The sequence below is a fragment of the Hakea prostrata genome, chromosome 9, assembly GCF_041222555.1.
Source record: "Hakea prostrata isolate BN-2017 chromosome 9, UWA_Hpros_2, whole genome shotgun sequence".
Taxonomy (NCBI): Eukaryota; Viridiplantae; Streptophyta; class Magnoliopsida; order Proteales; family Proteaceae; genus Hakea; species Hakea prostrata.
The window spans coordinates 9356567-9493719 of record NC_142608.1 but is presented as its reverse complement, the minus strand read 5'-3'; the positions used below and the strand labels follow the sequence as shown (position 1 = coordinate 9493719).

General features: G+C 37.2%; 11 protein-coding genes across 25 annotated transcripts; 5 read left to right on the top strand and 6 right to left on the bottom strand.

Annotated features, from left to right (window-relative positions):
• The first annotated feature begins 3494 nt into the window (after positions 1-3494).
• On the top strand, positions 3495-11483 carry LOC149004549 (beta-glucuronosyltransferase GlcAT14B-like). Its single transcript, XM_089167820.1, has 4 exons — positions 3495-4849; positions 9391-9466; positions 9569-9684; positions 10695-11483. The coding sequence occupies exons 1-4, from the start codon at positions 4249-4251 to the stop codon at positions 11228-11230; spliced, it is 1329 nt and encodes a 442-aa protein (XP_089023946.1). The 5' UTR covers positions 3495-4248; the 3' UTR covers positions 11231-11483.
• A 443-nt stretch (positions 11484-11926) lies between these two features.
• Positions 11927-16017, bottom strand: LOC149004548 (folic acid binding / transferase). 2 transcript variants are annotated; one of them, XM_089169320.1, is made up of 3 exons: positions 15424-16017; positions 13713-14110; positions 11927-12630 (listed from the first exon to the last, which is right to left on the bottom strand). In XM_089169320.1, exons 1-3 carry the CDS (start codon positions 15843-15845, stop codon positions 12128-12130), a joined length of 1323 nt encoding a protein of 440 aa, XP_089025446.1. In that variant the 5' UTR covers positions 15846-16017; the 3' UTR covers positions 11927-12127. The 2 variants fall into 2 exon arrangements, with proteins under 2 accessions (XP_089025446.1, XP_089025445.1); XM_089169319.1 differs by lacking the exon at positions 15424-16017 and adding an exon at positions 15317-15409 and having other exon boundaries at positions 11932-12630; positions 13713-14121.
• Positions 16018-27519: 11502 nt separating this feature from the next.
• LOC149004547 (glutathione S-transferase T1-like) lies at positions 27520-33279 on the bottom strand. Its single transcript, XM_089136072.1, has 7 exons — positions 33197-33279; positions 32462-32535; positions 32310-32370; positions 31973-32026; positions 31775-31854; positions 29603-29805; positions 27520-28929 (listed from the first exon to the last, which is right to left on the bottom strand). The coding sequence occupies exons 1-7, from the start codon at positions 33259-33261 to the stop codon at positions 28744-28746; spliced, it is 723 nt and encodes a 240-aa protein (XP_088992198.1). The 5' UTR covers positions 33262-33279; the 3' UTR covers positions 27520-28743.
• On the bottom strand, positions 33251-44118 carry LOC149004546 (glutathione S-transferase T1-like). 4 transcript variants are annotated; one of them, XM_089136070.1, is made up of 8 exons: positions 43722-44116; positions 39570-39643; positions 39372-39432; positions 38651-38704; positions 38456-38535; positions 36862-37064; positions 35549-35753; positions 33251-33328 (listed from the first exon to the last, which is right to left on the bottom strand). In XM_089136070.1, the coding sequence occupies exons 1-7, from the start codon at positions 43784-43786 to the stop codon at positions 35568-35570; spliced, it is 723 nt and encodes a 240-aa protein (XP_088992196.1). In that variant the 5' UTR covers positions 43787-44116; the 3' UTR covers positions 33251-33328; positions 35549-35567. The 4 variants fall into 4 exon arrangements, with proteins under 4 accessions (XP_088992196.1, XP_088992197.1, XP_088992195.1 ...); XM_089136069.1 differs by having other exon boundaries at positions 33280-33394; XM_089136071.1 differs by lacking the exon at positions 35549-35753 and having other exon boundaries at positions 33271-33394; positions 43722-44118.
• A 14565-nt stretch (positions 44119-58683) lies between these two features.
• LOC149004545 (uncharacterized) lies at positions 58684-63516 on the top strand. Of its 2 annotated transcripts, none has more exons than XM_089169462.1 (5): positions 58684-58900; positions 60323-60621; positions 60713-60835; positions 61953-62243; positions 62690-63516. In XM_089169462.1, exons 2-5 carry the CDS (start codon positions 60355-60357, stop codon positions 62894-62896), a joined length of 888 nt encoding a protein of 295 aa, XP_089025588.1. In that variant the 5' UTR covers positions 58684-58900; positions 60323-60354; the 3' UTR covers positions 62897-63516. The 2 variants fall into 2 exon arrangements, with proteins under 2 accessions (XP_089025588.1, XP_089025590.1); XM_089169464.1 differs by having other exon boundaries at positions 58684-58934.
• A 1321-nt stretch (positions 63517-64837) lies between these two features.
• Positions 64838-68718, top strand: LOC149004544 (uncharacterized). The gene is made up of 3 exons (XM_089168433.1): positions 64838-65404; positions 65570-65779; positions 66565-68718. The coding sequence occupies exons 2-3, from the start codon at positions 65582-65584 to the stop codon at positions 68281-68283; spliced, it is 1917 nt and encodes a 638-aa protein (XP_089024559.1). The 5' UTR covers positions 64838-65404; positions 65570-65581; the 3' UTR covers positions 68284-68718.
• A 475-nt stretch (positions 68719-69193) lies between these two features.
• On the bottom strand, positions 69194-74950 carry LOC149004543 (uncharacterized). Its single transcript, XM_089168432.1, has 4 exons — positions 74744-74950; positions 73913-73983; positions 70332-70421; positions 69194-69695 (listed from the first exon to the last, which is right to left on the bottom strand). Exons 1-4 carry the CDS (start codon positions 74868-74870, stop codon positions 69672-69674), a joined length of 312 nt encoding a protein of 103 aa, XP_089024558.1. The 5' UTR covers positions 74871-74950; the 3' UTR covers positions 69194-69671.
• A 2174-nt stretch (positions 74951-77124) lies between these two features.
• Positions 77125-86843, bottom strand: LOC149004542 (uncharacterized). Of its 6 annotated transcripts, none has more exons than XR_016175714.1 (4): positions 86744-86843; positions 81084-81320; positions 77883-78011; positions 77125-77617 (listed from the first exon to the last, which is right to left on the bottom strand). XR_016175714.1 is itself a non-coding variant. In XM_089169647.1 (4 exons), the coding sequence occupies exons 2-3, from the start codon at positions 81213-81215 to the stop codon at positions 77955-77957; spliced, it is 189 nt and encodes a 62-aa protein (XP_089025773.1). In that variant the 5' UTR covers positions 81216-81320; positions 86744-86843; the 3' UTR covers positions 77125-77617; positions 77927-77954. The 6 variants fall into 6 exon arrangements, 5 of the variants coding, with proteins under 5 accessions (XP_089025773.1, XP_089025772.1, XP_089025774.1 ...); XM_089169647.1 differs by having other exon boundaries at positions 77927-78011; XM_089169646.1 differs by having other exon boundaries at positions 77939-78011.
• Positions 86844-87643: 800 nt separating this feature from the next.
• On the bottom strand, positions 87644-96415 carry LOC149004541 (uncharacterized). 4 transcript variants are annotated; one of them, XM_089168967.1, is made up of 10 exons: positions 96198-96415; positions 95996-96064; positions 95679-95843; positions 95375-95572; positions 90518-90596; positions 90275-90423; positions 89969-90050; positions 89516-89592; positions 88653-88923; positions 87644-88571 (listed from the first exon to the last, which is right to left on the bottom strand). In XM_089168967.1, the coding sequence occupies exons 2-10, from the start codon at positions 96035-96037 to the stop codon at positions 88153-88155; spliced, it is 1482 nt and encodes a 493-aa protein (XP_089025093.1). In that variant the 5' UTR covers positions 96038-96064; positions 96198-96415; the 3' UTR covers positions 87644-88152. The 4 variants fall into 4 exon arrangements, with proteins under 4 accessions (XP_089025093.1, XP_089025091.1, XP_089025092.1 ...); XM_089168968.1 differs by lacking the exon at positions 87644-88571 and having other exon boundaries at positions 88670-88762; positions 88852-88923; XM_089168965.1 differs by having other exon boundaries at positions 87644-88923.
• Positions 96416-101968: 5553 nt separating this feature from the next.
• LOC149004540 (ADP-ribosylation factor GTPase-activating protein AGD5-like) lies at positions 101969-111352 on the top strand. 2 transcript variants are annotated; one of them, XM_089168287.1, is made up of 11 exons: positions 101969-102211; positions 105228-105290; positions 106115-106205; positions 107237-107291; positions 107391-107481; positions 107595-107832; positions 109011-109233; positions 109414-109574; positions 109950-110210; positions 110300-110358; positions 110513-111352. In XM_089168287.1, exons 1-11 carry the CDS (start codon positions 102195-102197, stop codon positions 110673-110675), a joined length of 1422 nt encoding a protein of 473 aa, XP_089024413.1. In that variant the 5' UTR covers positions 101969-102194; the 3' UTR covers positions 110676-111352. The 2 variants fall into 2 exon arrangements, with proteins under 2 accessions (XP_089024413.1, XP_089024414.1); XM_089168288.1 differs by having other exon boundaries at positions 102064-102211; positions 105228-105286.
• A 17941-nt stretch (positions 111353-129293) lies between these two features.
• LOC149004539 (uncharacterized) lies at positions 129294-131791 on the top strand. The gene is made up of 2 exons (XM_089135613.1): positions 129294-130098; positions 130290-131791. The coding sequence occupies exons 1-2, from the start codon at positions 129423-129425 to the stop codon at positions 130700-130702; spliced, it is 1089 nt and encodes a 362-aa protein (XP_088991739.1). The 5' UTR covers positions 129294-129422; the 3' UTR covers positions 130703-131791.
• Positions 131792-137153: the final 5362 nt, after the last annotated feature.

Genomic DNA, 137153 nt, shown 5'->3' with positions numbered 1-137153 from the left:
TCCCTATATTGTTTTCGTCTTTTCATATTTTGAGCCAAGAAACCCCCAATCCTTGTGACAATAAATAATATGTATCACTTAGACATTTCGTCATCATTAAATATCTAGTAAAGTTATTTGTTGCATTTATTTCTTTTTGTTTTTATAACTTTTAACCTAAGATGTGTGAATATTTTTGTTGATTTTCTATTAAAATAAATACAACAGAAAAACAATGGTGAAAAACAAAAAATTTAATACTAAAAAGAGCATAAGAAAGGAGAATGTTACTAAATTTCACTAATAAAAATATGTACTTGTATTGAGTTTGTATTCATTTAAGAGAATTAATATTTAAAAATAAATATTCAAATGTCATCAAGATCTAACTGAACCAGTCAGAAAAACAATAGAAATTATTTGAATCAGTCCAATTATAATAAGATAAGATTATGATGTTACCATTACCTAACTTGAATCCAATCCATTAACAACTCTAAGGCTTTAAATGTCAACAACCATGTTATCTTTTATTTTAAATTAATCATATATATGGAATCTATTGTCTTATGGGTAGCGTGATGAATTTAGTGAGATTAACATCTTTTAACTTGTACAAGAATTTGATTTGAACTCATCTTATCTTTATAATTATTTACTTAATGATGATCTAATGGCAAAAATTGCATAGAGAGATGAGTGTACGTGAGCAATTGGAGCAAGAAGATTAGTAACGTCCCCTCCTCATGACCGACCTTTTACCAACCTCTTTGATGCATCTTGAGTTAATCGTCCTTTTACCAACCTCTAGAATTAAAATTTTGAAAGTATTTAAGATGTCTTTGTCACAAGGACAAAATTCACAAGAGTTTATAGAATTTTTACCTTAGGAAATTTATGGGAAAATTTTCAAAAATTTATGTAAAGGGTTTTCAATATGAACATATATATACACGTATAAAACACATGCATGGTATATTAACCATTAGATGGACATGACTAAGGTTTCAAGAGACATTTGTCCAATATTTGGTTAAAAATATATATATCTTTTTTTATTTTATTTTTTTTAACAAAAAAAATATTCGATACTGTACAAAATGTCTCTTGAAACTTTAGTCATGTCCATCTAATGGTTAATATACAGTATCAAATATTATATCGTATTAACTAATGCATTTTAGTGTAATTTAAAAAAAAAAATGTATCAATATCGTATCCGGTGTATCAAATATAAATACTTATCAGCTATTATTGCATTGTATCATAAGATACTTTTTTTTTAGTTAAATATCATAAGATACTTTAAACATTGGACAAGACCATGTGCAATATATAGCCTTTTATTTTCATCAATAGAGAATACAATATATTTTTTTTCTATTGAAAAAGATAATAGGTGACATGACCTTCTAGTTTTATGTCTCTACATAAGAGATTACCTCGGCCCACTATTGTGCCAAAAGTACTTCCACGAAATGATATATGTTCTTTTTTATTTATGCATAAGAAAAAGACCTTTTTTTTAACTTTTTCCTTTTTGTTTTTGGGAACTAAGGTTTGCCTAGGACAGTTAAAGCATTCTTTGACTACATCTTCAAGGGGTCAACATTGTTATATAGAATTTAGAGTTTTTTGTACGACATCCACTCTCAAAATTACAAGTTACGCACTTCTATTAACAAACTAGGAGAATCACAGAAGAAAGAAAACTAAAAAAAATATCTGCTTTGAAAATCAAATGCAAATTAAGAAAACACTAATTTGATCATTTGAAGAGGAAATGAAGAAACAAAACCTGAAACTCCGACGTTGTAGCCAAACATCAAACCTCCGGTAGCAACCATTATACATGAAATGATAACGATCAGTGTAATCCGAGCTTCAAACTTAGTGTTGGCTGTAGCTGGAGCATAGAAACCCCCACAGGCATGATTGCAAATATTACAATAGATATCCGATCAGTAAATTGTTTCTTCATTCACAAGAGAAGGAATGGAGTTGAAGAAGAAAGCATGATAAATTGGAGCAATCTTTCGGACAAGGGGCCATGACGGTTTCTAAGGTTTATTGAGTTCTTTTTAGCGACCAAAAACAAATGCAAGTTGGGGACAAATGGGGAAGTTTTTGGCGGGCAGTCCGCGGTGGCAAGTACCTTCCAGCAAACAAGGGGTAGGAAGAAGATGGGTGATAAGGATAAGGACATTTAGGTCATTTAATGAGTCACAACAGGTCAGGGACAATAACGTCATTTTACAATCCAAAGCGTACTTGGGTAGTTTTTATTTTATAATTTTAAATGAATTAAATAGAGGTAAGGGCATTTAGGTCATTTTATTTATCATAACGTAAAATTTTAACCGTGGATAACTTGCGAGGCTTTGCCATTGGCCTAAGGAGATTTATGCGCAGGACAATTAAGCAAAGCATTTCAAGCCGTTAGATTGAAATTTCGATCTCGGCCTTTCAAAGTCAATGGTAGAAATTTAATTTCGACCGAAATTTTGGATCTAACTGTTCAAAATCTTACTTGACCGTCATGCGCATGACCCAAGCAAGATTAGAGATTTATATGCTAACCTCTTACTTTTCATTTTCTTGGGTAAGAAAGGTTCAATTTTATTAGTGAAAATGCCAAAAAAAATACATGGGGACATAGAAACATACGGCCAACAACAAAGTAGAAAGTAGGTACATTGTCATGCGCCACAAGGAGCCAAGGACAAGCCCTTTTTTGTTAGGTAATCAGCCACCACACTAACCAACCTAGGAATACAAACAAAGCTAAGTTCAGCCACACTAAAAGAGGAGTCCGGATCAGCGAACCGTACGGGGAGCACAAAGTGCTCCCCCCACGCTTCCTGACCACACACATCAGTGGGGCCCACTGTAAAAAACACTTTTTGGAAAAAATAAAAATAAAAATTTCACCAGTGGGACCTACTGATGTTTGTGGTCAAGAAGCCATGGAGGAGCACTCTGTGCTCGCCCGACGGGGAGATGAGACAATAAGTTGTGCCCCTAGAGTTGCTGGGGTGCTGTTGTCATTAAGCACCTTGATCAGATCAAGATTTGTCTGATTCTAACTTTGGAAATTTATTCAGATCATTTCTTTGTTAGAAATAAACCATTAATTTGATTAACGTGACTAATAAATAAATTTAAACAATTTGATGTGATGTTGGGACGCATGTAACACATTTACAAGCAGAAATGGACATGATATAGTCCCTCTACCTCCTAGAATTGCTAGTAATATGTTCGGAACGGCATCGAACCGGTACGTCTTGACAATATTATCACATTAGGATTGAAAACGAGTCTTCACCGGTGGACACGGAAGACTCTTGCAGAGAAAACGATAGATTTTGTTTAATATTATTTCTCTAAGTATTTTCTAAAATACAATTATTAATACACTAAATAAAGCACTGGAATTGCTTTTTAGAATACTTATTTCCTACCCCACCACCCTAACCAACAGAAATTGAAAGTGAAAAGATTTGATTATCTATTTGATTCACCTTTTTAATATATTTTCCCCTCCCGGCTTTAATTTGAAAGCTACTCTTTTCATGGATCCCAGCTTTTCTTTCTTCTGAACCAATCTCACCATAAGGTCTGAGATCTGAAAGAACAACAACAACAACAACAGCTACAACCTACAAGATCGTTCTATTCTATCTCTCAACAACAACATCTGAGATCCTCTTTTTTTTTTTTTTTTGCTCTCCTTCACTTTTGAAAGTTAATCGTGTATGCATTCTTTGGTTCCATCCATTTCGTTATCTGTTTAACTTTCTTCTTTGGTCTGTACTTCTGTTAAAGTTTTTCCTTTTTCATTCCATCTAACTGCTTTGGCTTTCTTCCAAGTCAATCTGATTCTGAAACCTTACAGTCCAAGCGTTCTTCTGGTCTAGAGTTGGTTTATTTGATATCATCGTCCAAGCTTCGTTTCTTCCATTGGTTCTTACGTTATCTTCGAGGAGTTCCCAAGTTTTGTTTTCCCGTGTGAATATTTTTTAGTTAGTGATGTTTTTTTCAGTGAATGGGTTTTAGTCAAAACTTATGTTTAACTCCTGCAAGAAAAATTGGACTTTGGCTTAAATGTTATTCTTTCCGCGGAAAAGGCGGCTTTGGTGCTGTTACCGAAGCTTTTTGCTTCTTTTTGGATTTCTCATTCATCTGTCCCTTGCTTCTCTGTCCATTGATAAGATTAGGGCTATCTATTGGAAGGTGGAACCGTAAGGAACGATTCTTGGAACAGCTATGAGGAGAAATGCCAATCCTCACTCAGTAAGGGTGTTCGGTGATAGAAGGTGGAAGCTTCCATTTCTGGCGAGCTTGCTCGTTTCCGTTAGTCTGTTTTTAGCTACTGGGTTTGGGCTTTTCTCCTCTCCTTATGCTGCAGAACCACTTTCTTTTGATTTTGTTTCGCTTGCTCACTTGGAGGATTACAGTGATTACTTTGTGGAATCGGATCTAAAAAGGTCTTTGGACCCACCTGTTCAGTCGAGAATGGAAGCACCAAGGATAGCTTATCTCATTTCTGGGACAAAAGGTGATGCTCAGAGGATGAGGAGGACTTTGTTGGCTCTGTATCATCCCAGGAATCAATATATTTTGCATCTGGATCTTGAGGCTCCTCCCCGTGAAAGGATAGATCTGGCAACTTTGATTAAGAGTGACCCAATGTTTCACCAGATGGAGAATGTGCGTGTAATGGCTAAATCCAACTTGGTTACCTACAAGGGTCCTACAATGATCGCGACTACCCTCCAAGCAGTAGCTATTCTGTTGAAGGAAAGTGCAGATTGGGATTGGTTTATAAACCTCAGTGCTTCCGATTATCCTCTGGTCACTCAAGACGGTCGGTATTTCTTCTTTATATTTGGTAGTTACTTTTTTTGGGTATGTTCAGTTAATTGTCATCTGTTATTTTGTGATTGAGATTGAGAGGTTCTATGTTTGGGCTTAATTGGAAAATACAATGCTTTGGGTCGTATAAGCTTTCCTCTTGCACCTTTTTTTTTCTCTGAAATTGTTGAAGTTGGTTGCTTTTGTTTGTACTTTCATTTATTCTTTAGCACTTAAGTGACAAATACAACCCACATATATAAAGTAGGTGTATTTTGGCATTTTATTTTGTTAAATGCTGCTTTCTATCTCCTATAAGCGATGTAACTTAATATATCCCTAGCATTTGGGTTCGGCTGGCTAGTCATCAAGGTTCGTATATGATTAGTTTTGGGAATAATCTAGTCCTTCTGCTAGAGGAGGATAGCATATGGTATTATCCTCTTATTAAAATTTGGAGAAATTATTTGGCTGGACAGCGGGTGGTCTTCAGTGGCGTTTCGCCTAGTCTTTTGAATGACTTAATAGAAGAAAGCATGTTTTCTTAGGACAGTATCCCCTATCTTGTGTTTTGGTCAGTCAATACTCGGACTTGTCCACCACCTTCAAGTGAACACTTGGATAATTTAGTTCTTCCTTGGGCTGGTGGGCAATGAGCCAATAAAGGAAGGGTACTGTTCCTTTGGAACATCCACCATCTTGTTTTTGAAATATTTCTGAAGCATAGGTTTACTGTACCAGCTGGGTCGACAACCTTGTAGTGGATCATACCTCATAGGATGAAGATTATAATCTGTGCAGATAAAAAATGGAGAATCGAGGGATGCAATAAGCTTATCAGTTTCCATTTCTGATTAGCTTTCGGATGGATTTGGAAAGTTTTCTAAGACTGGTTTTCAATTACAGACTCCTAAATAGATATGAGAATTCGAAGGAGGATGTTCATCTCTGTATTATGTTGTGGTTCAATAGGATCTGGTTTGCTGACAGTTGGTTGGGAAAAGCAGTTGGTAGAAAGAAAATTGAGACAACCATATGTTCAGGAATTGATGATTATAAAGCTTTACTGGTAAATTGTCTTTGAAGTGTTAGCCTCATCAAATAAGCAGCATCATATTCCTATTTATTCAGGTTTTCATGTGGCAGCTGCCCGTTCTTGCCCCCCCCCCCCCCTCTCAATAGCCAACTTTGTCCTCAAGGAAGATCTTTTTTCTTGGTTTCAGTGGGTGGGCATGATGAGTTCAATTTGTGTCTGGTTAGGGATTTTCCAAGGCCTCACTAAATATAGAATTTGCCATCAGTTAAACATGATTTGTGTATACACTTGAGTTTTCTAAGAATTTTGAGGCTCCATTGTTTGTATTCTCTGATTCTGATATTTTCCTCTAGTTTTTCTACTTATCTCGTTAATTTCGTCTGAGATTTTTTCTTTTTATATTGGATACCAGTTTTTGAATGCTAACTATTTCCTGCTGCTTCTTATATCTGAACTACAAATTTGAAGTTCTGCAAATTAATAGATTTATCCCCAATCTCTTCCTTAGATCTGATCATCAAACCCTGCAGTTCTTTCTTTATTCTTGGTTGGTACCAATAAAAGTTAGCTGTGTTCATCTGGTTTTAGATCTCTGATTTTTAAAGAATTCAATCTAAACTGATAGGTTGATGGAGCTCTACAATTGATAAGAATTATTCTTTTGCTTGCTTTCAATTAAAAAAATAGATTTGATTTTTCAGATGCAGTTACAAAGGATAAGTTTTTAAAGTTGTGGGTATACTGTCCTGGCAGTCCACCCTACTTATGAGTGATGAGCAATTCTGCTTCATAGTGTGTATATATAATGTGAGAAATCATTTCAGATAGAGCTTTTTCTGCCATGATTTTGAAAGAAATTTGAGTGAATTTGAATTTGATTTGAAGGCAATTGTAGATCACAATTGCCCAACATTGTATTGGTTCCATTTCATGGAATTGTAATGGACCCAACTCTTAATACTTCTCCCAATAGTAAGGGTTAGCTGCAGTCCCTGGAACTTTTGAGGGTGGACTTGGTCAGTATTATGTTCTTTGTTCTAATTTGTTAATCTGTACTGGAGATTGGCACTAGATGCATCCATTGATATCTAAGATGCTGTTAATTGTTGATGAGTTTGATACATCAGCAGAATAAGGAGAATCATTTTATGTTATTATTCGTCTTTGCCTTTCTTTTGATTTGTGCTAATATTCTTCTTCAAGTTGGCAAACAACAGATAGATAAAAATTTGTCTTTAGATTGTGGAGCAGATTGGATGGGGACTTTACCCTTGCATGCATCCTATTGGTTGGTTCTTGTATAACTAGTAATGGCTCAGGTGTGGATCCAGGTTTATGGTGGAGGCCCAATTGCCTGGTAAAATAATAAGGCCCTTGCATGTTTCACAGGGTGAGGTTTAGCAATGTTTCATATGGACTGGATCCAGCATTGAGCATGTCCTATCCAGTTGTCCATCTTAGGTTTTATAGAGCATCATTCAACACATTGAACTGCCAGCAGTCGTGGGGCTGGGTTGCACCCCTTTTTTTGGGTAGTCATCTACAGAGTGCACTTTGATCATCACATGTTTCTTCAAATGGTCATTTTCTCAAAACAATAGGAGGTCGTTACCTATTTTACCTACCCTAAAACAGCTGGGATATGTAAACATGCTTTGGAAGCAGTGAAAAATTGTTTAGTGACTAATCAATCAACTGGATTTTTTCTTTCAACCTGATGAAGTTTCTTCTCATTGAAAGACTGGGGTGGGGAACTGGGGGTACCAGGTGGTGGTGGGAAGTGGTCATATACTATGCTGTGGGACCTACTAGGATGCCTTTATTGCTTTCACTGTTTTTTTTTTGACAAAAGTGTAATCACACAAACCACACAACGATCCCAAAAGACTAACTGACATTAAGAACAATCTTGTTCTCAATTGGGTTTGGGTTTGCCATGATATATTTGGGTTCAAATTTTATAATAATGTGTGGATGAGGTAGCAAGATATGTTGGGCTAATTTATTGGAAGTAATTAGAAGTTCAAGTGTTTAATTGTTTAATATATCTTTAACAAACAGAGTATCCTCAATATGCACCATTTATTGACATTTTCCACCAATACACCTTTTAATTTATTTTTTTGGGGGGGGGGGGGTTGTTTGGATGGGGGATTTGAGTGGAAATAATATTTTATTGAAATCTGAGTCAAGGGCCTCAAGGCAAATCAATTTGCACTAGTATTATATTGAATTAAGTTTTATCTTTTTTTTTTTGGGGTTCAGTTATATTTAATTAAGTTTTATCATATCTAAGAAATAACCTCTTGTCAAGAACATACTGGTTCTGAAATGACCTATCTGTAGGAGGATATTCTTTTGAATGTCTTGAATTAAGGGACTATCGATTTCCATTTAGTCAGTTTTGAGGCATTAGGAATGATTATGCCTGGTAGCATCTGGATTACCTTTTTGCTCTATATCTTTGGATTATGTATCCCTGATTCCCTGTTAAGCTTTCTAATCCAGGCTTGACAGAGACCACTCACACAGTAGCTCACTCCACACAACTTAGTTTCAATCCACACAGCACACACCAACACAGAACAATAGTCTCAGCAGAACAAAGAAAATTGATACAATCATTACAGTTCAAGCACAGGAAACATTCTCCCTACTGCCTACCCGAGAGACTTTGTCTCCCACCTGCAAGACCTTCTTGAGAATCCCTAAAAAGTTCTTCTGTCCTTTCTCTTTCCTGCCACTCTTAATAAACAGTCCCTCCTTTAACAAAGTCACTATTTTCCCCAATCCTTGTCCTCCACGTGTCCCAACATTCCCTTTCCCAAGTCAGGCCTCCTCCTATGTGCATGGGTGTTGCTGCCCCCCAACCACCATATGCCACATGGACTCTTTGTTGTTAGAGTGCTCAGGTGTAGATGATTCTCCTGTGTCTCCTATTCCTGTGAGTCTACACCTGAGATGCTAGGGGCCCGTCAATCACTCATTGAGGTCCTGAATCTTCTCTAGACTTTATTCTTGTACAAGTAGCATTCTCTCTCCATGATGTGACTGCGATGGATTGTATCCGGTATGATGTTTTTGTACTTTTGTTTAATTTTCTCTAATTCTTCCATACTTTTGTTGGAACTTTCCCTTACTGTTGGTTATTTGCTTACTGGAAATATTCATTCTTAAGTCATCATACAACAACAACAAGCCTCATCCCAACTAAATAGGTCGACTACATGGATTTTGCCTTCCAGTCAGCTTTGTTTAAGGCCAAACTAGATATAAGGCCTAAGCTATGCATATCCTTTCTCAGCACTTCTCTTAAGGTCATCTTAGGTCTGTTCCTAGCTCTTCTAATTCCTTCAATGTGGATTATGTCAGCATATATTCCATCAAAGTCCTTAGTTCATAGTGGTCATTCTATTGATTCCTTACTATATACTTCTGAGCTAATTTATAATCATTGGAAGGGTGAATTATTTGTCTATTATGCTTTTATATGAGAAATGTTTTCTTATTTTGTGCAGATCTACTTCATGCTTTCTCTAATCTTTCAAGGGATCTCAACTTCATAGAACATACAGATATAGTCGGATGGAAACGGTAAGTATACATGGATTGAAAAAAATCCGTTCTGAAAAAATTCCACCTTGTCAACTTTACTGTCAAGTACACCATACATAGCAATCTTATGAACCTGTGCAGGAACCACAGAGTAAAGCCAGTAATTGTTGATCCAGGTCTTTACTTATCAAAGAAGTTCGATGTTTTCTGGACTAGCCAACGCCGATCAGTTCCAACATCGTTTAAGTTATTTACAGGTGAATTATATTTTTATATTATCATATCATATCATTTTTCCCTTGTTTATCTTTCAATAATGTGATAAATTGACATGAACCAAATGGGTCTTTGAAGTCCATATCTTTATCTACTTGCATACAAACAACTCTGACTTTACTCACTCTTCATTCTCATTAGCATATCTATGCTGGTGGATCTAATTCTCACCATACATATTTAATATCGTTACAATTTTAATTGTGAATTGGGCAGCTTGGGATTGTTTTGAGTCATGAGTAGTATCTATCTTGATGCTTTTCCCTCTTAGTTGGAATTATAAATTAGTTATAATAAAAGCCCCATTCGGTTTTCTGGGTTCCTTGCATGCTTGGACATAGATCTAAGTCTCTAACTCTCAGAGTGGAACCTACATTTCTGGGTTGTGCAGTTAATGCATTTCTTGATTAGTCTATTTGTGATCTTAATTGATAAACAGAATAAGTTAAGTAGAATTGTCATATAAGTGCATTGATGTTCTCCAGTCAGATTATAACTAATAACCGTGAATAACTCACAGCTCAGAGTATGCTAATCAACTGGTCCGTCTGAGTAATACTGAGTGCTATGGTACCTAGAATCGAAATATAACTGTCCATAAAAAATCATTTAGCAAATGTCAGATGGGTTACTTTTGTTTGCAATGAAGGGAATAGAACTGAAAATTTTCAAACCTACAATGCCTTTTTTTTTTGTTAGTACTCATTACCAAACAGGATTACAAAACATAATTAAGTTGCTTAATACCTAGTAACAAACATTTTCAGGTGTAAGTTTAACTTTAGAATTATCAAGTTTATGGGGTTTAGATGAGAAGTGAAATCTAAAATTAAATAGGAATGATTTAGAGTTTTTTAGTGATAGCATAAAATTTTCCTTTTTCAGTTTGAAGATTTTCTTTACTCCCTTCAATTTTCCCTTGCAACCAGATGGAGTTTATAGTGTTCTATATTTTCTCCATGTAGATTAAAAGAGTTCATTCCATTTCCAGGTTCAGCATGGGTTATGCTTACACGTTCTTTTCTTGAATTTTGCATATGGGGATGGGACAACTTTCCCCGGACTGTCCTAATGTATTTCACAAATTTCATCTCCTCCCCCGAAAGCTACTTCCACACTGTAATCTGCAACACTGAACAATTTCAGAACACTGCTGTGAGTCATGATCTTCACTACATAGCTTGGGATAATCCTCCAAAGCAGCATCCTCGCTACTTAACTTTGAAGGATTTCAACAACATGGTGAGAAGTGGGGCTGCATTTGCTAGGAAATTTGCAAAGGATGACCCAGTCTTGGACAAGATTGATCGGGAACTTCTTAGTCGGCCTGAGGGTCAGTTTGCTCGCGGCGCTTGGTGCGTTGGGAGCTCAGATGGTGGGGCCAATCCTTGTTCTCAAAGAGGCAATGACTCAGTTTTTAGACCTGGTCCAGGTGGTGAGAGGTTGCAAGGGCTGTTGCAAAAGTTACTGGCAGAAGAGAAAGGGTGTTCATTTGGGGTAAAACAAACCAACCTAACTGTACATTAAAATGAATGCAATGTAAATGATTGATTTTAAGTATCAGAATGGGATACCAAAGTTGTAATCATTCTGTTTATGCTAATGTAAGAGAGATCCATTCAGTACTGGTTCATATCACAGTTAAGATTAGCATATAGATATGTGTCGGTACTCTAGAGTGGAAAATCGGTCAGTTGAGATTGCCAATCCCCTGAGATTGAAGGGTTCATATATAGTAGGCACAAAACAGAGAGAGACACCATCATACATCACCGAGCTCTGGCCTTGTTTCCATCTCCACCATATACAGTAAATGTGCAGTACCAAAGCAATTTCTACTCCCTTTTCTCTTCCCTTTTAGGATGATTTGCCAGGAAGAGTTCACTTTTCTTCTTTTGATGCCAACTCAGACTGGCACTATAAAACCAGAAATGAAATTTTCAATGCATTGAAACACAAAGAAAAAAGAACAAAAAACCTGTTAAATTCTAGGATCTTCAGGAATCAATAGGCAAATGGCTAATTGGCAATTACAGTAACTCAGCTGCAAGCCGTTGCTTGTCTATTAACCCCTTAACCCCTCTACCCTCCTCCGTGCTCTGAAACGAACAAAGATCACTATCACAAGCACTCCATTTGGATGCGTTATTTAGTTCAAACACACTTTTATTTACTTCAGATTATAAACCAGAATATGCAAGGGAAAACCTGGATTGATGCCTTCCAAATATGTAAGGTATATGCCCTAAAACGGAGTACTAGTCAGAAGCAGTGGTGGATTGACATTCCATTACGTGGGGGTATTAGGCATCAAATGATACGAATGAACAAACAAAAAGGGGTTTCCTACTCCAGGACAATCAACCGTACAAAGATAGTTTAGCACATTGGTTTTTCCTGATCGTCTTATTTTCACAGCCATAGTTAACCTAATTTCAAGTAATTTTCAACTATCTTTTCCTGAGAAAAATCAGTAAAATAGCCCTTTCCTACAACAATTCCTTCTTCCCTAGCAAGCCGCTCAACTTCAAGTTGAACTTCATCAGCTCCCACCGTATCTGGTTCCAACAAGTTACAAGCAACCTCAATCACGTCAACACCATGCGCAAGTGCCATAGCCTGCACAGATTGTAACCCTCCACCTCGTGCACTGACCTGTTTGGCGATTCTGCGGACAGCACTAATGTCAGAGGAGAAGACAGGGACATTGTAATTAGCCACCCATCCGGTTGCACCAACTACAACAACACCTTTGCCTGTAGCTGCTTGTGAAGGACCCTCATCGGGATTCAATGGAAGAGACCCACATAAAAGTGGTCCTGCCCATTGGTTCTCCTCAGAGTTGGGTTTGAAATAACCTAGTTCTCTTCTGATTAAATCAAGCTTTCTCCCTTCTTTGTGGGCTGCTCCATATAAAAATGTTGGTACTGCAAAACAATTATGTTAACGATAATTAGCAAAGAAACAAGGAAACAAATATGCGTTACTGTATGTTTTTCAATAAAATATATGATATGGGAGTTGTTTGGCCTGAAATCTTCTCAGGCAACTATACAAACATAAATAATTCTTTCTTAGAAGTCTAGATTACTCTTGAGTACTTTAGCTAAATTTTGCAATGTTGAAAAATAAGAGCAGTGCTCAATATTAGAAGCAGCAAGAAAGGAAACCATCTGCAGCACACAAGGGATGGCCCACTGCCTCTTGATTAAATAGTACACTAAATACACCACCATTTGAGTATGCTCTCACTACCCAGCGAAGGTGAATATAAATCTCTCATTGATCTAAAGTCAAAATGAAAAGCATTATTGGATGACCAAATAAGGACTTATCCAATAAAGCAGGCAGGGGAGGACAGAAGAATCAAAGAAGAAATAGATCAAGTGATCTAAACAACACTCAACCGAAACCCAAACACCCCCCCCCCCTCCTCCCCCAAAAAAAAAAAAAAAAAGAAAAATAACAACAGAAGGACACAAAAAAGAAACCAATCAACAGATAAAAAGGAACACATGGAATCAAGTGTCCAAATATGTTTGATACACACAAAGACTATATATATATATATATATATATATATATATATATATATATATATAGAGAGAGAGAGAGAGAGAGAGAGAGAGAGAGAGAGAGAGAGAGAGAGAGAGAGAGAGAGAGAGAGAGAGAGAGAGAGAGAGAGAGAGAGAGAGAGAGAGAGATTTCCCAAAAGTATAACACCTATCACAGTTCATACTTTTTGATAATATTTGAGGATGCCCATCCAGAAGGTTGGTACATTGGTTGGAAAACTGTAGTAAAGCATAACTAGATGATTGCAGAAAGGACCATTGTACATGGTCCAGTAGATCATTTTATTAAGTAAAATTTGATAATCATATAGACATGAAGTGATGCACAATTTGCTAAAACGGAGGGCAACATTCTGATGCATTAGGAACTATTTTTCAGCCATTAGTTGTATCTAAGTTGCATCTATAATTCCTTGAGGAAATAAAGCACAAACCTTGTAGATTGGAGCCAATGTCAGCCGCTACAACCTTTGCAAGCTGAGCCACATGGTCCAAGGAAGTCTGAGCCAAAGGGTGGAAACATATGTGGTCAACAACTCCAAGTCGAGGATGACTTCCAAAGTGTGATTCAAGATCAATGGCTTCAAAAGCTGCTTTGACCATGGAAACAACAGGTGCTCTCAATGAACAAAAGTCCAATGGCAGGTGGGGATCTACTTTGGCGACAAGAGTGTAACCAACACGGTTGTAAGCTTCATCGTGGAACTTGTTGATCACAGAAACTTCTGGGAATAACTTGGCAGCTCTTTCAATTGAATCCAGTGCTGTTTTATTTCGGCTTTCAGATATGTAAACCTTGCAACAAGCAAGCATCAACTTCAGCATTTTTCTTCTGCCTGCAAACTGCACAGATGATCAGAGTAAAATAAAAAGATTTAAAGAAGAATTTTGGTGCAAGTGTTTTTCTCCAGTGACCACCTATCCTACCAAACATTTAACTATTATGGCAATCTGCATTTTAAAAACAGAAACTTGTGAAAATGGAAGACAAAATATTTGCGAACCCCAAGGGGATCCAAAGAGATGGTCTAAGATATCCACCCAGCTGGTCTTAAAATGAAGATGAAAATACTGAGCCGTGACAGCTGTCACATGGACAGAGAATTAAAACTTGATCTCATGCAGTTGATCCATTAGGCCAATTCAAATTGTGAAGATCCAAAAAAATCTATTCAAATTGTTCAGAACACAAGAAATGCTATTACTTTTAAGAAATCAGCAGAAGTCGTCAGTTAACATGGAGTATTCAAGTTCAAAACAAAGAGAAAAAACATGTCCTGGCTACCCTGCAAAATCGAAATTCACTCATAAGTTCTGGAAATTCAGATAAATTGAAGTATTTATCAAGATTGTAGTGTCCCTGGAAAAAAGAAGGGCTCTGAATATTGGGAAGGCATGGTCCTAGAGAAGAGCTATAAAGGTTATCACCCGAATTAGACAAGCTGGTTTGTTGTTTGTGGCACCAAAATTCCAAGATATCCGTCATATCCCAAGAATGGTACATGGTAGATAAGCTTATCCAATAGTGTGATGATTGAAGACTCTCAGCCACATATTTTCATTTCACCAAAAGAGACGGGAAAAAATTATTAATAATAACAGTTATAACATAAAAACCCGAAAGAGCCAAGAACAAACAGACTTGATGCTAAATGTAGATTTTCCAACATGCCATTGGTTCTCTTTTAGAATCTTCAATAACAAAATAACCATGACGATTGAAGACCTTAATTTCTATTCATAAATATGAGGTTCTTGATATGCAGTTAACTGGTCCAATCCTTTCCAAAGCAACATAACATTGTTATCCAGTTTATTCCTTCCATGTCCAAAAGGAGGCAAGATCTAGCAGCACCATTCGCAAAAACATAAGATCAAACATCTCTTCCGGTAAAAATCTTAATCCATTAGGACGAATTTCGAAAAGCACGGATACAAACATTTCATAACTCTAATCAAATTCACTAATCTTGCATTTTTTTCAAAACTAAAGAAAGCATTACAAATTACCAAAATAAATATAAGCAAAACAACGAACCCTAATAAGTAAAGATGCCAAGAAATTGTTATCCACTTCAAAACTCCAAATCGTTGATTCCGGAAGATTTTGGTATGCCTTTGTACTCCAATTTCATTGACGACGACAACGAACTCGAACTCGAACTCGAACTCGACATGGAAGCCGAAACAGCCTTAAATTTGGCCCTTAATGAATCCATAATTTCTTGAATACGCTCGTTCTCGGGATCCAGAATCGGGTATAGCTTAATCAATTCCTCAATCTGCTTGATGTTCTTCTGAACATGAGGAGTGAAGCGATTGGGATCAAGTTGAATTGCAGAGTTCCAGACATCAACGCAACCCCGATAAAACCCTATTTCCTCGCCTACTTCGAAGCCAAGTTTAAGGCCAACCTCTCGTCCTTCTTGCTTTCCTAAGACCAAACCATCATTAAACCCTTCTTTATAGCCTTCCTCCAAATGGATTTCTTCTAAATTGACAGTAGAAGCAAAGACGTCTTCGATGGATTTGGGATCTGAAGCTTCTCTAATGGATTGAGATTGCATGATCTAACGGAAAATACAGACAGATGAAGATTAATAGCTTCTACCTGTACTGGGGGAAGATTTGCTGCTTTCCTATATATTCTCCGGTGACAGTTGTATTTTCCTCGGAACTTGAGGTTAGAGTTTTTCCCATCAGGAAAACAAGGAACCAATTTCCCTCGAAAATAGGGTGAGAAAAATCACACGTGTGGTACCAGGATGTGTCTCTAGCTTATAGGCGGTTTAAGAGGGGCATTTTCGTCCCTTTACTTTCTTAGTGATGGAACCATGGAAAGAAATTTCGGCGAATTTCGCCAAAATATCGGCGATTCGCCCCCTGGCGAAATGAAACAATGGGGCAAAACGATATTTACCAGATATCGCCGATTATCGCGATATTTGGCGATATTTCGGAAAAATCCATTTTTTTTAAAAAAAATTGTGTGATTTTTATACTATTTCTTGCACTTTTTAGGCGATTTCTCTCGCGAGTCTATCACAATCTTACCAATTTTATCACAATGATTCAAGACTCAAAAGTTAATGTGCTAAATATAATTAGGAGGAGAATCTACATAGAATAACTTATAAATAGGAAAACTTTTTATAGCAAAATCTTCAAGATTAATGAGCAATCTTACCAACTATATTCTAGTGATCTAGTCCTCAAAAGTCAACATGCCAAATGTGGTTAGGGAAGAATATATACATGAAATATTTTATGGAAACAATTTAAATTATGAAGAGATTTTGTAATAGAATCGTTGGTTAATCATTCCAACTATGTCCTAATGATTTAGGCCTTAGAAGGTAACACGTTAAATGTGGCTAGGCAGGAGATTTAAATGGAAATATTTATTAAGAAATAATTTAAATTATCAACGTCAACATGTGTGATTAGGGAAGAGTGTATACATGAAATAATTTATGGAAACAATTTAAATTATTAATGAATCTTATAAAAGAATCTTCAGAGTGATTTGATAATCGTTCCAATTATGTCCTAATGATGTAAGCCTCATAAAGTAACATATTAAATGTGAATAGGTAAGAGAATTTAAATGGAATAATTTTTAGAAAATAATTCAAATTTACCTCATATTTAAATCAGATTAGGATAGGCATCGAATTTACCAAAATTGTTGAGTAAAAATACTCAAAAAAATTAGGAGTGAAAATTTCTATATGGGGGCGAAATTTCTTTCCCTGGATGGAACCAAGTGCGATTCGCCAAATATTTTCAGTTCTCTACCGAAATGGCGAAACTCATCTATATTTTGGCGAGATTTTGCCCAAATATCAGCAAATTTTGCCCCCTATTTCAGGGGTATTTTTGTTTATTTTGGCTAAAACTTGGTGTCTACCTTAATTTGATACCAATAAACACAATGGAATGACTGGTTTTGCCTAAAACCTCACGCGGTATATCTCTGGTTTCCAACGTGCTACCATTTGTACAGTATAATATAACATACAAAGAAATGAATGAGTTCGACGAACTCCGGTAAGGATCATACATTTCTCATACACATGTCAACATATCCAGCAATGCATATATGAAATGAACGATATGCAATAATATGAATGCTACTAAGATCTAACTATGTAAGTCTTTAGACAGTTGACATGCTTTAAGATACAACACCAGCCCTCCTCTGGATAGATCTAATCACTCTGATTCCTCACGGACTAGATACATCTGTTGGGATCCCAAGTATAGGGGTTCAGTCCTCATCAGGCAACCATGGTTGGGGTTTAAATCAACACTCTCTTACCACGACTATTGGCATGAGTACTTATGCATGTCGGGGTTTCTAATCCAATACAAGGTTATACAGTAACATACTACATGAAGTCCAGATACTTCCCCTATAACACCAACTCGGTTCCGTATCCTTTTCGACCTAGAAATGAAAACCCTCACGGACTGGCTACTGCTGTTGGACTCCATTCCCTAACCCTATGGTCATCCACATATTGTTGCGGCGGATGCTCTCATGACCCCTCATGACTCCCTGGCCATTCCTTGGATGTCCATGAACCCAAACCTTAACATATGCAGGACCACAAAGTCTCCGCACGGACTGGTTACCGTTATAGGATGAAACATAGTCACATCACCATTATCACGGGTCATCCGATATCAATTCCCCTACGAAAGGGTAGTAGCATGTAAGGGTTTCTAGCCATGCAGTCTAGACTTCCTATGTATGTCATCCAACAATCATGATAGTGCTGAAGGCATCAGTGAGCATGTGTCCCATACTATAGCCTTCTGATATCTCAAGCAATGGATACCCTTTCATCACAACTACGCCACATCCAACATTATATCATAACCATTCATTCAATATCATAAAGTGATAAAGTATATAGAAACATCATATACAACATACTTTCAACAGTAAAATGATTTATACAGCTATAGCAAGTCATATGATTAAAATGGAGAATATAAGAAATATATCATTCAGTATATAGCATGTCATTACATATAAATCAGAAAGTATGTCATTACCTGTAAATACGTAAAAGTTTACTAGAATGCAATTAAACCTCAATCACAACAGTCCTAGCAAACTCAGAGAACACCTAAGCATAGAGTTACAATAATACATTAAAGACATAGTCAAATCAGAGCAAAGACAAACCTCATATGGCTATTATGACTCAACCGGTCGCTTGGGCCGATTGGTTGTGTCAAGCAACCGCCCTGAGTGACTGCCCTTGTTACAACCAGATTGTAAGTCCTAAATTTTGACTTCCAACCATCCAATTTCAATCCAATTTCGGGATGATTTAAGCCCGAATTTCATTCTTAAGAAGTCTATAACAAAGGTGTGAATCAGCAAGCTAAGATTATAAAGATTGCATGGTCCCTCGATGCTTGATCCTTGGACTGTGGATCACATTCCCGGATATGCCAGATAGGGTACCGACTGGGTGGATGTGACAATTGGTCAATCAACCGCCTTAAGCAACCGCCCCCTAGTACTTTTCAAAACTTGGGTGCTTTGCTCAAGGGGTTGATCCCCAACTCAAACCTAACCCTAAACAACACGTGAGGGAGGTATTACCTTCAATCCGAACATTTTCAAACACCTCTAGACTCGACTTGGAAATCCACTTTCCCAACAAGGCCGGATTTTCATTAAGAGAATTTAGATCTATAAACTCAGGATACGGATCATGGACTTCAATCCGGATACTCCACAACTTATTCTAGCTTGACCTTCAAGTTATTAGACCTGCAATACGGATCTCGGTTAGAAATACGGGGGTTGTTACATTGATTGCGAGGATATCTTCAATTTCAGCTCAACAAAAGAGGAAGGTATCATCTACAAAGAAAATGTGTGAGATTTCTAGCGCTCTTCTAGCAATCTTGATCCCATGAAAGAGATTGAGACACCGATATTCAATAACAATCTGGAGAAAACCTCCATGATTATCAAAAAAAGGCGGGGCCTTAAAGGACAACCTTGTCTGAGTTCTCAGATTCCAAAGAACCATAGGTGTGGGATCACATTGAGTTTGATTGAGAAAGAAGATGAAGTTATTAAGGAGGGCACCATTTGAGTCCAATGACGGTCAAAGCCCCAAAACTGCATCAGTTTGATTAGAACACCCCCATTCCACCATGTCATAAGCCTTTGACATGTCTAATTTTAGTGCAACATAGCCAATTTTCCCTTTTGTCTTTCCCATTAAATGGAAAATTTCTTAAGCAACCATAATGTTGTCTATTGTTGTCTGGCGGTTTGGCACAAACGGCCCTTGGCAAGGGGAGATAACATTGGACAAAATTGGTCTAAGTCTTCTAGCCAAGATTTTCGCCAGAGTTTTATAGGTGACATTACACAGACTAATGGGTTTGTAGTTTGACACAAAAGTGGGTTGGTCCTTTTTTGGGATAAAGTAGAGTAGGGTATGGTTGGTTCCATGGGGTAGTACAGGGTTAATAAAACAGTCGGATACAAACTTGATCACATCAATCTTTGTCAAATCCCAATTCTTCTAGTAGAAGAAGGCATTAAATCCATCAAAACCCGGTACTTTGTACAAACCAAGAGAGAAAACAATTTGTTTGATTTCTTCAGGTGAAGGAATTGATGAGATTCCCTCTAGAAGCCCCTCGATCAGATAAATGTGGGAACAAGCTCAACAAATTTGGGTTCCAGAGGGTTAAAAGAAGAATAGAGGTTTTGCATGAAATCCACAAACACTTTAGCGATTTAACTAGGTTGGGTAACTGTGGTCCCATCATGAATTAGCGACTCAATTTTGATCCTATGCAAATTGATTATGGAGGATAGATGGCAGTACCTAGTATTTCTGTCCCCATCAGTAATATACATACCCCTGATTTCTGGAACCAGAATTGTTCTTCGGCAAGGAGGGCCCACTAAAGATTGTTGCTTTTTTCTTTTATCTTTTTCAAGTCAGATGAAGGAGGGGGACTCAAGCAATTCAATCTCGGCCCAAGTGTTGTGGAACAAATTATCATTATTTCCAAAATCCGATTGGTTCCAACTCTAAAGAAATCTTAAGAGGTTGGCAAGTTTGGTTTCCAAAAAGTTTGAACCATAGTTTCTCCAAGACTGATTAACGGCCTCCTGAAACTCTAAATGAAAAATTCAGGCATTCTGGAAATAGAGGAGTTTACGCCCTCCAGGTTTCTCTTTGTTGAGGGAGAGAAAGAGTAGGTTATGATCCAACCCCAAGGCTAGTAATTTTTGGAGATGAACTATCGGGAATTGAGAAATCCAATCAAGGCAAGCAAAACAAAGGTCTAATTTTTCTTTAACCAGGTTTGGAAGTTTCTGCCGGTTAGCCCAAGTAAAATAGGACCCTTTTCCAGAGATGTCATGGAGAGAGAGAGAGAGAGAGAGATAATTATGATGTCAAGGAGAAAAGGTAATGCTGGGGTGGGTTTAAACGGGTTTCCCATCTTATTTTCTGCCCGAATAACCTCATTGAAATCACCGAAGATTAAGAAGGATTTGTCAAAGGTGGTAATAAGGTTTTTGAGTTTTTGCCAAAAGTCTTTCTTGTATGTATAAGAAGGGGGGGGGGGGGATCCACATCCTCTGCAATTCCTTTCCCTGCAATTCCCTACAATTCCCTCCTAGGATTGTGCCATGTGGCATTTAAGTAATCCAACGGTCACCCAACAAACTAGAGTTTAAATAAAATTCAAATTTATGGGTGGGTTTAATTACAATTTAAATTTAGTTTGAATTGGGTGACCGTTGGATTACTTAAGTGCTACATGGCACGATCCTAGGAGGGAATTGGTGGGAAATGAATTACAGAGGGTGTGAATCCGGGGGGGGGGGGACGTAGATACACATAGCGAACCAAGAGATCCTTGAGGATGAGCATTGAATAACAAAAGAAGTCTTGCCTTCAAAAATTAAAGAAAAGCAACATCCGGAGGGTGGTTTTTAAAGTTTTTTGAGACACACGGGTATAGGCCAAACGCCGGGGCGCGGGCTTTTGCAATCCCAAGCCCAGCCCTATATGGTATAATTTGAGCCCATTCTCGCCCTGGCCCTAGTTCAGGGCCAATGATTATTGTCCCTGGCCCTAAGCCCTACAGGGCCAAGCCAAGCCCATTCCCGCCCTAATTGGCCCTAATTGGGCCGGGTCGGGATGGGTTGGCCCTGATTAGCCCTGATTGGCCCTGTCCCTGGCCCTAATTGGCCCCCGTCCCGCCCCCGATTGGCCCCGACCCCGATTGGCCCCCGTCCCTGGCCCCGATTGGCCATGTCCCCGGCCCCGATTGACCCTGTCCCCCGGCCCCGATTGGCCCCGTCCCCCGGCCGGATTGGCCCGACTCCCTAGCCTTGATTGGCCTTGACCCTGATTGGCCCTGTCCCTGGCCCAGGCCCTATTTGGCCTTGTCCCTAGCTTTAATTGGTCATATCTTTGGTCGTAAATATCAAATGTAAGACAGGTAGTAATTAAAATACATATTAAAGTAATTAAATTCTTAAATTCCAAACTCAGTTCTGGAAAATAAAATAGTAAAGATGTCAACAAATAATCCAAAACTTATATTCAATATATATTTAACTATTTATACCCATTTAGATTTTAATAGAGAAATAGAGAAATCCAAATTTCTAGGGTTTTTTAATTTGCTATTCGATGAAAATTATGGTTATTATATGTAAGCTCGAAGGGAAAAAGAAAAAGATTTATCTCAATTCTCAATTAATTTCTAACTTCTAAGACAATGGTCAAACTTCATTCTAAATTTCCAATTTGTCTTTCCCCCAAGTTTCTCTCTCTCTCTCTCTCTCTCTCTCTCTCTCTCTCTCTCTCTCTCTCTCTCTTTTATTCTGTTTTTTCCTTTGGTTTTTCTCCAGCAGTAAAGAGTTAAAATTATTCATAAAATAGAATAAGTAGAGAGAAGAATTGTAATTAAATTTAGGCATATTTGAAAGTCAAGTCAATTATAGAGAATGTCACACAAACTCTTTTTGTAAACTTAGAAACATCAGAGATTCAGAATTCAAAATGAATCTGATAAATGAAAATTTTATCTTCAAAGTCAAGAACTTAAACCATAGGTAGGTATGTTTTCATTCACAACTGTTCAATAAATTGATATCTTTATTCAATACAAAAAATTTCATATTCAAAACCTTGTTAACAAGTAAATCGACGATAATTTAGTATTCAACAAAAAAAAAGTATTTTTTTCATAGTTAAAGAAAATGATGTTTTAGTTACAAACATAGCTATATGTTTTTAATAAATTTTTTTGAAATATCACATAGATTTCTTAGATATTCATGATGAGAAGTTGGGGTATAGATTTGTTAGATATTAATTCTGTATGTAATAGTTTTTATTATTTATAATATATTATCTCGCCTTAGTCAAAAATCAAAATCAATATTTTATTGAACTAAAAATGACTTTGTTGGAAAAATAAAAATCACCTTAAAAATAATATAAAAAGTAAATTTATAGTCTAATATGATCAAAGTGACTAAATGTCAAAATCAAGACTCATATCAATGTTAGTATGAAGATCAGGGTAAAAATCTAATACTGTAGTACATGATCATCGTCAAATTAATATTAAGATTAGAGCCAAGATTAGGGTCAGGATCAGGGCCAAAATCAAATAGATGCTTATTACATTGGTAATGAGGCTATAATTTATTTTTATTAATTTTCTACAAAACATGATCATGTTTCTAAAATTTGGCACATGTCAAGTATCCACCCATATGTATTACAATTAATTCCTCTCCATGTGGGTGGAGGGTCTAGAGTCTTTAGACTCAAATCAGGGCCAGGATTAGGGCCAAGATCAGGGTCAGAATTAAGGCCAAGATCAGGGCTAAAATCAAGGCCAGGATCAGGGTCAAAATCAGGGCTAGGATCAGGGCCAAAATCAGGGCCAAGATCAGGGCCAAAATCAGGGACGGGCCGGGATGGGCTGGGCGGGCCAGAGAGTAATCACAGGCCCGCCCTTGGCCCTAGTTCAGGGCCAGAATATTTTGGCCCAAACCCGCCCTTAGGGCCAAAATCTTTAGCCCAAGCCCTATTCGGGCTCAGGGGCGGGCTTAGGCGGGTCAAGGCCGCCAGGGCCAAACTTGCACCCCTAACACTGTAAAGTGAACTTCCAACTCTGACATTCCAAGGTAGAAAATTCATTTTCTTAGAGAAAATAAAGAAAGATCTCAAGGAACAGAGAAAGAGTGAGGTGCAAGTAATCCAGCAAGGAAATAAAGAACAAAGGATGTACCGACTACAACAGACACAAATTCTAAGAAAAATCCAAGCATACATCATAAAGCTAAATACAATAAGAAAGAAGATATGTTGCACAATGGAAAAAGAAAAACAACAGTTAGACATAAAATCTAGTTTTAGACATGAAATGAAAATTCAAACCAAACAAAAATCAAAGAAAAAGCTATATTTGTTTAAGTAAAAACCTGAGGGGCATTTGGAGCTGGTTCTGTCGTCTCAAAATGAACAGGCTTGCCATTGATCGGTTGTGGTGCTTGAGATGTGACATCTCAGGTACTAGCATATGCATTATCAAGAACCGAGAGAGGTACAGAGCAATTCATGAGAGAAGTCTCAAGGTTACAAAGGAGAATTTCAACAGGGTTCAGGATTGGAAAATCATCATTCTATATGGGTAGGATCTCAGAAACTCTTCTGCCTTTGGAATGAGAAACACAGACGTCTTCTTTCTCCCGATAATTTTCACTAGCCTTGTTTCCTTCAGAATGCTTCATGGCAGCAGCTAATTTCTTCTATTTGTGTTTGCAATAGATAATTGATTTGAAAATCATAGTGTTAGCCTTGATAGACTAGTTAACAACTTTAGCTTCCATTTCAAACTTCTTCACCATCTCCTTTTATCTTTGTGTCTTTCAGGATTTCTACCTGTGATGATTCATCCACCTTTTCTTCCAAATTCCTAGCCACATCTTCATTTTCTGGCTTAGATCCAGGTTCCCCTTCTTCTCCCTAAACAGAGAGTTAAGACCACAAATTGGGTCATCATGGAGACTACTCCTTTTTGTTTCCTTGATGATGAGGCCACCTTCTTCTTCAATTTTTCTTCACATCTACTCCTTTCCTAGGCTTCTCTTTGGCTCCACCACTATAGCCAGCACCATGGTTGGTGCTGGTTTCTGTATCTGTGAGGTTGGTATTGTTTGTTTTTGTAGTAGACAAATTTTGTTGAATTTCAGCTCTGGCATACCCCTATTCTTCATTCACTATAGGGAGAGTATACAACTGCAAGAATCATATATCGTATTTCCTTGTAGAATTTGATATTTTCAATCATAAAAAATGTTATTTCTACTCTAAATATATAATGCACAGAACTCAATGGAAGAGTTCGATTCATCTTGCCCTAATTTTCTTTATTGTCTTTAATATATATTCTTCATTTTATAACACGTTTCAGCACGATTTTGTTCAATGTAGTTGAGTTTTGGAAAGAAAAACGAAAAAATATACAACATTGTACTTTCTATTCCAAGGTAAAAAGTATAATCGACTTCTTCGCACTTGCTTTTTGTAAACAATGGAGTTTGCTCGTTCATCTTGCATTGTAAATGCATCGTAGCTATGATATGAAATCTATTAAATCTTAGAGTCAAACAAATGATAAACTATTACGTCATTAAATTTTATTAGTTTTACCAAAAAAAAAAAAAGTTTTATTAGTACAATAAGGTTTCTTTGAATGTTTTATCAATATCTGTTAAAAGATAAATTATTATGCCACTTTGCATGAATCTTTTTTCTTTCTTTTTTTCAAATTAGTTAGTTGATTTATTTTTATTTGTTTTGTGATTCAATTCTTATGTTTTTAAGGAAACACAAATGGAGATGAAAACCTAAGAATCCTTTATGAATTTGAAATCACTACAATATAAATATAATATTTAGTGGTTTCGATTTGACCTGAATTTTGGATTAATTCTGTGACTGAAAATAAAAATTCACATTTTCTCTTTTCATTTCATTTCAATAGAAAAAAAAAAAAAGGGAAGTTTTTACGCATTGTTGAGATACTATATAGTACAATCAATCTAAAGAACTCAACTGAATTCAATCAAAAACATAAAAAATGTAAGGTTAAGTAATCAACCCAAAAGAAAAGAAATATTTCCATCTAATTTGTATTATTTTGGTGGCATGGCCGAGTGGTAAGGCGGGGGACTGCAAATCCCTTTTCCCTAGTTGAAATCCAAGTGTCGCTTGATCAACCAAAGACTCGAAGTACCTTATTCCGCTATTTTTCTGATATAACTAGGTGAATTTTCGCCCAGCAAAAGTGGAGGAAGGACTTAAAATTGTCTGTAAGAATCTAAGGGTTTGAATCCTACTAAGAGGTCCACTAGAGACCAAAAATTGATGAAGAAAGAACAAGATGCTTCTTTTATCCCTTCCAGACGATCGAAAAATGAAGAAATGGTTGATATATTCAAGATAGTTACGTATTCACAATATATCGTTTCAATTCATCAGATCCAGGATGTGATACTGGTTTCAAAGGATGAACCGAATATGGACAGTTCCAATAAGATTTCATTCTTGAACAAAAATCCATTTTTTGATTCATTTCATCTATTCCATGACCGGAACAAGGGGGATATATGTTTTTTGGATATGAGGTTCATCCAGACCAGCTTGCGCGCACCACGATTACATCCTCAAGGGAGCTTTTATATAATTAATGCCGCCGAATGGGTGCGAACCCAAGACCTCCCCTATGAAGGTTGAGCCTTTAACCGCTTTACTACCCCCATCATTGGCAACAGGGGGATATACGTTACACCATGATTTTGAATCAGAAGACAGATTTCAAGAAATGGTGGATCTATTCACTCTATCAATAACCAAGTCGGATTTGGTGTATCATAAGGGATTTGCCTTTTCTATTGATTCCTATGGATTGGATCACAAAAAAAATTCTTGAATGAGGTATTCAACTCCAAGGATGAAATGAACAAGAAATCTTTATTGGTTCTATCTCCTATTTTTTATGAAGAGAATGAATCTTTTTATCGAAGAAGAAGAAAAAAAAAGGGGCCTAGATCTCCTATGGTAATGGTTTAGAAGATCCAAAACAAAAAAGAGTGGTATTTGCTAACAACAACATAATGGAAGCAGTCAATCGATATAGATTGATCCGAAATTTGATTCAAATCCAATATAGCAAGGCTATGGATCTGATTATTTTAATGAATAGGTCTTATCAGAACTTCAAATATGGAATTCAAAGGGATCAAATAGGAACTAATACTCCAGATAAATTTTATTTGTGGTAAGCTAAAAAACATAAAAATCCTCAATGTGATACTAGAAAAGTTATTATATATAGTATTTTAATAAAACGAAATCAAACTAAAGCACAACCCTTGAGAAAATCCTCTCTAAGGATGTCAGTCATTTAGGGGATCATTGAAAAAGACCAGACCCTCTCTTCCAATTAGCCACTTCTTAGACAACCAATCAGCAATCATGTTATTTTGACGCCTTACATGACCAAATCTAACATGGCCTCGAGAAGCATATAGGCTACAAATTTTCAGCAACTAATCAACAACCATGTTATTTAATAATGGATTGCTATTATTCTTTATTATATTTTCTTTTTTATTTCTGGACACTTGGTTTAGTAATTACGTTAAGTGTCATAATAATTATAATTATTAGTTATGTATATGTATGCATGTTTGACGTTACATTTTATCAATGTTTGACTCTAAAATTCAATAAATCACATACATTAATTACAATGCACTTACATTACAACATAGACAAGACAAATTCTATTGTTTACAGAAAGCAAGCGTGGGAGGTCGATCATGCTTTTCACCTTGGAATAGAAAATGTAATGGTATGTAGTTTGTCGTATTTATTCTTAAAACACAATTATTTTAAACGAAGTTGTGCTGATAACATGTTATAAAATAAAAAATATATATTAAATACAACAAAGAAAATTAAGACAAAATGAATTTAACTCCTTTATTGAGTTATGTGCATTACATATTTATAGTACAAGTAGCATTTTTTCTATATAAATATTAAAGTCTGCAATAAAATACAATATATGATTATTGCACTCAATAAGATGATCTTGATATGGAAGGACGCATTGTTGTGATCTTCAGTTAATAAATGGAACGTGAATCTCCAAGATTGCATGTTGAGGTGGCTGAGGTTTTCATTTAAAAACATCTTTTGATATAATCTCTTTGGGGGTAATGGACATCTATAATCAATATGATTTATAATAAATGACAATCAAATGTAGAGTAAATTATTTTCTTAAAAAAGTTGGAAAAAATGAAGAATATGAATGAAAATGATATTTTGGGTAACTAAAGCTAAATTAATTAGGCGGGAACGAAAAGAATTGAAATAGGTTCTATGTACTAGGTAAACATTTTCAAAATTAAAATTTATCAATGAAAAATTAATTTTAAACAACCATCCAAGAATTTCCCTTAGAACACCCTATCTCGGTCAAACCCATCTTTGTCATGTGTGGTTGGAGGGATTGTCATTTCAAAAAGGGCTTTAAAGCAATTTTAGAAGCTTTTGTGTGTGTGTGCATGAACATGAGCTATCTAATCAAGCAGCAATTCAATAAATAATTTATGGCCTTCATTTCGAAGATTCGTCCAAATGTGCATACTCTTGACCTCGTGGCATGAGACGTAGTTGGTTTTAACGTGAGCCAACCCTTTGAGGTTCAATTTTTTACTTTTTTGAGATTTTAATTCTAACTTACAACTTTAACTTCTGCTGAAGGTGACCATCCATCATTTGCAACCATCAGTTTGGAGTAGTCAAAACAAGAAGACAAGGGAGAATGAAAAGAGAATTCTATTTCTTTTCATTACCCTTTTTCTCCCTTCATAGAGAATTTTCCTAAAATGTAGACTAGGAGTTGAGCCTTAGTTGTGCACGTAACAAGTTTTCGGTCGTCATGAGAGGTGGTGAATCAAGTTAACACAAGGATGCAAGGGAAGAAAACTCAGCTTGATCGTAGCTCCTGGTTCTAATTCACAGTTTTACTAAATACCGAGTAAATGAAAAGCCAACAGTAATTCAAACTTAATATTTCTCGTCAGGTACTACAAGTTTCTGGTGAAGATAACAGCATGTAGAAGAAATTCCATGATTTCCATGTTAAACTTCTGCCCCAGACTAAACTTGCATGAACCCAAACTAGAGATTTCAGGATTATATGATCCTTATTATATAACATACTAGCGATTTATTCACACATACACTCACAACATAGTAACAGTATATCTCCCCCTGCTTATTTTGGTACTAGATCGTTCTTCTCTTGATACTTACAGATGCAGATTTGTCAAAACAAAGTACCTCACTGAACACTTACAGCTTAATTTGACGGCAACATTGCTATTATGGTAGATTCAGCTACACCATTGTACTCCGCTTTCAGCCCGAGAAACACTGTATGTGCTTCGTCAAAGTGAGGATTTGTTGCATTTCTCACATCCTTGATCCACTGCAGAACTTTCTTGTAGGGGCTCAAGAACCGGTGGATATCCTTCTCATTCAATATCTGAAACAGAATGATTACCAATTAGACAGATAATTCAGATTGTATCTTAATATCCAGATTGAAGGCACCAGAGACACCAGACACAAGTTCGCTCCAGTTGAAGCCACGGGAAAATAGATCCAGGAAAGGTTTACAAGACATTACTTTTATACCTGTCTAATTTGTACCTAATGGTGTTCAAAGTTACATAAAGCCAAGAAGGCAAACCCAGTGGTTCGAAGGCTTCCGCACAAGCAGAGGCCCCCGGGGGATGGGGGCTTTTAGAGCTGAATTTGAACCCGGTTCCCAACAAGTGGTATCAATTCGGAGAGTGGCAACTCCTGTGCAGCTAAGGATGGAGAAAACCTGCCAATAAAGAACCTGATAACCACATGTGCTCCTGCATCAAGGAGATTATTGAGGTTCCATGCTGGCTTATGAAGACTTGGATGCCCTCTCCTTGATGGGTAGTTTTGGTTTAGTTTGACAATGTTGTGTAGGACATCCAATGCATAGGTTGGACTTCAGGTGGCCCCAAACCCCACAAATTGGCATCAAGCAACATGCACAGACTTCCGAAGAAGTCCACAGAAAGGAAAGTGCTATAAAATTATTTTGAGCTCTCCCAATAGGAACTTCAAAAAACAAAGAAGAAAATAAAAAAGGTCATTGGGAAATTGGGTGGTTCTTTTACCTCCAGTTGCATAATTTCACAGACAAGGCTGAGGTCTGCAATAGATGGTTCAGAGTTTCCCACCAGATATTTTCCATTTTCTTTAAGCCAAAAGGTTTCAATGCTTGACAAGGAGTCTAGCAAAATTTCCTCAGCTTCGGAAGCTCTTTGGGGGTTTGTGCGACCAAGTACCGGTCCTAGTGCAGTGCTTTGAACATAGGTAGCTGTAAAAGGAGAGTTGAATGAGCACCAAGAAAGAAAACATGGCCATGTCATAAATTATAATTATACCAGAAGTTCAAAATTTAATGGTGGAATTGCATGTTGATGCTCTGGACATGCCAAATACATAAAATATGGAATATGCATCAATCTAGACATCTACACAATTCAATCCATCGCGAGGATCCATAGTAAATTTATGCAAAAATTACACATGTATGATGTAATTACCTGTGTGATTATGTAGGGGATTGGATAATCCTTATAGGCTCTTGCAATCTTATTTCATGGGTACACGTTGGAGATATGATTATCGTTAAGCAATGCTTCTGGAGTCTTATAATAAGTTGTGATCGCCTTAAGATACCTTTTAAAAACTCAGTAAAAAAATTTCTGGTGGCAGCTGATCCAGCTAACTGGCTGGATTAATTCCTTTTTCCTAATCATTCTTCTTCACAGGTCTGCTTTCCTCAACACTTCCTTCCTCTGTTCTTCTATTTTGTTCCCTTTCTTCTGATACTGTTTTCCTTGCTGTTAGCAGTACTACAGGGTTGAGAAACCTAAAATTTTGATAGGAAAGTGTTACGTCATTCCATGATTCATTTCTCATGAAAATTGATGACATAAAAGTAATTGTACCACCTAGGTCATAGCTTAAAGACTGGTATCAAAGCAAAGCTAATAAAGAAAGAATGTAGCACAAGACTGACTGATGCAGATCTGATCTCAAATTAGGTTCTTCTTCCTAGGATTAGTTGGGTCATACAAGCATTGGGCCTCCAATGGATGGGTTTCTTTTGTAATTGGATGGGTTTCTTTTGTAACGGACCAAAAACATGGGCAGATGAGTTGATGCATGCTATTCAATCAGTCCTTGTTAAGGCTGATGCATACTATTTAATTAACCCTTAATAGAGTTGATGGGAAGTCCTTGTAAGGGTTAAGCTATAGAACCCAAGTCCAATTAGAACTTCTAATTCCAATTCAAGTCAGTCAAGAGTTGGCTTCTAATTTCAGTTCAAATTAGTTAAAAGATCCAAGCCCACTTAGGATTTCTATATTGTTAGGCTATAAAAGCCACACATTGTGGATCATTATTGACCAGATTCAGATTAATGAATTCAGCTGTTAAGCTCAGGCTTGTTTTTGCTCTGTTATCTCATCGAGAACAGTATTCTCAGCATTAGTAAGGAACCTCCAAGTACATGAAATAAGGGTCTCCTGTGAAGCCAAGCAGGGAATCCTCTACGGCTATGGATTCAGCCTTCACCAAAGTCATCCCATGTCCTCTTTCAAGACTAATGCTCCTGAATCCATGTAAGTGATGGCCAAGGTTGTTCACGCCTAGGCAGCCCCGCCTTGTCGCCTTGGCCCATTTTTTTGGGTCAAGGCAACCCGGTGTCGCCTTATCGCCTTGTTCATCGCCTTCTATACCCTAACATCACCCGTCCACCTGGTGACAGGTGCGCCCGCCCTTCCTCCAACCCCCCCCCCCTGAAAACGGATTCCCATATCTCCATTTTCCCCCAACCAAACTAAAAGGATTATATCCATATATCACCATCCAACTCTCGTCCAAGTTTCAGCACATTCTAACCAATCAATCCCTAGAACATCCAGCCCTAGTAACAAACCTAATTTGAACTTCAAGGTAAAGTCGGTTTTGGTAAGATCTTGGAAGTACTATCCAAGGTTAAAAGTATCCCACGATACCATACAATACTAGCCAATACGTATCCATATTTGACCCAACCGATACGATACATCTCGATACGTGTCTTCATTAAATTACACTAAAATACATTAGCCAAAGCGATACATTACTAGACACAGGACGATACGTCTCTTAGAATCACCTAACCGATATGATACTCGATACGGATACTTTAAACCTTGGTACTATCTATAGTTTTTATACCAATATGGAAAGAAAAAAAGAGAAGAAACATTGCTTAAGGTAATTTTACAGACTTGTTCCACGGCGTAAGTTCGTATGATGCCAATCCAAGACGGAGTCAATCTTAGCTCTCCTGGAAAGATCAGCAGGGTACCTATCATGCAGTGAAAAATTGGGGATCAGAGGTGAGCCAAAAATAATAACTATTAAAATATTGAAAACCTTTGCCTAAGTCAAAAATATCAATTCACACAAAAGGACATTTTACTTACCAATGATCTGGAACTCCTGGGAATGCACAAGCAAGATACCGCAGAATTGCATGACTGGAAAAAGAAAAAGAACAAAAAAAAATTACAGAGATGATTGCACATAAGACCCTTTTAAGGAAGTGATCAAGAAGATCAAACAGACTACTGAGAAATAGTGATATGAGCATTTGGAAATAAGTCATAGAAACCAAGAGTTAGACAACAAAAATGCATGATAATCTAAAATTACTTGTTTATGAAGCCAGCTTTGACAATATAACATCAAGAAATTTTACCAAACATCTTCCAACAAATGGACCTTTAAATCTTTAATAACAGACCAACAAGTAGGATGTACCTCTCAAACAGCTTTAATTCCCCATGGACTATTGCAGGGACTTGTTTCATAGGATTGATTTCTGAAATAGAAACCCACAGATTGTCAGTAACTAAAAAGGGAATTTAGTAAAAAAAAAAAAAAAGAGGAAAAAGCAATCTTGCATTACAGACCTACAAATTCAGGCGAATGAGTTTCACGTTTTATAAAGTCCACTGTAATCTCCTCAAACTCAATTCCATTTAACCTAATCCACAAGAAAATGATCAAATCATCTCATAAGTTTCAGGCATGAAATCCCTCACTCATTTTGGAAAAGCACTAGAAGTTCAGGTAATGCTGTCAAACATAATTAGAAACAGAGGAAAGACAAAATCAATAGAACTGAACATAAAGAAACGTTAATCTAAGGAATGAACCCAATCACGGCCCTCTTAACATTCTATTTGTTATGCAACATTTGGGGCCAATATCGGAATAACATATAATAATCAAAGTAATAATACAAATTCTAATCTAAACATAGGTCCAACAATTGATCCCTGATCGCCCTGGGTTGGCCCTGATCAGACGGATTTATCCCTGATTTTTACTCAAAACTTCATTTCAACCCTTCAGTATCAATCTGGGCAATTCTACTGATCCTTTATAGATGAACTAGAACACTGACGGAGCCAATTCACTGAGTTATTGATTTAGTGCAACTCATGGAGTTGGCTGAATCAGTGAGTTATCTTGATCATCTGCATCAAGATCGTTGAGATCCAACCTAACATAATGAGTAATGACCCAAAACTAGTTTTCTAAACCGATTCATTTTCGAACATATAGACTGTTTATAAAGCACGTATCCAGTAAAGAACAAAGAGAACTAGAATTAATGGAGCTGCAGGAGCAGACAAAGTTACCTGCAGAAGATTATAAGAGCACGAGCTGGCTGAGACTTCCGATCTACATAGAGTTTCAGCTCCATTTCTCTTCTTCTTTTGATTTCTAGTCCTTGCTGGCTTCGATTTTACCAAGCTCTTTCTTCGTTTCACCTTGAGAAGATGAAGTTGAAGAGCTGAGCTTTGCTTGCTATTTCAAGGGTTTCCCCTGTTGTCAGACTTGAAAGAAAGAAGACAAGATAGAAAAGAAGATTTTCAGGTACAAGATTATCCACAGATAAAGATCGACAGGTGGGCGGTTTGTACAGTATATTTCGATTGGCTTTTTGACTTGTGTGAGATTTCGTGCAGGATTTGATAAGAAATGACAAGAAATCAACTTGATAAAATTTCCCTGTAGATGCTTGTCATAGAAATCCATGGAAGGACCTGGGTTTCAAAATAAAATTCAATTATTGCTGACTGAAGGCCACTAAAGTTGGAATTTGGAGTCTGGACAAAACATGGCAGCCGACTCACTCATAAGGCAATTTAGAGTCCATTTTGGCTGGCCAAAAAAACACAGTCCATTTTGAGCCTGCAGTGTTGTCTCATTCTACATTGAAGGGATGAACATGATTTTCAATGATAGGGATGAAGGTGTTTGGATTTTGTGCACGGATTCAGAGCACAGTATAGGATTTTGTGCACGGATTCAGACCACAGTATCAGATATGTATCAGTTATACCCAGAACTGATTAGCAGGATTAAGCTCATGTTGCGCAATAATTCGAAATCAAATAATTACTGGATAATGATTTTTTGAAACAGATAAGAGTCATCTAAATGGGGAATGTGGATTAAATTAAAATTTTCTATTAGTTGTTGATATCCTGACGAAGACTATGATGGAGAAGAATCAAGCAGAGCCAATGGACTGATTGAGGACAGAGCATCTGGTTAGAGGGAGGAAAAGAAAACCATGGTTAATGGGTGGAAGTTGGGTCACTGCTTTGAACACTGCAAAGACCAACATATAAGATCATAGCAAACACTAGTTGCAGCCTTGGGTTTTTTAACTGATGCTTGTAATCTCTATTGCAATATCTCAGCAACCAAGGTGCTTATAAGTTCATGTAGAAGAATCTCCAAACCCAGGCAGATTTCCTCCCATTGTTAAATAGCAGTGAATTGTGTTGCTCTAGGCAGCTTTTATTTGGATGGCTTGGTGGCAAGTCAGGAGGCAAGAGTGGAAATGGTGTAACACTATTACTCATGATCTTATGTTCCATTATTTCTCAACTTCCCTTGGTAGTAAGCCTGCAATGTGTTGGGAACCGTATAAGTTTCTTCTGTTACTGGCTTTGATTTTTGAGTGGTGGTTACTATCCCTATTTTGCTATGACCAAGTTTGAGTATTCAAACAAGCAGATAAGAAGGTAGTAGGCCTGATCATTGGTTCACCATCTTCTTCAGATCAAATGGAAAGGTTTACATCAGGTAATGGGTTTCTTCTTCATAAGACTATTCAAGCTTTTGATTGCTTTTCCATTCTTTTTAACCAATTTTGGACTCAAAGTGAGAATGATACATATCCCTCATGCAGATCAAGTGCCAGAAAATGAGCAAATCCAACATTTCCACCACTAATGAAATACAAAATCCCTCGTGCAATACAAAATCCCATTCATGTTGCTACCCTGGCACACTGCATTGATCTTGACAAGGGTGCAAGGGTCAAACCTGGCAGTGTCTCTTACCCATAAATGAAATATTTGTTTTGTTAACTCATTTCCCTGTTTCTTCCTTCAAGGAAAATTCTACTATTATGTTGAAGAGATAATGTTGGGGCATTGTTGTGTAACAAGTTTTTGGTCTTGATGGAAGCTAGTATATCATGTCAACACAGGAGTGCAAGTGCAGAAAATAAGTAGTAGAGTAAGATGAAACTTTATTCTTTTAACTTTAGTTTCTTGTTGAAATTCCAGATAAAGTGACTTCTAAATGAGTCTGCTTGTTCATAGCTTCTGGTCCTGAATTCAAAATCTTACGAAATACCAAGTGAAAAGCCAATAGGAATTCAAACTCACTATTGTTGTCAAGTACGACATTTTTCTGCTGAAGATCACAAGCATATACAGGAAATTCCATGATTTAAACAATCAACTTTTGCTCCAAACTAGACTTGCATGTACCCAACAAGAATCCATGATTATATGAACCTTACTTGATAACATATTCGTACTATGAACCTTGCTTGATGACATATTTGCAAATATTTCACACACAACCACACTCCCCACATGGTTGCAGTATATCCCCCGCCTCTTATTTTGGTACTAGATTGTTCTTCTCTTAATACTAACAGACACAGCTTTCTGGAAATGAAGTACCTCACTGAACGCTTGCAACTTAATTAGATGGTAACATTGCTCTTATGGTAGATTCAGCTACGCCATTGTACTTTGCTTTCACTTCAAGTAACACTGTGTGCACTTCATCAAAGTGAGGATTTGTTGCATTTCTCACATCCTTGATCCACTGCAGAACTTTCTTGTAGGGGCTCAAGAACCGGTTGATATCGTTCTCATTAAAAATCTGAAACAGAATGTATTACCAATTAGACTGATAGTTCAGATTTCATTCTATCTTATTATCCAGGTTGAAAGCACCAGACACAAGGTTGTATTTTGCTCCAGTTGCAGCTGTGGGAAAATAGATCCGGGGAAGGTACCAAGGCATTTCTTTTGTGCTGTCTTAGTGTGTACCTAAGGGGGTTCAAAGTTACATTCAGCTCATATGAAATATCATCCTAAGGCTAAACCAATTTAGACCCACTCAAGTTGATCAAACCTGGACATTGGAGTTTCATGTGAAAGCAATAATCCCACATCTGAGAAGCCAGATGAGAAATTTTATGTGGATTTGGGCATCCTTCTCCTTAAGATTAGCTTTTAAAGTTAATTTCAACCAAATTAAAAGCAAGTGGTATCAATTAAGACCTCCTGGTGAAGAACTCAATACCCAAGTGTGCTGCATTGAGGATATTGTTGGGTTTCCATGCTGGCTTATGCAGATTCAGACACCTCCTCCTCGATGTCTAGCCTTGGTTTAGTCAGATAATATTGTGTAGGACACTGAATTGGCATGGGATTGAACTTTAGGTGGCCCCATACCCCAGAGATTTTTATGGGCCCCTAGTGTCGCGGGTGTACACTTGAAAGCATAGGAGGGGATACAGGGAATCACAAGCACATGAAAATCCTAACTAACAGCTAAATGGAAGGCAGCAGGACAGCTGGCGCTAGGTCATTGGAAAACAACCACACCCACACAAACTGGGTCAGGTCTGATAGAAGATGTTGGGACAGGTGGAAGAAAGGAATTGAGGGAAATAGGAGAATTCATTAGAGGGAGAGATAAATGGAGTCTGTAGGAAAGAGTAGGAAGTGTTGAGTTAGCATATGGGAACCTAACAAATTTCATCAAACAAACACAGATTCCAGAAAAGGTCCACAGAAAAGAACGCTGATCTTATTAAACAAGTTAAATCAATGAAAACAAAGACAATACCTCAATAAAAATCTATGAAACAGGCTTCCATTTATATACAAAATTATTTTGAGCTTTTTGAATAGGAACTTCAATAACCCAAAAATAGAAGACAAAAAGCCCAAGTGGCTGGGGAAAAGGGTGATTGCTTTACCTCCAGTGCCATAATTTCACAGACAAGGCTGAGGTCTGCAATAGATGGTTCAGAGTTCCCCACCAGATATTTACCGTTTTCTTTGAGCCAAATGGTTTCAATGTTTGACAGGGACTCTACTAAAAGTTTCTCGGCTTCAGAAGCTGTTTGGGGATTCGTATGCCCAAGTGCTGGTCCTAGTATAGTACTCCGAATATAGGTAGCTGTAAAATGAAAATGAGTGAGCACCAACAAAGAAAATCATGGCCATGTCATAGATTATGACTAGACCATTTCAAAATTTAATTTGGGGGAACTGCATGCCAATGCTCAGGATGTGTCAAGTTACATAAAATATGGAATATACATAAATCCAGACATCTACACAATTTAATCCATTTCAGGACCATGTATACAAAAATTATTCGTGCATGATGTAGTTACCTGTAGGATCATGTAGGGGATTGGAATATCTTTATAGACTCTTGCATTCTTATTGCACGGGTGTGTACAGGAGATTTAATTATCATTTGGTAATCTAATTTACTACAGTTTCTGTTTCTTGGATGCTTTTGGAGTCTTATAATAAAACAGTTTTTGAAGACTGAATTAGCTTCTATTTTTGGCAGCCAAGCCAGGTTACTGGCTAGATTAATTCCTTTCTCCTACATTCTTCTTCACAAGTCTGACTTCCTCAATATTTCTTTCCTTAGTTATCCTATTTTGCTTTTTATCTCTTCTGATACCGTTTCCTTACGTTTTCTGTAGAAATCACTAGAGTTGAGAAACCTAAAATTTCAGGAAATAGTTCAGACTGCGGACTCTGGGGTTGAATGGAACTGGGATCTGGGACATTTAAATCCACATCTAAAGCTGGTCATCTGATACAGTTCACTATACCAACTGACAGTTTCAGAGGTTTGTTACTATTTTATTCATTAACAATTTGAACTGAACTGGTGTGTTATATTCAAGAGGTCTGTGTTATAGGATCTAATCCTAACATTTCAGCTAGTTGGTTTGATAGAAAGTAAGAGGAGTTCTGATCCTAGCTTATTTTTTATTGAAATGTGAAGCTGACCAAGAATCATATTTGCATCTAATCCTTTATTCTTGTTATATAAAAACAGCTCTTATGTTCTGAATTTGACTCTGTTTTACAACTGCTTCATTAAAATTCCTACTGGTCTTCTATCAAAATTCAATAAACCTCATGCTCAAATTCTGTTTCCTGCTCTAAAAGGGGATCTGTATAATTACAGAATTTCCACTTTACCCTTAATTTGAGACATTTATTATTACTGTGGGAACATAGCAATCCAAAAGCAGATTTATTGAACCTGAATTGCACCAATGTACATAGCACTTTGAAAAATAATTGGCAAAACCACCAAACTTAACTAGAAAAATGCATGTTATTCCATGATTCATTTCTCATGAAGGTGAATGACATTAAGGTAATTGTACCACCTAGATCATAAGTTATAGAGTGGTATTTAAGCTTAGCTAATAAAGACATGTATGTAGCACAAGAATGAGTCTCTCAATATTATCCAGAATTTTTAAGCAATCTTAGGAAAAACTGAAGCATGGCTTGAGGTAGAATTTACAGAACTTGATCCACGGCGTAAATTCGTATGATGCCAATCCAAGACAGAGTCAATCTTAGCTCTGGTGGAAAGATCAGCAGGGTACCTATCATGCAGTGAAAAGTTGGGGATTTGAGGTGAGATAAATAATACGAACTATTAAAACATTGAAAACCTCTACCTCAAAAATAGCAATTCACACAAAATGATATTCCACTTACCAATGATCTGGAACTTCTGGGAATGCACAAGCAAGATATCGCAGAATTGCATGACTGGAAAGAAAAGTTACAAAGACAATCCCGCATAAGACAGTTTAAAGAAGTAATCAGAAAGACAAAATAGCTGCCTGAGAAAATTATACAAAAATTTGAAGATATGGCATAGAAACCAAGAGTTAGACAGCAAAATGCATTTACAACTTAAAACGAAGGGAAAAAAAAAGTGCCTCTGGCCTCTTCTTTTGATACATCTGGTTATGGGCACATCTTTCATCTTTCTTATTTTCTAAAGTGAAAGATAGGAATTCATAATGAACTGCAAATGAAGGGAAAATACCTTATGGGCCAAAGGTATTGATGTACCCTCTTTAGAGGAATTGAGAAAGAAAGAACATAACACCTGGTTTTATTGATTTTGGAAGAGTTCTAACAGAACATAATGTGTTTGAAAGATCAAACTGAACAAAATTTGTATCCATTTATAGTGGCAAATCACTTGTATGCAAAGGGATAAAATTAGGTGTCCAGGACAAGTTTAAAAAGGAAACTCACATACGAATCACAAATGAGATCATGGTAGGGCTTCAGCATAAAATAAAGAACCACTTGCATCATAAACAGAATGACAACCTCACTACAACAATTGTCATCTTTCTTTTAACCAACAGGCAACCCAAAGCAAAATTATGACAGGGACTGAGATGCAAAATTCGGGAAGCACCTCTCGAACAGCTTTAACTCCCCATGGACGATTGCTGGGACTTGTTTCATAGGATTGATTCCTGAAATAGTAACATAGAGATGGTTATCACATTATAAATGAAAAGGGAAAAGACCTTAGTATTTTTTTTGCTGTAGGGGTTTTAATTGTTAGTTGTTCTTCAGAAAGATCAACAAAATACAGTTTGCATTAACTAACCTGCAAATTCAGGCGAATGATGTTCACGTTTTGCGAAGTCCACTGTAACCTCCTCAAAGTCAATTCCATTTACCCTGATTCAAGAACCAATGATCAAATCTTCGTCTAAGCTATAGATATGAAATCACTCTCTTCTTTTTAAAAAACACTGGAAGTTCAGGTAATGCTGTCAGCATAATGAGAAACAGAGGAAAGATAAAACTAATTTTTTCTTTTTTTTGGTAAGAGATAAAACCAATCGAATTAAACAGACTACATCCCTTTTAACATTCTATTTGATATACAATATTTGGAGGTCATCAATATTGGGAATGGAGATTGTAATATAATATTAAACTAAAAACACAATTCTAATCTGATGCCAGAGCATTACCTAAGGCTCAACAAAGTAGCCCACTAGGCCCACAAGCTAAACAAAACATCTAGAAGTAATAAGTAGCTGCACAGTCACCACTTTTGGGTCAACTTCGAGTTAACACCTGTGTGAACTTAGAAGGAATTAGCACGAGATTTATAGATGGATGGAAAGCTGTGAAAGTCAACTTTCCAACGCAACCAACAATGAGTCATTTATTATTTCCTAGAGGGAGTTATGGCCATTTTGGTGAAAGAGATCCAGTCTGCCTATCAATACAGGATTCCTAGCTCTATTCTATTCTCAAGGCCACTTCTCCACTTCCAACCACATAGGGACCAATCAACCTTGGAGGAGACACGACCAACTTCCTCTTCATACTTTTAATGTATTGTAATTGCCGTTCTAAAGTTTCAAAAAGTCTTTATTTGATGGGGAGGTTAGCTAGTCAACTAGGCAGTTATTTTCAAGGGATTTAAGGAAATTGCCTAAGCATGGAGGGATGTTCTAATGCACTTCTATGTAAGGTCTCTATTGTGAACGAACTTGCAATTATATTGGAATGAATTTTGAGTTTGCCATTTGGCTTCAGAAGAAGTTCTTCTAGTTTTGCTCTTATCCCTTAGGTGGATTTCTTTTGGATGGCGAGTGTCCTATCTTGAGGGTTCACTTGTGTTACTTCATACTTCTCTAATCTTTCCAGCATCAACTTTGATTTTAGAACTCAAGGTCAAATCGCTAGTCGTCGTCAACGTGGACCAAATGTTGATTCTCTTACAGCTCGAAAAAGACACCAACGCGACAAGTGCAACATCTCTAGGAGTATTTGCAACACTTCAAACTTCTGAGATATGATGATTTGTGTCATGATTCAGAAGGTATTCACTTTGATGAAGAGAATATTAATCCTTTTGTCTCTCTAATGGAAGAAGATCTCAAAGAAGAGAAAAGTGAAGACCCATCTAGCTCTAACTAAGGCTTGGAGCAAAGTGATGAAGTTGTCTGTAGAGATCAACGAGAGTCTCATCCTTTGCCAAATTTTGAATGTCACTTCTATTAAAGAAGATACAGCTCCGTAATAACATTTTTCACACTAAATGCACATCTCATGGCAAGGTATGTGAAGTCATCATTAATGGAGGAAGCTATAAAAATTTTGTGGCGACAACAGTGGTGGATCAACTAAAACTCAAGACAGAAAAACATCCTCAACCATAAAACCTTTCTTGGCTTCACAAAGATAAGGAGTAAGGGTAGATAAAAGATGTCTTTGTTCAATTTTCAATTGGGTAAATAAAATATATAAAGATGAAGTGCGGTGTGATGTTGTACCCATGGATGCTTGCCATTTGCTTCTTCGGAGGCCTTGGCAATGTAATAGAAGGACTAACTATGATGGGTTCAAGAATACCTATACTTTTGTGAAAGATGGAATCAAGGTCACCTTGAATTCCTCCAAAATGGAGAGAAATCCTAAACCATCAAATAGGAAGGAAAACAATTTACTGAATAAATCTAAAATTGATAAAGTCTTGGAGGAATCCATGGAGGCTTATGCTCTTGTGGTGCTGGAAGAAAATGGAGAGAATTTCAGCATCCCAACTCAAGTAGAACCTCTTTTCAAAAAATTCAAAGATGTTGCCCTGGAAGAAAATCCTCCCGAAAATCCACCAATAAGAGACATTCAACATTGTATTGATTTTGTCTCAAGGAGCTGTCATTCCTAACAAAGCAGCCTATAGAATGAATCCTAAGGAGCATTAGGAGCTTCAAAGGCAAGTAGATGAACTCATGGCCAAAGGAATGGTGAGGGAAGTATAAGTCCATGTGTTGTCACTGCCCTTCTTGTGCCAAAGAAGGATGGATCATGGCAGTGTGCATTAATAGTAAAGCGGTGAACAAAATCACCATCAAATTCCGATTTCCTATTCCTTGACTTGATGATCTTCTTTATCAACTTCATGGGGCTACAAAAGATAAGATTGATCTTCAAAGTGGATACCATCAAATTTGGATGAGGGCTGGAGATGAATGAAAAATTGCATTCAAAACAAGGGATGGCCATAATGAATGGATGGTGATGCCTCTTTTTTTTTTTTTTTTTTTTTTTTTTGAGGGGGGGGGTAATGAAATGGATGGTGATGCCATTTGGCCTTTCTAATGCTCGAAGTACTTTTATGCGCTTTATGAATCATATCTTCAAACCCCTCATTGGCAAGCTTTGTCATTGTTTATTTTCACGATATTCTTGTTTATAGATCTACTCAAGAGTAACATTTGGAGCATCTTCATCAAGTTTTTCAAGTTCTAAAGGAGCAAAAGTTATATACCAACTTGAAGAGGTGTCATTTCTTTAACGATAAACTTATCTTCTTAGGCTATGTTGTTTTGAAAGAAGGCATTGAGATGGATCCTAGCAAGGTGGAGGAAACCATTAGTTGGCACATTCCTACCTTAATGCATGATATTCGAAGTTTCCATGGCTTGGTTTCTTTTTATCGACGGTTTATCAAGAACTTTAGCACCATTGTTTCCCCTATCATCGGATGCTTAAAAGAAGGAATTTCAAGTGGATCAATGAGGTGCAACAAAGTTTCGAACTCCATAAGAAGAAGGTGAAGATGAATGAAACCCATGGACAAATTTGCATGCAGCGGAAGCATCTGATATTGGAGCATTACCTATGGCAAAACAAAGTAGCCCACTAGGCCCACAAGCCTAAACAAAACATCCCAAATGCATTAAGTGGTTGCATAGTCATTAGTTTTGGCTCAACTTCAAGTTAAAACCTGTGTGAATCTAGAAGGAATTAGCACAAGATTTTTAGATGGATGGTAAACCTGGAAGTCTACTTTCCAATGCACCAAACAATGAGTCATTTGCTATTTCCTAGAGGGAGTTATAGCCATTTTGGTAAAAGATGTTTCGTTTGCCTATCTATACAAGATTCCTAGCTCTACTCTATTCTCAATGCCACTTCTCTAATTCCAACCACATTAGGACTAGCCTACCTTGGAGGACACACAACCAACTACCTCTTCATACTTATAGTGTCTTGTAACTATCATTCTATATTTTCAATATGCTTTTATTTAATGGGGAAGTTAGCTAGTTAAATTAGGTAGTCATTTTCAAGGGATTTTTGAAAATTGCCTAAGCATGAAAGATGCTCCAAAACACTTATATTTAAGCTCTCTATTGTGAATGAATTTGAAATGAATTTTGAATTTCCCCTTTGGCTTTAGAAGGAGTTCTTCTCGGTTTGCTCTTATCCCTTGGGTGGATTTTCTTTGAGTGGCGAGTGTCCTATCTTGAGTGTTCACTTGTGTTACCTTCTACTTCTCTAATCTTTCCCCGTCATAATCTAAGCTTCAATCCAAAATTAATCCCTGGATCACCCCTGTTCAAACAGATCTGTCACTAAATGGAATCAAAAATTCATTTAAACCCATCATCCTTATCGATCTACCGCTACATAAACACTTAGAGATCAGATCTCCTTCGATTGATGTAGACCTGATCTGGGCGATTCTGCGGATACTAGAGGTGAAGTTTAACACTTAATGAGCCAATTCACTGACTTATTGGTTCGGTGGAACTAATTAACTTGGCCGAATCAGCGAGTTATCATGGTGATCTGCATGAGATCCTACTTAAAATAATGACGCGTTCTGTAAACCCTTTCGTTTTCGACACATACAGACAATTTATAAAGCACGTGTATTCTTCCAATAAAGAGCAAAGAAAGCGACCAAATATCGACTAAAATAATGGAGTTGCAGGGGTTGACAAGTTACCTGCAGAATATGATAAGAGCACGAGAAGGTTGGGACTTACGATCCACATAGAGTTTCAGCTCCATTTTTCTCTGCTTCTTTTTCCTCTTATCCGATGGCTTACCTGATCTGCCAATTTGCAAACCCTGCTTCGTTGCACCCAGAGAATACGAAGATGAAGAGCCTTTCTTTTTCTTTTTCTATTTTTTTCTTTCTTTTTTTCCCGTGCGGTAAGAGACGAAAAGAAGAGCTGAGCTTTGATGAATTCGGATCATCACCCCGTCAGGGGAGCGCTTTACAACCATAAATTTTGTGATAAAAAAAATTTAAAAAATCTCATCAAATCTCATCACCCAACCCCTGGGTCTTCTGTATTTATAGTGGTAATGCCTCCAAGAACACAGAGTGCTATCCGACGGATAGCTGATCCGGACTCAGCTCTGATTGATATATCAAGGATTTTCCTTGAGGAGAGGGAAAAGGAAAATTTTAAAGGATAAAGATTATGAATGGACAGGAAACAACATGGGGATGTTTGTAAAGTAAGTACAGTTGAGTGTTGCCTCCTGACTTGTTGGGGCTACGGTAGTCTTTGATAGCGTTTGGATTATGGAATTCTAAGAACGCCGCATTATTTAGAGGTATTGATGCCTCCATAATACATACAATTATTACTTTCTCTTATCTATGTACAAATATACAATTTCATATTATGGAATTTCAAATGGTTCATGGAAAACCTTATCCAAGGCCTAGTCATATTATTTTCAAATAACTTGTTCTTTTTCAAATTTTTGTAGATAGATCATGAGATAGTACTTCACACAAAGGAGGTAGAAGGTATATTATGTGGGATTATAATGGTGGTTTTGTAACGGTTCAAAGTAAATGTAGACATAATGCTTCAGCAACTTTAGTTGAATTTGAAGTTATTAAGAATGACATTATTCTTGGCTCTTCTTTAAGAGCGGTTTAATTTGCATATCCATTTAGACTATTTAATTGTTATTAGTGCTCTCCCTCTAATCATCTTTAGATTGAATGTTCTCAGTTTAGTTATAGATATTTTAAAGTATTATTCTTCTTTTTCTAGTGTTTCTTTTAGTTATATTTCTAGGATTGGCAATGATTTTGCTGATTTTCTTGCTAAGGGTGCTTGCAAATTATCTCTAAATAGATCCTGGTGGGATATATCACCGTTGTTTATTGTGGATTCCTCTCGTTTGTATAGGCCTTTGGACCTAAACTCTTTCATTTAATATAGTTGTTGCTCTTTTGTTTTGGCCAAAAATAAATGATGGCATTTGGATTCAGAGCTGCATAAGTTGCGAATGGTGAAGATCAAAACTTGTGATAGAGTTTTGATCTCAATCACTTTTTTTTTTTTTTTTTTTTTTTGAACTACACCAACTATACCAAAAGAAAAATATATACAAAATCGGCAAATCTCAACAACAACTTTGAATCTTGATTGTAGGCAACATGACTCATGTTTGATAAGCAACTCTGCCCATTTCAAGATCCTAGCCCCGAAGAACAACCAGGGGAAACAAACACCAAGGAAAAGAGGCAAGAGAAGCGACCAACCCGAGAGGCCGACCCCGGCAACAAAGAGATTTCAGCAAGAGCCAAAAAAAAAACACGCCCCGGAAAAACCCGCCCCCCAGGAAAAACCCCAAAAGAAAAAAAACACCCAAGGAAACAAAGTTCGGCGAGGAGGGACCCCTTCCATTGAAGCACTGAGACCCCTTTCCCGGCCAAGCCTTTCAAATTTGTTCTCATAACTCTACGTTTGTGCTCACAGCTCCTCCTTGCTTAAAGCTTTTAAGATGGATTGTTTATTCAGCCTTTGTTCCTTCTCATCTAAGAAGAGACAAATTAAAACGAAAGGAAATAAATTACTTCGATCAACGGTCTTCTTCTGATCCGTCACTGTTGAATCTTATCCTCATTTCTTGTGAAAGCTGTTGGCTTCTTTAGATTATTCTCATTCAAGAAAAATAAAACAAAGTAGAAGAAATTGTAGGGGTAAAAATTACTAAGCTTGCAAATTGCTAGAGATTTATATTGCTAGGGTTACAAGATCGACTTTGGATAAAGAATATAGAAAGGTTAACTTTTTTTTTTTGGGGTGAAAATAAGAGATTAACTTAGTATTGATTTATAGGGAGACAATTTGTGTTATTTATATAAGGGTGTCGATTGTGTATTGATATTGTTTTACCGTACCAAATTGTGCCATTTAAATTGAATCATACTACACCATTTTCAAATTCGGTATGGTGTACTAAAACCGTTTTTCAAAATTTGGTAAAGTATGGTTCAGTTTTAAGTAGCATGCCATTTGTATGTACTAAATACCGTACCAAATTACCATATATCGAAACCGTACCGTATTCTGAATTATCGTACCAAATTTGACACCTTTAATCTAGGTTGGGTTGGTCCCAATTTAAAATCCAGTCCATCTTAATATTGTTCTTGAAAAATACAAATCCAGTATAGGCCATGAGCTGAAAACCGTATTTCAATTACAAAATTTTATTTATTAACCACAAAAAGAAAGAATGTCTCCACCCATCAACTTCCTCTCTTACCAGATTTTGTAGTTGCTGGTTCTTGAGAATGAAAAGAAAAATTAGGAAAGAATGGGAAGGTGAAAGAAAAGGGAATTGGAAAATAATAATGTAATATACTCTAGTCAATACGTTAGCTTATTGTGGCAACATTACAAATTAGAAGATTAGAATAATGAATTTTTTCATACTGAAATTATATCCTATCATATACCGAACCGTATCATTTTTATCATATCAACTTTATACTGAAACCATTTTTTAAATTTTGTTGTCAATATGGTACGGTTTTAGTATGAGGTTTTGAAATTTGGTACAGTACCATACCGTACCGAATCGAATTACCAGTATGGTACCGAATTAACACCTTTTTTTGCTTCCATATTCAATTATAGACAAAAATTACAAATATTTATCTTTTTCTTATTAAAAAATATTTTTTATAGAAAAAATGAGATGAAAGAAAAAAAAAAAAAAGCCGTTGTGTTATAAAATAAAGATAATATATCAGAGACAAAGAAGAAAACTAGAACAAGATCAATCAGAAGTGATTCATTCAGTTGAGTGCATTACATATTTATGGTAGAAGGAGCATCTACTCTGATATGGAAATACAATATATGATTCTTGCACACAATAAGATATTCTTGATATGGAAAGATAGATTGCCGCCCAAGATAGAAGGTGCATGGAATGGAAATATTGACTGCCAACATTGTGTGTTGAGATCACTGTAATCTTCAATTAAGATGGGAATGTGAATCACCAAGATTGTATGCTGAGGTGGTTGAGATCTTCAATTAGAAGTATTGTCTATTGGGGGATGATGGATATCCACAATCAATATTATTTATAACACTTCCCCCTTGGATGTCCATCAATAGATAATGTACCTCGTTAAAACCTTACTAAGAAAAACCCTATGGGAAAAAATCTTAGTGAAGGAAAAAGAGTATATATATCTAAATAATACGTATTGGTAGCTGCCTCATTAAAAACCTTACCATGAAAACTCAGTGGGACAAAACCTTGGTTAAGGGAAAAGGAGTACAGCACGTATTTTACTCCCCCTGATGATAACATCATTGAGTATCTTTGAATACGTTCATTCCATTATCATATACCAACTTCTCAACATTTGAAGTAGGCAACGCCTTAGTAAATAAACCTGTCAAGTTATCACTTGAACGAGTTTGTTGAACATCGATTTCACCATTTCATTGAAGACCATGAATGAAGAAAAATTTCAGTGAAATATGTATCGTTCCATCTCCTTTGATGTATCATCGCTTCAATTGAGCTATGCATGCAGCATAATCTTCATATAATATTGTTCAAACCTCTTTTTTCTAGTAGAAGACTCATGTTTCAGAATGTGTTGTATCATTGGTCTAAACCAAATATAAAATAGCTAACATTCACTTGTGAATAAATAGTCTGTTTGAGATCTAGTTGTATATAGATCAGATAAAAATCTTGCATCTGCATAACAAGTAAGTTGATGTCCACATTCATAAAATAATATCATGTCAATAATTTCTCGAATATACTGAAATATATGATTTATAACATTTCAGTGTCTTCGTATTGGAGAAGAGATAAATCTTGCTAATACACTTATAGAAAATGATATATCTGGTCTTATACTATTAGCAAAATACATTAATGCCCCAATTGCACTAAATATGATACTTTATGACCAGGAAATTTTCCACTATTTTCTTGGGGTTGAAATGAATCTTTCTTTATATTGAGCGATCTCACAACCATTGAGGTACTCAATGGATATATTTTATCTAGATAAAATCTCTTCAAAATATTCTCTATATAAGTTGATTGATGAACGAATATTTCATTCATAAAATGGTCAATTTACAAGTCAAGACAAAACATTGTCTTTTCGAGATTTTCATTTCAACTTTCTTCAAATAATCTACTGCTTTTGGAAACTCTTCAAGAGTTTCGATGATATTTAAATCATCATCATATATACTTACTAAAATTAGATCCATATCCTTTAATAAAGGCATAATAATAAATTGGATCATTTTTATATTTTTCATTTAGTAAATATCCACTAAAGGAGATTATACCATATATGCCCTAATCATCTTTGAAGCCTTATTGAACAAACTTCCTAGGAATTTTTATATGCTTCAGTCATTTTGAATTCTTCAGGGATTTTCATATATATTTCACACTCGAGTGAGCCATATAAATAGGGTGTAATAATATCCATTAGACGCATGTCAAAATTTTCATACACTGCCAGATTAATAAGATATCTGAAGGTGATTGCATCCACCACAAGAGAACATGTTTCCATGTAATCAATGCCAGGCATCTGCAAAAATTCTTGTGCCATAATTCATGCTTTATATATCATGATTTCATTCCTTTTCTCATTTCATTTTTCGCAGAAAACTCAATTGTACCCCACTGGCTTTATAACTTCAGATATTAGACTATAGGTCCAAAAACTTTATTTTTCAAGCGAATTCAATTCTGCTTGAATTGCGTCTTTACATTTTGGCCAATCATTTCTTGATTTATATTCATCAACAAATTTATGTTCAAGATCCTCGTCTTGTTGTATTATTTCAACAATAACATAATATACAAAAATGTTGTCGACAACTTTATCTTTTCGGTTCCATCTTTTTCCTGCAATGACATAACTAATCGAGATCTCTTCATTATTTTTAGGTACCTGAACCTCTTCTGGGGTTTCATAGAAAGTTATGTCTACAGGATTTTCATAATCAATTGTCTCCATTTTATGATCATCTTGATCATTTGCTCCTTTCTTTTTCTAGGATTTTATTCTTGGAACCGATTGATCCTCCACGTTTTAAATGTGGTTTAATTTCATTTGCACTGATAGATTGTCCTTCTGGGACATCAATTCTAATTGGAGCATTTACAATTTGGAATATGAGATTTAATAACTCTTAGCAGGTCAACAACTGCGCAGTTGATTTATAATATTTATTGCATTATCCTTTGAACTTCAAGTTCACAGTGCTCAGTGCGAGAATCTAATGAGATAATGATAATGCATACAATCAATCTCTTTTTCCAACTGTTTATTCTCTCCCCCTCATGTTGGAAAAGTTAATTCATCAAAAAATACTAAGCAAGTATTGCATTAAATAAATCTCCTATCTTTAGCAATATTTTGAATTATATAAGGAGATTTATATCCAACATATATTCCCAACTTTATTTTGGGACTCATCTTTGTGCGCTGTGGTGGAGCAATTGGAACGTAAGCCGCACATCCAAAAATTTTAAGATGAGAAATATTTGGCTTCTGACCATAAGTCAATTGTAATAGGGAAAATTTATGACAACCTTTTGGCCTGATGCATACAAATGATGCTTTGTTATCATAATCAATGGTTTAGCTATTAATTTGAGACATTTAATAAATGATTTTGCTACACCATTTTGGATATAAACATAAACAACAGGCTATTCAACTGTGATCTTAGTTGTTATACAATAATCATAAAGCCTAAGATGTAAATTCACCAGCATTATCAAGACAAACTGTCTTTATCTTATAATCCATAAATTATGCTCTTAATCTCATTATTTGAGCAAACAATCTCACAAACAACAAATTGCGAGTTCATAATGAACATACATGTGACCACTTTATAGATGCATCTACTAAAATCATATATTATCTGAATGGTCCACATGATGGGTGAATGGGCCCATATATTTAACCTTCTATACGTTTTAAAAACATAGAATGTTCAATATCAACTTTAGCTGGTGAATATTTAATAATAAATTTTTCTTGAGAACAAACAATACAAGAAAATTCACTTAATTGAAGAATCTTTTGGTTCTTCAATGGATGACAATTGAATTTTCAATAGTTTTTCGCATCATACTTGATCCGGATTGTCCAACCGGTCATGTCAAATAATAAAATTATTGGAATCAATGTTCATTTGATTTACCCAATCATGTGTTTCAACCATGCGATATTCGTGTAGTACAAATTGGGAGAAATATCTAATGCCTTTGTATAGATATTTACTTATACCATTATTTGTAGTCTCAATTTGATAATCATTTTGGCAAATAGCTTTGAAACTTAATAAGTTTCTTTGAGACTTACTACAAAATAATGAATTATTCATAGCCAATTTTATCTCCCAGATAATAATAGATTAGCTCTTCCGGAGCTTCCAATCAATGTTGTACTAACAATTCTTGTATGAACATTGGCTTCCGTGTCATCAAATAAAATAACCATAACCAAATCTTCAACTATTATCTTCAAAGGAGTTTGTAGCATCTAGATGTGTAGTATCTATGAAGCCATTAAAATCATCATTTTTTTTTTATAGGCAAAAAAATTGCTCAAGTATTATGATTTTGGAAAATCCAATTTATCTCCACATTATTTTTATTTCTTTAATTAAGGCTTGACAAAGCTTAATTAAATATTGTGGAGTATGACAGATACATGTCTAATGGCTTTCATACCACATCGGTAACAAATATTATCTTCACTCCTTGAATTGTTATATTGAAAATCCTTATTATTCTCTTATTTATTTCCATAATAATGACGGTAATTATTCCGTCTTTTGTCTCATCCTCTTCCATAGTCATGACCATAATTTTAATTTTGCCTTCTTTCAGGCATATCATGAATTGTTGTATTCACTTCAGGGAATGGAGTAAAACTAATAATATGAGCTTCATGACTTTTCATTAATAGTCCATTATTTTACTCAGCCACAAATAGGCATGATATCATTCAGAGTATTTCTTAAAACTCCTTTTACAATATTACTATTGTAACAACAAATCTGAAACTTGAAAATTTGCTGGGATATTTTGATGAATAATATTTCCTCCTTATAATTTCAAAAGAGAATTAATTTAAAAAACTATAGAACTTTCAAATCTTGCAACTTCATGTGCATCTGCAGAACTGTATTTATTTACAGTTTCAAATCTTGCAACTTCATGTGCATCTCATAGAATCGTATTTATTTACAGTTTCAAATCTTGCAACTTCAAATGCATCTGCAGAACTGTACTTATTTACAGTTTCAAATCTTATAACTTCATGTGCATCTGTAGAACTGTATTCATTTACAGTTTCAAATCTTGCAACTTCATGTGCATTTAATAATATTTGTGGTGCAAAGCTAGCAACCACTATGTACAATAAATAAAACCACAATCGTTAAAGCAACATAATATCTTATTATTTGATTGATTCTTAGATTCAATAAAACACATACCTTTTTATCATGATGCACTTACATTTCAAGATGGACAAGGTAAACTCCATTGTTTACAAAAACATGCGAGGAGGTCGATCATTCTTTTCACTTTGGAATATAAAACATAATGATACATAGTCTGCTGTTTTTCTTCTCAAAATGCAATACTTCGAGCGGATTCGTTCTTTGAGCGGAATCGTGCTGATAACGTGTTATAAAATAAAGATAATATATAAGAGAGAAAGAAGAAAACTAGAACAAGATCAATCAGAAGTGATTCATTCAGTTGAATGCATTACATATTTATAGTAGAAGAAGCATCTACTCTGATATGGAAATACAATATATGATTCTTGCACACAATAAGATATTCTTGATATGGAAAGATAGATTGTCGCTCAAGATAGAAGGTGCATGGAATGGAAATATTGACTGTCAACATTGTGTATTGAGATCACTGTAATCTTCAATTAAGATGGGAATGTGAATCACCAAGATTGTATGTTAAGGTGGTTGAGATCTTCAATTGGAAGTATTGTCTATTGGGGGATGATGGATATCCACAATCAATATTATTTATAACACGTTGGACTTTATCTCCTCAAAATGTGAATTATATTATTGGAAAGTAAAGTGGCTAATTTGAATTGGCATTTTATTTTATGTGTTTCAAATCAGATTTGTCATTTATCATTATACATTCTATATCGTATAATGTAAGCAAAACATACAATAATACCATTTTAAGAGTTTAAATCTTTTACGTGCATGGTTAAAGGATTGCATGGTTAAAGGATTGTGTTTCCTTTATATCTCTCCACTACACATTTAAAAAGTGGACACACGTATGAACACTGATAAGGTGGACCAGAGCTAGATCCCCTTCTAAACATATAGTGGAAAAGTGTAAAGAAAACACAATACTCTACCCCATAAAAGATCCCAACTCCCATATTATTGTTATTAATTTCTTCTTGGATTTAAGTCTATCAATGCAAAATGAGATCTAACTTATCAACTTGAATACAATTATCAAAAGATAGATTGCTACCAGGGGTCCTATCCAAGCTAAATTCTAGCTTACTCTTGTTTATGCATACACAATGTTGCTATCTTAACAAAATAGTTTAAGAAAGTAGGGGATTTGAATGTAATGCATGCATGAGAAGCGTCAAATGTCGTAGGGGGCAAGCTATGTTCGGAGATTTTGAGAGTAACGTAGTTTTCTTTCATCATTGCACCAAATCTCTGAAATGGAAATCTTCACCTATGTTTGCTATCTCTAATATTTCATTTATCGCAAAAAGAGTGGCTCCCACCAAATCATTGTTTTTATGCTGATTAACACAAATTCCAGTACTCAAATTTTAAGAAACACCCACTTGCACCGCAAACCTTTTAATTGCATAGTCACAAAACAAAATGGTCCCGGCCTCAAACATCCAATGATCAAAGGCAGTGTTGATTTTTGGGGAAAAAGAGAGAAAAAAAAAAAAGGGGGTTGATTTTTGGTGAATCAAGGCTGTCAAAGGCGTTGTTGATTTTTTGGTGAATCAAGGCAGCGTTGGTTTTTTGTGTGTTGGAAGATTACATGCCGGAATCCGGTGTTAGAACAATTTGAGATGTGGGAGAATATGAGCCATTCATTCTCTTCGCTTGCTCTCTGTTTTTCTGTTTACTTTGGTTGTTTATTTGTCTTTCTTTCAGCTGTAAGGGGATCATCTACTACTGTAGATAGAGGTGTAGATAGAGTGCTGGGGACAATCTAAATTTATGGTGAAAAAGCATTGGAAGCACATATTGCTCCGTTAGACCGAAAAAAAAAATCCCCTTCTATGCACATCTCTCTGTTGTGCATCTCTCATACCAAATGAAAAGCTGAGATTAAAAACTTAATTTTAAATTCATAAAGTTCAAAATAGTCTTCTAGTTTTTTTGCTTTCTCAACCACTTATTTGGCATATATGTGCAAAGAGAAGTGCATAACAAAAGATGTTTTCCCCTCCGTAGACAGGAGGTGATCTAGACTTCGGTACAAGTAGGAACATTTGTCGAATTTCATTTTTTGTTATTAGACATTTGTCGGTATACTGTGTGTATATCGGGACTAATATCCTATCCATTTTTGACAAGGAAATGGATCGTCCATTTCCTTATAAATAGATGACATGTGCCTCAACATCACATCAAAAGATTGAGGTTCATTTATAAGTCAATTTTTTTTTAAAAATTTAATCATAACTATTTGATGTGACTTATAAATGGATTTCAACCATTTGATGTGATTTTGAGATACATGTCAAACAAGACTTATGTCTTAGTCAATGTAGGATGGTAGAGTGGTAAGATCCATACTTCTCGTGGGAGGTCATGGGTTCGACCTTTGCAGATGACAAAACTCACCCCTAAGGATGTAATCGAAGTGCGCGTAACTTGGCCCGGACAAACCTTAGATACCAAAAAAAAAAAAAAAGACTTTTGTCTTACCGTGGAAAAAAAAAAGGTCCAGGCAAAATATACTAAGGGGGAGTACTGAGAAAAAATCCGAACATAATATGATACGATCATTTTGATATTTTAGATACCTCAAACATAATTTTGGTACCTTATGTGCAGGGGCGGAGCCAGGATTGAATGTGGGGGGCCGAATATATGTGGGCCGATGATGGACCCACGGTGGGTCTCACAATTATAAGTAAATTATAAAAAATATATTAAAATAAAGTAAGGACTAAAATTGTGGGAGAAAAACTTTTAGGGTAATTTTCATCTGGACCCATTGAGGTTTGATCTATGTCATTTTTAGTCAAAATAAATAGACACTTTGCATCTGCCTTCACTGAGGCATCCAATAAGATTAATTAAGGACAAAGTATAATTTTTATGGCCAAAATACCCTCATATCTATTCTTCCATTACGGCATTCTTCTACTTCACTTGGCGTTTGTAACAAGTCACAAGGTTCGATCATTTTCGTCTTCGTTGTCTTTGAGACTTGTTATTCATTATTAGTTAATTCATACTGAGAAGAAGTTGCAGTTTTGCGGGTAGAGAAGTAGACCATAGAGATATAAAACTATCCGAATAAATAAAAGGAAAACAAAGACATCCCACCTCACCGTATCACCAGCTACTTGCAGCAGTTAAATTCAAGACAACGCAAGCTAGCAGGTAAGCCAAATAACTGTTGGCAGATACTGATCAGAACTAGTGGAAAAGATAGAGCTTCAGAGAAAGAAAGAACGAGCAAAGCATTGCAGTAGGGGGATTTCAGTTCGGAAGTGGAGTTTTAATTGAGGTTAGTTTAGTTCTTGAGTTTAAAGTTTGGGTTTGTTAACTATCTCAATGTCGGTCCAAGATCGTTCAACGCCACAACAACCTAAATCCCAGTTGTTGATCCAAGATCGATCATCGCCACAACCATGTAAATCCCAGTTTAGAGATTCTTCATCATCACCCCCAAATCGTCTCTCTGAGCCCAAAGACTCGATTTCTCAACATGGGTCTCTACGAACTTCTGCAAAATCATTTGTTTTGTCATTCTAGTCTCCACGGTCGCTGCATTATTCTTCCTCAATAATGTGAGCTACTCTGCTGCTCTCGTCCAAGCAAGAGCGAAAGTGCCCGAGAAGATGCCGTTGGCTAAAATCAATGGAAGGAGATTCGACCCATGAAAGATCAGTCGACGCCTTACACAGCTTTTCGCTCCGAACAATGGATAGTTGTTTCTGTCTCTAATTACCCAACTGATTCGCTTCGCAGTCTTTGGCTCACGGGGGGTTGGAATTTTTCTAATTGATCATGCCTAGGGGTGTCAATTTTCAACCCAAACCGTTAAAATCGGACCGAACCTGTTATAGCCCGAACCGGCCCTAACCGATCCTTAATGGGCCGAACAAATCCTCAGCCCGAACGGTTTTGGGCTGGCCCGGCCCAGCCCATGTGCGGCCTGTCAGCCCGTTAGTCTTTACATAAATAAAAGTAAAATATTAAATGTAATTAAATTTTGTTTGGAATTGTTTAAATGTAATTAATGATCCATGAATTTCGGTGTTTGAGACGTTGAGACTCGAGTTTGAGTAGTTGAGAGTTGCTTAAGTTTTAAGTTTTAACTTTTTAATTTTCAAATTTCATTTAGTTTTATTATTTTAAAATTTAAAAGTCTTAATTGATAACTCTTAACTCTTAAGTCTTAATCTTAATCGTTAACTTTTTAATTTTCAAATTTCATTTAGTTTTATTATTTTAAAATTTAAAAGTCTTAATTGATAACTCTTAACTCTTAAGTCTTAATATTAATTGTTAACTTTTTAATTTTCAAATTTCATTTAGTTTTATTATTTTAAAATTTAAATGTCTTAATTGATAACTCTTAACTCTTAAGTCTTAATCGTTAATGTTGTTTTTAGTTTCAGACTTTCAGTCTTTAACATTTTCGCTTTTGTGAAATCAGGCATCAGGGTTTCAAATTTCATTTTCACCGTTTTATTTCCAAACCGTTAGTCAACCTGAACCCAAACCGCACCAAACCGAAACCGCACTGAAACCGTTATCTTTTAAATGGGCTGGTTTGGGTGGGGGTGGGTTTTGACGTTACCGAAACCGTTAGGCCCGGCCCAAAACCGCTCCAAACCGCACCGTTGACACCCCTAGATCACGGAGTAGAAGAATATGATAAAGGAAGAATAGGTATGAGGGTATTTTGGTCATAAAAATAATAATTTCTCCTCAATTAATTTTATTGGATACCTCAGGGGAGGCAGATGCAAGGTGTCCATTTATTTGGACTAAGAATGACATAGATCAAATCTTAGGGGGTCCAGATGAAAATTACCCAAACTTTAAAAAAATCTTAAAATTTAAATAGGAATCGAAACTTGATGAGAAAGTTTAAGGATTCAAAAATAAAATTAAATGATTACGATTAAATATTATAAAATTTATGGCTGAAATCCTAAACGAGATTTAAATTTCCATTAATAGGAAATGAAATTTTAGAATTAAAAAAAAAAATCAATGATTATGATTAGATATGATAAAATCAATGGCTGAATTCTAACAAGATTTAAATTGCTATTAGTAGAATAAAGAGAAAGAAAGAACAATAGAAAAAATATATATTATACTTTATGAAAAGATTACTAGAAAAATCATGAGTGTGTGAGAGAGTGATGAATAATATGAAAAAGAGAAAGTGAATACCTAATAATTGTGGAGAAGATTTAAGAAAATTCCAATGTCTGCTAACTACTCCACTATTTTGTGAGACGGTGAAAAAAAAAACCCCAGATAAACTACCCCCCCCCCCCCACCCGCGGGCGGGCCGGGGGGGGGGGGGGGGGGGGGTGAGGCATCCTTAGACGAAAGAGTGGTCTTTCAGGATTGGTCGTTGTGTGTCACCACCTCCCACCTATCCTACACATTCGATCAAGGTTGTCACTGCGAAACTATAGTCAAGGTGCACGGGGTCTTACCGTCTAGCCGTTGGTACTCCGCATCTTCACGGAGAATTCAATTTCACCGGGTCCATGGCCGGAGCAAGGAGGGATCGTTACCATGCACACCATTATGCGACAAGGAATTACGCACCAGGACATAGAGTTACCGCCTGGGCCATTGCACGGGGGGGCTTCCATTCAAAGCTTATAACACTTCTCCTTCCGACATGAGTGTGTGAGAGAGTGATGAATAATATGAAAAAGAGAAAGTGAATACCTAATAATTGTGGAGAAGATTTAAGAAAATTCCAATGTCTGCTAACTACTCCACTATTTTGTGGGACGGTGAAAAAAATAAAAAGAGAGAAAAAATAGGAATAAAAGAGGAGATTCATGATAGAATAAATAGAAATGAAAATGTATGAGTATATATAGGGGGAAATTCATGGATCATAAGTTATTTTTTTAATTAGAATTTAATCTTTTATTCCTTAAAACTAGAGATTTAATGAAAACCATTAAATAATGATTAAGAATGACATTTGTATCCATTATCTTTATCTTAAATTTTTATTTTTAAAACGTGCTCCGCCATTGCCTATCTGTAGTTTATCTTATTCTACTAAACAATTAAAGACAATTGCCTCCTCTAATCTAGTCATTTATTCATTCAATCAATAGAATTGGTAATTTAATTTAATGGAGCCTTTCACAATTTCATGTCTTTTTATTCTTTTTTTGGTAAAGACAGTTTCATGTCATTACAATGTGATGCGTCCAAAATCTGCTCAGCTCTTAGATTTCCTCGTGATGACCTATAAAACGAAAGCGTCAGATGTGGCCCGACCGCGGGGTCGAGAGTCCACCTCCGAAGGCTAAGTCAGTTGATGAACTTAATCACAAACGGCTCTGCTAGAAGCACAAGGCTAAGGAATAAAGAACTGGGAAAGGTGATCTAAATCGTAAGCCTCTGATAGTTTACGTCTACCAGTATGTATTTGAATCTGAGTCCCTCACCTCGTATGGCAATGAGGTTTATATAGAGTGTACCTTCGAATCTCCTTCGTTGGATGCACTTGAGCCTTCTTCGGGTAGTCGTTGGATCTTATCAAGTAGATCCATTGAGCGATAGACTTCTAATAGATTGGACTAGTAGAGGACTCTTGAGATAACCTTTAGGTTATGCGATGTTTATCCCTTCGATAATGATTAGCCGCAACCGTCAATTCGAATCTGCCATCATTAGGGTAATTAACCTAATCCATAAGTTGAATTAGGGCGTGCTTGTAGCTGAATAAGTTTTCTTTCTCTAGCAAGCCATCTTACGGATTCGGTTCGCTCGGGAGCGAATCGATTCCTTATTTCTAGACCGGAGTCGAGGATCAAACCAGGTATGAACCCGGTTCGATCATATTTTCTCCATATCACAATGTAAATCAACAAGTTATCAATTGTGGGTTCGAATTTAGTAAAATTTCATTATATCTGAAAGCTCTTATGTTTTTATTGATGTTATTAGCAAAAACGTGAGGACGCGTGGGCAAATATCGAGTTTCAGAGTAATAATGATCAATGACTGATACTCGTCGGTCAGGAGGCAAATTTGAAGTTTCTTAAAACTGAGGGGGAAAACGGTAAATTTGATCAAATGCGTCGAGGTCGGCCTGCCATTATTGACGACTCTGTCTTGTATTTAATGGAGTGAAAGAGAACGAAAAATAAATAGATTCCCAATTGGTGAATTTTTTTTTTTGGGGTGAAATTGGTGATTATCTAGCAGGTTTCGCTACTGATCTTCCTGCCATTAATAGTCTGTGATGTCGTAGCCGTACGAAGAACTTGTTTTACATCGAAATACTAAGCTTCATTCGTCGATCCTTCGGTTTTTCCCCTCTTTCGGTCGTAATCCATCGCTTGCAGAGCTCGCTGTAAGTGATATAAGTTTCTTCAAATTTGTATTAGGTAATTTTCTCATGACATTATATATTTTTTTCCCGTACAAGCTCTAGTATTTAAGGAATTATGTTGCTTGTGATGTGTTCATTTTTGATGAAAATTGTGTTCGAACCTTTTATGGTGGTTTTTGAGCGTCATATCATTGATCGGATCTTTCTGTAACTGCTGGTATAGGCTTCTTTTTTGTAGGAATAGGGTTATTGGAAATCTAAGGAAGTAAAGGCAAATCTTAGTGTTACTTTTGGGATGGATAGAAGTTGGCTAATCTCATTATCAAAAAAAAAAAAAAAAAAAAAAAAAAAGAAGTTGGCTAATCTACCTAGTAATTTTGTTCCCTTCTGATGGGTTTTTTGTCAGATTCATTTTATTTGCGTGCTCCACTTGGTATCTTTTACTAGTGAATTTTAAAGTTCCATTTTCTCCTACTTGCATGATAGTGAACACAGTGGTAACTTCCATTTGAGATCGTACTCACTCTAGCAAGATCTAAATTACTTAACTTTGACATCTTACAACCCCGGCAAGGTTGCTGTAATCTTGGAATGTTAGAGTTTATCAATCCCATGCCGCCCAATAGGGTTTAACTGGTCACTAAATCCAATGCTTAAAATGATGTGCCAAACACAATTAGATTGAAATTTTTTTTTTTTTTGGGCGTTGGGGGGGGGGGGGGGGGGGGAGGTGCTTGTTGTGTGGGAGAGGTTAGTAGAACATGTACCTTAATTCTTTGTGTACATTTAAACTCATAGTATTTAAAAGCCTCAGGTTTTCTGATTGGATTCTTTTCACTGAATTTCAAACACAACTGTGGCAAATGAAGACAGTGGTTATTCTTCCTTTATAGTCTGCCTTATGGATTATGTATCTTTGCAAGCATGTAGTTATATGATTTTGAGGAAGACAGAATAGAGGGACAGTGACTTCAAACGGTGGTTTTTTGGTCTAGATAATTTCTCTTGTTCATTGAAGTTAGGCTCTGGCTATTTTCTTGCTGGCTTAGTGATTAAATGATACATAACAAATGCTTTAATTGTTCATAGTATTGCTCAAGTATTTTGGCTGCTTGGCGAATGCTATTCCTCTGTAGTTTTATGTGCTGGCCAATAAAAAGGTTGTATCCAATGGAGAAGGCTCCCGAGTTTAGCAGGCTCAATTATGAATTCTTATATTATATGAAGTCTGTAATTTAATTAGACCATAAGGAAAACTGGTTATGATTGTTCCCTTCTAATTTTAGTCGATGTGAGAACCATTTGTAAAATAGACAATCTTAGCTATAAAAGCTACTTGTTGTTATTTCTCATATTTCCTTTGTATTACCCATTGTTTAGATTTCCGAATTAGGATTTTGTTTAACTTTTGGATCCTTAAGATGCTCGATTACCCTTTTGCAGGTCCTGACTGTGGACATCTGAGCTTAAAAAAAATGATTGATTTAAGTAAATTTGACCGGGGGCAGCTTACTCTCTTGGGATCTGGGTGCTGTGCGATGTTAACAATGTATGTTACTGTACAGCTCTTATCCCAGCATCTTTTCTACTGGAAAACCCCAAAGGAACAAAAGGCCATAGTGATCATCATCCTCATGGCCCCCATATATGCCCTTGACTCCTTTGTCGGTTTGTTAGATATTCAGGGAAGCAAAACATTTTTCATGTTCTTGGACTCTATCAAGGAATGCTATGAGGCTTTGGTAAGTCAGTTCCACTTAGTTTGGAAATGACTTAGACATAAAAATTTTGATTGTTTGTTTTGTTGCTTAACTTATCTAGATGTTACTTCAGGTGATTGCCAAGTTCTTGGCTTTGATGTATAGTTACTTGAATATATCTATAAGCAAAAACATAGTTCCTGATGAAATTAAAGGAAGAGAGATGCACCATTCATTCCCAATGAACCTTTTCCAGGTGAGCAATCTTTTCTTTTGTTTTGAAAATTATTTGGCCTTATTATTCCTTCAAAGAGAATGTATAAGTGGTCTCCAGAAGGCAGTGAAGTTTCACTCTATTCATCTTACTTTTAGTTTTAATGTCGTGCTTCACTAGAACAGTAATGATTTAGCTGAGTGGAGACTGAGATGTTTAATGGTCCGTAGAGGGTTTGTCTCTGATTTGAAGTATTTTCTTCTATTTTTAGGATCCTTGATTCATGCATGCACAAACATAACTGAGGGAGAGATTTCCATAGTGTTGTTTAATTTGGTTTTCCGTATTTCCTTACTGTTATTTAATTTTGTCTTCTCTGTTGTAAGATTTAGTTTTAGACATCATATATTTAAAAAAAGGGAAAGAAAAAAAAATCCATTCTGACATTACAAGGTGGTTGTTATCAAATGACACCCACCCGCCAAACCAACCCCCCCCCCGGTTCCCGCCTCAGTGGAAAAAAGAAGAAGAAATAAATTGCACACAAAAATCCAACAATGGTTTTTCAACATGCATATACAATATCCATAATTTTTAAGGAGTCTTCTCATTAGGGGGGAAGAATTTGTAGAAAGTCCAGAAATATTTTTGTAAAAATAGGTCAGTGGTTTTGGAGAAAATATTTTTTTTTTCCTTGGTAAAAACCTTTGGACTGCTTAGAATAGAATCACAGTGATCAAACTCATTCGTCTTTTTTCTCCCTCATTTTGAAGGTTGGATTCTCTATTTTCATGGTAGGTCTTTTTTCCCCCTTTACTTTCCAACTCCCGTTCCTTCTTTTATGGGCAGGGCTATGTTTTGTGACTTCATGTATGTGACCGTAAATAAGTTTACATTGACCTTTCATATATACAATTGACTTGGAGCCAATTAGCCCAGTCGACTACTGCCAAGAAAGCAAACTTAATTATGAAAACCCAGGAACATCCCAGCTGTAGTATTATGTGAAACTTTTAGCATTTATTGGATCATAGTGTGAATTTAGAATTTTTATTTCATGCTAAAAGCACCATGCACACCGCTCAGGACTTATCAGTAAAGTAGTTAGCTTGTTGGAAGAAATGGGTATATATTTGAAACACATTTTTATGAATTGCAGCCACGGACTGTCCGGCTGGACCATCACACCTTAAAGCTCCTCAAATACTGGACTTGGCAGTTCGTTGTCCTTAGGCCTGTCTGCTCTGTGCTGATGATAGCACTTCAACTTATTGGGTTTTATCCCAGTTGGCTCAGCTGGACGTTTACTATCATTCTCAATCTTTCTGTTTCATTGGCTCTATATTCCCTTGTGCTCTTTTACCATGTGTTTGCAAAAGAGCTGGCACCCCACAAGCCCCTCTCTAAGTTCTTGTGCATTAAAGGAATTGTGTTCTTCTGCTTCTGGCAGGTATGGTTACACCCTGATTCCTCACAATTTCAATATTACTACTGTATAAAGATTTTTTGAGCACTTTGAATGATAAAGTTTCTAAAAGAAACGCTTGGTAGAATGCAATTCTCTTCCCCAAACCACCACACAACCCCCCCCCCCCAAAAAAAAAAAAAACAGAGGAAAAAGAAAGAAGTGATTGGTGATAGGTGTATGCAGCCGCATGTCCAGCTAAAAAAAAGCAGGAAAAGAAGAAGTGATTGGTGATATGGTGTATTTGCAGATCCATGCATGTCACAGCATAAATCAAAGAATAAATGGCACCAAGAGAGGGTTTTTTTTTTGGTTTTGGTGGGGGGGGGGGGGTGCTTCTGTCCTCCATCCTTTGATGGATATTTCTTCTTTTGAAAATGGAGTTTTTCCATTACTTGTATTCTCACAGATGGCTCTTTGACTATTTGTAGGGAGTTGTGCTTGAGGTTTTAGTTGCAGCGGGCATCATCAAATCTCATCATTTCTGGTTAAATGTAGAGCAAATTGAGCAAGCCTTGCAAAATGTTTTGGTATGCGGGGAGATGGTTGTCTTTTCAGTTCTCCAGCAGTATGCTTTCCATTTTGAGCCTTACAGTGGAGACATGGCATCCAAAATGCGTAACAAGAAATATGAATAAGTTATGATCTGAAGAATGTAGTGTTAATGCGGTTAATACAGATTCAGTATTGTTTTCTGAGAGGTTGTTTTGTATCTGTAGCATTTTCGGTCTTGGGGGTTTAACAATATTATCTATTGTGATCATTTTGAATTAGAGTTGATCTTCTACACATCAGGCGGAGGTGGTGTTTTTCCTTTTGGTGATGGAGGGGTAGGGGATGATGGTGGTGGATTCTTCAACTAGAACATCAACATTATATATAGCAAGTAATCTTATAAGTTTTAACTATTTATATGGTTCTTTGGTCTTGGATTTTTATGGCTATTTGATGGATATCAAATACAAGAGGGAGATCCAGTTACAACTCAAGAAAGTGATAGTATGTTGCTAAGTTACTGAATTCCTGTATCATATTTTTTCTATTCCTGTTTTACAGAATTGAGGGTTTAAAACTATTGGATCATTGATTTAGATTAGAGCTGGTTTAGTTTGATCTTGATCATATTTTGGTTGATTTTTATTGAATCCTTACTCAGAACCACAATAACAACCAAGGATTGTTTTCTACTCAAATGATGTATTAGCTGTAACGTTGTGCACTGATCCCAATGTCCCATGTCATATTTTATTTTAACCCTAGTAAGATGGTGATTATATAATGTGCCTGATTTTTTTTTTTTCTCTCTCGAGGATTATGTTAAATTTTATTGACCTAGTAAAGAGGGAATTGCTGATGCAATTTTAGAAGGGGAGCACTTTGTAGTTAGTACTCTCTCAACGGCTTTTTTTTCCTCTCCCGCCACGCAATGTTCGGACTTTTTATCGAGTGTGACCTATGGCAAGCATTAGCCCTGTGCACTACCATGTATCAGTGCAAGCACTAGTCTCGTCAGCGGAGCTCCACCAGAGGCCTAGTTTAGTCCATAGAAGCTGGTATGACTTATGCCTAGATCAAAGAGCACACAGCTGTCCAATGCAAGAAACAGAGGAGCAGAGGAGATTCGAACCTGGGACATGAGGTTTATCAAACCACTTGGGAGTGAGCTTGGGACCACTAGACCACCATCCTCGGTGGTCTCTCTCAACGGCCTTACAATTACAAATTATGAAAGGCCTACAAGTAAAGAATAATAAAACATTAAAAAAAATGAACACCATCATCCTAATTCTGTAGGCCTTCCCTGTAATTTGTGGTCAATAGCCATCGGGGAGACGATTCGGACTTGACTTTAAGATTTGGACGGACTTCACTGATACTGTTTCGATAACACATTGGCTTTATTTTTCTTTTTTCTTATAACCGGTAACTTTATATAAGGGGGGATTAATTTCTAATATATAAAGGCCTTTGTCCTAGGGTTTAAGGAGATTCTGGAGCTTGACTTCACTGTGTTGCAAAAGATTTCGAAGCTTGACTTCATTGTGTTGCAAAAGATTTCGATCTCGACCGTCCATTTTTCAAAAGTGTGATAATACATTTTTTGAAAATGAATTAATTGCGCAACACTCGACCAATTTTAGAGATTCTGAATTTGCCAACTGAGATATCATCTTGATTTTAAAGATGGCATACACCCACCGGAAGGCATGGAGATTCTATAATTGTAGGCGTTAAAGAATGAAATTCTCGTGTAACATTGTGAACTCCGACTGTACGCGTTTGACTGGACCTAAAAACTGCCCCAGCACCACCCTTCTTCAGCCTTAATCAATGCAATTAAAACACTTTAACCTATAAAAACCCACCTTCACTTCTGTTTTATTCATTAATAAAAAACCCACCATCACCACTATTTCCCACGATTCACGTAGCAGTGTGCAACATTGCAACCAGCTCTTCTCCCCTATAAACAGAGACTCAAAAGCTCTTCTCCATTTATTACTCCCCTTGTTCTCTCTCTCTCACAGTCTCTCTCATCAGATTAGAAAGCTTTTTCCTTTATTTTCTAAGTAGGCCAATTGAGATTATTCTGCTCATTTCACATCAAATTTAATTGATTTCAACTGCCCATCTTCATCTTCCACCAATTTTCCTTGGAGGCTGTGTTTGACCCCACAGTTTGCAAGTTATGCATGCGATTAGCCATATGGGTAGGTTACCTTTACTTCAAAAGTAGGGAAGACAACACAACGGGTCAAAACAATCAAAAGTCCATGAACTTCTGGGGGTTATTTGAAGAAAAATTTAGGGGTATCCTTGGGACAATTCGATATTGCATGCAAGGATTTAAGGAAAAAGACCCTGATGAGAAAAAAACACTTTTGACCTGAATATAGAGGCAAAAAATGAGCAAAATATCACAAGAATCAGTTCCCTTGCTGACACCATTCCTGGACTTTCTTCCACTTTGCTCGTTCTTTCTGCTTCCACGTTGCTCTTATGGGTCCCTGGTGTAGACATATTTAGACTCTAAAATTGCCACACTGGGAGAGATTTTTATCTGTTTCTTTGTTCTCAGATGATGAATTAGCAAAAACTACTGGCCTAGCAGATGCAAATTTGCAGCCTTGAAGAGAGATATACCAGTAAGGAAGGGGTGGAACTAATTTTCCTTCTTGCCTGACAAACTGAAAATTGTCCTGCTTTCCTCTCGTTCTCCTTTCTAAACCTGCTTGACACGTTACAGAGAGCAGGGTTCTCGTGGTTTCATCTTTCCTTTCTTGTTTTTCTTCATCTTCTTCTTCTTTCAGAGATTGGGAAAGATGGCTTTGATGAGTGGTTCATCGAAAGGATATGGGCATAACAACAGGGGAAAGGCGTATGGATTGCTACTACTGCTAGCGTTTGGGGCGGCAGTGTTTGGGTTTATGCTACTTCACAAGCTTAGGGAGAGACGAGTCTTTGCCCTCCTGCTTAAAGAGAAGGACCGTGAGCTCCTCTCCCTTCAGTTCCTCGTTGAGGTAATCTCATAATTTCTGTATTTCATAGATGCATTACTCCTACTTTGATTCATCTGTCTGTCTATGTTCTTCTGTGATGGGTTCCGTATTGTTGCTTGCATGACATCTTGATCTTTGTATCTGGGATTCTCACCTTGGTCAACGCTAGATGGATAATTTGATCAAAAAAATTATTGTTGTTGATTGCTTCGATGTTTTCGATCAACCCAGTCCAATCGGGAGAACCAAGAGAGAAATCTGGACCTTCTAATTAAAACCCATGTTACCTTCTTTTTTCTAGTTGCAAATTTGATTGAACGAATCCTTCACTGAGCGGTTGCAGCTGTAAATTGGGCACGCTCAGGTAGAGCAAGGAGAGGTCTTGATTCAGCCTGCAACCTTATAGCCTAGCCCAGCTCCAGAAAATAAATTCAGTTCCCATGGAAACTTCAATGCATGTAGCTGCGCAGCTTTGGTTTTTCTATCTCCCTCCGACTATAATTAAGCTTTCAAAACTTTTGAATTAAAAAATAGGTCAAAATCCTAAAGTTCAATATAGGGTGGTGTGATGAAGATGCATAGAGAACCCTTTTGAATTGCAAGCTAAGGTGGTTTGGAAGATTACATGGTGATGATATTACCTTGCAGAAGGTTTAGTTGGAAAACCATTCCAGTGAAGGTTTTGTGGGTGAGCCTAATGCGTAATACGGTGCTTTATTCTGCTTTACCTTTAATTTGTATAGGCACCTGTTTACCTTTAGTTATCCATTTTGTGCAATAAAGCTTAATTCTGCTTCTTTGTGCAGAAGGAAAAAGTTACAGTGAAAGAAGTGAAAAGAAAAATGGAAGAAATGAAAACAAAGCTGAACTCTTTTAGGAACCAAAAGGCGGAACTCAACCGTAGGATGGGGGATATGCATTCCATGATAGCTTCCCTTAAACAGGAGCATAGAGCATTGGAATTAGCACTTGAAAAGCAGCAGAATGAGAACAAAATTCTAAGAGAGAAAGGAATAAATTCAGACAAGGAGAATACTGAGCTAGTATCTCTAAGAGAGCTTTTGAAACAGAAGGAAGAAGAAATTAAAGAAATAAAGCAGAGTATTGAGAAACCTACCAAAATCTGGTCAGCAAGTGCTGACGATCCATCAAACACACCAGTGAATTTGACCACAACAGGGACTTCAGTAGGGGAGAGTGGAAAGGTGAATTTGGCTGCTGAATACCAAAAATTGCAAGAATTGAATGTAAAAGATGGACAGAATACACGAAGTGAACGTGAAACTGAAAATGAAACTCGAACAGCAGGGAGGAATCAGACTGAAATTCCTAGAGAAGAGCAGTTGCAGACTGGGGACACTAATCCAGTTGGTGAAAATATATCACAGAGAGGTGCCTCCGTGCAGGATCCTACACAGAGAGGTGACAATGGTGAAAATAATGCAGACAATCATCGAGGAGAAGGGGAATTTGGAGGCAATGGGGAGTCAAAGAAGCCCAAGGTTCCTCAAGAGGATAGACATGATGAAAGTACTAACCAGACTAACAGGAATCAAGGAAATATTGATGAAAAGTCACATGATGGGGAATCATTGAAAACTGGGGATGCAGTAGTAGTAGAAGATAATCATGGTGCCATCATAAATGGGGAAATACAAAAACCCAAGAATCCTGCAGAAGTTGTAGATGAGAACCATGGTGCCATTACAAATGGGGAAATACAAGAACCCAAGAATCCGCAAGAAAGTGATGGTCAGGGACACTCAAAGGGTGAGATGAAGCTGGAAGTGCATACTGATGTCTCTCAAATTGATTCAATTTCTAGAAGAAGAGGTGGGTCTAGAAGTAAGAAGGGACATAGGAGACGGCAAATGATATTTAGAGACGGAGAATTGGAGAAGAGTGGAAGTTCTAAGCAGGCTTTGGGAGATGAACATGGTCAAGACAATGCTGTTGTTAGGGAAGGACAGGAAGATGGGCACTCAGAAATGCATGATAAGCCCAAAAATGAAGTCCTGGGAATAACAACCACTAAGAACCAAGCTGCACTGGAGGGCGAAGAAGGAGCTGTTTCTGATACCAGAAAGTTGGAAATGCCTACAAATACTGGAGTTGTTGAAGGTTCGGTAGAGAAACATAGACTGAGGGAAGCTTCAGATGGTGAATTGCAGAAGTCCTACAATACTCAACATGATGAAGATTCAGAAAGTGCTTCTCCTACTAATCAAGTTGCGAAGGAACAGGAAGTTTCTCATCTGAAGCCTCAGGTTTCTGAAGATGGAGAGGGGTTGACAACAGACAGTATTAAGAGTAAGGCCAGCCAACTTGCTGATGATGCCTTTGAACAGAAAATGGATGTTGAAAGACGGCAAGAAGATCAAGAAGCCATTGAACAGAAATTGGATGCTGAAGGACAGCAAGAAGATCAAGAAGATGGAGCTATCGAAAATCTAGAAGTTGGCGGCACCACTGGAAAAGGAAGCCGAAAGGATGTCAAGGATGAAGGAAGAGAATATGGAGGTTGACAGTGCTGGAGAGCAAACAGGGAAAACTACAGAAACTGAAGATGAGATCCATGGCAATCTTGATCTGGAGTTGGATGATATAGAAGGGCACCATCGTGAGGGTGACACCGAGGAGGAAGAATTTTAGACTTCTAGTTTGTACTGGTAGAAGGGCTCACCACATGCTGGTAAATTCATGTAGCTAACTCAGAAGAAACCCTTTCGTTGCAGGGTTTTGAGTTTTGTTACATCAGATCTATAATGTTGCATTGCTCATTGAGTAGGTTTGTTAACCAAGCAGGCGATATTATTGTCACATAGTAGTTAAGGATACAAACTTGCCAAACGCACATCTTTGATTTTTATTCTGAATAAAAAGGGCAAACCTTCAGATCTTGAAAAAGATGATGTGCTTCAAGAGTGGTTTGACTGCTCTGTACATTTGGAATCAGAGTGTAACTAACATTTGGGAGTTTAAAATTTCACAACATTCTAATAGGGTGGCTGATTGAATCAAGTGGATGAGATAATGAGTTAAAAGCAACGGAATTCTGGTCTAATCTTCTCTCTTTACCCATATTCCAGATGACCAGATAACGATTTCCCATATTTTGAAGATGATTTGGGAAGTTGTCAAAACACCTGTTAATATCAGTAGGTGATTACAGGATTTACTTGATGGACTGTAAGGATAACCATTTTTGAACATGAACCAAGTAATTCATGGCCAAGTCCCAAGACCTTTAAACCACTGACCCATCTAAGAATATTGTTTTTGAGGATTTGTTGTTCATGGTCTCAAGGTTAAAAACATATATTTCTTTCTAAACCTATAAAATAAGAAAACAGCCAATACTAATAAGTCCTCTTAAAATGATAGAGTTGATGAACTCCACCTAGTGATGAAAGCTGAGATGAACTCTGTTTCAGACTAAACTCAAAGGGTCTGTCGCCCATGTACTCTTTTGCAAATTCACAAAGAAAGGAAGAACCGCCAGAGGTCATATACTGAATTAGGCTTCTTAAAACAATGCTCTGACTACAAAAAGAAACAGCTAGCAACTAGTTCTTGAATATAGGAACAAGTAGTAATGGTTTCCAGGTTCCAGCTCACCATGGATTATCAGAAAATCTTAACCGAACAAAATGACCATCTCGAGACCATTATGAGATAAATTTCCTGAATTAAATTTACTCCACTTTGACAAATGCAAATAAGGAAAGTGGCCCTCTTATCATCCACCACCATCATATCCTCCTCCGGATTCATGGACAAAAACTGCCCAAAATGGGTTTGTTCCACAACAATGAAAAACATTCTCTCCCTAGAAATGAAGCACTCCTATCTAACACTTTATTTCCCAGAGCAACCAAGTAGTCACAGAAACTGCAAGAAAGCTCCCAATTGTCTAGTGCGAAGCTTCTGCCACTACCTGCAATAGAGATGTTCAGGAGTATATCAGTAGTCAAGAGGATATCTTGCAAGTATCAGTAGTATCTGCTATTCTGGTGAGCTTAATTTGATACTACGCCAGTTCAGGAATGTGACCAACTCATGCAGTCTACAGTTACTATGTGCCATGCGTAGCCTCAAGCAGGAGTTGGTGACTCTTTGGTATAGATGATTCCAACACAGTTCATGGCAAAATTTCAATCACAAACAAGCAGTGAAGTGCAGTGAGACCAACTTGTCAAAATTAAAAAAATAGATCCAAGCGTGATGTCTTCAACTGTAAGGATGTCAACTAATAGTTACAAGTTCTATTTTTGTTATATAAAAAAAAAAAACTGATTTTTTGTTTTTTACTGAAACTTCCAACATCATTCCACCGTATTACTACATTGCAGCAGCAATTAATTAGTGGGATCAAATACCAGTCTCAACCAGTTTCCATGTTCCCTTTGAACCCATCGATTGCATGAATTTAATGGAGACTCCCCACTATACTGTTATGCATGGTAAAAGGCTAGACATGATGTTGATTCCAAATGCCAACAGTAGAGGTGCTAATATCTGAAAAATAACTATTACAGTTCATACATTACGAAGTAAAAATATAACCAATTACCTCATCCTTCTTGTCTTTCTTGCCTCCCGTAAAGAACTTGTAGCTTCCAAAGAAAATCATGCCCCAGCCAGTTAAAGAAACAATGACAAACTGCACAGGATTAAATACAACTGTTTGATCACAAAATTCTCTGCTTATTCAATATGTGTAAAAGTTCAAACAGCAGACGAACCACCTCTCACGGAAGTGAAAATTTTCAAAACAATATTATGTAACTTAAGCGAGATTTTATATGACTTCTATTTTAATTTCAAACTGATCTCATGAAATAGTCAACAGAAAGATTTTCAGTAATGAAATCGAATTGCTTTGGTTGCACCAATCTGAGATATTTCATGAGTAAAAAGTCCATTTGGTAGTTCGTCTTCTAAGAATAAATACTCTATATTTCTCTGAGAGACGGTAGTGGTCATACTTTTAGTAGGCAGAGCAAGGGGCGGCGGAAGGATGGTGGTCTAATGGTGGTGACAGTGAGTCAGCAAGTGACATTGTGGGTGGAGATGGTAGAGTCATAGAAGAGATGGTGGTGGTGGCACAGATCAACTTGCAAAGATCTCAATAGTATCTTCTTTTTTTCCCAGTTTCCAAGATGAGTTGGCATATGAGTTAATACAATAGCATCTCGGTGTTTAACTGTAATTTATGCTTCTCACCCTAAACCTAGCATCATTCAAACAAAGAGAAGTGCACAAACTCAGCCAGTCCAACTTGGTATTCTGAGTGACTTCTCATCAACAGGGCTCCAAAACCAAGTTCTTGAACCATGGGAGGTGGTGGTGACAAAAGGCCGGGGAGGTAGTTGCGGGGGCATGGTGTTGATGAGACAATCACAAGAAGAAACGTAGTTTTGTTAACAAGTTACTACATACCCACAAATTAACCATGTGCTCATTAAAGAGCAAGAGTGAAAGTATTTTCAAATGCAAAATTGACACCCCCCACTCAGCTACTTTCTATTTCACTGAAATAAGGTGCACAAGACCAAACCAAACAAGTTTTAAAATAAAACTCACCTCATGAAATCAAAAAAGAAAACACACCTAATCAGGCCTCTGACTTACGGGATGACTCCAAAAAAATAAAATAACATAATAAAAGGTGGTTAGAGACCTAAAACCCTGGTGACATACTGAAGCTGATATAGTTTTGGCATCATGCTCCTTTTGGACCCAAGAGCAAGGCCCTATACAAGGCAACTGTACTTGCTACATTGTAGTATCTTTCAAAGGAGCATAATGCATGTTTTATTCTGGGATGCATTTTCTTCTAAATTGAATTATATAAGGAGAAATAAAGGCAACAGTAGCAGATTTCAGGTAGCTGACCTCCTCTTATATATGTATGCCTCATTACTTTGTGTTCACAGATAAGGATACAATCATTTTATTTCAATATGTCTCATAAGAAAGTTAATCAAATATGGGAACAAGGAAGGTTCATCCCCCATAAGGTGCAGTTTCAATGAATTTCGATACTCATCCTCATCCGGGAATCTAGGCCTGTGAGTAGAGGATGACTAGATCATGAGTGTACTGTGTTGGGACACACTCGGTTAGAGTAGGTTCCCAATTTTCATTAGAAAAGAACTTTCTAATATGCAGATGGGACTAGAATGTCCCATTAGAGAGGATTTAAACAGGCATATGGCAATGGGTGATTCAACTGCTGTCTTCTCTTAGCTATCCTCGAAGGGCAATTTGATAACTATAGTCTCTTGTCTATCATCCAATAATAATTCACATACTACCAAAACTTGGCTATAGTCTTTAAGAAAGGCTATGGAGATACACCCATGTCATTAGGCACATGAAAAATAGGGCTTCTCAAGCAAACTACCCATTTCATTGGAAGTCCAGGTCAGGCAAAGACTTGGCAGATTCCTTGATCACGGATGGGTTAACAGATTAAATCAGAGTTCAAAGAATTCCTATGCATTGGCTGTTTTTATTTCTTTGTTCTTTCCCCTTGCGTATGACACAAAGGACGGATGATGAAATGGGCAATTTTAATGCATATTGCTGGTTTAGAATCTGATCAAATGTCATCATTTATTGGAAAGGAGGTCCACATAAAAGTAGAAACCCAGTAACCTCCATTTACTAAAATTGGATACTCGATAAAAATTTTAATTTCGGAAACTCTATACAGAGTGTCTTTTATAGCTAACAAACAATTCAGTAAAACAGATGTTCCAGTTATCAGAGCAGCATGTATTATATCTCGCTCTTGGTTTTTGTCTGTATATCAGGATCTTTGAGGTTAAACATTTAATGGTACAGTAAACCCAACTTGACTTGATTCATGAGTTTGGCTTGCCTGCTTCAGATCCAAGGAACTAGGCAAGTTAGTCTGAGATTTCCATGTTTTCAGACTCATCAATGTCATGCTTAATAGACAGGGTAATAAATTCAATAGAAAAAAGAGGGGAAGGGGTCTTACAAATGATATAATGTATGCAGCCTTATCTCACTTTAGTAGAAACTGTTCCCTGACTAGGACCCCACTTAGTCACATTGGATCAAACTTACCATTGCAACAAGGTCTATCCTTTTATTATTACACATTAAAAGAAGAAAACCAGAAACTGGCAAGGCCAAATTTTACTAATAAGTAGTTCATCAATGAACCTTTAGTTAAAGAGAAGGGATAGAGTGGTTTGTCCACCAAAGAAACAAACAGACAAGGAGCACCTCTGAAAACAAAATCTTCCCTTCAAAGAGATGGGACAGACAAGTAGTTACAATAGTGAAGGGGATGACATTGGACCACAAACATGGTGGTGATGTTCCATTCAATCACATACTTGGTTTCAAATGGTGATCCAACATAACTGAATAAGCAAGAATATGTCACGTAACTACCTAAGGCCAATGACCAAAATTTTATTCCGTGAGTTTGGGTTATCAAATGAAGCCTAAAAAACACCAGCGTAAGACGAACTTAAAAGATGTCTTAGGTCTAAAATCAATATTACTAGAATTCAACTTGAACCACATTTTAGAGGGAGGGAAAAGAAGAAAAAAAAAATCCAAAAAGCACTTTATTAAACAACCAAAGTGCAGATGCGGAATTTTAATGCCATGAACAAGCAAGGTCACATATGACATAGCCAAGACAGGAGACAATGATAAAAGTAGGATTCAGCCAATCACTTACTACTTTCACAGCTAGCACTCAAAGCTGAATTATGAATCTGGAAGAAATAGTATAAAAGTACTAACGAGCATATAGCTAATAACAAGAACAAGAAGAAGAAAAAACTCGGTCATATCCCAATTAAATGGAGTGGGCTACATCGATCCTTGCAAAACTAAGAAACTGATTGAAAGTGAGAAGAATGAACTATGAAGAAATGAAGAAATATGAGATAACAAGTGGAAAATGAGAAATGCAAGTATGAGAAAAGAGGAAGTCAACAAAACCACAAACATACAACTGAACGGAGAAAAAGTCTCAAACTCACAGTCTACTCATTTGAAAAAGAAAAGCATTGTTCAATATCTTGAAGAACTTCAAAATTTTATTTTATTATCAATATAAGATGAAAAACCAGACATAGCTCCAAAAAATAGAATACTTACGTGCTCTTCCTTCCATTTTGATGGGCTCATAGGGTCTTGCCAAAAATTCACCTTTGGAGGTCCATGATGATCTGCATTGCAGTGGATAAGCATGTTAATGACTCAGGAAGGTTAGGAATTGTCAAGGAAGCACTAAGGATACCTTCTAATTAAATTCCTACCACTATCAGCATTTCCAGAAAAGTAAGACCCGTATCTATGGAGATAATTCATCAAAGTAGCTAAAGAATATTAAATACAGCATCACGTCCATAAAAACGAACAGAAATGGAAAAGGAAGAAAATAATTGAATAGACAAAATATAAAGATTCTCACTATATAATCATCCCTCCCCTTCTCTCCTGATCATCCTCTTCCCAACCCACACACCCCCAAGACCACCCTCCAACCAACTAGGGGAAATCTTTTCCAGAACGAAAGGGCAATAGAACAAGAAACTGTACCAGCAGTCGAGAAAAATTTTGGCCAACGAGTCCATTTACAGTTAGAAGCACAATTAAAGAGTATTAAATCGCTATTACTTCTATACGTGAGTTTCCACAAGGGAAAATGATTCAGAGTCAGCAATCCAAATAATCTCAGTAGTCAATGAGGTCTTAAACAAACCGAGTATCCAAGGCCCCTCCCTCAACCGATCCAATAGTTTCACCCAAAATCGTTCGTTTTTATTCGGGAGCAATTCCCATTGCGTAGAATAACAAATTAAAAGATAAACACAAAAAGGTTTGACATTTAGAATCTATGTGAGTGAGATCGACACTCATATGATGAACAAATCAAACATACGAGATCCCCCAATATGAATCAAAGAGAATGTATGAGATTTGTACCTCCACCACCTGCAAGACCACGACGCTGGATTAACTTTGCAGATTGAGCCACCGAAATCGCCGATGTCGGAGAAGAAATCCGAGCTAGAGATGCGGCTTGACGAGCCGTTGCTGCCCAGGCTGCCATTCTTTAAGGTTTTTTCTTTCAGAAGGCAAACGCAAACCAGAGAGAGATGGAACTTTTGAGTCTTTTTCTACTGAGAACTGGGAGGTCTAAGAAATCCCTTTTATTTTTCCCAATGGACGAAAATACCACCATACTATTTTAAATTACCTACCCCTGTATGAGAGAGAAATTGGAAATTGTATAGGTCATAGGTGCGTGTTTTGGGCTGATCGTTTCTGTCAATATATTGTTGGGCCAAGGCCCACTGTCTGTCCAGGATCTAAGCCCAGAGGATACTAAGAAGAAAGTCAACGTTTGTTTTTTTTTAAGAAAAAAAAAATAGTGAATCAACATTTCTTTTTGGAAAATTTTCAATGCCATCCTTCGAATTATCTAATTTATCAGTCAGATCCCTGTTAGTCTCTGCTAATTTTATTTATTCTATTTCCTATATTACCCCTACATACTGAGGGAAGAAGATAAAAAAAGAGAGAAAAATAAAATTATTTTTATGGGAGGATAGAAATCATGTAGAATATGCGAAAATGGAAGAAGATGAATGATTGCAAATGACAAATGAAGACAAAGACAAATTGAGCGTAGGTTTTTTTATTCAAAAGTAGTCTTATCTTTTTGAAAAGTTAAAACTTGTTGAACACTTGACTATGATTTCCTAATAGTAAAGGGTGCCATCGATATATTTTCCTTACAGGGGGCTTCACTAATAAATTGGGTAACTCAAGGGATGACGCTGAAATTTTCCCTTTCTTTTCTTTGAAACTACTCAAACTAGTAGCTTTTTATATGAGAGGGGGCTAGGGGTTAACTATTTTATATATATGCCCCCCCCCCCCCCCCAACAACTCCAAAGAGATTCACAACTCATAGTCTCATTGCTATGAAGGGTCGATCAGTCTTTGCCAATTAAGCCAACTCTTTGGTATTTAATCAATCAGCATTATATCTCTGATCATTTTGGAGATGCCAATATCCACTCGTGGAATTCTTGGGATACAAATCAAACAGGTCCATGAAGCAGTGGAATCTTCAACCATGAAATTTGATGCGTCCAAAATCTGCTCAGCCCTTAGATCTCCTCGTGATGACCTGCAAAACGAAAGCGTCAGATGTGGCCCGACCGCTGGGGTCGGGAGTCCACCTCCGAAGGCTAAGTCAGTTGATGAACTTAATCACAAACGGCTCTACTAGAAGCACAGAGCTAAGGAATGAAGAACTGGGAAAGGTGATCTAGATAGCAGATCGCTGATAGTTTAGGTCTATCAGTATGTATCTGAACCTGAGTCTCAGATAGTATTCTTTTCGATCCCTTCACCTTGTATGGTAGTGAGGTTTATATAGAGTGTACCTTCGAATCTCCTTCGTTGGATGCACTTGAGCCTTCTTCGGGTAGTCGTTGGATCTTAACAGTTAGATCCGTTGAGCAATAGACTTCTACTAGTTTGGACTAGTAGAGGACTCCTGAGATAACCTTTAGGTTATGTGATGATTATCCCTTCGATAATGATTATCCGCAGTCGTCAATTCAAGTATGCCATCATTAGGGTGATTACCCTAATCCATAAGTAGGATTAGGGCACGCTTGCAGCCGAATAAGCTTTCTTCTTCAGCAAGCCATCTTCTGGATCCGGTTCGCTCGGGAGTGAGTCGGTTCTCTCCGTCTCGACCGGGGTCGAGGGTCGGACCAGGTATGAACCCGGTCTGATCATAATCTCTCCGTATCAAAATTCATGAACATGCTTTGCATGGTTGTGTCCATCTGATGGAGGACTTACGCAAAGCCAAAGCAGATCTTGATTCTGGCTTTCTGAGCAATCTAACCTAACCAATTGTGTCTCAGACTCTCAGTCAGTTCAATTATTCTTGCAGAAAGTGGCAAAATTTTCCTGATTCAGGTCAGACTAAGATCTAAAATGGCATTCGTTGTTCCAGTTACCCAAACCATGTCTAGAGGCCCAGGACTCATTGTACTGCAAGGGTGAGCAATTGGTTACAGCCTGGGTCCTGAAAACAGGGTAAGCTGAACACAATTAACCTTCCCCAAAACCTGCTAAACACGAGCTTGCACCATGGGTATGCCCTTTAACCTCCAAGAGAGTCCTACATTGCCACAACCCAAGTTCTTTGAGTAGCAACTTGACCAAGCAAAACGGATGTGCTTAGTCAAATATTGTGCTAGCACTTCATTGAGTGAATTGCTCCTGAATGCGCTCTATGATCTTAATTCATGATATGTCAACCATGGGGAACGCTTGATCCATAATAACAGAAGTAGATTCATTGCCACTATGAAGCTTTAGTACAGCAGGCTGGGCATTTAGTTGTACATGAGGCTAGTATCTGTTTAAAGGTAGAAACACCGGTTTTTCTTTCAAACAGAAATCAAGGCATTCAATAGCAAAATCATTTGAGTTTTTCAAGATCATGACATGGACAAGGAGACTGAATGCTATTTAACTTTGTTGTCTACTCATATAGGTATGCCATAATATTGGATTTAATACAAAGACAAGAAGAAACGTTCTTCTCTAAACAGATCACATTCTTAAGCCACTGACAAACAATTATAAACACACAAAAAAGTGTTTTTTGGGATGACATCTCCACCTTGATACATTTAGCATACCGGCGAGCTCAATTTGGAACATGTGGAGGGCTGATGTAGCCAATCTGAAACTCCATATGTACAATTTTGGATTCAACCTGAAGTTTGCAACTCATTTCGTCTTTGACTCTTCTCCTTGTATTTCCTGCGGCCCCAGTGTCCAATTTCAGGTCAGCTAGAGTAAAGAAAATGGGTTTGATTTTGCCATGTGCCAAACTATCTGTGACTACACTAAAATTTGACAGAGATAAAGGGACCTTTGGTGGTTTCCGAAGGGCACCCATCCTACCAGATAGCAGACCTGGAGCCCTTGGAAGTATGGTCAGTCCACTTTTTCACTCCCTCAATATCAATAACAGCAACAACAAAAACAAAAGAACTAACACAAAAAAGAATGCTGAAACCTCAACCTTTTTACATCCACATAATCATGGTAAACATGGTAAAAACTAACCAGTGGTCATACATTTCAAGTTTGTTAATCAGAGAGATAAGCCGGAAAAAAGCAGCTCCAACTCTTCCTCCTGTGCTTTAGACCTCTGCCAAAAATGAACAGGAGAAAAGGGAAATCAGATCTGTCAAAATCTTACAACTTAAATAAACAAAAGAGCAGTGAGGTATTCAAACCCAAAGCTTAAGCGATTAGATTAAGAGGCCCAAATAGTAGATGACATCATTCAAGGTCTCATGGTTAATTGATATGGGATTCCTAAGACTCCCTTACGGATGTGACATTCTTTTTGGGGTTACATACATGGATGTATAATTAACGTAATCGCCCTACTGGCTCTAAGTTGATATCCAACCCCAAAGCCTTGAGCTATTAGGTGAAGCTCAACAACAATATGAAATCATCCAAGGTCCCAAGTCCATTTGGGATTTTTCCCAACAATGAGTCATTGACTAAAGAGCTGTTCATAAGACCCATCTGATGAAAAATATGAATTTCCCAATTGCCAAGCAGATACTGAGATTTTAATTCTTTGGGTTGGTCCACTCTCAAGATGAGGAGACCATATTATGGCAGAGAACGGGAAAAAACAAAGGCAACACCAGCATGGTGCCTAGGTAAAGGCAACAACAGCATGGTGCCTAGGTAATACCTTGACAACCATGGAGAAGATAAACCAAGAAGGGACAGGTTAGACTGCGGTGGGGCAGCTGTCCTCACACTCCCCCCAAAAGAGACGGTGCTAGCCAGCCCAATAAGAGAAGGGAAAACACATAAAATGTAACTCACATTTGCTGGGAGAAAAAGAAACTCGTATGCACACATCTTTGCAGCAACCAACAACACAATTTCGTTGTCTTCAATGTGTACTTTTTGCTAGGTATATGCTAGTATAAAAGGGTGTACCCAGTGCAAGAGGATCCCACCATCGTGGAATCTGGGCAGGGTCATAATGTAAGCAGACTTAAGCCCATTCCACAGAGAGAATGTTTCCCAATTCAAACCTGCGACCAAGAAACCTTACCATTGTGCCAAGGCCTTCTGGTACATGCAAATATATAAAGAGAAAAACAAAGACTCCTAACTAACTTGCATCAAACTCTATATCCCACTCCCATAAATCCAACACAAAGCTAAACATGACAAAAGTGGAGACTAACTAAACTGCTACCAGCTTTTATTAGATCAAATACCCAGGTTGTGCTGGTTCCATCGGGGATCAGGCTTCCAAAGCCAGTCACGCTGGTCCAAACAGCCGAGTGCTACTGCATCTGATGGAGGATACCAGCAATACTCTAAGTCAGGTAGGAGCATTTGCAGAAAAGTAGCTGCTGAGCTTCATTAAGCCCAAAACAGATTGCCAAGTTAGATTTACCATTTGTGATCATCACTGCAAAGAGAAATTGTAATGGCTGTCTGCATTGATAGATTGGTCAAGAACAGATTTATCGGGTAAGAACAAGAATCAATCTCATATGATATTTTTATAGTCATCTCCTAAAATCACACTTCAAGATCTCAATCAGAAAGTTGGAAAGACCTTGTTATCCCTCTTGCTTTGGAGCTCAAAAACCCATCCAGAATTCCCTTTCCTTTTTGGACTACCAACAGGGATAAAACTGGATTCTATTACCTCATGGGTCATTCCATTCCAAAGGTGTGAAATACTCTCTCACCCAACCCATCCACCACCCCATCCCCCCACCCCCAAAAAGGGGGAAAAAAAGAAGAAAAAAAAAAAGAAAAAAGAGGAGCGGAATCAGTTGAGCCATTTTTCACTCCATTACTTTTCAGCATAAAACTTTGGTCAGCTTTCTAACAAGAGTATGGAACGACCTGGTTACATCCATAGCTTTGCAGCTCTAATTGAAGCACAACCAATATGAGTTTTCAGCAGAAGAAAGCAGAACTCTTGGAAATCTGCCACCCTTATTACAAACTCAATGCTATGGACAATGGAAGAAGCAGACTAAAGGAATCTTCATTGATAAATATGTCAGTGAGTTCAAAGTGATTGTGTGTTTCAGGTCTTCTATATGATTGTAACTTGGTACACAGTTGCAGGAATTAATTAATTAGCTATTTGGGCATCAGGAGATCGTTCTATCTTCTAACAAGGCATAGCAAGGCTATTTGGATGCACTAGGAAAGGTCATCCTCTCTTTGACCTATCTCTTCCTTTATTAACTTTGCCTTTGTTATTCAAAAAGCAAAAAATGAAAAAGATATAAGGCCCATATGCCCTATAATGACTGATATTCAAGTAATCATCAAGAAGGCATGTAAAATCAAAAGCTTCATAGTTAATTACAAAGTCACCAACCACTTGTTAAGGAAAAAGTTTGGCTGCAACCCTTATGCACTGATTTGGACTAATTCCCTTCCCCTTTGGATTCACAAATACCCTCTTGGATTTTATTATTCTCCAAAAAATACCTTACTGAATTCCATGTCAACAAATATGATTTTATTATTTTCCTAAAATATCTTACTAGATTCCATATAAACATGTAAGATTGGGGCAGTAGGAACATGGGGTGCAGCCAAAATTTGTCCACTTCTTAACCATATCAGATTTTTATTAACAGTATGAAGGTTTTTAACCTGAATGGTGAAATACCCTCTTAGGTTCTATTATTTTCCAAAAATACCCTACTGGATTCCATATCAAAACAAATGACTGGGGCAGCAGGAACATGGCTGCGACCTTTGTCCACTTTTAGGGCTTATGAAAAATGGTTTGGTAACTTTTATCCAGAATAAATTATGGAATGAAAAATAAGTTTTGTATGTCAAAATAAAAAGTTGATAATGAAAATTGAGAACAGAACATTAGGGTTTGGGAGTGAGAAAATGGAGAGATAATAAGGTTTTCATAAAAAGAATGTGTTTACTATTATACCCTGAATTTGCATTTGAATTTTAAGTGGCTTGTACAAAAAAATGAATAGAATGAGTTTCCGACCCAGAATCCAAGACAGACAAAGTCTATTCCGGATTTTTTGGGGTGGGGGTTTTCTATTCTTTTAAACAAAAATAGGGTTTAAAGGATATCAAACACATAAAAATATGAAAATTGTCAGAAAATGAGAACGACAGTTGATACCAAAAAGGCCCTTAACCATATCAGGTTTTTATTATAAGTATGAAGCTTTCTAACCTGAATGGACATAAGTTGCAATACTTTGTTGAGAACTCGCTTACGATGTGTTGCATAGCTGCTGCTTGCAGGAAGGTGGTTTACTCTCTTCATTTCTGCTTGAACTACCATCATCTTCTCATCATCCCTCATTTGAGTCCAGTGAATTGTAGCCTGGGCAGCAACTCTACTGTTGTTGGGCTGATCGAGGGCACCAGTGCCCTCAAGATGATTGGACGGATCCAGTTTTCTAATAACCTGCTAAAAGGTAGTAGAAAAAGGATCAGTGATCCTGAAATTACTTTTTAAAGTTCCCACCAAAAGGGTAGAGGGCAAGAGAACAAAAAAGACTCTTTTCAAAAGAAATAAAAGAGAGAATAGTGATATATTAAAATGCAGGTTATGAGTTGGATATCTTTAATTATTGTCACAGAAAAGGTCAGGGCTGAGAGTGCAATACCCACCTTCAACATCCTGCTAGTGCTTCTACATTACCCTTTTTTCGCGTAGAAACTCTTCATTACCCCATGGCTCTTCTTTTGGGAGCTCAATGACTAGTTCTAAAGGTACACCAGGAAGGCCATCATAAGACTCTCAGGTACATACAATCAGTTTTCTTTTGGAGAGGAATGAGAAGGTATGGGGCGCACATCAAGCAAGCTGAACTTACTTGTCAATGTCAATAGATGGGAGAATAACCACCCACCAGGCCTACTCCATCCACTTCCTATTCCTACCAAGTATGGACACAGATTCCCAATTTCTAAAGGTAAATAATCAATACAGTAGCAATTGCTTGTCAAAGTTTGCACATTCCATTTCCATTTCTCATACTTATTTATCAATATCAGTGTCTCGTGTCTTCTCTGATAACATTTTCAAATTGTACAGGGCTCCCAAGGATATTGTTTATGACAGAGACACAACTTTCACTAGTATGCAAAGTAGAAATTTCAAAAAAAAATTCCCTCAAGGCCTCAACTCATCATCCTCAAACAGAAGGCCTCTAGGAGCATGATAAGTTCTCAAGCAACTATGTAAGCAGTTACAAAAGGCTCAAATTGGGGAAAGAAACATGACAATGAAGCATGGACAAGAGTTTCAACATGGAAATTTGGTGACTTACATACCACATTGGCAGGTTAATGAGGCACTTTGAAATAGTCTCAAGCTGTCACTGTGATACCATGGACCGTTCAAGTACTTCAGAAGGTGGGTATTGTAGCATAAAATCTTCAGTTATCTAGTGGGTCAAAAAATACATCCTGTTTCCATGTATCGTGCCTTGAGAAGAAAATTGGATCAAATGCTCCAGCGCAAAGGGAGGAAGATGTCATTAAAGTTCAGCCACAGGCTATTTTGGACCAGTCTAGAGCAACTACGTCCACAATATGAAAGCCCTCATCTCATCAAGTTACTGATGAGGGGCGCCGGTTATCTTTAATAAAGAATACAAGATAGAGTCCCTTACAATTTCAACTTTCTTGTTACATCTATAATTGGACTCTTTTATCGTAGGACTTTTAGATAGACTAGGAAACCTTGACACATTTTCTTATCTCCAACACTCCCCCTCCAAGTTGGACTGAAGACATCATCGGAGATCAACTGGGACATCATGCGCCGAAAAATAGTTTTAGATAACGCCTTTGTAAAAATATCAGCAAGTTGTACTTCACTCCAAATGTATAGAGTCTCGATGGTCTTGTCTTAAACTTTCTCACAGAAAAAAGTGACAACCCAACTCTATGTGTTTAGTTCTTTCATAGAAAACAGGATTTGAAGCAATATGAAAGACTATCTAATTATGGCAAAACACCTTCATAGGTGCAGTGGACCCTCCAAAACCTAACTTATACAGCAATAGTCGTACCCATACTATTTCACTAGTAGCGAAGGCCATTGCACTATATTCTTCTTCAGCACTAGATCTTGCCCCAACACTCTCATCTTTGCTTTTCCAAGTGATGAGATTTTCCCCTAAAAACATACAAAAGCTAGAGGTCGGTCGATCTTCTATCTGTAGGATTTCTAGCCAATCTGCATTAGTACAACCAATGATTTCTGTGTGGTTGTTCTTCTTCATCAAATGCCACGTCTAGGAATGTTTCAGGTATCTTATTATTCAATCTACAAGGGTCATATATCATTCAGTAGGGGAATGCATTAATTGACTTATATAATATACGACATAGCTGATGTAAGGTCTGGTAATAGTGAGGTAGATCAAACATCTTACCAATCTCTGAAAATATTCAACATCCTATAGTGGAACCATATTTCAACATCTTTGTTACCATAGTCCATAGGTGTCTTTGCTGAAGCAACTCCCAACTTTCTTGTTTCTTTTAATAGATTCAAAGCTTTGGGTAAGAAAAAAGAAAAAAGGATCTAAAACACCTATGGACTTTTAGTAGCAAATTTGTTGAAAATACTATTCTGCTACAGGATGTTGGACGTTTTCAGAGATTGGTTGGATGTCTAACTATCTCACTATTACCAAACCTTACATCAGCTATGCCGTCAGTTATGTGAGTCAATTTATGCATTCCCCTACTGAAGGTCATATGGTCCTTGTAGATCAAGTACTAGAGTACCTAAAACTTTGTGTTGGAAGTGGCATTTTGATGAAGAACAACACTACTGAAATCATTAGCTATATTGATGCTGATTAGATTGGAAATCCTACAAATAGAAGATTGATCTTTGGCTTTTGCATATTATTAGGGGGAAATCTTATCACCTGGAAGAGAAAAATAATAGTGTTGTGGCAAGGTCAAGTGCAGAAGCAAAATACCGTGCAATGACCTCTGCTCCCAGTGAACCAGTATGGCTACAAATATTGCTGCAGGAGTTAGCTTTTGGAGGGTCCACTGCACCTATAAAGTTGTTGAACGATAATCAAACAGCCTCTCATATTGCTTCGAATCTAGTCTTCCGTAAAAAAAAAATTAAACATATAGATGTGTATTGTCACTTTGTTCGCAAGAAAGTTCAAGAAAAGAGCATTGAGACTCCATACATTCAAAGTAAAGACCAACTTGCTGATATTTTTACAAAGGCATTGTCTAAAATTATTTTTCAGCGCATGATGTCCAAGGTGACCTCCGAAAATGTCTTCAACCAACTTAGAGGGGGAGTGTTGGAGATAAAGACAATGTATCGAAGACTTCTACTGTATCTAAAAGTCCTAGGATAGAAGAGTCTAATTATACATGTAACAAGAAAGTTGAATAGTTGATATTGTAAAGGACTCCACCTTGTATCCTTTATTTAAAGATAACTAAGTATCTCTCATCCGTAACTTGATGAGATGAGGGTTTCATACCATAAACATAGGTTCTCTACATTGGAGGCCGAACCACACAAAACCTTGTATGTCTTTCTTCTTCTGGTTCTCTTTATTCTTCATTGAGTGGGTGAGTTATAACATGGACCATCGAATTTGAAAGCAACAAGAAAGAGTAACAATACATTAAACGGGATAAGCACCAGTTTATGCAACTTGGGACAAGGGAAAATGTGGTTCTAACTCTCATGGACATAATTTTAGGGGGAAGGGGAAGCAATATCATGTTCTTGTAAGGCCATAATTATCACATGTAATGAGGTGACAGTATTTTAGCAATTCCATAGAGCTTTATGAAAAATAATGACAGAGACTAAGAATAGAAGATAGGATACAAGTTATAAATCATCATTATAGGCTGTGTTTGACAGTATATTGTAGCTGGAATTTATGCAGGCTAATACAAAAGAAGATGACATAGAAGAAGGGAAGAAGGGCAAAGGAGACTGCTGCTAACAAGGGCCCACCCCCTGACCGAAACCCTGGTGTGGGCCCCAAGGCCCCACCTAGGTGGCGCACCTAGGGCTGGCCAAACCCCATATTGGTCAATTTTTAGCCCAACTTAGCTGCTGTATTTTAATTTCAGAATTTCAGTTTTATTTTCAGAGTCCAGTTTTGTTTTAAAGCCTTAGTTTGAACTAGTATTTGAGTTCTTGTGTCTTAATGAGTTTTTTCTTTTAAAGTAGAACTCTTATAGATAACTAGGTCTCTTATTTCAAGAAGAGTTCTTTTATTTTATGTGGTTCTTATTTGGTTGTAAATGATATCCTAACTTATGAAGGAAACCCTACTTGAGTTAGTTTCTAAGTCCCTAGCTGAGTCTAAGTCTAGTTCCCAGTTTAAGTCAAGTTATTTCTTGATGTACAGCTATAAGTAGGCCATTCTTTTCATTGTAACGGCAGATTGAACTGAATGAATTGAAGCTGATTTTAACAAAAGGTTGGGTTGTGGCCTTGTGAGAGGGCCACAGCAGTTGTCAAGGTTTCTAGCTTTCAAGAATTCAATCAAGACTTCAACTTCCAGCATTTTCTGCCAATCTCCAGCCTTCTTTCACTACTACAGCAGCAATACAGTCCTAAACAAGTAAGTGCAGCAATCAAGAACCCCTCCCCCTCATCAAAGCAGCCTCCCAGCCCATCCCCCTTAATCGCAGCAGCATTCCAGCCCCTCCCCCTCATCGGAGCAGCCTCCCTCCCTAATTGCAGCAGCATGCCAGCCCCTCCCCTAACTGCAAGCCTCGTCTCCCTTTTCTACCCTACCACAAGCTTCCTACCCTTCCCTAGACAATTTTAGATTACCCTATAACAACCCACATCTTTCCCATCTAACTCCAAATTGTTCATCCCTAGTCCCATCCCATTGGAATTACTTCCTCTCCAAAGTTCCACCCATGAGGGATTGTTTATCTCAAACCACTAGCCCATCTTTATTTTGTTAAAACTCTAAAACTTTCCCAAACCTCCAAACCCTAGTTAAACAATATATCTCTTATCCTTTTGCATCCAAACCACCCATAGGTTATCCAGTAATTTTGAGCCATCTCAAAGTAAACCCAAACACTCTCATACAATTTTAGAATTAATTGCTGGAAGATTCTTGGCGAACCTTAAATTTTAGAGAATTCATCCAAGAAAACCTAACCCAAAAATCAGTCCACATCAGGAACATGACCAATATCTCAGTTATGTGTGCCTACATGGGTTCTGCAATAAATTTTTTTTGATGGCTCGCCCTCTGTAATCTAAAAGAGGCTGGCGAATGAGCAAATGGAACTCTATTATCTATATATAGTAAAACACATCTCATGTTATAGCCCTACAATTTTCCCAAATCACATAACCCCTTCCATTGTGTAACTGTTTGCTTATAATTTCCCATTCATTTTCTGCATTGTATACATTTTTTTAGTTGATACACTTCAAGGTTGAGGGTGACCACATGAAACAGACCATCGGAATAGGATCTGGCAGCGATTCGGTTGGTAGCTCTAAACCCATTCTCTGCAATCCCATTTATTAGAATTGTGTTGCCTGAACACATCTCAGGTTGCCCAGAGGTGAAGATAAGCCTTCTGCTCGGGGAAAGAGGAAGGAAACCTAAGTAAAATGGGTTATTATCACCAACCCACTTCCAAAACAAAGGTATGTTAAAAAAAAATAGATCTGTTTAGGGTGAATTGAGAGTTAACCCCTCATTCTCGTTGGTTTTCTGAATCCAACCTAATTCATTATTGTTTTGAACGAAACTTGGAATATGGTGTAGAGAAACTACACGTAACTGAAGAAAACAAGAGAAAGAAATCCAAAAAACCTAACGAGAAAGAAAATCTTACGGTGTTTGCTCACTCGTAATCTGTCTGGAAATATACGTACAGACCCGAGTTTTCTATTCCCGCATCGTTAACTTATGAACAGCGCATTAAGAATAAGTAATACGTACATCGCAAGACGAAAATAAAAAGGTTCAATATTTTTTTTTTAAATTTTTTTTTATGAGGTTCATTCGGGCCAGCTTACGCGCACCACTATTATCCTCAAGGGAGATTTTATATATATATAATTAATGCCGCCGAACGGGTGTGAACCCAAAACCTCCCCTAGGGAAGTTGGGCATTTAATTGCTCCTCCCGGGATTAGGTCACCTCGCCGTGATGGGATGGGATGGGACAAGTCGACAACAAAAGTACTCCCGTGACATGGTCCTACCATACAACAGTAGTAGGGCCCACTTAGACATATTACTTAAGAAAAAAATTGAGAATTTAGTGGATGGGATCCCACTACTATAGTAGGGCCCACTTAGACATATTACTTAAGAAAAAAATTGAGAATTTAGTGGATCCCAAATAAGATCCCACTACTATTGTGTAGTTCAAAACCATCAAAAGAACACATTGTACATTGTTATTCTCTAAAGATGATCCAAACTCAAGAGGGGATTATGTAGAGGAACGGGAGCTTCGTATCCAAAACCTAGTTGGTCTTATCTTATAGCCACCACTGTTTCAGAAGCACATCTACTTTAACCATTTATATGAACGCTTGGTTAAAGCTCTCCTTATAGCTCAAAGAAGTGAATCACAAAGAAATCCGTTTCTGCAGGAGCCATGTAAATATTTCCATCCTTTTTCCTAGAATGGGGATGCTATCCATGAAACTTAAAACTGGTCATTGACCTTTCCCTAATAGTTATCCATCTTTACTCAAAAGACAAAATATAATTAAAATGCCGGATTCATTAGTCCAAAGGTTTGAATATTATAAATAAGAAGAAAACAAATACAGCTCAATCTTCAGAAAATAATTAACAATGTACAAAATCAATAGGTAGGTAAAGTAGAAACTGTCAACTTAGTTGAATAAGTGCATCAAACACAGCAGTAAGCTCCAATCTCCTGAGGGGCGTTCTCTTCCATCAATGCTGTATCCTACGGCTAAAAGGAAATTCTTATACGTCATCATCTATTGCACAACAGTTAGTAATTCCTGCATTTGATAGGTCTGAACAACAATTGATCTCAATGGATGTTAGCGATGGAGGTCCCATAGTCACTGGTCTCCACTTGGGTGTTGGTGGTCAGTAGCACAAGTTTTCCTGCTAGAGCTTGAGCAGCGGAAAATAAGTAACGGGAGGTACTCGATTTAGGAAGCCAATACAGTGGATAACTTCAGAAGCTCTACTCTTGGCATACTGTTCCCAGGTGGCTTTTCTATTTTCAAGTCCAAATATGTGAGACTTGAATTAACTCTCAGAATGGTGGCCACTTGATTGGTCTCGTTCTTCATCACCAGATACATCATGACTGGCCAGATGACTTCGTGAAATTACAGCATCTTCAGATGTGATTGACAGATCTTCTTCATCACCATCACAATCAGAACCACTGGATATCTCCTTCGAAGGAAGTGATAATGAAACTTCAGCTGTATGGCCAAAAGAAATTCTTGTTTCAGGTTTATCTTCACATAACATCAGCAGATCATTGGAGGACGAGCAATGGCCTTCAACTCCACCACTATTCAAAATCTCTGAAAAATCAACTGACGTTCTTTCATTGGGCACGTGAGAAACCAATCCATTGGATCTAAAATGCAGTGCACTAGCCTCTACCACATTGCCCTCATCAGGAATGGAATATGATGCAATGGATCTTCTATTATCTGGAAGAGGTTCACTCTTAGAAGCGAGGCTGTTTGGATCATCAGCTACAACTGAAGGATTAGGTGCAGCTTCTATCTTACCTCGACCAGAATCTCCACTGCCAGCACTCAACAAGTCATCTTTAGTTGGGAAAACTTCATGAATTTCTTGAACAGGCAAAGAAATTGGTTCCTCATCCGTGTCAAAAAGGCTTCCAGAAATTAATGCAGAAGAAAAATAATGTGATTGGATGTCTGAGGCCTGAAAATTTATAGCATTTTCTGAAGAAGTAGGTGGTACCTCCACAGTCCCAGTAGCCTTTTCTGAAGTACCAACTTCAGTGTTATCCGCTGCAATGGATGCTGCAGAATCCTGCAGAAAGATACACAGAAATCTCAACTTAAGCAAAATAGGAACAAACAAATACATCTGATGTTGACCCAGGAACCATTACAACCTTTACTGAGTGATGAGATTTTCCGATTATGACTCTACCCAGACCATATTCAGCAAAGAGAAAATAATAAACTTCATGACCCAAAAGTCACATTATTATGTAGGCCAAATACAATGTTAACTTTCGAATAAATTAAAGTCAACAGGATAAATTCAAGAAATAAAAAGTAAAAAGGAAAATGTAGGTCTTAATTTTGACCCCAAGTAGGGCCCATTGAAGTGAAATAAATTATTGCTATATGAGGACTTGTGCCTTGAACATTAGACTGTCTTCAGGCTAGTGAATACAACTGACCATTTTTTTTTAATCACATTTTTGTATAATTTTCCCCCCCCCCCTTTTTTTTTTTTTTTGGGTTTTAGAATTTTCAGGTTGTTCACAGTATAGGAATGCAGAACTTTGTGATCTATATGAATCACAATATCCAGGTTAAACAGAACTTTTGCTTTAGCCTTTCCTAGGAATCAACTAGAAGTTGCAGATTGTCTTCAAATTTAGCAAACTAACCAGCTCTCCACGAATTCGTTCACTGTTGGTGATGTCGCTGTCGACAGCGGTAGACAATGATGAATTCTCCTTATCATCTGCATTTAAACAGGAGAAAATAAGCCATGTAGCCAAAATTAGTGTCTGCTTTCAGTTTTTTCCTTTTTCTTTTCATCTCCTGATCATTGAGTAATAATCACAACGTCATGGTGGAGTTATTAACACTTGAGATCACCTCAGCTCTTGAAAAACAAATCACAGTACCTCATCCTTGGGGAAAGGGGGAAAATGGAACTTTAGGAGAAGAAAATTTTTCCAGAGTACCAAGTCATCTCTCTCTTAGAAGAATGTTAACCCAAGAGAGAACAGAACAAAAACCATCAATGGGTTTCAATTTTCAGGACCAAAACCAAAAGATGTAAAGAGAATCAATAGACACATATAGCAAAGAAACCAAGAGGATTTAAATCATACAGAATTTATACGGGCTGAGAAGTGCTGCCTCAAGCATTGCTTTAAAGTCTAAAGCAGCAGACACCAATGGCTCATTTCCCTCCTGTACAAAAGCCAGTGAAATAAAAAAATTAAAATAAAAAAATTAAAAAAAAAAAAAAAAAAAAAAAACTGAGTAAAATCTAGGAACTCATTCACAATTACACTTTTTCAAAATAACAATTCAATGTCGAATTGTTGATGATACAAGTTAGGTGGAAGAGGCAATACAATATAACTATTTGCAGAAGTAGACAAAACAACAAATCTGATGTTTTACCAACTTGCCTTCCGAGATGATTCTTGTTCTCTCCCGAATAAATCTCTGCTCAGCAAAGCATCAGAACCAGGGGGTCCTCCATCAGTGTATTCTTCTTGTCTTTCTGTTATGTTGCTGAAATTAATCGACTCTGTCTGTAATATCAAATCCTCCGTGTCTGACAGAAGACAAATAACCCAACAACATACAGTGAAAAACCCATAAATCTTGATATCAGATTTATGTACCATAACAACAATAAATTATATTACCTTTTAAACCACAGCTATTGTCATGAACATACTCTTCAGAACCAATTATATGTGGGAGAGGATCATGAACTAACCCGGTCTTTAATAAGTATGCAAAAGACAAAACAAGACAACACAGACATTAACATAATATTTCAACTAATACAATTAGATAGATTCAAGCAAACACTCCCAGCAAATCAGTGTCAGAAAGAATATTTGTTGAGGACTTGCGGTGAAAGATGACAACAATCACTAAAGAAGGGTACACTTCATACTTCAGCATAGGTGCTCATCATTTACAAGCTAAGACTAAAATGGTTGAAAAGGATTCTCTAACAATAAAGAATGTCATAGATACTACTAAAGAAAAATATACAGATAAATATGAGAGTTTCAAGGATGATACTGCAACAAGTATGACTTTAGAAAGATTAGAATACAGCAGGATTCTTGGAGCCTACCCCATTAATGAGAGAAGTCTCAGAGTCGGCTGAATTTTAATTTTTTTACAAGAACTACAAGAGAGAAAGACATGCTATTTGACTGGAACCTTCTAATGAGTTCATCAGCAAATCAAGTATAAAAATAAGCACTATTAAATTTGTTAGAATTGAAACTTCTTCTCTAAGTCTGGATGCTTATCATATCCTAACTCTTTAGAACATCCAATAGGAAGAACTCTGATTTTCTCACGATTTTCTAATCATGTCAACTTGGCAGCTCTGGTCTTTTATGCAGCACATACTAATCCATGTGAACATTTTCTTAGTGAACTTTGGCAGAGGATAACTCCATTTTATGTAGGGGGAAATGCTAGAGTCAACAGTAAAGAATTTCTTCCAGTTTGTAGTTTGAAACTCAAACAGAAAAGGTAATTATAAATTTTGACCATGGAGAAAGCCACATATGGAATGGATATGAAATTCTATTAATTCCTGTTTTCTCTTTCCTTTGTTTTCCTTGGGGATGTCAAAGCTCAAAAGCCTTTCAGCTCTTCCACAAAATGCTAGAATTAGGCAAAGGGATGTACTAGCTGAAGAATTTGGACAAGAATTCTCAAGTAGTGGCTAGAATGGAGATATGCCCACCATGAAAGTGAAAAATCAAGCTGCTGACATAAGTATTAGAACAAGTAATCTAAAAGATTAAATTGCAAAGGGGGAAGCTTGAGTAGAAAATCAAATGACAATTGAAAACAAAACTGTTGGGTTCTAGAAAACATTCTACTGATTCAAGTATCAACAATCATTGCCATCCGTTTCCAGATGGGGCTAGTTTGGAGGATATAGCTTTCAAATCGATGAAACATTTATTGTCCCAAAAGTGGCCAAGCAGTTTTTTAAAGTACTCCACAGGGAGTGCTGCAGATAGAAGAAAGTTCCCAGTGAACTAAATAACTAATGCTACTGTGCAGTTACACTTAACGCTTTGAATCAATTTTCATTATTCATCCATTAGAAGGAACAGCCAGAACCATTAAAAAGATTATCTTCCTTACTCAAGCAATAAAAAGTTATCACATTTATTCTCGTTGATAGCAAGTGTTAGGAACTTCTAAGGCACCTTCATTAAGATTAGAGCCTATACTCATATAGTATTGATTAAAATGGAAGTAACTAGTTGCAAGCATTGTAAAGGAGAGGTCCTTCTCCATGTGTTATTTTAACATAATGGATCTTGGAAGAATTATAGTACATTCAGATTGTCTGGGTTGATTCCAGCTGTTGCATAGAAATTTACATGGACATACTTAAAGACATGTATAGAGAATATTCCCTTTTCCTCAATTTTAAGCAAATCTCTATTAAATATTTGAGGAAGAGGTTGGAAAGATTCTCTGGAACAAACATGCTACAACTTCTTATCCTAAAAGCTCAGGCTGTCAAGTAGGAGCAACAACAATGTATATCAACACCCCCTGATGTAGCTTGAAGGATGAAAGAAATAATTGGGCTCATCAAGCCTAGCAGGCCATCAGTATCAAGCCAGTAATTTTGTTTTAGGATGGAAGGGAGGTTCATCCATTTATGAGCTTAAATTCCAGTCCGTTAAGTGTTTGTTCGATAAGTTCTGAGTAAGGGAGGACAGACAGATCTCTTTTTTTATCATTTTTTTCAAAAGATACTAAGAGAACTTTCCTTTTATGCAAATACTGTAAAAGGCCATACACCATGAGTGGGGTTCTTTTTAGCTTTGTTTCCTTGTCTTTCTTGCCTATAACATTCTGTGTAATCGTAAGAGACCTAGAGTTCAAACAAAGATTTCAAAAGAAAGCTTTAATTTAATGCCATTGTGCAATCAGAAGAAGTGAGACATGAGATCGCTTATGGTTAGTGAGAGACAAGTCAAGCCCACTGATGAGAAACCTCATTGATATCTTGCACACACACCCTCCTTTTTATTCTCCTTTCTTCCTATTTTCTTCACAACTTCTCTTCTTCCTAAGTTTTTATTTATAAACCTACAACAAGCTTCACTCTAAGATACCTAGATCATCTATTGTTCTCTGTTATTTCTGCCAACATCCCATAAAAGCCTGCTTCGTCAATTCTCAAAGTAATCTGATATTGGAGATACAAAATCAACTCCTGTGGCAGCCTTGTTCAGAGTTCTACACTTCTACTGCAGCAAAATTCAATTTCCTGCGACACTAGTAGTCAAGATATCACCTAACCAACACTTAGAGATCCAGGCGTTTTGGTCAACCTGGGTGCATTGCTCATCTTATTGGTTCAATCTTGATTTTGACCCTCTCCAATGCTTTGGATCGCCAGGGCACTGTGACCACTATGCCTGCAACTCAAAATCTATTAATCAGCCCAAAGATTTTGTGAGCTGTTTCCCTGCTGATACTCTTCTTGAAATGGTACTTTAAGGTCATCCACTTAACCTGTGAGTATGAGTTTCTATATTTTAACCTAAGAGTTACCAGTTCAATTATCAATCCCTTACACCTTATCCAGAAATCATCTGTGGCTGAACTTCTGCAGTGTTTAAGAGAGCCTTCCAACCTACCTGCCACAGTAGTTTGAGACTCATTGGCTTTCAGTTGAGACTGTTAGTTGATTTACAGTTGCTATTTTGGGAGTGGTTCTATGATTCTAGTTCTGGCAATCAGTTGTATCTGTGACTTCAAGTGCAGTTATCACAGCATCTGATGCAGTTCTGTTGCCTTAAAAGGAGCCTCAGGTGTTGGTATTCCATATTCCTGCCTACCCTAGCACCAGAAGGTGTACGATAGGTGTTCCTACACTTCCACCAAAATCATTGGCCTTAGGTTTGTTAGAATTGAATTAGCCTATTAGTTGTTTTGTTTTGGTCACTGTTGAAGCTGTAATACTAACATGAAATCGAAAGATATGATCATTTGAACGGTAACTCAGGTTAACAGGGTCTTTCTATTATTTGTTTTGGTTTGGTCACTGTTGAAGCTGTAATTCTAACATGAAATTGAAAGATATGATCATTTGAACAGTAACTTAGATTAACAGGGTCTTTGAGAAGGAGAGAAGACTCGTCTCTTTGCAAGCATATTTCTCAGTTTAGATGAACCCGAAATCTAACTTTCAGCTATCAGACTCCAGAACAGGAATTCTGCAAGTAATCCATTGGGTTCTACTTTATAAGAGTAATATTTTTGGCCAACAGTATGTACCTGAGTTTTCATCCTCTCTTTTTTCCCTTCATTTTGTTTGGGTTTAAGCCCTGTATATAGCATGTACCGTACTAATGTATATAAAATAAAACCAGGATTATTTTAATGGCAATAAGCTTTGGGTTTGGTAATATATGTGTTAAGCATAGTTATCAGGGCGCCTAAGCAAACCAAGGTGATTTAGTGGGCTAAAATACAAGGTGACACCAAGTAGGCAAGCAAGGCATCCAAGGTGCCCAGATTGACCAAAGCACCTGGATGCCAAGGCACCTCCTAGGTGACACCTTGACAATTATGGTTTTGGGCCTTTGATCTAATGAGCTTTCATTATGATGGACAACAATATGTGTAGAAGACAGGCCTACAAAATTAGTTGTGTCTATACTCTATAACTCTTTATTTTAACTGTTATTCAGCATTTTTGTTAGGCTGTATTATGATTCTATAAATTCAGACCAGTTCAGAGTCAGTTTCCTTCATCATTCTAGTTTCCTAGTTAGTTTTTGTTACTTTATTAGTTAAGGATTGGTTTGGAGCTTTCCTTTTTTGCATCTGAATATGTTCTGGGTCATCTATATAAGTTCCCAATGGAGTCTAGCCTAGTACACGAATTTGGAAAATGAAATTTTGGCTCGAGCCTCTTCTTTATTCCATGAGATGAAATATTATGTCAGCATGAAGCCAATATTGATGTATGAGATTCCAGTTAAGGCTTGGTGGGATACTTAGTCATGTCTCTTCTCCATCAGTCCTTAAGCAAGTATAATTCTTGCTTTGCTTATGGTATTCAGTATCCAAGGTTCTACGTTTCGGTTTTGGACTTGGTCGAAGGATCAAATCCAAAATCTTTCAACCAAATTTAAATTGAAACCTATACTATTAATTGCAAATTTAAATTGTCAGTTTCCATGGATAGATTAAGTCCTTAAACTAAAATATTCAAACCAGTATTAGATTTAAAAAATCAGACACAAAAGGTACCCTTAACTTTGAACCCAGGTTGGTAGTGTGCACTGTATATTCTCTAATATGGTCTTCTCCACACAAAGTTTGGTACTAGAACATATAAATCAAATACAACTTATATATATATGTAGTAGGAATGAATAGACATCAAACAATAAATTATTTCAGAGATCACACATAATTATTACAAAATTAGAGACAACAATACTAAGGACTGAAATAACTTGTAAGCATGCAGACATATGGAATCTTACATTAAAACTAGAGGCAGTTGAAGAGGTTCTGTTTCTTTTCTGGGTGTGATTCCAGTAGGAACTCAAGCCAAGAGAAATGGCCTCTTTATATCTTGGCAAAATGTCGTTTTCATAACTCTGAGCAGGAATTCCTGCTGCACCCAACCTTCTGGTATCTTCGGTCGTCTCACCAGATACTCCATCTTCCTGAGATATTCTCTGGACAACAGGATATTAGACCTCTTAAATTAAAAAAAGGCATATAAATTTGATTGCCAGCTCAACAGTTGTAAGCATCATCCACTTATAAAGCAGCTGTACTTACATTATATGTGGACTGATGGTACAACAGACTTCGGAAAGCATGCTGAGTGTTTTTCATGTCTTGTTCCACAATGCAAGTCTGATCCACAAGCTCATTTATTCCCAAAGTAACAGCATTTGCTTTACTTTCCAGCTCCTCAGAAAATTTCTTCAACCAATTCAAAATCTACAAACAAATTATTCGTCAATAGAATACCAAAATAATTACCCGAAGAGTATTTTAAACCTCCCGCAAGAACGGGGTTTATAAGACCATCTTTCGAATCCTTTGTTGCAAACTAAAAATAAATAAATCGATTGTCGATAGAGCTCAAATACCTCGTTTTGGAGACTCAATCGTTTTGTGATCGAGTTCTCCATGGAAAAATGAGATCTTTCGGTTAAGCTCTGGTCAAATTGGATTAAATAAAAGAGGAGACATAAACAGTCAAATAAAGTTCAATGGATCATAGCCAAAAATTCGGAATAATTGCACAATGGAACTGAAAACAAAAAAGGAAAAATGAATAAAGGAGAACACCTGAGAAGATCTCCTTCTTGGTTTGATCTCTTTAAAGCTCTGACAGATTTAGGGTTTAGTTAAAACCAACTGTTTCAACGGTTCTTTTTTGGCGGGTGGTCTGGAAATGCAAATATTGCTCGATTTGCTCACTTCTTCTCTAGTCATGTTAACTCTCAAACCGGTTCGTCTCCCTAGGGTTTCTCTCTCTCTCTCTCTCTCTCTCTCTCTCTCCTCTATCGCTCTCTTTCTCTCTCACATTTCCACTGAGGGTCATCCTTGGAGCTAAGGGAAGAAAATTCACCACCGGTTCTGGATCTGAAGCCCATTGAGCATGGGCTGACTCCAAGTCAGGCCCAATAACCTGGCCATGCTGGCAGCCACCCAAAGACCCGAGGCATTTGCTTGACTTGGCCTCTGCTGTCTTCCTCCTAATTTCCAACTTTTCATTTTTTGGAATTGAAACCAGCTTGTCGGCGGGTTCACATCCTCTACAATTCTCACCCCATGCAATTCCTGTAATTCCTATCTAGGATTGTGACATGTGGCAATTAATTATCCAACAGGCACAATTAAAACCCAACTAATAATTGAATATAATAAATCCCTAAGGGGTGGGGGGGGTCACAAAGGGGGGTTTGGGGGGGGGGGGGACAACAAAAACCCCCCCAAACCCAAAACAGGGACGGATTAGGAAGAAAAAGGGAAACCGAAACCCCCCAAAAAAAAATTTCACCCAATTCAATAATTTTTTAGGTCCAACCCCCTCCCCCCCGGGCCAAACCCCAACAAACCCACCCCCCCCCATCTCTTCCTTTCTTAAGACTTAAGTTTAGATTTTATTTTTTATTTTTTATTAGATTCAGTTCCTAATTAGGTTCTAATTTTGACTTTGGATAATTAACTATCACGTGTCGCAATTCTCAATATAAATTATAAGGAATTGCAAGGGGTGGGAATTATAGATGATGTAAATCTGCTTGTACGCACATTGACTACATCCTCAAGGCTAGTTTATACTAGTCCTGAGGGGATTCAAATTCTTGACCTCATAGTTACGAGGTGTTGGTCTAATTTTCACCCTTTTTTTGCTCCTGCATTGACATATTTCAAACAATCCTCATTTGACACGTATAGCTATAAGGGTGAAAAATTCCAGTCGCTAGGTCTTTCTTTTTTGGGTAGAAAAGTCGTTAGGTCTAAAACACCATGTGTCACAATCTGAGAGCTGCATGACAAATACCTATATAACAGCAAACAAAGATCGTGATTTGCTCAAAACTGTTAGAAGATATCTATTTGTGTGGCTCATCTCAAAGTGGAATAAAAATTTGACTAAGCCAATATTTCTTAAATCCAAAAAAGTCTAGTCCCCTCAATACTGATCTAAATATTTAAATATTCATTAACTATTTCTTATTCTCAATTTTATTTTCAAGGTCACTTCTAAAGAGAGCAGTGTCACTGCTGACTCCTTAATTTAGTAGGCATTATTCATGTCATATAGATGTTCAATATTTCCTCATTGTGATCAATGAATGTTCCATTTCTTTACAAATGCTTATAAAAAAAATTTAAAAAATTAAAAAAATAAAAAAAATAAAAAAAAAAAAAAAAATAAAAAGCAAGTGTTTTTACATAAGAACAGATATGTTTTCATCCACAAATAAATTATTTTTTATTTTTATTTACAAATTAATTACCATTTTGTCATCTCACGTAAATCTATTAGTCTTTGATCTTTTTATCATTGCCAACTCATAATGGCAAAGTGGAGTACATAGTCAACGAAGCCAAATAATGATGGGGCCATGGATCCACTCAAGTGACTTGTTTCTTGGACGTGTGTGTTTGTGTGTGTAGCTAGAATTATTTGATTGTGACTTTTAATCCATTTAATTAGCATCAATCATGTGTGGTTGGTGAGAATTATTAAACATAGTTATGTGGATTAACAAATTAAGAATGAGTGGTTAGTGAGAATTATTACACAGTTATGTGGTGGATTGTGGATTAGCAAATTATGAATGAGTGGTTGGTGAGAATTATTACACATATTTATGTGGATTAAATATATAAAAATATATATAAAATATTAAAAACCAAATCTCATCATCCTAATCATGTGGATTCACTCCCCTGTAATTTGTGGTCCCTGTAATTTGTGGTCAACAGTGGTCGAGGGAGCACAAACGCCTGGGGAGACGATCCATAGTCATAACTCAGCCCATGGTTTGGAGAATATAGAGGTTTACATTTGTGGCTGCTTATTCTTTTCCTTGAATAAAGAAAAAAAATTCATTGTCAAACCTAGAAGGGTGAAATGAGGGTGGGAAATGTACAGAGAAACAAGGTTTAAAGTATCCTACGATACGTATCTATATTTGACCCAACCGATATGATATATCTCGATACATCTCTTCATTAAATTACACTAAAATATACTAGTCAGAGCGATACAATACTCGATACAGGATGATACGTCTCTTAAAATAACTTGACCGATACGATATTCGATACGATACTTTAAACCTTACAAAGGAACGATAGGGAAAAAAAGGGGAGGTGTTTAATGTAGACATCAAGATATGATTTTTCATGGGTTTATAAATCTAAAGTAGAACATCCATCTCCTAATATTCTTCACCAAAAACAGCAATGAAAGCACCAAGACATATGATTTTTCATGGGTTTATAAATCTAAAGTAGAACATCCATCTCCTAAAATTTTGTTCCCACCAAAAACAGCAATGAAAGCACCAAGAACCAACTTAGTAACCGTATCACACGTAAAAGATTTCGAAAAGAAACTCAAAAATTAAGCCAAATCTCTACTAAAACCAAAAGAGTCCCCCAAAACCAAAGTGGCTGTTTTCCATTTTATGTTAACTACAAATTTTTTTCCCCCTTGATTAATTATTCAAGCCATGTGCTAATCATGTTGAAATATTCCTACATTCTCTCAATGAATTTTGTTTTTCCTTTCTTCTTTTCCAATTAAAATGTTGGTTAGAAAAAAGAAAACCATCGTAGCTAGCCAAACATCTTTTTAGGTTTCCTCAGACAAGAAATATCAATCAAAGCTTCACTTTTCATTGGTGGTTGGTGCCCGTCGCATTTGTCTATTCCAATCACCTGCTTCACTTCTATACTGTGTTGAATTCCGGTCTCTGAATTGAACTTTTGGATAACTTTTATATAAAAATAACAACATATGCCAATGATGGGTTAGTAAAGTTGTTATAGGCCTAACCTCCCATGGGGGGTTCACACTCAATTGGCGGCATTAATTATTTTAAAGCTCCAAAGCTCCCTGAGGATGTAATTGTGGTGCGCGCAAGTTTCGTTTACCCAATAAGTAAATCCTTTTTGAACTCTGTCCCTCTCTCTTACATTCATGTATGTTGCAAACCTTAAATAATTAAGTAATAAAGGAACTCACTTTTTCACATGGAAGACTAACATGGCAAGTTGTTCATAAAAAGTAAAAACACAAATTATGGCATGTCCAAATTTTCCCAACTAGAGAGGGGACCTTTGGTCACCAATGTGGATGGTGACATGCTACCAATATTTATACGTTGAAAAGAATACTTGATTTTGAACTTCACATTTGGAGAAGATGATAAGTTTATGGTCCATACAAGTCCCTTCCATCGCTAAGAAATTCGCTAAGAAATAAATCTCTCACCATCCATGAATTCTTCTTCCAATGGCCCATAATTTATCATATGATTTTATTTTTTTTTGAATATGACATCTGTATCATTTTCTAGGGTTCAAACTCTTAATATTATTTTCGATTCAGTTTCGAATTGATAATTTAACCAGGTCCATGATATTTGAATATGACATCTTTTAGGGGTTTGTAAATAATTACACTTCTTGAATTCTTTTTAATTATATTTACATCCCTTATTTTTTTAAATTATATATTAATCGTACCTCAATTGTTAGAATAGTAGGATTAAATAAGGACATAATATTACTGATATTTTCAAATTTCCTTATTACTAGCTCTAATTTAACTTCAAACCCATTTCATAATGGCTTTCCTCTTTATTCTTTAGGTGAAGATAAATTCATTTAGAGATGCATGAAAAATGCATCAAATAAGATTTACATAAATCCAATAGCCATGGATTGGAACTTGGTCAATTACTCCTTCTAGTAGATGTAATTGCCTTTCAATTAGAGAATGGACAACTAAATTACTCTCTTTAGGAATGAAAGAAGTGGAACAAGACCAAAATGGAAAAGAAAGATGACGTATATTGTTTATTACATTGAGCACTTCATAAGGAGATGCAGTTTGACGGGAGATCATACAAACAAGGCTTGATGGTCAGTCTCCCCATTAATAGCAGATCAACTCCTTTGGCAATAGCTAATTAAGAGTAACCCATCTCTAATGGCTAATGCTTCCCCCTCCAAAGGTGATGAAAAAGAATATGGGAGAGATAATGTTGTAGTTATTTTTTATTCATTATCTCGATTACCAAGCTCAATCCACCCTTAGACTTCGAAAGAGTTGCATCAACGTTTAGTTTAAGAGTTCTAAATGAGGAGGAGTCGTGTGGTCTTAATAGTATTTCTCTTGGGTAGTTGAACTAGTATGAATCTGTATGATGTACTGTGTAGTCTCCTCTCCAGTAATTAAACCCGTAGAATATGTTATATAGTCTCCTCTAACTTCTAAGAGGAAGTAAAAAAGGAAGATTGGTAACCTACAACTACTGATTTTAGGTAAATTTTCAAATTTTCTTTTCATTTATAAGAAGCTTTATCAAGTACAATTATGTCTTTTTTTTAATTTACCTTATTATTATTATTATTATTATTTAATCTTCCAACCAAATTCCAAACGTATCCAAAAGTAAACGTAAAGAGAAAGAATAGAAGACTTGGAATGTACAATAGAACTACTTGCTTGGTGTGGTGTACTTCTAGGTTCTAGCACAATGGATGACAGCTTTTTTTTTTAATGGAGGAATATAGTCCAAGAAAATCTTGTGTTCAATCCTCTTTCCTTTCACATCTCTCTCCTTACCTCTCTCTTCCCCCCTTGGACCTGTGGGGTCCTAGTCAACATGATTGGCGTACAATGCCCTAAAAAAAGAGAATTTGGACCACAAAATACAGGGGATCACAGGGTAATGGTGTGGGTCCTACCCCCTCTTAGTTTTTTTTTGTATGTGAGCTTCACCCAATTTTGTGATTGAAAAATGTAAGTTTGTGCTCCCGTCAGGACACCTTTATCCTGTCCATTTCCTTGTAAATATGTGACATGTGTCCTAACATTACATCAAAAGGTTGAGGTCCATTATGACTTATAAATAAATTTCTACCATTTGATGTGATATTGTGACACATGTCATACATCTACAAGAAAATGGACTGGATAAAAGTCCTACCGAGGTGATGATTCAGATTAAAAAACGAGGTTTTTTTTTTTTTTAATCTAAAGTTCATCCGGGTCAGCTTGTGAGCACCACGATTACATCTTCAAAGAGCTTTTACATAATTAATGTAAAAAAGAGTTTTACCCCTGATCCGAAGAGGATTCAAACTCTGACCTCCTATGTTGAAGCGTTGATTTTTAACCATCTGAACCACCCTTGTAGATTAAAAAAAAGAATTTCGATTCGAGACTTCTTGCTTGGCATTTAACACGTGCAAACATAAGACCTCCGACGCGTCATCTGTTTTCACGCGCTTGAGTTTTGCCGTAGGACTCGTAAGTCGTAACATACATGGCGTTCTGAAGGTGATAAAAAATAAGTCAAGGGAGAGTAGGAATGGGAACTTCCTCTTTCTTTTGGAATTTTTTTTCTTTCGAATCTTTCTGGGTAGAAAGAGAGAGAAACAGAGACTGCTTGGCTTGATTCCGTTGCCTTTCTCGTTCTCTTCTTCTTCCTCTTCCTCTCGTCCACTGCTTCAATCCTTTTGAATTCGAAGTAACGCGGGCAGCAACAACGAGCAGCATGAACGAGAAGGCCAAAGTCTCTAAGGAGCTCAATGCTAAGCACAAGAAGGTCCTTCACTCTCCCATGCTTTCCTCTGGTTTCTTTCCTAATTTAACTTGAAATTCATATATCCTGTTCATTTCCTCATGAATCTTGTATTACTTATTTTCTACTGGCTTTTTCTTCATCCATTTGAATTACCATGTTTCTGGTCGGTACCTTTAAAAACTTTAAATTATTGCAGTTCATGTACACCACAGTTGATCGTTTTTCTCTTTCGATTTCTGTTTATTTACCAATATCTAGATCCGCAAAGAATTTAAGTATCACTCGCTAGGGTTGTTACCTGGGGGAAATCCTATATATGGACAGTGAGATTGGTTCCGGCATCCAAGTTTCAATTTTCCCTCCTCTATTTGTTTTTGCAACATAAATCTCCGAAGAAGTTTGATTCTGAATCATCTTGATCGTGAACAAATGGTTTCCATGAAACCTGAAGCGTTCTTTTTGATTGTTCATTAGTTCATTGTAGAAAGAATGGATTTTTTTTTTTCTTTTTTGTTTGGTTCGGTTGATTAAACTAGCTCGCCTAGGAGTTCTTGTTTTGAAGTGGAGCTTAGTTCGTTCCTTTCGCGTTAACATACTTGCCCTTTTTCTGACTTGTTTTTCTTCCAAAAGAAAACTTGAATGAGAAAAGCTTGATTATGCGATTATTAACAAAAATTACTCAAACCTTAAATGAGAAAAGCTTGATTATGCGATTATTAAAAAAAATGACTCAAACCTTAAATAGATGATCATGGGGAAAGTGGATTATGTGATCCTTCTTTGGTCTCTGAAATCTCCAGTATTAAACTGTTAAGCCAACTGGATGCCCTTGTACTAATCAGGCTTTCCCAAGTTGCTTGACTATTCTATCTTCAGTTTAGTATTCATAACACCCATTTGTTTCTTAACACTGGTCAATCTGCAAAAATGAAGCTCGGATGCACCAAAACCAATCAAACATAGTTGTCATGGACTCATGGTGTCTAGGCGACCCAAGGCATTGGGAGTTTCCTAATTGCAGAACTCTTTGGGATTCCACAATAATGAAGAACCATATATAGTTGTCACAATGTCGGAGGGGGCCTAGATACAAGGTGGTGGGCATATAGGCAGTTGACAATCACGGAACCAAATATATAAACCACTGGTTTAGGTTTTGAAGGCAGGCTCAGTGGAGTTAATGTATTTCAGGCACATCAAATGTATAAGAAGCGTCGTACTTACCTCTTAAGCTTTGTGAGTAAGAAGAAAGATTAAATAGAAAACCTACAAGGTATTTGATTCTGGAAACTTGAGAGTCCTATTTTTTAATTTCAATAGTTAAAAACATGCCAACCTATTTATTTATTTTCCTTGCATCTGGGAAAGGTGACCCTCCCTCCCTTCCTTTTTTTGGTTGAGGTGGGGATTGTCACTAGTCCTTGCTCCTCTTCTTGTGAAGATTTATTATCTTGGTTGGTTGAAGTTGGTACCGGTAAACAATCCCAAGATCTGTAACAAGGGCTAATTAGAGAGAAGAAGAAACAGATATGAGGGAGAAGAAGAGAGAACAACTGAGAACAGGTTGGGGCGATAGAATTTGTGTATTCTACCGTACCTACAAATATATATTTATAATAAACTGAAATAGGATTATAAAAAGAAACTCAGACTCAATTATAACTCATAACACTTAATTAAACCTAAATCTTAGTAGGAAATTCACTTAGACTAGGACACTAATAACCATAGACCCAATAAGGAAACCACAATAGGGTGACTCCCCCTGTCGTGTTACATCATATTTACTCATTATCTCTAACAGTACCTATAGGAAACTTTCTTAATGTAAAAACAGATACAACTTAAGTCTAATTTTAATTAGGAACTGAAGAATTACTTATGGAAGGATTATCTGGCTATTCTCTCTTGAAATTGCAGATAAAGCTTGTTTGCAATAGGAGACAATTTTTTCTGAACTTCTCGGAAAGCATCACATGGACAAAGCTGAAGCCATAAAAAATAAAATTATTTGAGTGTTCCAATAAGTTATGACCTTAGTATCTTGAGAATAGAGACATGATAGGTTTTAATTTTCTATGATTAAAATAAATAAGGCACTGTATAAATTTGTATCCCTTTTGGAGGATTAAATGATGAAGGAGAAAAACACCTCTCCAGTAAAATGTGAACTTATATATGAAAAATGCATATCAAATACAAAGATATGCAAAACAATGCACCCAGTCATGAGGCTTCTACTGTATGGTGTGGGGATGGTCATAATGTATGGAGACTTACCCCTGCTTAAGCTGCGAGGCTGTTTCTAGACTCGAACTCACACTTGGTCACTGTAGAGCGACCTTACCATTTCTCCAAGGTTGCCTTCCAGACTCAAGGAAAGATATACCATATATTGCATATGCTAATATTATCGATTATTTCTTTCCTTAAAAGACATGCTTAGCTTTTATACTCTTCCTCATTTGAAAATTCAATATAAATGCAAATGCTACACCATGATAATGCAATTGAGAAGTTGCATGTGTCTGGTTGAGCGGCTGAGAAAAGCATCTTATCTTTATGATGGGTTAAACTTTGATCATGTATCTATGTGTATGTTTCCAGATTCTCTTCATGACTATTTGAAAATAAAAAAAAGCCACCTGTGTTTTGGCTAACTTTCTTTTTTTAATAGTCTTTGGGTAGTTATTGATGTAATGGTGGTAGTGATTTTTCCAGAAATCACAAGTCATTTTTTTAAAAATCTAAGCCATCCATTCCCATACAGATTTACGACAGTGCACGGTAATATACACATGAATGGAAATAGACAGGATGCTTGCCAGTACATAAAAAGGAATTTTAGTGAATTAGACTCCAATGTTAGTACATGGCCAATCTAGACTATGTCCTCTTTATCCAACAGTCGGGATGTACATATCATCTTTCCAAGTGGCTGAATAGATTCTTAGAGACGTTCTGAAAAACACCATACTGTTGTGATAATTTATTGTGTCTTTTTCTAACCACTATTTAATCATGTTTTCATTTGCAGATATTGGAGAGTCTTCTCAAATTTCCCGAGAACAAAGAATGCGCTGACTGTAAATCCAAGTAGGTATTTAGAAGCAACGAAGAGAATGTATGAATTACATTTTGGTATTTTTCTTTTTGTTGGAAAAAATGTCTAAATTTATTTATCCCACAAAGACATGCACACACACACACACACACACACACATTGATGTGAGATGCAGCACCAAGGTTGTCAAAATAAAACTGAAGCTGGAAACCGTTTCTGAAACTTAACCGAGGCAAACTGAATAACTTCAGTTTGGCCTTGGTTATGTAGTGTGAGCCCTTTAATCAGGTCCCGTTCAGTTCTGGTTCTTATTCAAAAACTGCCAGTTTGAACCAGAAACGACTGAATAGTTTTTTTAAAATCTCAACTCTAGTGGACCTTTCGTATTCCCCTTTATTTGTCTATTATTTATGTTTAGTATCTTATATTTATATTGAATTAAATGGGTTCACTATTTAGATATGCAATTGCAAATGTAAGGCCCTTACAAGATGGGATTGAATGACTTTCAAATTTATAAGCTATTGGGAGTTTAAAGACAAACCATAGAATTTCTTTAGCAAACTGAATAGTAACCGAGCTGTATAGCTTAATTTAGTCCCTAATTGGAACTGTTTTTAATTGAAACCGAACCTAACCTGCTGTGGTTTCACTTCTAGAGCCAATTTGGTTTCGGGTCACATTAACATTCCATGAAATCAAAGCAAAACTGAGCCTAATGGCTGAAATGGGGCCAATTGACGCCCTTACACAACAACGTAAAATTTTCTCATTATTTTGAAATCTCAAAATCTCCTTAAGTTTCTTGTTGGTCTACCCATATGGATGGATCATACTGAATGATGTTTTTCCCCATGCAGAGGTCCCAGATGGGCAAGTGTGAATCTTGGAATCTTTATATGCATGCAATGTTCTGGCATCCACAGAAGTCTTGGGGTTCACATATCAAAGGTGGGATTTGTTTTCTGTAACTGTCTATTTATATTTGGATGAATTTTAACTGTATACTTTGTGTATATGACAACATTGGAAATTCTCTTGGCAAGCATGTATCCTATGACCATTCTCATGCTTTTTTGTTAATCCTTTTGAGGAGAGAGATAAAAAGGTGAAGACATTTTTGTGAGGGGGCATGGGCTACCTGCTTGCTCAGAGAACCCTCTTCCGTTCAATAATATGATGGAGCAGTGTAATAAAGATTGGGGTTCTTTTTCTTTTTGGTTTTGCTTGTCTTGAATTTGCCTCTTTGAAAGTAAATAGGTTGTAGAATATGCAGTAAATTCTGATAAAACAACATTTTCTTTGATGAAATATCTGGAAGGAATGCTTGCCATATCTGCCTGCATGCCTTTTTGCTATGACGCTCAGGGTTAGGGAATAGTGGATTAGAATATGTAGTTTCATGAACAAATGCTTTAAGATTTGGTATCTAGACATTAGGTAGCTCTTAATGCTGGGTTATATATAACCCAGTCTCACATGCCTTGCTTAGCAGGTGAGAGGAAGATGGGGCTGGACTTAGCCAAACTTGGCTGTACAAAGTTTGCCCCTTTTCTCCCTCGCATTTTTAAAGGATTCAATCTTTCAATGCTTTGGTGTTAATGGCTTACTATTTAAGAGGACATCTCTAATAAATGATGGCCATTTGGGAGATTCAGAGATATTCTCACAAATAGCAGATTGACCATATCAGTTATCCTCATGGGTTTAATTCCATGGACCATTAAGGAAAGAATTTATTCACTCACAATGGTAAAGACAGTTTCCCTTTCATGTATAGTTATTTTTTATCTGTAATAAACATTCTGTTGATCTTCTTTTGTACAGGAGGGCATTGAATCTGGCAAATGATTATATTAATTGAACCATCACTTGACACTCTAAAGTTCTTTTATGTTCATGTTGTAAATTGGAAGTTACTATAACTGGAAGTTTGATGTAGCAATATTCTTTTCAGATTCTTACTGTGGTATGTGCTGCAGGTTCGGTCTGCAACGCTGGATACATGGCTTCCAGAGCAGGTTGCTTTCATTCAGTGTGAGGATTCATATTGTTGCTAATTTACAAGTACCATATATCCCATCTGTGCTAGGATTGAGAACAATCTAATTCATTTTAGCATTGCTTTTACTTCAGCAATGGGTAATCAGAAGGCAAATAGCTATTGGGAAGCAGAGCTACCCCCAAACTACGACAGAGTTGGGATAGAGAACTTCATTCGAGCAAAGTATGTTTCTAGAATGATCACTATCAAGTGCTCTAGTTTTGCTTAATGCAAATCTTGTGCTTGTTTACAGGCTTAATGGTACTCATCTTCTAGATGGTAATGAAATCTGTCAGGTATGAGGAGAAAAGATGGATTCCATCAGTTCAGACTTTATCTGCAACAGAGGCGACGATTTCTGCGAATAAGCACAGACCTGGGGGTAGATACAGCCGTGGATCTAACAACAATATAGATCCTTCATATGAGGAGAAGAAAGACACTCCACCAGCTACTAGGAGCAATCCTTCACCTGCTACTAGAAGCAATCTCTCTGCTGTAAAAAGTAGTTTGCCCGTGAAAGCATCCAATCAGGTGGATTTGATCTGCATGTTTTTATTTTATTTTTGGTTGCAATTGGGAGAATTATTAACTCGAACACTTTTTTAGTGATTTTTCTCTTTGTTTGCATTGGGGGTGGGGAGACGACCTTGGTTTTCAGATTTCACATTCTGGCTTCTACCTATTTTTGTGTCTAGGTCCTCTGTAGATTAAACAAATTGTGGGGCAACGGTTCATGGTTCTTGGGTGCTGTTCTTACTTCAGCAATGGGATGACTTGATATGTATGGAGTTTTTTTGTTGTTTTTTTTTTTTTTGGCGGGGGTGGGGGGGCATTTTTTTTTTTTGGGTCCAGGTTGAGACAGTGACTAACTTATGAAGGTATTAGGTTTCATGAGATCCATGTGAGAGAAGTGTGGTAACGTTAAAAGCTGGAAAACCCAACGTTCCCCCTCATCCCCACCCCTCTGAAAAAAGGGAAAAAATTAAATTGAGAAGGGCTTCTATAGATTTAAAAAAAACTTGTCTTGGACTTCATTGAAGAAATTATATTGAGAATCTTGAGTTGACCTGAGAATCAATTATTTAGAAATTGCAGTTATAATTATAACTAAAATATTGTGCAATATTGCAAGCTATGAGAAGTTATATTTGCAGTTGTTTATTTGAAAGTTGAATCATGGCTAAAGATCAATTTGTCCTACTCATTCTGAGTTTTACTTAGTCATATCACCTGACAGCTCATTTTTTTTGTATTGTCTGTAATGGGTTTTTACTCAAATCAGTCCATAGACTCTATGTTGACCCGATTGAGTTCCAAGTTGAAGGAATGAACATGAGTAGAATAGGAGATGAGAAAACCATTGCATCTGTTTGCAGTGATAGCCTTCAATACATTAACTAGTTAATGCTGGTGGCTTGGCATCTTGCAATTTCTGGGTGCCAGAGCATCATAAAATTAGAATCTAAGGAGGGATCAGCAGGTTCACAACGATCTATATTGGTCTTTAGGTTCAAACTTATTGATGCTCAATTTTTATTCGTTTGATTCATCTCATACTTGGGAACATTTGGTTGTTCTGCTGAACGTTATTGGATTGTTGATTTGCTCATGAGTTTGAATTCCTTGTTTGTTACTCTTCTTATAATCTCAATAGGACTGTGAAATTTGACAATGAGATCCATTCATAACTCACGTGACACGGTTTGTAGGTGTCCGCTGATCAGAGATTGGAGCCACCTGTTGTGCAGAAAGAAGAACCAGTTGTCTTGCATGCTGAAACAACACCAGAGGCAGTTACTGCTACAGCAGTTATCTCACCTCCAAAAGTTGATTATGCCACTGATCTTTTCAGCATTCTCTCAATGGATAGCCCAAATGAAAATGGCACTGGCACTTCTACCATTGATGATAATGCATGGGCTAGATTCCAATGTATGTGTGTGTAGCTTAAAATAATTCATAGCAATAATGCTACTGGTTGCGAACCCCTCCTACCCCCCAACCTTCTTCCCTTTTCCTTTGAAAGTTCAGTTTTTCATGTTGAAAGTTGGTGTTATGGGGTAGATCGGCTGTCACCTTTTTTGAACTTACTTTGGGCATCAAAACTTGCAGCTGCAGAAGCATCATCCACAACAGAAACAATCAGCTCTACAAAGAAAGTTGAAAACAAGGCCTCATCTACCTCTGGAATTGAGGATTTATTTAAAGATGCCCCAGTAGTTACGTCTGCTCCAGTTGATGTAAAGAATGACATTATGAGCCTCTTTGAAAAGGTGCATTGCATTTTCAAAATGTTTGCTGACAACATTTTTATGTTCTTACCATGGTTGTCTAGGTGTCACTAGTCATCCAGGCGCCTTGGTCACCTTAGATGCATTGACCATCTTAAGGGTGTCACCTTCTTTCTTGGCCCCTTCGATTGCCTTGGATTGGCTAGAGACCTGTGGTTTTTATGTACGACACTTTCTGGGAAGCCAGCTAGAGAAACTTGGGAGGAAGACCTATGCACTTAACTGTCTTAAGCTGCATATTATTTGCAAAAAGATTGATTTATATCCTTATAGTCATGAAGACTATTTTAAGCTTTTATTAATTTTATAGAGGGAACAAAGATATTCCCTTACCCTTTAACCTTCAATGTTTTGCAGTCCAACATGGTGTCACCATTTGCTACCCATCAACAGCAACTTGCGATGCTGGCACAGCATCAGTCCCTACTTATGGCTGCGGCAGCTAAATCTAATGTCAGGGCCCCTGCAGTTCCTGGCAATAATCAGCTTCCAGGCCCTAATGGCAGTCATGCACTCGGCACCAGTTTCCCTATTCAAAACTGGGCTAATGTTTTCTGTCAAAGACCTGGAATGACAGCTCCAGGAGTTGGACACAATGGGTTCCAGAACCATATGCCGGTAATTCTGTTGAAAGGCCTACTTGACTGTTGAACAGCATTGTGTCAAATGAATCTGGTACTTAATTTGCTTTGTTGCTCTTGTAATAGGTGGGAAACATGAGACCTGCAAGTACAGCAGTGAACTCAGCTCCCTTTCCATCTTACAGGTAAGCTCCCACCCGTTGAATTTCGTTACATTTTATTGGCTTCCTTAGCTGTTTGTTTTCATAGTTAGGAAGTCATCAGTGTTAAAAAATGGTGATATTTTTGGATAGCATGAATGCAACTCACAGATTCCTTGATCTTCATCCTCTATTACAGCATGTATAATATGGGATCAGTTGGCCCAACCAATGGAGTAGCTGCAAGTAGTGGGGTCAATAGGCCTTCATCGGCAGCTCCTGTCTCTTCGGTCAATCCTACCCGATCAACGAACGATTATGATTTCTCATCATTAATGCAGGGAAGGTTTCCAAAACAATAGGCAGGCAGTCAGTAGTGATGAAAAAGAATTGTTTTGTCTTACCAGACCAGGCTACAAAATTAACACAAGAATATAGCCTCCTTTTGGAGAGGGAGAGGAGAAAGAGAAAAAAAAAAGGGGGGGGGGGTGTTGTGTTTAGATTGCAGTATTGGGGTTATAAGCATTTTATATATACAGTTCCAGTTTTAACTTATTCTTATATTATCCTTCTCCCCTTAATTTCGGAGGTGGCTTCATTTGTAGGTTCTTGTATTTGGAACAATAAAAATGGGGTTTAAAATTGTGTAGATTCATTTGTTCCATTTTCCATTTAAATAGCATAGTTCATACTTATCCTCAATTTGGATACCTAAAATAGGTATGGTTTACTTTTCTCCGCTTAAAGCAGATAAAGATTATACATTCTAATAGTGTTGTATTGTGCACTTAAAATATGTAACGTAGAGTCTCGGTTCTAAAGTGATTTGAACTCTTGACCTCTTGAAATGTTGGTCTTTAGCAAGTGAGCATTTCCTTTCCTTGGGTTTGTTTAGAAGGCTTCTTTGACAAGAAAAATAGTTGCCCAAAGGAAAAGATAAGAAAAATAGGTTGTCATATGAGATTATAGAGAAATTTTCTATGTTTTCCCTGTATTTACTCTTACTCCTTTTCAAAATTTTCCCCTCTAATTTCTTCAAAAAAGTCAATTTTTACATTTCTTCATTAATATTTTAAAATGGCAATTGCCCTATAAAAATTGTCTATGAAGGAGTTAAATTATTTGGATAATTAAATATCGATCTCTCAAAACTGAAAATTAATTACTTTTTCTCATTTTCTATTGTTCTTCTGATCAAATAAATCCAGACATCTGAATTCTTCCAATTCCCCTTCATTTAAGAAAGAGAAACCAAAAGAGCTGAATAAATTAATTACATTTGAATATTTTTCAAGCAGCAGTAATCTAGTAGATACAAGGAAAATGCTAAGGAATGGATGTGATGAAGAGAGAAAAGTGTAGATGGAGGAAGAGTTCTCTGTGGCATGTTGATAGAAGTAGGCAAAAATAAAAAATATTTTTTTTTTTATAAAAACAGAGAAAGCAAGTTTTAAATGGTTTGATTTTGTGTTCAATGAAGTCATACAACTAGATGTGTTTGAATTTCATGTGGATGGAGGATCCATTAGAAGAGATTGTCACTTTTATCAAATAAGAGGAGAGATAAGTGTCATTATCTAATCAAGTACCAACTGCATGAACATCGACTATAAGGGGTTGCTCATAGCTTTTGTAAAATTTGAAGGATAACCCATATAAAATGGGCAGTGTTGAGAGGATGACATCTTCTTTTAACTGTCCCTTATCTTTATTTCTCAACAGGGCTTTTTAAGGTGGAGATATTGAATTAATTGATCTTCTCAACAGGGATTTCCCTAGATATGTAGTCTTCAACAAGTGAGTGAAAATCATACATTAGTTCTTATTCAAATAGGAATTAGTCTTCTGCCAAGAAGAACAGTCATTTGGGTAAACTTCTTCTGTTCAACCACTCATCTCCAAGACTAAGAGACACCTGACAATGATCCCTGAATTAGTCGGTGTGGATTGCGAGAATTTTGCTTCAGTGCTGCGTAATAAATACGAAAAAGTAGAAGTAACGAGAGGAGAGCAAAACCAATTATGCATGGATGTTAAGGTCTCTGTCGTCTTCTGTTCTGATTTGGACTCCAAAACCATCTCTCTTTCACAGACACTCTTAACTTTAGCTGACTGTTTCCAGTATGGGCGCCGTTACAGTGGTTTCAGATTTAATCAAAATCTGACAAGTGGGCATCCCTTGTGAGTTCTGATTCCATTAGAATTAATAAGAAAGAGTTGTTGGTTCGTGTTCAGATTTGGTCAACTACTAACTTATCACAAGCAGCGAATATATTTTCCCAAACTGATTGATTAAAAATTGGTGGCTGTGGTGGGGTGCGCGGTGCTCATTTGTAGTAGTTGGATGTAGAAATTTCAAATATCACTTGGCTGCTGGTGTGCTCTTGTGAGAAAACTCCAATTTATTCAAACATTTTCAAGGAGTGAGAGCGATATCTCTTTTGAATAATATTGTTATTTCCATGGTTTGAGATCTTTGATTTGTTGTATCCTTCATATAAGTTTGCAAGTAATCAATTTCGATACTTATTGTGCAAGTTGGTCCTCATAGTTTGAAAACGCTCTATTTGATTTTAGAATTTAACCTTTAAGGTCGGTCAAGGTGATCCAAGATTTAAGTTAAGATCGGAAGAGAAGCGCGTATTTGACTAGATCAATTTGGCATGGTATTAATGCTTTACAAAATATTTTTGATAAATGTAAAGCAACAACATGGAATTACTGATTGTTTTGTTGTTTAGTGAGTAAAATTGGAGTAATGATTAAGCTTTGTTGAATATGGTTTATGTTTAACATTGTGTTGTTGATGACATGGGTCCTGCTCTCCGGGGGTCTGAGGAGGCCGTCTCAGCAGGGGGTGTGGGGCACTATCCCCATAGTCTGTAGAGGGTCTATGTTTTTGTGGGTCTTGGAGTTTTCCTATAGTTTGGACTTGAGCCAATGATAATTATGGCTTAGGGTTTCTAAGCGCCTATATATATATTCTCTTGTAATAGAACATTTGTATGTAATTGTTTTCGAGAAGAATATAGTGAAAAACCTAATGTTGAACGTAGCCTCACATTGAGGTGAACCAAGGTAAAATTCGTATTTTCTTTTCTTTTCTTTTTTTGTCTTCTATTAAATTGTGTGTATTGCTCTAATCCTAACAAGCTTGAATGTTTTACTTAGCCTAACCCGGCTTAATAAGTTAAGTGTCAATCTTTCCTCTCGTGCTCACTCTGTTTTGTTCCAAGAGCGATAAAACAATCTCGGATGCTAACTTGCAAGGAGGGGCCCTCGATCCGGTGCAACGGTTTGGCCTATTTCCGTTCCTTGGCTTCGGAGTTATGCTCTCAAGTTGCCTAGATGAATTGGAAAAAGCATTTTCTTTCAGTTAATGGAAATTTATTACCAAAAAAAAAAAAAAAAAAGTATTCAAGTTAAGATCATGGTTTAAAAAATCTCATCCAACCCAACCCTATTGCAACACTATTTTGTTGTATACATCTAGTACGAAATGAATTGGAAGAAGAAGAAAAAATTCACCACTAAAAATCTGAAACCTTCTTTGATAATGGACACCTCTAGTTTCTCGGTATGATGAGAGGAAATTACTTTAGAACAAGAGAATAATTACTTTAGGAACAAAGGCCGGAGAACAATCAATGGCAACCAACACATGCAAAGCCATGACATGGCTCGTCTTTCTCCTCTTCTCATATATTATCAGTGAGAATCAAACACTTTCACACCTCACGAGATCAGAGAAAGACTTAAATTTGGTATTTTCCATTTTAATTAATGTGGGTCCTTAAGTAACTATTATAAGTAAATTACACTTAATTTATACTTGATTAAGTAAAGTTGATTCCAACTCAACAAAGGTACGCTCTTGTTAGTTTTCAGCCTTTCAGGCCATGCCACCGCCCAAGAAATGTGAAACACATCTTCTTTCTCAAGTTCTCTGAAGACTTTGATTTCAAGTTAATTTTTGGATTAGAGACGATGTTTAGCTGCATTTGACCTTTTCAAGTTTTAAAACAAGGTTATGCTGACTAAATTAACTGTGAAATACAAAATGTTGGAAATTAACGGAGCCATATGAGAACTTAGAAAAGAGTTGCGTATGCTTTCATCTCCCAATACCAACTTCCAGATTCCAAGTATACTTACCAACGTAATCTTTTGGTCCATCAAGGTTAGCTTGAAGCCTTGAATAGTCTAATTCTGGTCAGCAAAACTACAACTAAACCTGGCCACAAAATTTATGGTTATGATCACGTTGACTATTTAAAAGGATTTGGGAGTGACCAAGGCCAAACTAGCAAAATTTTTTTTTTGGGTAGAAAACAAGCAATTATAAATGTATAACATTATAAGCGGTTGGATGTGAGTCTTAAGCATAAGATTGCTCAGAGCATTACATACTGATAAGGGCAAGATATCACCTAATCGGGTTCGATCACAGTCGGGTTAGCAATGCGGTTCAGGACCGGCTTAAAGCTCAAACCAATGAGTAATGTAAGGATGAAGAAACCTGAACAGTTACAGGAGATGTGATCCTGTGAAATTCGGGATATACGGTTAGGCCACGAAAGAAAACAAACACAAACTCCAAAAGAGGGGTAAAAACCCTAGGATCGAATGGCGATGAGGGAGGAATGCAAATGCATCTAACGGTTGGAAATAATAGGTAAAATCTATATAAGCTAATCGCAACACAGTGAAGGTATTTGAAACGTTTCCCTCCATTATCGCAATTCAATTAAGCTCTGCAACTAGCCAGAGCTTTATGGTGTTCCAACTGCTAACTTAACCTTAAGAGATGGCTAGTCCCAAGGCCAAACTAGCAATCATTGCCTATGTTTGACAACAGCAATTAGGAATTTGGAGGCTAATATAAATAGTTTTTGGACGCATCACATACTGAGTGTCTAGTTTGAAATATTCAAATCGCTTTCAGTTAATATTTACAGACGACACCAGATTCTACAATTAACTGAACTCCCTCATAATGACTCATTATATCTTTGGATCGAATGAATCTAACAGGAAACATGATTCTGTGAAATTTGGGTTATCCGGTCGGGCCACAAAAGGAAACAACCACAAACTCCAAAAGAGGGGTAAAAACCCTAGGAACAAACGGCAATGAGGGAGGAACATGAATGCATCTAATGGTCGGAAATAACTGGTAAAATCTATATAAGCTAAAGAATTGCACATAGTGAAGGTATCTAAATCATCCCTCCATTATCATAATTCAATTAAGTTATGCAACCTAGCCAAAGCTTTGTGGTGTTCCAACTGTTAACTTAACCTTAGGAGATGGCTACCTGACCGTGCGATCAGCCTATGTTTGACGTCAGTTTTGCAGGAATCTGGAGGCTAAACAGTTTTTGGACGCATCACATACTGAGTGTCTAGTTTGAAATATTCAAGTCGCTTTCAGTTAATATTTACAGACGAAACTAGATTCTACAGTTACTGTTCTCCTGCATAATGACTCATTATATCTTTGGATCGTAATGAATTCAACGGTCTATATAAAAACAGACAGACGTTGGATATAACTCAATGCATCAATATAAGCCACCTACGAAATGTGGGGGGCCTTGTTTTTGCATCTTGACACATAAATTAGTGCAACTGGAATAAGGTGTTGGACAAGTCGATTTTTCTTTATGTGTTAGAAGTGTTATGCAATGAAAGATTAAGCGACGGAGATTCAAACCTAAGACCACGAATGTGGAAGAAGCACATCCATGTTAACAGTAATCGTTTTAATACAGTAGAAGTATGCTCATGTTTCACAAGGAACTTCAAAGACGAGAAAGAGCCAAGCATTTGCCGTGAACAACTTTCTACTTTGATCCAGAAAGATTTCTGGGAGAGAAAAACAAAGAGCCGCCAATGCCATTATATCATATATGAGAGGGACACAGCACAGCTGGAAACGATCCCTGATTTGGACGGTGAGGCTGAAAAAAAGAAGACTCTGGGCATGCAAAGACAATTGTTGATTTTAAAATCTGTTGTGGTTGGTTCATGATGAGTTCCTCGTATGGGCACGCACAGGACATTATTGGGTCGGATACATGGAATTCGCCACAGAGAATGCCATTATTTTGAACTTCTGATGAATCCTGAAGGTTTATTTACTAATTAATTACTTGCATTCTTAGCGCCTAATCCCTCGGGTTAGACGATTAATTGTATTAAAACAAAATGTCCATGTTCTGTAATCACCACTTGACCACAAGCATCTCTCACCGCGTATCTAGCTCTATTAGTATCTCTCCACACTCTCATTGACTTGCAGGTGCTGCGCGACTTGGTAGCTAGAGTCTTTGCCCTAATTTAAATTTGGAAACCTAGATTAGAGGCTGTTTATCTTATCTTATTATTTGGATCTCAATTCCCTGGATTTTGCTTGGGAGCACTGCTAAAAGCATGTCCTCACGGTTGGATTTAAATCTTGCCCAGATCCTTGAATCTTCACCTTCCTATTCTTCCACGTGTAAAATTCAGTCACTTAAGTGACTCTGGGGCGGTTTTACTGTAAACCAAGATAAACCACAAAAAAAAAAAAAAAAATCAATGATGATTAACCCACCCGCCCCCCGTTGTGAAAACGACTGCAATCGACTCCGACGAGTCGACGACTGTTACTCTTCAAATCTATGTGCCAAGCAAAATCCATGAAATAATTAATTTAATTAGATAGAGCAAAGGATCAAGAAGATTGAACAAAATTTGCAGTAAAATTTCCAGATAAATATATCAATAAATATTCATATAGGAATTATCTTCTACCAAGAAGAACAATCATTTAGAGACACCTGGAAACGATCCCTCTATTGGTCGGTGTGGACTACAAAGACAGGAAGCGAGGAGACAAAAACCAATAATGAATGGATCTTAAGGTCTCTGTCGTCTTCTGTTTTCATTTGGACTTTAAACCCTCTCTCTCTCAGACACTTAACTTTAGCTGACTGCTTCCAAAATCTTACAAGTGGTCATCTCTTCTGGTTCCATTAGAATAAATAAAGAGTTGTTGGTTCGTGTTTCAGATTTGGTCAACAACTAGTTTATCACAAGCAGCGAATATATTTTCCCAAATGATTGATTCAAAATTAGTGGCTGTGGTGGGTGCGTGGTCTTCATTTGTAGTAGTTGATGTAGAATTTCAACTCCATTTTTATTCAACATTTTCGAGGAGCGACAGCAATATCTCTTTTGAATAATACTGTTATTTCCATGGTTTGAGATCTTTAATCGTATCTTTCTTATGAGTTTGCAAGCAATCAATTTCAATACTAAATGTGCAAGTAAGAGACTTTATGAAACCAAGTTTGCTTCACTTGGTTAGAGACTGGTGTCATTAATCCGTCGACAAATCATTGGATACTTGGTATAAACCCTCAATAAGCATTTCTGCTTTTAAGTTCTAAATGCTCCAAAACAGGTCTCTTTCTTCATTAATAAACAAACATACACATAGAATAGAGAGATCCTTAAAGCATGGTGGACACTGAAGTTGGAAGAAGCGATCTCACAAATTCTTTTACCTCTCTTTGATAAACCTGAAGAAATTATATGGAGTTTTACAATATTTAGGAAGTTTAGTGTAGCATCGGCGTATAGATCAGGCACAGCTCAACCCTTGGAGCATAATAGTACAACATGGTTGAAGCTTTGGTGTCTCAATTTAGCCCCCAAAGTCATCATTTTTATTAGAATAATTTTGCATAACAAGGTCTCAACACCAACACTACTCAAACACAAATGATGTTGAATATCCCAATGATGCACAACATCTTTTTCTAGATTGCGGATTCAACAAATAGGTTTGATTGCATTTAATACAATCTATTTGGAATTGCAATTCACAAGTAAAGGATTGATTTTACATCATGGCAAACAACAACAGGAAAGCACAAATATGCATCTGAATGCTTTATGGTTAATCTGGAATAATAGCAATCAAGCTATGTGTTATAATAGATCAAAGAATCTACGGGAGATCGCACGAACTGATTCAATTTTAATAGCTAACCTACACAACAGATCACAAATTCCAAAGACAACAAAATGATCTACTGGATAGCAACCAATGAAGGTTGGCTCAAAATAAATGTTGACGGTTCTTCTTTTTTGAATGTTGCTTCTAAGACTCAAACTGATTATGGTGGAATCACGAGAGATCATATGGGCCTGATGTTATTTTGTTTTTATGAAGGTTGTATAGAACAACGGCATCTGTGGTAGAAGCATTGACAGTAAGATCAACCCTAATCCGGGCACAGGATTTGGGTCTCTCCAATATTATTGTCGAAGGAGACAATTGGGATGTCATAGATCTTCTCTTACATCCTCAAAGAGAACCATGCTGGAAACTTAAGCCCATTATACACGATAGCCGAATTTTAGCACATGATTTGATTCAATCCAATTTATTCATATTCTTTGAGAAGGCAATGGCGTTGCAGATCGACTTGCAAAGGAAGGAGCAAAGTCCCAATGGAAGTTTTGGACGGGTTCCCATCCCCCCTTGTTTTTAACTCGGTTTTTATTATTTGATGCTTTAGGTTGTAAACAAAATCATGGTTTTCATCTTTAATAAACTACTCTTCTACCCAAAAAAAGAAATACTAAATGTGCAAGGTTGGTTGTCATTGCTTGAATACTGCTCTATTTGATTTTAGAATTTGAACCTTGAGGGTAAGTTAAGGTGATCAAAATTTAAGTTAGGATCGGATGAGGAGTGAGTATTTAACCCAAAACGACTCAGCATAGTATTAATGCTTTACAGAATAGTTTTGATAAATGTAAAGCAACAATATGGAATGTGTTTGGGGGGTGTTTTTTGTCCGTTTTATCCCCCCCTTAACTTTTACCTACAGATTGTTTTGTTGTTCCTTAAGGTTGCCTCTAAATATTTTTTAAGATTCCATTTAGAGTTAGGGTTTGAAGCTTGAGTGTTTGATCTATAGCTCACTAACCTGACCTTAAGGGTTCAATTAAACTTTAGGGTGATTTCCACCTGGTTAAATTTAGGGTCAATGTTTAGGTCCAATGCAAGCTATCCTGGTTAAGATTATGGTTTCAAAAATCTCATCCAACCCAACCCTATTGCAACACTATTTTGCTGATAAATATCAAGTACGAAATGAATTGAAAGGAAAAAAATTACCATTGAAGGATTACTCAGTTGGTAATGACAGACAACTCTTAGTGAAAAAGCCACTAAGAGAGAAAAACTTGATTCTTTAACATCTAGTTTCTCGTATTATATTTGAAGACAAGAGAATAAACTTTAGAAACAAAGGCTGGAGAACAATCAATGGCAACCAACAACACATGCAGAGCCAAGACCTGGCTCGTCTTTCTCTTCTTCTCATACAATATTATCAGTGAGAATCAGACACTTTCACACCTCACGAGATCAGAGAAAGAAGAAAGACTTAATTTGGTATTTCCCATTTTAATTAATAATTTATGTGGGTCCTTAACTAACTAGCTATTATAAGTAAATTACACTTAATTTATACTTGATTAAGTAAAGTAGATTCCAACTCAACAAGATATTCTCTGGTTAGTTTTGCCACCGCCCAGGAAGTGTGAAACGCATATCTCTTTTCTCAAGTTCTGAAGACTTTGTCTTCAAGTTAATTTTGGGATTAGAGACGATGTTTAGCTGCATGTGATCACCTCCTTTTTAATTAAGATAGAGTTTAGTGACTTAAATTAACTGTGAATCAACATAATAAGACATGTTGGAAACGGAACCATATGAGAACTGAGAATGGAGTTGCGCGTGCAGCTTTCACCTTAAAATACCTACTTCCAAGCATACTTGTCGAACCTTACCAACCTAACCTTTTGGTCCTTCAACTCGGTTAATTAGCTCTAAAAGTCTCATTTGGTCGGCAAAGCTACAATCAAAACTACCCACAAAAATTATGGTTATGATCACCTTGACTGTTTACAAGGATTTTAGAGCGACCCATGCCAAACTAGAAGTTGTAAAGTATATTAAGCCACAAGATTGATTAAAGTAGTATATTTTGAATATTTAGTTTAGATTACTCAAATACTTTCAACTAGTATTTTTAGACTAAGTTTTATAGTTAATTAGACTCTCCCCAAAGGCTCATCTTCAATATCGTAAAGTGGTTTGGTAAACCTCATGTCCCAGGTTTGAATCCCCTCTGCTTCTTTGTTTCTTGCATTGGACAGCTGTGTGCTCTTTAGCCTGGGCATGAGTCATACCGGCTTCTGTGGACTATACTAGGCCTCCGGTGGGGCTCCGCTGACGGGGCCAGTGCTTGCGCTAGTAGTGCATAGGACTAATGCTTGTATAGGTCTCACTCGATAAAAAGTCCGAACCTGGCGTAGCGGGGGGTGTTAGATCGTCGCTACTGCATCCCCTCTTTTAATTACCAAAAAAAAAAAGGTTTAACTTAAATACCTCAACAAATCTAATAAGATTTTATTAATATTTAAAAAAAAAATTAAGAGTAAGTCCCTGCAGATATGCCCAAGCAAGGAGACCCCCTGATTAGAACGAATATTTGAATCACCTTTGTAGCTTAGAGGCATGTCATGCAATCGAATCATTGATTGTCTCTCTCAACCCACAAAAAGAAAGAGAGAAAAAAAAAAAAAACTCTCTTGAAAACAGATATACAAAGGGGTGAAGTTTCGAACTTGAAACCACCAACGATAATTGCTTTAATATAATTTGACAGTGTGCCTATGTTTCACCTTCTTTTTTTTTTCAACTGAGATTCGTTTGGATTAGTTTACACATGAGTCATGATCATCTCCCCATCATTTTGGCCATGGTACTCAGAAGTGGAATCCTAGAATGACACCTTATATCTCTACAAAGCGTAGAGGTATTCATATTACAAGTCTGACTAAAGTTATCCGTTTTTTATCAAAAGCTTGTGATTTAGTTTTTGATGTAAGTAAATAGGGGAAAACAATTCTTAATAATTGGTACAAAAAGAAAAAAGAAAAAGGTAGTTGATTTAGTAGCATTGGCACAATAAGGGATTCACATCGTCTACAATTTCCACCTCCTATAATTTCTTATAATTCTTATTTAGGATTGTGACATGTGATACTTAATTATACAAGGGTCAGCATTTGAACACAATTAGAAACTGAACCTAATAGATCACTAAAATTAAGCCCCTAAGAAAATGGATTTTTATTTATGCGGCAGCAGCAGCTGGCTGCTGCCGACGGCCCGGATCTTGCCACATCATCGAAATTTAATCGTGTGGTTGAAATTGAAATGCTGAGGATTTATTTGTAAAAGTGAATTTTTATTTTTATATTTAAGGAGTTAAATTTTATTAATTTACAACTCAAGTCCCTCATTTACCTGATACTCAAAACCCTCTCTCATCTTCTCTTCTCACACCGGCGATACCCAAAACCGTCTCTGCTTGACAGTCTGTAAGATTCCACGCTCATCAGCTTTGCGAGCTCCAAGGCAAGTCTTTCAATGGATACCAGACTACCAAAGTAAATTGCGAAACAGAATCATCTTTTAGGAATTTTGTTGAACACAAAAAATATTCAACGGTTTCTTCTTTGGATTTCTGATGGACTTGCTGCATCTTCTTCTGCAATTTCTAGTTCAATCTCTTCCCAATCTCTAGGCCACCAGGAACTTAGAGATACTTTCTTTCTATTCTTCCCTTTAAAGCAAAAAATAATTTTTAGCTATCTTAGGGTTGAAGTTTGTGTTCTGCATTCCGTTCGTTTTCCTTTTTCGATTCGTCGTTTCAACATTGAAAACATTCAAGGTTTTTTTTTTCAGTTTTCCTTAAGCGCTTATGAATTGGGAATTTGAATATGATGTGTTGCTTTTGTTTCAAGTATTATTTGCAGCTCCTCAAATCGGTTCATTCCGACCATTTGAACGGACCTTCGTATCATCTGCGCCGGCGAACTCTACCGGACAACGGTGCTTAGTGAAACCAGCGGATCAAAACGCAGCGATTCCATTGTTCCTCTCACAACAACGGTATCTCACGAGCAGAGGGTTGCTGCTCGATAGAGGGTTTTGGGTATCCCGTCGGTGTGAAAAGAGCAAATGAGAGAGGGTTTTGAGTATCGGGTAATGAGGGACTTGAGTTGTAAATTAATAAAATGTAAATCCTTAAAATATAAAAATAAAAATCTATTTTTACAAATAAATCCTCAGCATTTCAATTTCAACCACACGATCAAACTTCGATGATGTGGCAAGATCATGGCCGTCGGCAGCAGCCAGTTGCTGCTGCCGCAAATAAAAATCCCTAAGAAAATAGAAGAGATGGAAATTAGAAAAATTTTAGGATTTATTAGATTCAATTCTTAGTTGAGTCTTTATTGAGATGGTTGTATAATTAACTACCATGTGTCACAATCCTAAATAAGAATTGCATGAAATTGCAGGGAGTAGGAATTGTAGAGGATGTGAATCCCCACACTAAGAGCTCGGTGCTCCCCTAATGCTTTTACACAAAATTGTGGGGCCCATCTCTAAATACTGGAGAAAAAAAAAGAAAACAAAAATAAGAGTCTCAATGGATCTTATGTGAACCTCATCCTTTACTGTATGGTTCAAAAGTATAAAGAACCTCATTATTTTTTTCTAATGAGAAGCTAATATGCAAACATTTTACAGACAATTTGATTGAGAATAACTGTTATATATAAAATTTGACTGTGGTAAGCAGCTTGGTCCGCTTAAGCAGTGTTCATCGAAACTTTGTGGATAAAAAAAATTCTTGCTAGAAGACTCACCCACCACAGCCAGGTGTGCGATCCGGATCGAACACCGAATTAATCAGGGCAAAGCCTTAGAAACCAGGGTTGACAACCAAAAAAAAAATTAGATACAAGTCTCAATGAATCTTTATGTGAACCTCATCCCTTACTGTATGATTCAAAAGTATAAAGAACTTCATTATTTTTTTCTAATGAGAAGTTGATAATGCAAACATTTTACACACAATTTGACTGAGAATAACTGTTACATGTAATTTAAAAATTAGATATAAGTCGGTGCTTTGGAGATAATTCCCCCTTTTGATCACATACGATAAAGACATAAAGTGTTGTGTTTTACTTTTACCAAAGTGAAGTCTAATTTCGAAAGAACTTAAAGAGACAGAAAGTTGTAAGCGTTTACTGCGACCAACTTTTTACCCTGAGGATCTAGAAAGTTGGGTTGACAGACAAAAGGAAGAGCCGCCATTGTTCGAGTGTGGCCCAGGAAGGAAGGGCACGTTTGGCAACTTGATCTCTCCACAAAATAAAATATAATTAATCACTTAATTCCCTCTCTCTTTCTCTCTGATTTTAAAATCTGTTCCTCGTATGGGCACGCACAGGACACTGGTGACGTGGTGGGTCGGTTGCATGGAATTCACTACACAAGGCCCACATGATCAGGTGGGTCCGTTGGATCACATTATTTGTATTTTTTTTTTTCGGTACAAAAACTGGACTAAACAACCCAAAGGAACAAACAGAAAACATAACTTAAACAAGACTCTATTTACTGATTGGGTATTTACTTGTGTTCATGGCGCCTAATCGCTCGAGTTTGACAATTGCATTAAAACAAATTAAGTGATCATGTTCTATATTCCGTCCTCCACCCTCTCATTGGCTTGCAGGTGCTACACAACTAGGGGTGCAAGTTTGGCCCTGGCGGCCCTGATCCGCCCTAAGCCCGAATAGGGTTTGGGCTAAAGATTTTGGCCCTAAGGGCAGGTTAGGGCCAAAATATTCTGGCCCTGAACTAGGGCCAAGGGCGGGCCTAGGATTACTCCTTGGCCCGCCCAGCCCATCCCGGTCCGTCCCTAATTTTGGCCCTAATCTTGGCCCTGAACTTGGCCCTGATTCTGGCCCTAATTCTAGCCCTGATTCTGGCCCTTATTTTGGCCCTAATTCTGGCTCTGATCTTGGCCCTGATCCTCGCCCTGATCTTGACCCTGATTTTAGCCCTGATTTTGGCCCTTATTTTGGCTCTAATTCTGACTTTGATCTTGGCCCTGATCCTGACCCTGATCTTGACCCTGATTTTAGCCCTGATTTTGACCATAGTCTTGGTCCTGATCTTGGCCTTGATCTATGCCCATGATTTTAGCCTTGATTTGAGTTTAGACCTTCCACCCATTATGGAGAAGAATTAATTATAATCCACATGGGGTGAATATTTGACACGTGTCAAATTTTAAAAATATGATCATGTTTTGTAAAAAATTAATAAAAATAAATTATATGTTCATTACCAATGTAGTAAGCATCCACCTGATTTTGGCCCGATCCTAATCCTAATTTTGGCTCTAGTCTTAATGTTAATTTGACCATGATCATGTATTAGATTTTTACCCTAATATTCACATTAACATTGATATAACTATAGGTCTCGACTTTGACCTTCAGTCATTTTGATCATATTAAACTATGAGTTCACTTTTTATATTATTTTTAAGATAATTTTTATTTTTCAAACTAAGTCACTTTTAGTTGTTAACAAATGCAAGATAATATATTATAAATAATAAAAGCTAGTATATAGAGAATTAAAATCTCACAAATCTACACCCCAACGTCTCATCATGAATATTGACATCTTTCTTTTGTCTCCAATGTGATATTTCATGAATTTTTTTTTATTATGGACAGATAGTTATATTTGTAACTAAAATATAATTTTCTTTAACTACGAAAAAAATATCAATACTAAATTATCGTTGATTTACTTGTTAACAAAGTTTTGAATATGATTTTTTTTTTTTTTTTTTTTTTTTTTTTGAATAAGGATATCAATGGGAGGGTGTTGAATAAGGATATCAATGGGAGGAGTTTTCAATTTCCATCACCAAAGTAATGGGAGAGGTTTTCAATTTCCATCATTAAAACAATGAGAGAAATTCAGAGATCAATATAGAATTATGGAGTATAAATTTATTTATGTTTAAAGCAATACTATCAACTTATTGACTATTCTATAATTTTGTATGAGTTTGAATCATCTTATATTTCTATGAATTTTATTTTTAGTTTACTTATGATACTTTTATTATTATTATTATATTTTTTTATTTTTTATTATTTTTATTATTTTATTATTTTATGAATTTATGAATTTACATTTGATATTTTAGGTCCAAGGATAGGACCAATTAAGGTTAGGGCCAAGATAAGGTCAATTAAGGCTAGGGACAAGGCTAATTAGGGTCAGGGCTAATTAGGGATAGGGGCAGGGCCAATTAGGGTTAGGGACAGGGCCAATCAGAGCTAATTAGGGTCAGGGCTAGAGCCAATTAGGGCCAATCAGGGTCGAGCTAGGGCCAATTAGGGCCAATCAGGGCCAATTAGGGTCAGGGCCAACCCATCCCGACCCGGCCCAATTAGGGTCAATTAGGGCGGGAATGGGCTTGGCTTGGCCCTGTAGAGCTTAGGGCCAGGGACAATAATCCTTGGCCCTGAATTAGGGTTAGGGCGGGAATGGCCTCATATTAGAACATATAGGGCTGGGCTTGGGATTGCAAAAGCCCGGCCCAGCCCGGCCCAATTGCAGCCCTATACACAACTTGGTAGCTGCTAGAATCTTCGGAGTTTTGCCGGCAGCAGGCACACGTGGCATTGCTGCAAGTAGCGTAAGGTGAGGATTAAATCTGGATTTTTTCATTAAATCCTTACCGGAGATATTGCCCATGTGCAACAAAAATGCTTTTAAGTGTTATTCACTCGGTTTACTTGCTTTAACCCGGACCAGGAAGGTTCAAACCAAACCAAACCATCATCTTCTTCCCTGTTTAATTGCTCTCAACCAAAATCCAGACTGAAGTCGAAGAGTCATCACCGTACAATCCCATCGTTCTTCACCCCAACACTCCAACATTGCAGGTTCTCCCCGTTTTTCTTTTAAATTTTCTCTTTCAATCTCCCTTTTTTAAAATGTATGGATCAGTTACACGATAGGCAATGAAGTTGGGGTGAAGAACGATGGGATTGTACGGTGATGACTCTTCGACTTCAGTCTGGATATTGGTTGAGAGCAATAAACAGGGAAGAAGATGATGGTTTGGTTTGATTTGAACCTTCTTGGTCCGGATTAAAGCAAGTAAACCGAGTGAATAGCACTTAAAAGCATTTTTGTTGCACATGGGTAATATCTACTGTAACAACCCCCGTATTTCTAACCGGAGATCCGTATTTCAGGTCCGAGAACCCGAAGGTCTAGTCGGATGAATCTATGGAGTGTCCAGATTGAAGTCCATAATCCATACCCTAAACCCATGGATCTGGATCCTTCGTCTAAAGAGTCTGCCCTGCTTGATATTTGGAATTCTGGAAGTTAAGTGTTCTTCGGAGATGTCCGGAATGAATGTAAGATCTCCCCCATCTCTTCTTTAGGGCTAGGTTGGCCTTGGGTATCAACCCCCTAGTAAAAGCACCCTTGTATGGTAAATTACATGGGAGTGGTTGCTAGTGGCGGTCAATTAAACCAAGCGACCGCCTAGAGCGGATTTTTTCTTTGGAGGGGAGAAGGAGAAGAATCTTTCATGGGGTCTACATCTTTTCTAATATTTACTTTCTGCAATTTACTGTAATTCTTATATAGAATTATGACACGTGGAAATTAGTAATCTAATGAATAGAATTAGAACCTCTGAGTTTGGATGTAAGAACCACTTTCAGACTTTTGTGTTCATTATTTCTAATTTGATTCTCTCTCATTTATGCTGAAAATAAAAGATTCTCTCAACATAGAAGCCCATTAACTTAAGATAAAGAAGGTATTCTGCCTACGAAGTACATGAAGTTTAATAAGAAGTGTTAGAGACGGAACCGTAAGATAGGAGGTTACGTATTGTTCACCAAGCTTAACCCAATTAAACTGCTCCTTGACCACCCAACCCATCCATTGTGCCATTGTGGCACCTTAAAGAACTTGCCACGTAAGACAAAGTTTGAAAAATCAACTAAGCTTTAAACCCATATTTCTCCTTTGACTACTCACCCATCGTGGCACCTTAGAAAGCTCGCCAAGTTTGCAAAGTAAATTAAAATACTGCTTACTCATGCCAACACTTTTGAGGAATAAACCATCCACATGCCTTGCTGGCCAGAGACTGGAAGACTCTCTCATCCATTACAACTAAACCATGCCATAGATTAATGGGTTATGGTTTGACTCTCTTGAGAGTTCCAAGAGGCTAGCTAACTGAGAGCGACCTTTGCCAAATCAAGAAAGATTTGGTCAAAGAACATATCATAACCAATGAGAAAGATCAAATTTTGGACTTAGGGAGGTTAAAAGGTGGTAAGACATCAATATCAGACTTGCACCTCTAAGTATGTGAAATGATACTTCTAAATGAAGTCGATGAGTTATAACGTGTTGAGTTTATGTTCACTTCAACAAGGGAAGAGCCAGAATTTAACATTGGAAATGGTCGAATAATGAAACCACATAGAAAAATAATCAAGTGGTACCCATAAAAAAAAGATGACAAAGTTTGACATGTGCCATAACAAGCAAGGATTGTTAGGTGAGCATCCAAGGAAGGATAACACAAATATCCACGGATGACAAAGTTTAACATGTGCTATAATAAGCGATGGTTGTTAGGCGAGCATTCACGGAAGGATAACACAAATATTCTCTCCACCCTGTGGTCCATACCAGCAGGGATGGAAATTGGTGTCACCAAGACAAATTCCATGCCATGCTTCATTGATAGATTGGATAACGTAATCCTTGCCATTAGAGAAGCTCTTCGTTGGATGAAGGAGCATGGATATATGAGAATTAAGCTTTTTACGGATTGCTTGAATCTCTAGAAGCAGCTGGAGGGAGGGCCTTGATCGTAATCCTTCTCTCGAAGGGATTGTTGCCTTCAATGATGAAATGATTTTAAAGAGTAATAATTGTTTGTATCCACTCTCTAGCCCAGAACCGAAAGGTCTGGTCCTTGCCAAGTCAGACTTTTTGGCCTATTTCCTCTCAAGATGGCATGGGATTCTTGTCACCAGCTTTTGCACTCTTGGTTTTATCAATAAGAAGTTATCTACCCAAAAAAATTGATTGGATAAGTAATACACGCCATTTGATTGGCCCAGGCCAGGTCGGTCTGAATTGGATTTATATCTTCCTCTCTCTTTTAGGTTTTCCTTGGTGGACCCCAAAACTCCTTTAATTCCCACTCCGCCGTTATTTCCTGGAAATGGATATGAAGCGAAGCGTGGTCGGTTAGGGGGTCCAACCACGAACCTGCAACGGCTCCGCATATGGCGACTTGGCCGCACGCATGGGATATGGGACCGCTGCTCCAGGATCCATGATCCATCCTTCCTCCGCAACCAACGGTCTTTTTTATGACCGTTGTATTCTCTTCTTTTTAAATTTAAAAAACTTGTACTTGAGATTCCCATCCTGTCCCTCAAGTCCCATCTGCTTATCTAAACAATCATTTTCTTTCTTTCTTTGGACTAAACAAGTACGGTTAGGCCCAGAAAAATAATAGTTCCGTCCTTTTTTAACCTCTTTCTCTCCTCCAACCCTCATGTGTTCATCACCAACTTGTATAATATTTAATAGCACGATTAAATTAAATATATGATTATAGCTTTAATCCATGATTAACCACGAAGGTATCATTATTACTTCGACCCCGAAGTTGTCCTGCGAGGGTATTATAGTCATTTTAAAAGGATCCAGTCCAAAACCGTAACCTGAGTCCCACCAGATACGCTCCAAGCGGGTGAGGTGAGAAGCTCGTGTCACTTTGGGCACAAGGAAGCACCAAACTTCTAACCTCTCAACTGGTGATGCTATTCCTCCCCGTCTCACTTCCTCTTTCTCTAGGTCTCTTCCTTAACACTCGAACACTTCTCACCAGATCGGACGGCTAATTTTACATCTCGTGAACCTTCTATTGTTTCTCTCTCTATATATATCCCATTTCATTTCCCCTCTTGTTTGCAAACAAGCATACAGTTACGTCTTCTCTTCTCCTTGCTTTCCCTGCTTCCACCGGCTCTACGAACTGGTAAGATTCCAACAGCTCGATCGACGTTCGTAACCATCACCGAAGAAAATGGCGGTCGTCAATCGGAGAAGCTCAAGCAATTGGATTTTCCCTCTCAAGGTTCTGCTAATCTCTACTAGTGTCTGTCTGATGGGTGTCATTTTAAAGCTATCCCTTCCAGTGATTGCAGACTTCCTAGTTTCCCAACTTCCTCTAATCTGGATCTCTTTACGCTCCTGGTTTACTCCTCCATACCTTTACGTCGTCATCAACGGAATCATCATAACCATAGCTGCTTCTTCAAGGTTTCACCCTAAGGTCGAGGAGCATCATCCTGAGCTAGCGGTTCCGGTGCCGATAAAAGCCGAGGTACGACCTGATTTCGCCGTCACTTCTGGATATGATTCTACGGTGTTGAAGAACCCGGTGAGCGTTGCGCAACAGTTCGAATACGATGTTGTTGCTCCGTCGAAGATTCCTGTAGATTCGAGTCTCACTGTTTATCGAGGTTTGGAGCCGCCGGTCAGGTACGAACAGAGTGAGATTAGTGACACGGATGTGAAAATTCCTGCCGCGAGAGCTTCTGAAGTGGAAGAAGATGATGGATTCGTGATATCGAGGTCGAGTTGGACTCCTCAGCCGAAGGAGTTGACGGAGATTCCGGCTTTTTACGCGTTTGAGAATGAAAAACCGCCGGCTTCGGTTCGATTCGGTCACCGGAAAAACGTCAGATCTAGTCCTGAAGGTATCGTACATCTCTCTGTCTCTTCCTCTCTTCCTCTCTTCCTCTCTTCCGTTGCTAATAACGGCCAGGAGATTCTTTGCTGAAAAATCTAACGTACGCGTGAATCTCCTGGTGCACGTTAGCATGTAAAGGGTATTATCGTACATTAATATGTTTACTGATGTCTTATGTCTACTGTGTGATTTGCTCAGCTGGTAGGGCGTTGAGGGTAGCGAAGTCGAAGCGAAACGATACGCTGGAGAGCACATGGAAAACAATAACGGACGGTCGATCGATTCCACTCGCTCGCCACCTGAAGAAATCGGACACTTGGGAGACGATGGGTCGACACAGCAGCAATAACGATTCCAACTCCGATCCACCAGAGGCTTCTCCGGTGAAGATGAAGAAATTTGAGACGTTTAAGGACCGAAACAGCAATGCGTCGTCTTTGTCACCCTCTCCTGGTTCAGGGAAGCTCCGTAAGGATTCTTCACTGAGCCAGGACGATTTGAATAGGCGGGTTGAGGCATTCATCAAGAAATTCAACGAGGAGATGAGATTGCAGAGACAAGAGTCTTTGAATCAATACAATGAAATGATCAACCGTGGTGCAGGGCCTTGAAGAAGTATGGTTTACAGCACTGAAATGGGGACAATAAAGGTATTGGTAAGTCTGCTTGACTTCTGAGCCTTTTTTGTTCTTCGTATCACTTTAAAATCCCCTTTTGTTCTCCTGTGGAACATCTATTTACAGATGGGATTTTACTCTGTTTTTTTATAGTGATTCCCTGTAAAAAGGAAGCTGGGTATTGCAGGAGTTAGGAAGAGAATTTAGTTGTTCTTTATTTATCTGTTTGGAGTTCTGAAACAAATGAGAAGGCAAATTGTTTCATTGGTACTGGATGCTGTAAATTTCTGTTTTTGGGTTTGCTTGGAAATTTGGAAAAATGATGGATTTTCTTGTTCTGAGAGAGAAGTGGGAATTGCTCATTGAGTTCTCTTTTGGGGCCTGAACCGCAAAATATAGCAAATTAGTAGTTTCAACTTTCAAATTTACTGATGGTGGTGTTTATAATGAATGACATTTGAGGATTTTGAGAATTCCTAGCAATTTACTCGAAAGAAGGCTTGAATTTTTTCTGGAGAAAATGTCAAATCAAATTATAAATGTTGATGATAATGGAATTTTATTTTTTCCTTCTCTGACCATGGGAATCTTCTTGACATAGTATCAGAAAAATCAATAGATAAATTATAAAACAATAAACATTTATTGTTTTGGTAGTTGGTAATGGATATACAAACATTTCGAAGCATTTCATATTTTGTTCTAAGCATTTTTCGGAGAATACGTCAAATTATAATTGTTGATGGTGATGAAGTTCCGATGTGTTTTCCTTTTTCCGGCCAAGAGGGGTTCTTATTGAAGGGAGATCCAGAAAAATCACTGCCTGAGTACAAATGTTTGATATGAATACTAAACCCATGAGGAAGTGATGAATGTAATATAGGCCAGTGTATGCTTATGTAACAAAACCCATATGAAGCTATGAAGCCTGGCACTGATGGCTGTGATAGTGGGCAAGTCCCATGATGGCAGGAATATTTTCATTTTCTACAAGCCAACAGTTCACCACTGAAATGAAATCTTTTCATTTTGAACCTGTGGCATTTGAAGGGGATCAATGAACTACTAGTTTAGTTATTAATCATGAAAAGAAAGAGAGCTTACCCAAAGGCTAAGCTTGCACAACTGGAAAACCAATCTTTTCATTTTTTTTTTTTTTTTAATCATAAAAGAGAACTTCACTCAGGGAAGGTGCCAGCAAACAGTCACATATGTCATGTACTTTAGTGCTGTCATCAGTACTTCTACTGATAATTGTTTGTTTAGGTATATTAATACAACAGTCTAAAAGAGTGGGGGATTTAAAATTACAAAATGAATTAGTGATTGCCTTAGTAGCAATGTCTAACTGAACCGGAACATAAGGCCAAAGGTCATGCTGTATCACTTGGTTTGGGTAGAATGGTCGGCACCCCCTTAACATATTGCACCATATTTCTGTGATATTTAGTTCTTTTGTCAATGGATGGTCCAATCCCTCTCTCTGATCGCTTGTAGCATAGCTTCTAGTTCACTTCCATGCTCCATTATTCTTGTCTCTGATCCCTCTCTCTGATCGCTTGTAGCACACAATAATGTACGTGAGCGGATTATTTTGTCATTAGCCAAAACATCACATAAGCACTCCTTCCCAACTAGTCTATTGGCTAGGAGTCTTTGGGTTTTTGCTTATTAACGGTCATAGAATTCCTCTCTATCCATAAGAAGTGACAAGTGATAATAAAATAAATAAATAAACCAACAGACAATATCGCTACCTAATTGGTGTCGACCACCTAGAATGGAATGGCATAATTCCTAACAGTCCCACTGCCCATATTTTATTGGTCCATTCACATGATATGAAAACATGTCATAAGTCTCTACTTCATCTCCGCACAATTGACAGTCAATGTGCACCTCCATCCATTAGGAAAGAGAAGACTTAACCGAAAGTCCTACATGTAAGAGATGCCAAAAGAATGATTTAAATTTTGGATGTAGTGATAATTTCTAGAAGAATTTCCACCACGGAGTGAAAATATTAACATTGAAGTGGAATTTTTGTCTAATCAATGCTCGTTGAACAAACCTAGCAAAGCACACACCATTGGATGAGATGTGAGATACCCACCTATCATTGGATGAATTTAGAGACAAATGGGAGAGCAGCGCATTAAGTTGAAAGTTGAGTGATACTGCCTGTTGATGAGTATGATGATTTAAGTCATTTGGTCTGGATTGTGTTGATTCCTTCTATATTGCTGCTGATAAGTACTCATGTCGTTGTGTGTCATAAAAATTAAGCTTAAAACCCGGATAGCTTACAAGCAATGATCCCACTCTCCCTCCTCTCTCCTCCACTCTTCTTCCCTACATTTCTTCCTCTTCCTTCTATCATTTTCTGCTCTGGCCACTAGTGTACCTAATCCTCTCCTGGGGGTAAAATGTTGGTGTCTGCAAAACATGGATGAAAAGTGAAAGTGCATTACTCCCCCTTAATGAGTGATCCAAAAGTTTAAACCGTTGTTTTCATTAAGGATTAGGAGTTTTTTTCTTATTTTCCTATTTAAAGCCCAACAACCTCCCCTTGTGTACTGTTTGTCCATTTAAAGTATACCCAAACCCAACTTCTACCTATTATTTCATTATTTTGAACTTCTTTAGCCTTCTGCATTACTTTAGTGTTTCTTTCTTCTCTTTGCCTAGGCTTTTGCTATTTTTGTTCTTCCTACTTTTGCTTCCTCAAACCCTGTTGGTTGCCTTTGTTTTTCTGCGTGCTTTTGGTCTGCTTTCTCAACCATGCAGGGATGACGCCTCTCATCCCCTTCCCCTCGCTCTCCAAAAAAATGGCTCCCCACTCTCAATACCTCTGCCCTCTTGGGTTCTGTCTGGGTTTGTCACCTCGTGCAGGAGAGCGAGGTTAAGCCCCTCTAGAAGGTGATTTGCCAGCCTACTGTGTCCATCCGTGATGAAGTTGCTATCAAAAGCTTAATTGATTGAATTGTTTTTGGGTATCGCTTGGGCTTCCCTCCTATAACTCCAACCATGCTCTCGAGAGAAGTATTGTGAGTTGTGTGGAAGGATTGTGGACTTGCATCAGTTACTGGGGTGGGTCGAGACAATGTCAAAGTGGTTTTTTGCTTTAGAGATATGTAAAGCAAGGCGATGTGTCAAAGTGGGGTGCGTTCTTGATATCCAACTCAACTATTCTGATCTTGGTCTTCCCTTGAACACTGCCTGAGTTAAAATCCTGCTTGATATTAACCTACCCATCAAATTGTTTTTCCCCATATTGAAACTCAATGGGGAGTGTTTCAACCTAAGCATCCTCTATGAAGCCCTTCTTTATATGCTCCAATTGTGGAAAAATAACCCATGAGTTTGATTATTGTACTTTTTGCATCAAGGAAATCTCAAACCTTTGTTGGAATCATCCTCCTCAAAAAATCATTTAATTTGCATTGACAAACCCCATTTGCATAACCCTAACCCATCCATGTGGGAGGGGGTACAACAACAGCAACTTTACCAAAGGAAATTGCAACATGAAGTTATGCATTGAGCTTAGTATATTCTTTCTTCTTGTCAAGTAACCTTTTGCCATTTCTTCTTTTTTCCTTGTAATTAAGTAATTTATTCAAGTGGCAGGGCCGATGAAACAGAGCTACAAAGGCTTTGTAACCAAGAGGGCTACAAAGAGCTTTGACAACCGACTTAGCCCTCCTTGCTAGGTGATTTGCTACACAGTTGATCCTCCTATAAATATAACAAAAAAAACACTCCACAAAATAAATACTAAGTTTAACTATTCTTTTGCAATGAGATACTCCTCTACTACTTGGGCAGCCCATTATGCCACCTAACCATGTGTCCAAGTCCATCTTTGAAAAATAGTGTCATTTCTAGAGCCCAACAAAGATGAAAACACCTTGTGTAAACTTGCTTCAAATGGGCCCGACTTTGATTATGGGTCACAAATAATACCATTGATCCACTAGCTACATTGAAGTGCGGATGGCTCCTTTCTTTGACCGAATTTTGTAACCCTTTAGTTATTCCGTATCCGAAAATTTTCTTACCGAGCCTATCCGACCGTCCGATGCTAGCCGGGATTCGGATATTTGCTTATCGGATCGACTAATACCGTTTTATCCGATAGGAAGTATTTGCATTTCTAAAAATAGATGATAATCGGAGGGACCCGGGCGGGGGGGGCGGAGGGGGGGGGGGGGCACGAAAAAAAAAATTATAAAAAAAAAAAAAAAAAAAAATCAACAATAATTAGATATTACGGATCGGATTATTACGGATATCCGATAAAGTCCGGTTGGCGGATGCCCCTAAATTTGCCGGCGGTAGCGGTGCCGGGGGCCCGGCGACGCCGGGCTCTTCAAAGAAAAAAAAGAAACAAGGCAACTATCACTTGTATTATTACTGCTCTCAAGCAAAGCAAAAGATTCTATTTCATCACAAAGAAAAAAGAAATTTGACTTGCCACCTGCAACTGCTCTCCACATATGTCTCACTAGGGCAACCCCTCCCCAAAAAATAAATTTGAGAAAAGCGGGCCCGGGGCCCCCACGCATTGGCCAGTAAGGGGAAAACTTTCGCCATGAGAACACCATTGTTTGCTCCATTCCAAATCATGACATCCTTGATTGGAAGCAAACTAAGAGGGATTGGAAGAATTGCAGCTGCATCACTGGATGGAAGTCTGGAACCACTGCTGGATACATTCAACATTCCAGCACCTTTCCTCATGATGAATGAGTTGTGATACCCATTATAAACTACAACCATCAAGGGGGGGGGGGGGGGGGGGAGAAGAAGGGGGGGGGGGGGGGGATTATGGTGAAGACCCCTTTTTTATCATGTAAAACGTTTCATGGTTTGTTTCAGAACCTAAATGAGCCAAAATGGCCACTTTTCAATGTTGCCCATTGTTAGGTAGGCATGGATCTTGTTCAGATTTTTGGGTTCTTTGAATTGTTGGCCTAAGACTATATGGAAGGGTATGTTTTGTTGTTTTGGGTATTTTCTGATACATGGACATTTTGGTCTTTTTTTTTGCAGTAGGGTTTTCACTTGTTTTCATACTAGTAATTTCTTGAAAGGGTTGAGAAAGGTAGAAAATGACTAGATTGTACTCTATTCTTCTTCTTCTTCTTCTTCTTCATAGTGAAACTCATCTCTATTTGATCATGAACACAGCCTTCACGTGAACCATGTAAATCCCATCTTGTGTTGCCTATGCTTTTGTTCTATTTTGAAAAAGGATCTTCCTATTGTTTTCAATAAACATTTAAAACTCCAGGCAAAATTTGCCCAATAACTAAGGGTATCAATTGCGTATCAAAACCATTTAACCGTATCGAACGGCGCCGTTTAAAACCGCTCTGTACCACACAATTCAAAATTCAGTACGGTACGTATCGAAACTGAATTTCTTCAATACGGTTCCGGTTTCAGGTCCTCATACTATCGGTGTTTATCGAAACCGTACAGAATTGGTACTGTACCAAATTAAAGGATATAAATGTCATTTTACAATTAAAACACTTTACCTTTATCCTATCCCTAATTCCCTATTTCAAATTTTCATTAGGTTTACTTGGTTTTTCTCTATTAATCAGATTTATTTATTTTGTCATTGTTAATATCAAATTTAATAGATTATTTGATTGCAATTTTATTAGGATCTTAATGAACTAATAACATAAGTGACATGGGTTTATTTGTACCAAAATTGTACCATATTAAATACCGTGTTTAAACCGTTTTCTTGCACCAAGTTAATACCAAAATCTTACTGAACTGTTTTTGCAAATATCGAAACCGTACTGTACTAAATTTCTACGATACGGTAGGATTCTGATTTTCGGTATTTAAAGTTGGTACCATATCGATTTACGACCTCACCAATAACTATAAATTATGATGAATGCTAGCGTTCTAATGACTGCTACGATGGGTCTCTTTAAACAAAAAATTTTTGGTTACCCACACCAAAGCGGCGAGAGGGAAAATTTATTAATCGGAAGGCGAAGCCAAGGGAACAGAATTACATAAAGGCTGTAGCCAAGGAGCGGAATTGGGCCAGATAGTCGTGCCATCCAACGTCTTGGCCCTCTAGGCTAGGTGGTCAGCAACTAAGTTGTTCTACCTAGAAATATAAACAAAGGAGCATTGCAAAAGCCAGTGCCCAAACTCCAGAATATCATGTATAAGTGGTACAATATTCACTAGTGGAGGAGGTAGAGGATCCCCATTAAGTAGTCGGACAAGCTCAGAACAGTCAGTCTAAAAAATTGCCGAGTCCACTCCTTCACCAAAAGTATATAGAACAACTGTACGCATTGCCTGAGCCTCAGCCATGAGGGCTGAAGAAGCTATACTTGGTGTAGAGAGTGCAATACTAAGTGTTCCCAGGTGATCTCTCATGACAAAACCCAACCCTGAAACG

Bases quoted from the DNA above. Each gene is read 5' to 3' on its own strand.
- LOC149004548 (XM_089169320.1), bottom strand. From the start codon at position 15,845: ATGCAATCTCAATCCATTAGAGAAGCTTCAGATCCCAAATCCATCGAA. The intron at 14,111-15,423 runs GTCGTCGTCAAT...GTTTGCAGGCAG, and splicing joins AGTTCGAGTTCGAGTTCGTT to AAGAAAAATGCTGAAGTTGA. The intron at 12,631-13,712 runs GTTTGTGCTTTA...ATTGTTTTGCAG, and splicing joins CATTGGCTCCAATCTACAAG to TACCAACATTTTTATATGGA.
- LOC149004542 (XM_089169647.1), bottom strand. From the start codon at position 81,215: ATGAGGGATGATGAGAAGATGATGGTAGTTCAAGCAGAAATGAAGAGA. The intron at 78,012-81,083 runs GTTAGAAAGCTT...CATTTTTGGCAG, and splicing joins TGCAACTTATGTCCATTCAG to AGGTCTAAAGCACAGGAGGA.
- LOC149004543 (XM_089168432.1), bottom strand. From the start codon at position 74,870: ATGGCAGCCTGGGCAGCAACGGCTCGTCAAGCCGCATCTCTAGCTCGG. The intron at 73,984-74,743 runs GTACAAATCTCA...ACTGCAATGCAG, and splicing joins TGGTCTTGCAGGTGGTGGAG to ATCATCATGGACCTCCAAAG. The intron at 69,696-70,331 runs GTAATTGGTTAT...TCTCTATTGCAG, and splicing joins AGAAAGACAAGAAGGATGAG to GTAGTGGCAGAAGCTTCGCA.
- LOC149004544 (XM_089168433.1), top strand. From the start codon at position 65,582: ATGGCTTTGATGAGTGGTTCATCGAAAGGATATGGGCATAACAACAGG. The intron at 65,780-66,564 runs GTAATCTCATAA...TTCTTTGTGCAG, and splicing joins CCCTTCAGTTCCTCGTTGAG to AAGGAAAAAGTTACAGTGAA.
- LOC149004546 (XM_089136070.1), bottom strand. From the start codon at position 43,786: ATGGAGCTGAAACTCTATGTGGATCGTAAGTCCCAACCTTCTCGTGCT. The intron at 38,705-39,371 runs GTGCTTCCCGAA...TTTTCTTTCCAG, and splicing joins GAGTTAAAGCTGTTCGAGAG to TCATGCAATTCTGCGATATC. The intron at 38,536-38,650 runs GTAAGTGGAATA...ACTGCATGATAG, and splicing joins CCAGAAGTTCCAGATCATTG to GTACCCTGCTGATCTTTCCA.
- LOC149004539 (XM_089135613.1), top strand. From the start codon at position 129,423: ATGGCGGTCGTCAATCGGAGAAGCTCAAGCAATTGGATTTTCCCTCTC. The intron at 130,099-130,289 runs GTATCGTACATC...TGATTTGCTCAG, and splicing joins CGTCAGATCTAGTCCTGAAG to CTGGTAGGGCGTTGAGGGTA.
- LOC149004540 (XM_089168288.1), top strand. From the start codon at position 102,161: ATGAACGAGAAGGCCAAAGTCTCTAAGGAGCTCAATGCTAAGCACAAG. The intron at 107,482-107,594 runs GTATGTTTCTAG...GAAATCTGTCAG, and splicing joins GAGAACTTCATTCGAGCAAA to GTATGAGGAGAAAAGATGGA. The intron at 110,359-110,512 runs GTAAGCTCCCAC...CCTCTATTACAG, and splicing joins GCTCCCTTTCCATCTTACAG to CATGTATAATATGGGATCAG.
- LOC149004545 (XM_089169462.1), top strand. From the start codon at position 60,355: ATGATTGATTTAAGTAAATTTGACCGGGGGCAGCTTACTCTCTTGGGA. The intron at 60,622-60,712 runs GTAAGTCAGTTC...ATGTTACTTCAG, and splicing joins AGGAATGCTATGAGGCTTTG to GTGATTGCCAAGTTCTTGGC. The intron at 60,836-61,952 runs GTGAGCAATCTT...TATGAATTGCAG, and splicing joins TCCCAATGAACCTTTTCCAG to CCACGGACTGTCCGGCTGGA.
- LOC149004541 (XM_089168965.1), bottom strand. From the start codon at position 96,037: ATGGAGAACTCGATCACAAAACGATTGAGTCTCCAAAACGAG. The intron at 95,573-95,678 runs GTAAGTACAGCT...CCTGTTGTCCAG, and splicing joins ACCATCAGTCCACATATAAT to AGAATATCTCAGGAAGATGG. The intron at 89,593-89,968 runs GTATGATTTAAA...GTTTAAATGCAG, and splicing joins TCTCAGCCCGTATAAATTCT to ATGATAAGGAGAATTCATCA.
- LOC149004549 (XM_089167820.1), top strand. From the start codon at position 4,249: ATGAGGAGAAATGCCAATCCTCACTCAGTAAGGGTGTTCGGTGATAGA. The intron at 9,467-9,568 runs GTAAGTATACAT...GAACCTGTGCAG, and splicing joins GATATAGTCGGATGGAAACG to GAACCACAGAGTAAAGCCAG. The intron at 9,685-10,694 runs GTGAATTATATT...TTCCATTTCCAG, and splicing joins ATCGTTTAAGTTATTTACAG to GTTCAGCATGGGTTATGCTT.
- LOC149004547 (XM_089136072.1), bottom strand. From the start codon at position 33,261: ATGGAGCTGAAACTCTATGTAGATCGGAAGTCTCAGCCAGCTCGTGCT. The intron at 32,371-32,461 runs GTCTGTAATGCA...TTTCTATTTCAG, and splicing joins TCATTCGCCTGAATTTGTAG to AAATCAATCCTATGAAACAA. The intron at 31,855-31,972 runs GTAAGTAAAATG...ACTGCATGATAG, and splicing joins CCAGGAGTTCCAGATCATTG to GTACCCTGCTGATCTTTCCA.